Source organism: Medicago sativa, chromosome 4, assembly GCF_051527215.1.
Source record: "Medicago sativa cultivar Bolivia chromosome 4, Bolivia_mono, whole genome shotgun sequence".
Taxonomy (NCBI): Eukaryota; Viridiplantae; Streptophyta; class Magnoliopsida; order Fabales; family Fabaceae; genus Medicago; species Medicago sativa.
The window spans coordinates 30,554,034-30,688,580 of record NC_140752.1 but is presented as its reverse complement, the minus strand read 5'-3'; the positions used below and the strand labels follow the sequence as shown (position 1 = coordinate 30,688,580).

Below are 134,547 nucleotides of genomic sequence, written 5' to 3'. Positions count from 1 at the left end.
TATCAAAACTTTTGAGATTACTTCAATTTATAATTATGACTTTCTATTTGATACTCATTCTGTTTCTATTCGACTTTTCAAATATTTTTGAAAATTAGCTTACCAATATCCTCTGGCTTTATCTCTAAATTGACACATAATTTCTTTCGACTTCATTTTCTGAGAAAATGAGAGGATCTTACTCTTTATTATTTTTGTTGCATTGTCAAGTTGGTTCATCGTGCACCGATACTTGAAAATCATTTGGAACTTCAATGACGATAAACATCGCCATCCAGAAGTACAAGTTCACGGTTATCTTCGTTCTCACTGCTGAGATAATGACTTGATACATACTGTTTCGAAAAAATTAAAGAAAACGAACGAGTACCTCTAAACTCTACTTGTTCTTTTCTTGTTCTTGTCGAATTGACACCGATCAAGTTTCTGTCTCAACAATAAGGGCGTGGAGGACCACGAGTTTCTGTTTTCTAGAAGCTTTGTTTGATCATTGTTGTTTCATGTGATTTTTAAGTACTGGTAGGACCCTCTGTTGGTTTGCAATGTTAATTTCTTCAGGAACTAAATGATATTTCCAATTTATTTCATTTGAAAACTTGCAAAAGCACAAGGATTAGTTTAAATGTGATATTTAAAAATGTGATGTTAACTATACCCTCCTGAGTTTTAAAATTTTCCTCTAATATATTTTATTGACATGGAAATAAATTTTCTGCAGCTACTACTCATTTTGTCTGTCTGTGTGTTGGGTGAGTACTATGCTCATAACTCACTTTTAGCTTATTTTAGTAAAAAAAATTGTTCTTAAACAAATCTCTGAGTAAACAAATGTTAAGAAACCAATCAATTTTGTGTTTAGTGCAAGAAATGATTAGTGTTGCAAGAATAGTAGCTAATCTGTCCCTCTGCCTAGGTCCCTTCCTTCTAGTAGGACAAACAGTTTGTAAGCAATTATTAAGGTAGAAAAATGTCTCATATAGATCCTACAATATCCACCCCACTCTGTTAGTAAAACACATGTCGGTATAAATATACTCGTTTAATGGATAATGAGAAAATATCTATCTACTATTTTGAATCATGCTAGGACCCAACAAACAATTTTCAACACTCTTGTTTATTGATTAAAATCAATACTAACATGTGGATGTCTATAGTATATCCACTAAAGTATTTATACCAACATTGCTTAAATACAACTCATTTGGTAGCTACAAAGACGTTAATATGTTGGAACTTGAGTTCGAACAATGAATTCTTTACATTTAACGTGTGTGAATCTAGATACTAGACATTTTGATTATAAAAAAAAAAAAACTAGTTATACGAACTTCCCCTGATTCTGCATATGGAGAAAATTCAATTGTTAGTGGATAATTTGCCTTGAATATCCAATCAATTTTTTGATAAATATTAGTCACTGCTAATCAACAGAAATATTTTACAAAGATAATACCAACCAGTTGTTTTTCGTGGAATTTAGCATATGTTTAATATTACGATATATAGTGCGTTGATGTAATTATGACATACCCACCGTGATATCAAAGATACGCTTAAACTCTAACATGTTTCTGCAAATCTAGGTTTCTACTAATGAATTATTTGATGATCCTCCTAATGGGTAAACTTATTTGGGAATTTCTTGGTTTCTACATAATTTTCTTGTGATGATTAGGATCTCATGACTACTCTTATTTGGTTAGTTTCCTAAGTGCGCTGTAATTGTATGGATTATTCCGGGACATTCTTGAAAGATTTTAAATTAGTAAATTATTCTTAAAAAATGCCAAATACTTCAATTTCTAACAATTGAATAAACAAATTTTGACAAATTTATCATTTCAGGTCTTTAAAGAATGTCCCAGAGATTAACATTTCCATTAATTACTCCCTCTAATGCTTTTTTTAATTCTCAGATTTTTAGGAATGATAATTCATGTACAGATCTTGAGTTTCTTAATCTGCAAGAATTTTGTTTATGCATCCATGTTTTGCCATTTCTTTTTTCTTATTTATTAATATATATATTTATTGATGCTGCAGAGGATGACTCGTACTAGTAATACCTTTTGCACCCTTTTTCTAGTACAATCTAAGTAACATTTATTGCACAGACTCATTCTGGGCAACTTCAAAAGCTTACAGCTAGAGAGTTTATTACTTTCACTTTCACATATAACATATCTAAAAATGTGCTCAATTGTATTTTTTAAATATGTGATTTTGTTCTCTAATTTATCGGATCTTTGACATTTTGTCCATATGTGAAATTTGAGTAAGATTTTGGATTGTATGACAAGTGATAATATGATGTGGAATGTGATCTAAAAATTTGACAATTGATATGATGATATTTTTGTTCAATTATCTTGAAATAATATACAATATATTTTTATCGTGCATTGGCTCCTTTTGATTTAAAGCCTAAGGACAATGCAACATATTATCTTATCACTTGACATATCACAAATTGTATGCTCTAATTTTTCATGTGAACAAAATGTCAAAGATTTAAATAATTGTGGACCCATAATCCTAAATTTAGAAATGAAAGGATCAAAACCCTAAATTATGATAAAATGTGAGGAACAAAATGTAATTAAGACAAAAAATTGTGCAAAAACTTATATCAATAGTAAACTTTTGGAATTTGTTATGAATGTTGAGATCCAAAAATATAGGATGATTTCTCAATCCACCTCCTATATCCTCAAATCTATCAAAATTCACTACCAGAAACTTGATAAAATGCCGCATTTTAGAATGGTGATCTGAGCAATCTTCGAAATATGTTTTATTCCAATTGTTAATATCTGAAGGTAATATCTTCAAAAAAAATAATATCTGAAGGTAATAATAAACCAAAAAGTAAATTACCAAATGAAATATATAACTACATGAAGTTTACATTTTTCTTTGTATCAAAACTAAAGCCTACATTCAGACATATGCTTTCTTCTTTTTATCAAAACCAGAAGTAAAAAAAAAAAAAGTTACATCCAAATATAAGTGTTTGAGAATAGAAATTTTTTCAATCCACCCCCTTAAAATTCGACTTTTTACCCGAAATATGCTATTATCATACCCCCTTTGTTACAAAATATAAGCAAAAGTGAGTTAAAAAATTGATGTATTTGGATCAAATTTTGAATCAAATACATCAATTTTGTTTGACACACTGTTGCTTATATTTTGTAAGGAATAAATTAGTGTATTTTGTCTAAAAATGCACAAGCGAAAAGATGCTTCCGGAAGTGTATTGTGATTTTTTGGAGCTTGTACTTTGATTTTTGAGAATTTATTTTCTCACGTTACTCATTTCTCATGTGCCCTTCAAATTGACTACTTTACCCCGTTTGAATTTTATAATCTGAAGCTTATTAGGTGGTTTTCAGATTGTAAAATTCGTACCGTGTTTAACGAGATTTTTAAATAAAGATCAAGCAGGTAGGAAGTCCTAGACTTTAAGCTAAATTACTTTATTGTTCCATTGAGTTGTGTCACAGGGGAAATGTTTATTTTTCAATGAAGAATGAGTGGGTATTTATAGGTAAAACGCAGACATCAGTAACGACCGTCAAGGAGAGTCTGAAACATGTAGTCAACATTGTTGATCAGTCAAAAAACACATGGAACATGCATGGAACCAACCAGACTTGCTGACCAAGCTACCATCCAGATTCTCGACCGATTCAGACTATATAATCTGAAACCATTCCTATATTATTTTGGTTTATAAAATTCAAGTTTTTCCAGACTATGCAAAAAATTATGCTTTAGAGGGTTTGGAACCTTTTAGATTATATAATCTTAACTAGTCAAATATAGGATTTTTCTATGGTCCAAACTGCACAGGTAGTTTGAATATAATATAAACAATGGTATTTTGAAAATTATAGAGGGCGTGCAAGAAACCAATAATGTGGAAGAAAAAAAATTAGAGGGGCCTAGGCCCCCAATACTTCAGGTTTTATAGTTCAACTGCCTTCATATGGCATAAAAACTTCAAACCACCTATGTTAAATTCATGTCGACAATAAAGCTATTCTAATTAAACTTATTTATAATAACATAAGAGAATAATGCTAATGTTACTGTTAAAATGGAAGGAAATAGTATAGGTATGAATTGACTTGTACGTGTCATTGATATTTCTAGGATAATGGACAAATAAAATTGTTTGTAAATTGAACAAATCATGCAAAGTGTGAGTAAAGGATAAACACAACTAATTGTTTACTAATTGGTAGTTGGCATGGACCCTCAAAGATGCCTCTATCACCAAATTAGGTGGGGCAATTTTTCTATCTTCTTTCCATTATCAATGATGAGTTGTAATAACTTGTAATACTCACCAAAACTTAAAGAAAGTATTTTTATATTTTTTTTTAGCAAATATCATACTCATTCTATCATTTTATATGTTAAATAAATTAAGACAATGTAGCAAGCCAGGGTGCCGGACCAGTTTGCGTTGGTTAGTTGCTCATTTAATTCTCCACTCATACTTATTGAAATAGACTTATTGCATAAAGAATCCCTTATTATAGCAAAAGAACAAACATTTTATTTCTAGATTGATTCATAGGTTAATATTTGAGTTAGAAACTAAATTATTTTCATTTTATGTCTCCAAGTTTTACTTTGTTGGAAGATTGTTAAGGGGTAGATAAACTAGCTATCCTATTAGTTTGGTTTTTATGGTTCAAATTTAATATAGTATCAAAGTGATATCATGTTTCCACCAAATGGAAATGAATATTTATTTGAATTATAGGATATTTTTAGTCTCGTGGCAACGCCAACAAAAATCACGGCGAAAAATCACTTCAACGTAGAAGTTTAGTTTGTTGCTTATGAAAATTCACGACGAAACCACATTGGGACGCAAGAAATAGTGATCAAATGTGCATTCAAACACACTTGAATTGTGAGGATGCTTCGAGAATTCTTTAATTTTGTGCGACAACAAAAACCAATCTCGTCGAAAAAGCCGCCTATGTTCTTATAATTGTTCTTCCTAGAGATGTAAACCTCGCAAGGGGGAAATACTTGTTTGGGCACTAGTGTTTGGTCACAAACTTTAGACACACATACATAATTGAGAAAAAGATAAAGAGAGAAAATAATTAAATAATACTTATTTTTCAAATAATTAAATAAAATGTATTTTGTGTGTGAGTGCCTACATGATGTGTTCAAAAGGTTGTGTCTAAGTTAGACTTTCTCCCTCACAAGGTAGGTTATGGTTCCCATTTCCATCCTTGAAATGTCTTTGGAGATATTTCTTTTCCCTACAAGGGAGAAATCTATGCTCACATGTCGTGAATGAGACAGTCTTCACGAAACCATTATACTATTTTTGACAATTGGTATTTTTTTTAAAATATAAAAAAGAGACCATTTAAAATACATGTGTATACATAAATAAGAGCATTCTTGTTATCTTCGAGAGATTTTTTTCTTCATCTTTGTTGGGGAAAAAACCCTACTCTCAAACTCTTGAATGGGATAGTCCTCATAAAAATCCCCACATATATACATCTACAAGTTAACATCCCTACACAATTCCGTGTTTAATTTTATACTAGTCATTTACTTGTCTTGTTGATGCTAGTATAATGGTGGCTGCTTAGAAAATACATGAACTATTTTTTTATTAAAAAATTATTCTTTGCTTTCAAATTTCTACGATGAAAACGACCAGAAGAATAAAATCAAGAGAATTTATCTTCTCACAAATCATCCTTATCATCTAATGTTATTTTCTGACTTTCACCGTAGAACAGTGATGGATAATGTCAAATACAATTGGCACCGACCTAATGTAACATTGCACCATCATTTAGAAGTGTTTTTCTAACAGAATTGCTCACTGCATGAGCAATGCCGGCCAAACACATTTTCAGGCCTAAAAAAACTATAATATGAAGTTGTTTTTATTGAGAGAAATTAATATAAATTCTTACAATTAAAAAGATAAATAAATATTGCATACAATTGCATTATATAAGTGAAAATGTTGCAAGTGCAGCACTTCCGACGCAAAAATAGTGCGCAATGTAAAGCCGTATGAGGAAGTTTTGAACCCTTGTTATAAGTATATTAAGCCTCGCGTCTACCATCTTTGCTTCGTGACAAAGTTGTATAATTCATTGTTGTGAGACCTTTATTCGTTTGTGTGTGTGAAATACACACATAAATTTGTCTATTGTGAGACCTTTATTTTAAGTCTAAAATTCAGTGGCCTAAAACGAGGGCTTGGGTCTCCTTACCCTTGGACCAGCTTTGTGCACGAGTGTAAGTGCCTTAGTCTACTCTTCAAATGGGGAAGAACAAGCAATACTCAGATCCCAAAATAGCTCAGTTAGCAACGACATTATAATAGTAGTTAGGGTTCTAACACAAAATTTCTCACTTATTCACCTTAAAGGATGAAATTCTAACCACTAGACTACTTGGAATAAAAAAAATTACTAGTAAATAATTAACAAGTATAGACCCTTCAATCACAAAATCACAAGATAACAAAAACTTTTCTTTTACAAAAGAACCCCAATTGTGTTCTCCATCGAGCAAAGGTTTCATTCAATTCCAATACAAAAGAACAAAATACCACATTAATTTAAGAATATTGATAAGTAATAATAATAACTGTAAATAAAATTGCCCAACCCCATACTTGAAACAAAATAATTTACAAACCAAATGAAGAAAATATCCCTATAAAAGAATATAAGTAACCCACCCAATAACCTTCACAATAATGTTATTGACCTTGTAATGAATACAAAACACCCTTTTTCTTGTCAATGTGAAAGCCTTTTACTCAGAAATGGGTATGGTCTTGGACCTGTAAAGCAGCTTCTTTTTCTTGGATGTTTGGTTATCAATGGTGAGTATAACCTTTCCAGGTTCGCCGACTTTGAAGGTGTTGCTAATTACTGTTTCATCAGCTGCAGCAATTTTCCTGTTCTTTTGGATTATCACAGTGTATCCATCTTCAGCACTAGGCACAAATTCTGCTCCATAGCTCACATTCCAATCCACAACTCTTACTTCCCAAACCAAAGTGCTTTTCTGCACATTCAATCATTTCGTCAAACATACAAATTATGAATATAAGGATCACGGTTTGAAGTCGTGGTCAACAACCGTAACTGTGGCCACAACATTGCGGATTTTGAGGTCTTCGCAACGGCATTGCAACCACATTTTCCCACAATATAAAGGTTTGCAGTGTAACCGCGACATAGACCGCAATTTAAGAAAATAAAATTGTATGTCAAACAAGTTATTGTTTCTTACCTCAGAAACTGGGAACTCAACAGCATGTTTTGTTGCTGGTTTGATAGTAACCTCAGTAGCAGGGTCAGCAGTGGTGAATTCCTGTTCACCCTCTCTGCTCAGTCCTCCATATTTAATTGGCACTTGCTCAGGAGCTATATATCTGTTCGGCCAAATATTTATCAATAAGAGCTTTAGTAAATAACAACAATAATGATGATATATTAATAAAGGTCCAAAAAATTGTCTGCAAATACAATTGTGACAGTTATGTCAAGGTTTTTACGTCTATGCGACCAAAACTACAATTGTAGTAGCATCTCGTAAGATTTTAAAGTAAGTCTAGGACTGCAATCTAAACCACAAAATCAAGGTTTTTTAAGTCTCCGCGACTATAACACAACTATGGTTGAGCCTGTATCAGCCGCATTTGATAATGACTCTCCACAATATCAAGGATTGCCGCGCAACTTAAAGCCTTGGCATAAGTAGTATTTAACATCAAATTTTCACAATATTGGATCATAACAAAAAAGCTATTACAAAAGCAATTTAAAATCTCACGTAATTTGAAAATAATATTACAAATATGTGTGTGCGTTTATGGCAAAGCTGCTTTGAAGGAAATTTAAAACCTTGTAAGTTGGTAATAATAATAGCAATATGTGTGTTTGTGGCAACCTTCTTATGGGCTAAAAAACATGACTTATATTTATGATGAAAGCACTAAAAAAGGTGAAGAAAGGACTTACTTGAAAAGGGTTTCAGCAGATTTGGAGGAACCAGCAAATACAAATTTGCTCTTAGTCCTTTGTGTCAGGAAAGGACTGATCATCCTAGAAAAGGCAAGGTACCACCAAGGAACATTGATGAAAATCTACACAAACAGAAACAAAACAAAAAGCATCAAATTAAGCAATCTTATTAGTCACTAAACATGAAAAACTACACCATGTAAAAAAAACATAAATGACAAATTCAACTCATATTTTAGAATAATTACCTGTTTGGCAACAAATTCAGGATAGTTATCCTGAAGCAACTGAAGAGTCTGCTTAATAGATTGTCTAAGCTCTTTCTTACCAACAAGAAGTCCAGGAGAATTTTTAAGATCATTAATTTGAACAAGAGTAGAGATACCAGATGGAGCAAAGTCGAGTTTCCTAACACTTTTCTCCAAAGACTGAATCCACCAACGGACAAACTTGGTTCTCTTCTCTTCATCAGAGAAAGTTTTTTGATACAAATCCTTATCCTCAAACTCACCAAAAACATTGTAATAAACAGGGTGACCTTCTTTGTCAGTACCATCAGTGAAAACAACTTTGTCCCAATCAGTTCCAAGATCTTCTTGAAGAAGTGCTTCGACTCCGAATTCCTTAAATTACAGATACAATAAGTCAGTAACTAACCAGTAACGAATTATTAACAAACTACCCCTTCAGTAAAAAAAAAAAAAACACAAATACTCTCTTAAATAAAATATAAGCAAAAAGGAATTAAAAAAAATTCATATGTACTTGGTCTAAATTTATTAGATATTTCTACTTATATTTCTTATATTTCATTCTAAAGGGATTGCTAACTAACTTTGGGCGTGATTGAATTGACTTATTTATTTGTGCTAGCTTATTTATTATCATAAGCACTTGTGATCCTGTTTGTAAGAAACTTATATAAAAAAAAAAAAAAAAGTTTATTTCCCTAAGCACTCCAATATAACTTATGAAAAGAGTTTATAGATCATACAAAAAAAGGTTTTACGGTATTTTATCGTGTGTAATAGAAATAGCATATTGATAAACACTTATTAGTGTTTAATAAGTGTTTATGCTATAAGCTGCAAAATAAGTTGTTCATTCAAACATGCCTAAATTTCCAATATGAGTTAATAACTATTTAACAACAAGCTATTAACAAAGTACTGATTATAATTAACAGTATCTCTAATACCTTTCGCCAAATCACGGTTTGTTTGATCATAGTGAAAGCCTCCTTCACCTTAAAATCCCTAGCTCTCAAGAATTTGAGAAGAATCACATCACTCCTTTCATCAGCTAGTAATGGAATTCCCCATATTTCAACTTCTTCTGGTACAGTAGGAGTAACTTCTACTTCAGCAACGGGTTCAGCAACAGGTTGTTCACCTTCAGTAACCGGAACAGATACTATGCTTTCTTGAATAGCTTCAACGGTTTTTGCGCCGTCTTCTTCGGTACTTGCAGCTATTTTCTCAACAACTTCTACAACAGTTTCCTCCACTTTCTTCTCCTTTTCAGGTTCTACAACAGTTTCCTCCACTTTCTTCTCCTCCTTTTCAGGTTCTACAACAGTTTCCTCCACTTTCTTCTCACCAGCTTCAACTTTAGGTTCCTCGGAGGTAGAACCTTTTTCTTCTTCAACCTTTTTCTCTTCAACTACTGCTTCATCTTTCTTCTCTTCTGCCACTTCTTCTTTCTTTTCTTCGGTTTTCTTGTCATCTTCTTCAGGTTTTTTCTCTTCTTTTGCAGCTACCTCAGGTTCAGCTACTTTGACTGGGGCGGGTGGAGGAGCGGTGAATTCATGTTTGTTAAGGGCTTCTTGAATAAGCTGTTTAAAATCATCAAGTGCTTTTTTCTGAACTTCTGGAAGTTCAGAAACCACGTTAGTTTCTTCTTTAAAAGAAACCGATTGAGAAACTTTGCTTTCATCAACAACAACAGTTTCATCTGCCACCTTTTCTTTCTCCACATCAGCCACCACTTCTGCCGGCTTCTCCGCCTCATCAGCAACAGCTTCCTTATCAGTGGCGGCAGCGGTGACGGCGGCAGCGGCAACAGCAGCAGCTACAACTCCATCAGCCTGTTGTTCTTTCTCAACAACAGTTTCAGAGCTTGTTGTGGCCACTTCTTCAGCAGGTTTTTGGGGTTCAGCAGCCATTAGGGTATGAAAAAAAGAGTGATATGATATTAGGGTTAAGGTTAAGAAGAAAGAAAAAGTGATATATTAGGGTAATGAGAAAATGGTTGAGACTAATATAGAGAGAGTGTGAGAGATGGGTTTGGAGTTGGAGACAATTGGGCTTTGGGTTGATGTGTTTTATGTATAAGAGATTATGATGATGATGAAATGGGAAGAACCAGTCTGTCTGACAGCAGGTACATCACTTTGTGGGACCACTTCCACCTCTATCTCTTTCTTTCTTTATTTTATTTTTAATATTCAATTCTTTTTCTTTCATTTTCCTCTTTACTTATTTCTATATCCAATGTTTACTTTTTTGTAGTTTTAGAAAAATAGTTGTTTTAGAAAAATAATTACTTTGGGAATTTTTTTCATGTTTGTTATAATTTTAAAAAAAAATCTAAAAAGTTAAAATAAAAACATAACCTAGTTTAGGTAGTTTCTTAATTACTTTTTATAGTATTTTTGTATAAAATTTTTTTTTTGTTCTTATAGTAGAAAAACAAAGTTTAAAAATTTCCTTAAAATTTATAGATTATTTGAATGTTAGTAGCTGTAACAAATTGCCTATTTAAAAAAAGTTTTATTTACCTTTTTCCCTCTAAATATTTTTCTATTGTGGAATTTTGGCCTTATACAAGTTTTTGACAGACTATGACAAAAACAAAACGATATTTATTTATTTAAATTGATAGAAATTAATTCAACATCGTTAAAAACGTAAACGGAAATTCTACTAACAAACTACCCATAAATAATATCGTTCAACTAGAAGAGAAAATTTAGAGAGAGAAAATTAGGGCCGACTTATTGGTGAGGGAGTTTTGAACCAAAGTTGTTGGTCCTTTATGTTTTTCCTTTGTAATTGGTAGCTCCTATCACAACTAGTATGTCCTAATAGCCAAATAAACTATTACTCCCTTTATATTTTATTATTGTATGTCACTTTACGATACGAATGCATCATTAATGTTTCTTTTCTTATCATACCATTTATTATTATTTTTTCAATCTTATAATATATTTTTTCCATATATTAATAAAAGATAATTTTATAAAATCATTCATAATTGATGTGACCTACTAAATTCAAAATTCATGCTTGAATCCAAGTCAATTGATTGGTTTGAGCAGTCTAACGATTTGTGTCATTCGCAATTGGTATATTTGAACTTTAAATACAAGACAATGTATGCATCTGGCTCTATATGTAATGTTATTGTTATCTCTCACTTATTTTATAATTTAAAAAAACATCTAAAAAGTTAAAATAAAAACAGAACTTAATTTGGGTAGTTTTCTTAAATTATTGTTTGTCATTGTAAGCTTAACTCAGTTGGTAGGGGACAATGCATAATATATGCAAGGTTTGGGGTTCAAACTCCGGCCACCACAAAATAAATTATTGTTTATAATTTTTTTTTGGTTTTAAAAAAGGAATTTTTCTTATAGTAAAAAAAAATAAAGTTTGAAAATTTCTTAAAAAAGATTTTTGTATTTTTTTTTTACAAGAAGATTTTTGAATGTTAAAAGTTGTAACAAATTGCCTATTAAAAAAAAGTTTATTTACTCTTTATTCACAAAAAAGGTTTATTTTAACATTTTTCTTTCTAAATATTTCTATTGTGCAATTTTGGCCTTTACTATTTAATCTTATACATTTTACACTTATTTAAAAAATATCACAAAACAAGGGACGTTGTATCTAATGTCTTATTTTGATGTTCAGTCATCGTATATTTTTTGTCCTCGTGAGCTTAGTTCAGTTGTTAGAGACAATGCATAATATTTACAAGTTCTGAGGTTCGAACTCCAGACAAAAAAAAATCATCATATATTTTTAACTATTAAGGGGAGGGGAGGAGGTGGTACTTAAGGCATATAAATTTTGAATACTGTCATTTGAAATTATCATTAGAAGGTAAATAATCAATTTGATGAAACTTATTCAGATTCATTAAAAAAATCAATGTATCTAGTCTACATAAACAGCCGATACATTAATTATTCAATAAATTTTAAAAATTATTTTTACTTATAAATATGACCAAAGAGAATACATGTTAAGAAACTTAAGTACTAATACTATTTTAAAAGTTGTGCACAAAATCCTTAAAAAAATGTTTATATCAATGAAAAATTACTTCCGTTTGAAATCATTAAAATATGTTCTTAAGACGCAAGTTAACAGTTATCTTACTTACTAAAGCTTAACCCCTAAAGCTAACCCTAACCCTAATATTTCCCCCCATTTTTCCCTCCACTTTTCTAAGTCATTGAATCTTGCACATTTAGGCGCCATTCAATTTTAGCCATTGATCATATTTCATATTTATCTCTTCTATTTTCCGAAACAACTATTTCATATTTATCTCTTCTATTTTCTGAAACAACTATTTCATATTTATCTCTTCTATTTTCCGAAACAACTATTTCATATTTATCTCTACTTCCGAAACAAATCTTACTTACTAAAGCTTAACCCCTAAAGCTAACCCTAACGCTAATATTTTCCCCCCATTTTTCCCTCCACTTTTCTAAGCCATTGGATCTTGCACATTTAGGTGCCATTCAATTTTAGCCATTGATCATATTTCATATTTATCTCTTCTATTTTCCGAAACAACTATTTCATATTTATCTCTTCTATTTTCCGAAACAACTATTTCATATTTATCTCTACTTCCGAAACAAATCTTACTTACTAAAGCTTAACCCCTAAAGCTAACCCTAACCCTAATATTTTTCCCCCATTTTCCCTCCACTTTTCTAAGCCATTGGACCTTGCACATTTAGGCGCCATTCAATTTTAGCCATTGATCATATTTCATATTTATCTCTTCTATTTTCCGAAACAACTATTTCATATTTATCTCTTCTATTTTCCGAAAAAACTATTTCGTATTTATCTCTTCTATTTTCCGAAAAAACTATTTCATATTTATCTCTACTTCCAAAACAAATTGGCCCTACAACTATTTCATATTTATCTATAGCCCTATTTTTCCGAAACAACTAAAGCTAATCCTAACCCTAATATTTTCCCCCCATTTTTCCCTCCACTTTTCTAAGCCATTGGATCTTGCACATTTAGGCGCCATTCAATTTTAGCCATTGATCATATTTTATATTTATCTCTTCTATTTTCCGAAACAACTATTTCATATTTATCTCTTCTATTTTCTGAAACAACTATTTCATATTTATCTCTTCTATTTTCCGAAACAACTATTTCATATTTATCTCTACTTCCGAAACAAATCTTACTTACTATAGCTTAACCCCTAAAGCTAACCCTAACGCTAATATTTTCCCCCATTTTTCCCTCCACTTTTCTAAGCCATTGGATCTTGGACATTTAGGCGCCATTCAATTTTAGCCATTAATCATATTTCATATTTATCTCTTCTATTTTCCGAAACAACTATTTCATATTTATCTCTACTTCCGAAACAAATTGGTCCTACAACTATTTCATATTTATCTATAGCCCTATTTTTCCGAAACAACTATTTCATATTTATCTCTTCTGTTTTCCGAAACAACCATTTCATATTTATCTATAGCCCTATTTTTCCGAAACAACTAAAGCTAACACTAACTCTAATATTTTCCCCCCGTTTTTCCCTCCACTTTTCTAAGCCATTGGATCTTGCACATTTAGGCACCATTCAATGTTAGCCATTAATCATATTTCATATTTATCTCTTCTATTTTCCGAAACAACTATTTCATATTTATCTCTTCTATTTTCCGAAACAACTATTTCATATTTATCTCTACTTCCGAAACAAATTGGCCCTATTATCTCTTCTGTTTTACGCAAAAACTCTTTCATATTAATTTGTGTCATGTGTTTCATCCTTATCAATGTGTCAATCTTTAGTTAACAGAATATCCTATTTTTCCATGCTTATCAGTATGTCAATCTTTAGTAAACAAAATCGCCTATTTTTTATGCAGAGAAGTCAACACAATGTGCATAACAAATTATGCTATTTCCTAAAAATAGCGAGTATTTCAATCTTTCATGCTTATCAAGATGCCAATCCTTAGTAAACACAGTATGTCAATATTAATTTCAGGCTGATTCATATCAATCCTTATCATAAAATGTTGGTCATTTCCTAATTTTGTTCCACTATTTTGTGCTTAACGTGATAAGTAATACTCTTTATTGCTCAACCATCATATCCTACTCACACGTATTGCACCTTTTTCTATAAATACATCATAACCTATTAGACAGATCTTCTCAATCTAAGCAAACATTCTCTTTCCAGATCTCGCGCATTCACAAGTTAAATTATAAGTTCAGATTGACAAAACCAAGTTAGTATGCTTGCCTTTGCTTACTATGTGTTTAAGCGAAGAAACATTTTATAATGTTTTAAACAAGTATGTAAAAAATCATTAAAAAATTTAAAATTTTAAGCATAATTAAACAAATTTTAAACGAAATTTGATATATTTATAGGGACTAAAAACTTAATTAATTCTTCGTTTTATTATGTATCAAATTATTCCGGCCCGTGAGACCCGTGCGATGCACGGGTCGGCGTTCTAGTTTAGACTAAATAAACACCGTTCTACTGAAATTTTGAGATGATTTAATTTTATAAATAATTTGTGGAAATGCTTTCAACAACCACAAAAACATTGTCTTGTTAAAAAGAAGAAAAGAAACAACAAAAACATTGTGGAAGTGTGCCGGAGATTACTCATCCTGACTTTTGTTTTCTAGTGCATAGGGAGCAAAAGAACATCAAATTTGTTTTTTTTGTTTTGGTATGAAATAGTAACTTAACACATGCTCACATGTTTTTTTTTTGTTTGTAACATAAGTTTCACCAAATAATTTAAAATTTTACACATGGAATGTCTTTACGTTATTTATACATTGTTTTCCCGTAGACGAAGTGATAATGACTATTAAAACTCACATACATTGTAAGATTTTGGGTTTGAATCCTAATGAAAGCGTCCGATCTAACAATTTTGATATTACCAATTTACTTTATTTAATATATAACTGTTTAATTGAGCAATCAAACTATTTACCATCTTTAAAAAAACTATTTATATCTGTAAAAAAAAAAAAACTATACCAGAATTCATACCATATATCCTGACTCCTGTATTTGTTAAGTTTGAAAATCACCTTAACGTGATGTATAGAAACACAAAATTTAGTTGAACGTTTACATCAATCATGCATTCACTTGAAAAATATTTAATGGGGAATTAGTCACTTTAGTCCCTGAATGAGAGATGATTCGTCACTTTAGTCCTTGAATGAAGAGAAATTGCAAAACAGTCCCTGTATGGTCAATTTCAAGGACTAAAGTGACTAACGGAGTCTACATTCAGGGACTAAATTGACTAACGAAGTTTGCATTCAGGGACTAAATTGACTAACAAAGTCTACATTCAGGGACTATTTTGCAATTTATCTGCATTCAGAGACTAAAGTGACGAATCCCTTCCGATTCAGGGACTAAAGTGACTAATTCCCCAATATTTAATCATAAACTTGCGTGAAAACAAATACTTTGTTTCTGACCCTCATGTTTTCATCAAATGCTATTATTATTGGATAGTAATAAAGTAAACAAATGGATGGTTAGTAACAAAAAATCCTTGAAAGAATAATGGTAGTAGAATCCATGCCAACTTGATTTTTTAAAAACAACCATAATATAACAAAACTAATGAAAATGTCAACATCAACATAAACGTTATGAATTTTTAATGCCGTGTCATCATTGATAAGATTTAGAAAAGCTAACATGGGAAGCAACAAGAATCCTTACATCAACTATTAAAAGTTAAGAATACTCGAAACAATTGGTCAAGAAAATAATACTCCAAACAAAGATTTTTTTTTTTAAAAGCTGTTAAAAATAAATTAAATTTGTACCAAAAAATAAAAAACAAAATTAAAAGAGTGATTATTTTTCGTGTTAAACTATGTTTGGGCTTGTTTGGATCTTGAAAAGGGTTGGTGTTGTTCTGTTTTGAAACCTCCTCCGTTCATTAGAGGACAGTTTGGTCTTAGAAGGTGTAGGTGAAACCATGTGTAGCTGCCTTTTCGGTGGCCATGCCATACTTCTGTTTTAAGACTCCTAGCACTACTGTTGTGTTGATTCGTCTTGAGGTTGTTTGGATGTCTCTTCACTACAGTAGAGTTTGTTGTGCTCGAAAAAGTTCGTGATGCTTGTTGTGTTTGTTCGAGGGGCAATTGGACAGTGATCTTCTCGTGTTGGCGGTCGTTTCATATGCCATTTCTAAAAAGATGGGTTTGAATTTGTTCAGATTTGTCTATTCGTTGATTGGTTTAATGCCGTGTTGGCGACTTTCACACATCATTTTTTGCAATTTGGTTTCGTGCCTCGTGTTGGGTTTGCTGCTTTCTGCTGATGTTTATTTTTCTGTGAAGCATTTTTGTTTTTATACCACTTTTGTTTAATCATCTACACCATGTAATACATTTTTAGGGATGATTATGTGGTTGTCGGGTCAGGTTTAAGCCCCCTCATCTTTTTTAAAACAAATAAAAGCACATACAAGTAATTTAGTTTTATATGAAAGTTTGAAATTAATATTTTTAATTATATAATTTTTTTTAAAAGCAAATATATAATTGTTTTTTAAAAGCAATTATATAATTGTTAAGAGTGTTAGAATATATTTCATGATTTATTTGGAAAATAATAATGTAATAAAACAAGTCCTAAATTAATCCCCTAAAAAACAATAGTCCTAAATTAATCAAAACATAAGTCGAATGCGCAGTTGCAATATTTTCGTGCTTCTCAGAACACAGTATCTCTGTTCTTCTATCACCCAAGGATTGATATTTTAAAATTTGAAAGCAAAAGGAATAAATAAAATAAAGTATTCAAAAGTGCTTTCAATGATCTAAAAGGAGTTCCCCCTCCATCAAACACAGTGCTGCGTGACACCATGTTAATCCACATAATTTGAATCAATCAATCCTTTATCTTAAATAGAAGGATTAAACATACTTACTTCTCTTTTTTGAGTTATCCTCTTTAATTATCAATTGTTTTACAAGTTTAATGTAACGGATTACGGATCTTTTTAGACCACAAAAGAAAAAAAAGTCATTCTCAATTATACATGGACAAATTGTTGCTCTTAGAAATCGTGGTTGGGTCTAACACAAATTCAAAAAATCGGCTTGTGAGAGGAGGATTATCCTCACTTATAAACACATATTTAGACCATATTTTATTCTATGTGTGACACAATAACGGAAAGTTAATAGCAGGTGGCACAATATATCTTGGAGATGTCATATTTTATCCAACGTGCGACTCTAAGATTTTGTATAATCTCCCACAAGAGTTGGTGGGGCTGAAGGATTAGTAGAAAGAATTTACCTTAGTGGAAGAAAAGAATCAAAGGTAAGGGAAATTTTTCGATGAGTTTGAGCTACACGAAACTTTGTTGTTACTATGTTGTTTATTATTTTTTTTTTTTTGTGAAGAAATGTTGTTTGAAAATATAATGTTATTAAAGAAAGTGTGCTTGTGTTTTTGAAATTGATGTTGTTGAGTTTATTATTGAGATAAACTTTTGATGAAGTGTGTATGCATACCCTATTGATTAAAGTTGTTGATTCTTAAAAGAATGTGCAAAGTATGCATACGTTACTCGAGTTGAAAAAGTTGACATGATATCAGAGGTAACACATTAATGTCATGTTATTTTTTTTGAAAGAGCAGCAATGTCATGTTTGATTAGTGTTAAGATAAAATGAATGTTTTCCCTTAAAAAAATGAATTTTTTTATTTAACTTGGAGTGGTTAAAGTGCAATGTAACACGGACATAATAGAGTGTAAGATAACATCCCAGTTTGAGAGAAACCACGTGAGACGTGGTTGAAGTGCAATGTGGATGCTGCATTCCATGACCGTAACCATATTACATCTTTTGCATGTTGTGTTAGAGACTCTCGTGGATAATTTATTTGGGCTCAAACGAAATGACAACGGACAAATATGATAGTTTTGGAGGGGAGGCAGTAGCCTTACCTGTTGCCGTTCACTTTGTTGATGTGAACAGTTGGGACTGGGTTGTCTTCGGTCCGACTCAGCTACTCTAGTGCAAGCTCAATCATCTATGGATCATGGTGATTCGGAATTTTGTGCTATTGTTGCTAGTATTATTATCAATTATCTTTACACTCCAACTTCGGGGTGAAGTTTGTTAGGAGACAAACGAACATGGTTGCTCATACTTTAGCTAGTGCGATCTGTTCTTGGACTGGTCACCATATTTTTGATTCTTATCCTTCTTGTATTGAACATTGATTGATTAATAATAATAGTTAACTTTACTTTTGTAGAAGAAAAAAAACTTGGAGTTTTTAAAAAGAATTGATCAATTTCCTTAATAAAAAGTTGATCAATGTACTCTATTATGGCGATCTTAGGTACTTTTATTTTTTTTAATAACAAGGACCTTTTCAACATTTACCCGAGCATCAATGAAACATATGACGACTTCATCCGTCGGAAAAACAATAGGAGAAGTTAAAGTGTGTTCATTATGTGATAAACACGTTGACAAAAAGTTGTTTAGACGGTTGGAACCATACAAAAGATTAAGTTTAGCTCTTACCATCCACATGCCCTTAAAGATGGATGAAGTTATACATCCTAATGAGAGCCAACACACTAGACTCCGAAAAGCAATAAACGAGAAGGCTCCAAGTTTTCCTCAAGCAACTCACAAAAGTGACAAACTAGTTCTGCACACCGTCTACCCATCCATACAGATAAGGAAGGCGGTCAACCAAACGACCACTGGGGGTTAGTTCATAATTCTTAATTAAACATAATTACTTGAAAATAATCGACACAATCAGAATTCACATGATTAATAAATTCAGTATCATATAATTCCCCAAGTATAGAAACATCTCAAGTAATGCATATAATTCACCTTATCCAGATATTCACAACGGTCACCAAATTTCACCAATGCACGTATACACCAATTCACATAACCAAGTATGACTCGACTCACAAAATAATAATGTATGCAATGTTCTAGACTATTCTAGATGCATGTGGTACCATAGGATTCCAGAGATAATTTTACCGTTAATGAATCCACCGACATAATAACCACCCCACATTTATGTCCTGCAGAAGCTATGTAATAATCACCCCGCATTTACATACTTTAAGATCACCTCATATGACTATGAATGCAAGAACTTCAAGTAAGGACTCGACATGCATAATTCACCACCATAGATATTAACATAACAACCACCCCGCATTTATGTTATTCACCAACAATTGCATTATCAAATACTTATATCCATACAATCAACAAGTCATCATCAAAATCATCTGTTCATAAACACCATAAGAATTAACATCAACATCATCAACAACATCCCACACCTCAAAGAAATAATAAGGTTTCAAATTCACCTTTCACATAAAGACGAACATTTAGCCACATCATGACATACATCAATTTGAAACACCCAATCCTCAACATTTCATTCACATTAAATCATACTAACATGAATTCAAAGTCTCCTACGAGTTATCCAACCATAAAACACTAGTTTGACAAAGTTCATCTAAGTTTATGAAAACTAGCATTTTCCGACAAATTCCCCAGAACCAAAGTAAACGAATTCAAACACCTCAACCGAGTATACACACAAATAACATATGTGTGCAGTAGTGTGTGCACATACGTTTTATAGGCCAAAGCTGACAAATACCCAAATTCCCTAAGTTCGTATCGTTTCTTTCATTTCCCAAGTTTTTCAACAAAAAAAATCAAACAAGTTCGAATGCCTCTGTAACAGCCCGATTTTCGCTAGTTTTATTTTATTAATTATTTATGTTTGTTATATGTGCTCTTATGTTATTAATTGCCTCTGTGTGTATTTTTGGTTGGGGTTCGTAGAATTCAGTGTTAGAAGGGTATTTTAGTCATTTTGGGCTTAAGGGCATTTTGGTCATTTTGAGAGTAGGGGTAATTTTGTAATTTTGGTTGAGGATTATTTTGAGTGTTAGTAAGAATATTATTTTACCAAGTTACTAGAGAGAATGTAGTAATTATTTTATTTACCGGTAAGTGACCGTTAGTGTTGTAATTTACCGTTAAGTGAGTAGTGACATTTGGGTGTTAGAATAGAAATGGGTTAGGCCCATTAAGGTTGAGAGATAAGCCCAATTGATGAGAGCACATATATAAACTCTAGTTGTGGGTGAAAATTAGGTTTCACAACATTATTCATTTGGGAAGAGAAGAGGTAGAGGCTAGAGACCACAACAAGAGCAAGGGCTAGAGCTAGAAGAGTGGATTCAACACCTAGGAGCTAATTGAGGCTTGAATTAAGGATTCTTGGTGTTAGAGGTAAGGGGGTTAGTTTTTGATCATAATTTCATCATTTTTCATTTAAACCCATTTTTATGAAATTGATAAATAGAATCCAATTGCTCTGAATTCGTGCATAATTGTTGCTGTTATGATTGAGAACATGATTTGTATGATAATTGCATGTTAGTATGTGAATTAACAAGTTGAAATGTGCATTTGTGGGTATATTGTGTTCTTGAGCAATTTTGATGAAAAACGAGGTTGTGATGTTGAACTGTGCATGAATTTGTGTTCATTAGTTGTTATTAGATGTGTTGTTGATGAATTGATGCATTGGGTATTATGAATTGGTGAATTATGATGAGATTTGTTGCTGTTGTTCAAATTGTGAAGTTGTGTTAAGTTTTTCATGTGAAGGACCAAAATGAACTTTTGAAATTTGAGGTTGTTGACTGAGTTTTTGATGTTGTTGGATGAATTGAACTTGGTAGAATTTCTGTTTTCATGTTGTGATTGTGTTAGTCGAGTCGTTTGGGAGAAAACGGGATTTTCGTATGAAAATTCGAGTGTTAACCGTTTTGAAAAGTGAGTGTGATGTGAGGTTTTGGAAAAGGATTTTGGGATGGTTAAAACTTGAATTTTTCTGTACATTATGATAGAGCTAAGTGTTAGGAGAATGTAGGCGAAAACGGCATCAAAAACGGATTAACGGTTTGATTTTTATGCGCGAAAACGTGAAGGTCAAAAATCTGGTGCTGTCTGTCAAACTATGATCGTGCCACGATGCGGGGCCAACGTGCCACGATTCTACCCAGAAATTTCAGTGTTTTTACTCTGGAAAAATCGTGCCACGATGGGAGACCCACGTGCCACGATCCTGACTGACAAGAAACCTTAAAAATGCATTTTTCTTCAATCTAATTGCTTCCAAACTTGTTCCAAAGTGTAGGGGCTTTATCCTAACCATCTAGGGATGTTTTATGAAGGAATTAACTTTGTTTAAAGAGGTCTATTGAGTTCTTATGTTGCTTGGCATTGAAATGGACTAGTTAAGAGACGAACTTGGTGAATCCTATAATTCGTTGTGTTTGGCCGATGAAATGCTTATGTAACCTCTACTGCACATATATGTGACTTGTGAGAATACATGACATAGACAATTGAGCTTGTAGAGTTGGTTTTGGTTCATAACTTCTATTATTTTTAAATGGTGACTTTTGGAGACGAACTTAGTAGAAATGAATCTTGATGCACTAAAGTCTTATGAATCGTTTGTGAATAGGTCACATATGACTAAGTAATTGTGCCTGAATAATTGTGGAAGGTTGAGAATGATGTTATCATAAATTGTTGTGTTATTCCATTTTACTTGATTTATGTGATGTAAATGGAAATGAATTGTAAAAGGATGTTGATGAATGTTCATGAATGTTGATGAATTTTATGTGAGATGTGATTGTTGAATGTATGGGCACGATTCTTGATAATGCAATGTTGTTGAGTTGTTGAAATGTAAAAGGAGGTGTACTTTTACATTGTTTTGATGGTTGTTATGTCGGAGTTGTGCATTATCGAGTCATTGCTATATGCCCATGCATCATACCATGTTGTTGTTGTTGTTGAAATGTAAAAGGAGGTGTACTTTTACATAGTAAGAGGAGGTGTACTCTTACTTAGATGTTCAGTTGGCATCTATTGTTGTTGATTTGGTACCACATGCATATATGTGTCAAGTCTAGGCGCATTGCATAACTTTAATTGTCAGATGGTTACGTTTGTGATTGTTAATGATGGGTGGTAAGTGTGGACTTGTATTGCTTATACGATTGAATGTTGATGTTGGACATGTATGTAAATATCTATGAACTCTTTTATATTTGTACATCTGTCCATTATGATTTGATTATGATTAATGTAATACTTACCCCCAGTGGTTTCGACCGCCTACCTGTCTGTATGGATGGGTAGACGTTGTGCAGGACTAGATGCTTGGTGAGTTTGCTTGTGGGATGTTTGGACGACGGGAGCTTTCTCCGTTGTCGTGTCAGTGTCGTAGTATCTAGGCTCTGATTAGGATTAGCGTCTGGTTGTTGTTTGGATTCTGTTGTTATGTTGTTGCTATTGTCCACTTGTCGGACTTGGAGTATTTTCATTTGAGGATTTATTGACCATGGCATGTATATGTTGAAGTTATGATTTGAATTCCGCTGTGACCGTTGAAATATTATATATATGCATGACATTAGTTGGTTTTATTTTGAGACGTAGCATCTATTTCTAGAATATTTCTGATGTATTCGCGCGTTTTACCGCTTAATAGAAATAGGGTGTTACAAGTTGGTATCAGAGCCGTGGTCGGTCTTGTCCGGACTAGTATTCGTTGAATTTCCTGTTTGTATGCGACATGTACGGAAGTACTGTCGGTACTTGTTGTGTTGTTCTTTTAGGTGGGTTTGAGCGTAGTGGGGGAGTAGCAGGTTGCTTCTAGTGTGTTGGTCTGGCAAGGGAAGATATCTTTGGCTGCAGAGGCTCAGTTAGTTGTGGTTTGTGTTAAGGTTCATGTAGATTTTGAGTTGGATCTTGTATGTCTTCCATTGAAGCATATGGACGTAATTTTCGGTATGGATTGGATGTTGACTTTTGGTGTTAACATTAATTGTTTGACCAAGAGTGTAACGTTTTCTAAGCCGGTGGCTGAGGAAGGTGGGAAGTTCTTGACCGCGGACCAAGTGAAGAAGTCCTTGGATGGTGAAGCTAGTGTGTTCATGATGTTTGCTTCCTTGAAGGAAAGTAGTGAGAGAGGAGTTGGTGATTTGCAGGTAGTGCAAGAGTTTCCAGAAGTTTTTCCGGACGACATTACCAAGTTACCATCGGAGAGAGAGGTTGAGTTTGCAATTGATTTGGTTCCAGGAACGAGTCCTATTTCGATTGCGCCTTATCGGATGTCTGCGTCAGAATTGGGTGAGTTGAAGAAACAGTTGGAAGAGTTGCTCGAGAAACAGTTTATCAGGCCGAGTGTTTCTCCGTGGGGTGCTCCTGTGTTGTTGGTAAAGAAGAAAGATGGAAGCATGAGGTTGTGTGTGGATTATCGGCAGTTGAACAAGGTGACAATCAAGAATCGGTATCCGCTTCCGAGAATTGATGACTTGATGGATCAGTTGGTTGGTGCAAAAGTGTTCAGCAAGATTGATTTGAGATCAGGATATCATCAGATTAGAGTGAAGACGGAAGATATATCCAAAACTGCGTTCAGAACGAGGTATGGACACTATGAGTATTCTGTGATGCCATTTGGAGTGTCTAATGCGTCAGGTGTCTTCATGGAGTATATGAATAGAATATTTCATCCTTTTCTGGACCGTTTTGTGGTGGTGTTTATAGATGATATTTTGGTGTATTCGAAGTCTGAAGAAGAGCATGCCGAGCATTTGAGGATTATGTTGGGAGTTTTGAAGGAGAATAAGTTGTTTGCTAAGTTGTCGAAGTGTGAGTTTTGGTTGCGGGAAGTGAGTTTCCTTGGTCATGTGATTTCTAAAGGTGGTATTGTCGTGGATCCGTCGAAGGTTGATGCAGTGTTGCAGTGGGAATCACCTAAGTCTGTTTTTGAGGTTAGAAGCTTTCTTGGATTGGCAGGATATTATCGGAGGTTCATTGAGGGATTCTCTAAGTTGGCGTTGCCATTGACGCAGTTGACTCAGAAGGGGCAAGCTTATGTTTGGGATGCTAAGTGTGAGAAGAGTTTCCAAGAGTTGAAGAATAGGTTGACTTCGGCTCCAGTGTTGATTTTGCCGAATCCGAAGGAATCTTTTGTTGTGTATTGTGATGCTTCTAAGATGGGTCTTGGTGGTCAGGTTGTGGCTTATGCTTCGAGGCAGTTGAAAGTGCATGAGAAGAATTATCCGACTCATGATTTGGAATTGGCGGTCGTTGTGTATGTGTTAAAAATTTGGAGGCATTATCTGTATGGTTCTAAGTTTGAAGTGTTCAGTGATCACAAGAGTTTGAAGTATTTGTTTGACCAGAAGGAGTTGAATATGAGGCAGAGGAGATGGTTGGAGTATCTTAAGGATTTTGATTTCCAGTTGAGCTATCATCCTGGAAAGGCCAATGTTGTTGCTGATGCTTTGAGTAGGAAGTCGTTGCATATGTCTGCTTTGATGGTAAAAGAGTGGGAGTTGATTGAGCAGTTCCGAGATTTGAGTTTGGTTAGTGAATTGACACCAGATGGTGTGAGGTTGGGAATGTTGAAGCTGACAAGTAATATCCTGGAGGAGATCAAGAGTGGTCAGAAGGAAGATTTGGAACTTGTTGATCGTGTGGTGTTGGTTAACCAAGGTAAGGGTGGAGACTTCAGGTTGGATGAGAATGGTGTTTTGATGTTCCGTGATCGTGTTTGTGTGCCGAGTGTTCTTGAGCTTAAGAGGCAGATTTTGGAAGAAGGTCACAGAAGTAGTTTGAGTATTCATCCAGGAGCGACTAAGATGTATCAGGATTTGAAGAGGTTGTTTTGGTGGCCTGGAATGAAGAAAGAGATTGCAGAGTTTGTGTATGCTTGTTTGGTGTGTCAGAAGTCTAAGATTGAACATCAGAAGCCGTCAGGTTTGATGCAACCGTTGTTTGTGCCAGAGTGGAAGTGGGATAGCATATCAATGGACTTTGTTGGAGCGTTGCCAAAGACTGTTAAGGGTTTTGACTCTATTTGGGTGATTGTTGATCGGTTGACGAAGTCGGCACATTTTGTTCCTATTAAGACCGGTATGTCTGTGGCGAAATTGGCTGAGATCTATATTGAGCAGATTGTTAGATTGCATGGTATTCCTTCTAGTATTGTGTCGGATCGGGATCCAAGGTTTACTTCTAAGTTTTGGGAGAGTTTGCAAGTTGCTTTGGGGACTAAGCTGAGGTTGAGTTCTGCTTATCATCCCCAGACTGATGGTCAGACGGAGAGGACTATTCAGAGTTTGGAAGATTTGTTGAGGGCTTGTGTTTTGGAACAAGGTGTCAGTTGGGTTGAATGTTTACCGTTGATTGAGTTTACTTACAACAACAGTTTTCATTCTAGTATTGAGATGGCACCGTTTGAGGCTTTGTATGGTCGGAGGTGTAGAACTCCTTTGTGTTGGTATAAGTCAGGAGAGAGTGCTTTGTTAGGACCGGATGTTGTGCAAGAGACTACGGAAAAGGTTAAGATGATCCAAGAGAAGATGAGAGCGTCTCAGAGTAGGCAGAAGAGTTATCATGATAAGAGGAGGAAAGACCTTGAGTTTCAGGTTGGAGATCATGTGTTTTTGAGAGTGAATCCTGTAACTGGTGTTGGACGTGCTTTGAAGTGTCGGAAGTTGACTCCTCGTTTTGTTGAACCTTTTGAGATTGTTGAGAAGGTTGGGGTTGTAGCGTATCGGATTGCGTTACCGCCATCTTTGTCGAATCTTCATGATGTGTTTCATGTGTCTCAGTTGAGGAAGTATGTGTATGATGCGTCTCATGTGATTCAAGTGGATGATTTGGAAGTAAGGGATAATTTGACCGTTGAGACTTGGCCGGTTAGGATTGAAGATCGTGAAGTGAAGCGTTTGCGTGGCAAGGAGGTCGTTTTGGTTAAAGTGATTTGGGTTGGACCAACCGGTGAGAGTGCCACTTGGGAATCGGAGAGTAGAGTGAGGGTTGCGTATCCAGAGTTGTTTTCTTCAGGTAATTTTCGAGGGCGAAAATTCTTTTTAGTGGGGGAGAGTTGTAACAGCCCGATTTTCGCTAGTTTTATTTTATTAATTATTTATGTTTGTTATATGTGCTCTTATGTTATTAATTGCCTCTGTGTGTATTTTTGGTTGGGGTTCGTAGAATTCGGTGTTAGAAGGGTATTTTAGTCATTTTGGGCTTAAGGGCATTTTGGTCATTTTGAGAGTAGGGGTAATTTTGGTTGAGGATTATTTTGAGTGTTAGTAAGAATATTATTTTACCAAGTTACTAGAGAGAATGTAGTAATTATTTTATTTACCAGTAAGTGACCGTTAGTGTTGTAATTTACCGTTAAGTGAGTAGTGACATTTGGGTGTTAGAATAGAAATGGGTTAGGCCCATTAAGGTTGAGAGATAAGCCCAATTGATGAGAGCACATATATAAACTCTAGTTGTGGGTGAAAATTAGGTTTCACAACATTATTCATTTGGGAAGAGAAGAGGTAGAGGCTAGAGACCACAACAAGAGCAAGGGCTAGAGCTAGAAGAGTGGATTCAACACCTAGGAGCTAATTGAGGCTTGAATTAAGGATTCTTGGTGTTAGAGGTAAGGGGGTTAGTTTTTGATCATAATTTCATCATTTTTCATTTAAACCCATTTTTATGAAATTGATAAATAGAATCCAATTGCTCTGAATTCGTGCATAATTGTTGCTGTTATGATTGAGAACATGATTTGTATGATAATTGCATGTTAGTATGTGAATTAACAAGTTGAAATGTGCATTTGTGGGTATATTGTGTTCTTGAGCAATTTTGATGAAAAATGAGGTTGTGATGTTGAACTGTGCATGAATTTGTGTTCATTAGTTGTTATTAGATGTGTTGTTGATGAATTGATGCATTGGGTATTATGAATTGGTGAATTATGATGAGATTTGTTGCTGTTGTTCAAATTGTGAAGTTGTGTTAAGTTTTTCATGTGAAGGACCAAAATGAACTTTTGAAATTTGAGGTTGTTGACTGAGTTTTTGATGTTGTTGGATGAATTGAACTTGGTAGAATTTCTGTTTTCATGTTGTGATTGTGTTAGTCGAGTCGTTTGGGAGAAAACGGGATTTTCGTATGAAAATTCGAGTGTTAACCGTTTTGAAAAGTGAGTGTTGTTGGAACAAAATGTGTTTAACAATGAACCTTAAAGAGTTTTGATGATAACAAGGTATTAAAAATTGTAAATTGGACTAGCTAATATTTGTTCAAGTGTACAGGACCATAATTATAAAGTTACATCATCATTGGTTCTGAATGAGCAAATAAAGAGCAAAGGAAATAACAAAAATTTGAAGCTTGGACGCTCCTGAAGGCAACTTGTTACTGAAGAGAAAAAGCGCTCCTGAAGATTAAGTCGCTTCTGAAGTAAGGATAGTGCTCCTGAAGTTAAGACGCTTCTGAAGTAAGAATAGTGCTCCTGAAGACAAGAAGTCCAGAAGTCATATCATCAGAAGCTGCATCATCAGAAGCTGCAGAAGTCATATCATCAGAAGCTGCATCATCAGAAGCTGCAGAAGTCATATCATCAGAAGCTGCAACATCAGAAGCTGCCTCATCAGAAGCTATTTCACCAGAAGCTGAATATTAACTGGATTTGCAAAAGATTCAAGAATTGAAGAATTATCAATGCAAAAGCTGTCTATTGGATTCGAAAACACAAACAAAGGATTAGTGGAATTTTGCAACGGTCATTTCAAAGGTGTTTGAAGGCTTGTGCTTGCAATTTGGACGAAAGCGTTGACATTGTACTTTGTACGAATTGTACAACCACGTTCTCCACTACTCTGTTTTGTGTCCACGCTACAAGACAAGAAAACAGCTCCAGAATACGGTTTCGCCTGCATATATGTTCCTTTGGATAAGGAATGGATTTCAAATTTGTTCTACATAGGACAACAACCAAATCAGGCAATATATCATTGGTGAAAGATCAAGCTTCAACAACGACTCTTTGGTGTGCTGGCAATTTCACAACGTCTCTTTCACACCTCTATATAAAGGAGTGAAGACTTAGAGTTTTGGTAATGCAAGAACGCTGAATGAAAGACTCACAACATTTTTACAAGTGCCAAACCTCTGCTGAAATTGTTCTGCATTCACTTAGAATTTCTGTGTCTTATAGTCATATCTTAGAAATTCTTAAGTCCATTGAGTCTGTATCTGATTTGTATTGTGAGCACCTCTGATTGTATATCAAGTGTTCAACCTTAAACAATTTTCTGTGTAATTTTGTTTAGTTAGGAAGTCTCTTGATTGTGTTCTTGAGCAAAGGAAGTCTCTTGCTTGTGTGCTTGAGCAAAGGAAGTCTCTTGCTTGTGTGCTTGAGCAATTGTAATCAGATATTACTCTTAGTGAAATCTCCTTGGAAGTGCAAGGGGGACTGGACTACTTCCGGATTGTGGAAGGAACCAGTATAATTGCTTTGTGTCGTTTTTCTTCTCTCTCTGTGTTATTCCGCTGCATTTAGATTCTGATCATCACTTCAGAAGCTGTCTCACTTAGCTTCTGATCAGTGTGTTCAGTTTTTAGGAGAAACGAAGAATTTTTCAAAACACAATTCAACCCCCCTTCTTGTGTTTTTCTCACCTTCAATTGGTATCAGAGCCTTGGTCTGTTTTGTAACACTTAACCGTGCAACAGTCAAAGATCTGAGAAAAACATGTCTACTCCTCCTCCTACTGGTTCTAGTGATACTAGCTATAAAAATGTTTCACATGATTATAGTGATAGTAAGAAATCCAGTGTTGGAAAGATTCCAAAATTCAATGGAGATGCTGAAGAATTTTCTTGGTGGAAGACCAACTTTTACAGTTACATCATGAGCCTAGATGAAGAATTATGGGATATTCTGGAAGATGGTGTTGGTGATTTATTCCTTGATGAAGAAGGAGCTGCCGTGGATAGAAAGAAACATACTCCAGAACTGAGGAAACTCTACAAGAAGCATCATATTATCAGAGGAGCCCTTGTCACTGCCATACCCAAAGCAGAATACATGAAGATGAGTGACAAATCCACTGCTAAAGCTATGTTTGCTTCTCTCTGTTCAAACTATGAAGGGAGCAAGAAGGTCAAAGAAGCAAAGGCTCTCCTGCTTATACATCAGTATGAGTTATTCAAGATGAAGGATGATGAAACTATTGAGGAGATGTACTCAAGGTTTCAAACCTTAGTTTCTGGGCTACAGATTCTAAAGAAGAGCTATGTTGCTTCTGATCATGTAAGAAAGATACTCGGAACCTGCCAGATGGAGACCGAAGGTGACTGCCATTGAGGAAGCTAAAGATTTAAACACTTTAAGTGTCGAAGATCTTGTTAGTTCTCTCAAAGTTCATGAGTTAAGTCTTAATGAACATGAGTCTACTAAGAAGAGTAAATCAATAGCTCTTCCATCCAAAGGCAAGTCATCAAAAGCTCTCAGAGTGGTTGAATCTGAAGAGGAAGAACAGTCAAGTTCAGATTCTGAACCAGATGCTGCTGAAATGGCCATGCTCTCAAACAGACTTCAATATCTGGCCAAGAAGAACAGAAAGTTTCTCGCCAAAAGGGGTAACTCCAGAAGCTCAAGGAAAGAAGATCAGAAGGGATGCTTCAACTGTAAGAAGCTGGGACACTTCATTGCTGAATGCCCTGATCTTCAAAGAGAAAAGTCAAAGGACAAGTCAAAGAGGTCTACATTCAAACCAAGCAAATTCAAGAAGCAAATTAAGCAGAGTTTAATGGCAACCTGGGATGATTTGGGTAGTGAATCTGGATCTGATAAAGAGGAAGCTGATGAAGATGCAAAGGTAGCTGTTGGGTTGGTAGCAACAGCAACTTCAGAAGCTGGATCAGATTCAGACTCAGAAGATGAAAACGAGGTATATTCCAAAATTCCCAGAGATGAACTTGTTGAGTCACTTAAAGAACTTCTTACACATTTTGAAGTAAGAACCAATGAGTTGAAGGATTTAAAAGAAAAATATGCTGATTTGGTACAACAGCAAAAATCAACTCTATTGGATCTGAAAGCTTCTGAACAAGGACTTAGGGGCTTTGACTTCATGTGTAAAACATATGAAGATCAGCTCAGGTTCTTATGTCAAAAGCTACAAGAAAAGTGTAATGAAAAACCTTTAAGTAATCATGAAATTGCTCTTGAAGATTTCATTATATCTGGCATTGACAGAAGCAGAGTAGCTTCTATGATTTATAGCATTTACAAGAACAATGGCAGAGGAATTGGTTTTCCAGAGGTGAAACTTGAGAAAACCAATCTAAAGTCTTGTTGTGAATGCATCAAGGAAGGTCTGAAAACATTCTTTGTACCAGAAGGGGCTGAGTTAAAAATTGTTGTTCAATCAGAACCTGAAGCTTCTAGTTCTAAGGCTAAGATTACTTCAAAGCCAAAGAACTCTAAGTCAAAGGCTATGATCAAATCTAATTCCAAGACTTCAAAGGTTAGGATCCTGAAAAGATCAGAACCTATTCCTCAGAGTCTGGTGAAACCAAAATATGGGGTTCTGAAGTCTAAGTTTCAGAAGAAGACAGTTACTGCTTCTGAAGTACCAAAACCTAAGGTGATGGTTAATCAGAAGCAACCCAACTCACAGCACAAGGTACAAGAAGTGAAGAGTAAAGCCTTAAGTACTAACCTTCCAGGACCCATAGAACAATGGGTACCTAAAACTAAAAATGTCAATGATGCAGGTATGTCTAAGAGCAGTGCCAAAGCAAAGATCATGGTACCTAGACAGCGGTTGCTCAAGACACATGACAGGAGACAAGTCCATGTTCCTCAGCCTAACAATGAAAGAGGGAGGAAATGTGAAATTTGGAGGCAACCAGGTAGGCAAGATCATAGGTACAGGAACTATTGGTAATTCCTCTACCTCAATTAATAATGTATGGTTGGTAGATGGTCTTGAACATAACCTTTTGAGCATTAGTCAATTTTGTGATAATGGTTATGATGTGCTTTTTGAAAAACCCAACTGTACAGTAATCAACAAGGAAGACAAATCCATTGTGTTCAAGGGAAAGAGAGTTGACAATGTCTATAAAATCAATTTTTCTGAACTGGCTGATCAGAAGGTGATTTGCCTACTATCAGTGAATGATAAGAAATGGATGTGGCACAGAAGGTTGGGACATGCTAACTGGAGGTTAATCTCTAAGCTTAGTAAGTTACAACTTGTGAAAGGGCTACCAGACATTGACTATCATTCAGATGCACTCTGTGGTGCATGTCAGAGAGGGAAAATTGTGAAATCATCTTTTAAAACCAAAGACATTGTTTCAACCTCAAGACCTTTAGAATTACTCCATATTGATTTATTTGGACCAGTGAGTACTGCATCCTTATATGGAAGTAGATATGGATTAGTCATTGTTGATGATTACAACAGATGGACTTGGGTGAAATTCATAAAGAGTAAAGATGTTGCGTGTGATGTATTCAGTAGCTTCTGCACTCAAATTCAATCTGAAAAAGAATCAAAAATTTTGAAAATCAGAAGTGATCATGGTGGAGAATTTGAAAATGAGCCATTTGAAGCTTTTTGTGAAAAACATGGAATTTTCCATGAATTCTCTTCTCCTAGAACACCACAACAAAATGGGGTTGTAGAGAGAAAGAATAGAACTTTACAAGAAATGGCCAGAACCATGATTCATGAAAACAATTTACCAAAACATTTTTGGGCAGAAGCAGTGAATACAGCATGCTATGTTCAAAACAGGATCTATATTAGACCTATTTTGGAGAAAACAGCATATGAACTCTTTAAAGGAAGAAAATCCAATATCTCTTACTTTCATCAATTTGGATGTACATGTTACATTCTGAACAACAAGCTCTACCTAAAGAAATTTGATGCCAAGGCCCAAAGAGGAATCTTTTTAGGTTACTCTGAAAGGTCAAAGGCATACAGAGTGTATAATTCAGAAACACTCTGTGTTGAAGAATCTATGCACGTTAAATTTGATGACAAGGAGCTTGAAGATAAAACTTCAAAGCAAGATGAAAGTTTTGCAGAGATACAGGTTCCTGAAGCTACTCCAGAACCTGATCAGATAGCTGAGTCTGAAGAGAGTCCAGAAGCTGAACTCACATCAGAAGCGCAAGATGAAGCTGCTTCTGATGAAGCACAAGATGGCTCACATCAAGAAGATCCTCCCAGAAACACATTCAAACACAAGTCTTCACATCCTGAGGAGCTAATCATTGGAAACAAAGATAGTCCAAGAAGAACAAGATCACATTTCAGACAAGAAGAGTCAATGATTGGACTAATCTCAATGATTGAACCTACAACAGTTGATGAAGCACTTTCAGATGATGGATGGATCCTAGCTATGCAAGAAGAGTTGAATCAATTTCAAAGAAATGATGTGTGGGATCTGGTACCCAAACCTCAGCACAAGAACATTATTGGAACAAAATGGGTATTCAGAAACAAGCTGAATGAGCAAGGTGAAGTAACAAGAAACAAAGCCAGGCTTGTTGCACAAGGGTATAGTCAACAAGAAAGCATTGATTACACTGAAACGTTTGCTCCAGTTGCAAGATTGGAAGCAATCATGTTACTTCTTTCCTATGCAGTTAATCATGGCATAATATTATATCAAATGGATGTCAAGAGTGCATTTCTAAATGGTGTCATAGAAGAAGAAGTGTATGTCAAACAACCTCCTGGATTTGAGGATATTAAATATCCTGACCATGTTTTTAAACTGAAGAAATCACTATATGGCTTGAAACAAGCTCCCAGAGCTTGGTATGATAGACTAAGTAATTTCTTAATCAAAAATGATTTTAAAAGAGGACAGGTTGATACTACACTCTTCAGAAGGACCCTTGGGAAAGATATTCTAGTTGTGCAAATATATGTTGATGATATAATATTTGGTTCTACTAATGCATCTCTTTGCAAGGAATTTTCTGAGTTAATGCAGGATGAATTTGAAATGAGCATGATGGGAGAGCTGAAGTTCTTCCTTGGCATTCAAATCAATCAATGCAAAGATGGAGTCTATGTTCATCAATCAAAGTACACAAAGGAGCTTCTGAAGAAGTTCAAACTTGAAGATTGTAAAGTGATGAACACTCCAATGCACCCTACGTGCAACTTAAGCAAAGAAGATGAAGGAGCTAAAGTAGATCAGAAGCTGTATAGAGGTATGATTGGTTCTTTGTTATACCTCACTGCATCTAGGCCAGATATTTTATTCAGTGTATGCTTGTGTGCAAGATTCCAATCAGATCCTAGAGAATCTCATATGACTGCTGTCAAGAGAATCTTCAGGTATTTGAAAGGAACAACTAATCTTGGACTCCTTTATAGGAAATCCTTAGATTATAAGCTAATTGGATTCTGTGACGCTGATTATGCTGGTGATAGGATTGAAAGAAAGTCAACCAGTGGCAATTGTCAATTTCTGGGTGATAATCTTATATCCTGGGCTAGCAAAAGACAAACAACTATTGCTATGTCTACAGCAGAAGCAGAATACATTTCAGCTGCAAGTTGTTGTACACAACTACTTTGGATGAAACATCAGTTGGAAGATTATCAGATAACTGCTAACAGTATTCCCATTTATTGTGATAATACTGCTGCTATTTGTTTGTCTAAAAATCCAATTTTGCATTCAAGAGCTAAGCACATTGAAATCAAACACCATTTTATCAGAGATTATGTTCAAAAAGGAATATTAGATATACAATTCATTGATACTGAAAATCAATGGGCTGATATATTTACTAAGCCTTTAACTGTTGAAAGATTTGATTTTATAAAGAAAAATTTGAACATGCACTTTGTATCTGATTAAATGCTTGCGTGCTCCTGAATAGGGTTTTAGGTTCTGAAGTTAGTTCAGAAGCGGTAGTCCATCAGAAGCTCTTTATTGAGGTTCTGAGGAAAACTCGCTTCTGATGATGACTTCAGCATCTGAAGTCCAGAAGCTGGATTTGTTGCTTCTGAATAGTTGAATTAGTGGAAACGTTGGAAGTTACCTTTTAAAAAGTAACTTCTGGCCCACTAACTTGGTAGTTACTCTGTGAACTTCTTACGTGGCCTGTATGTGTTGGTGTATAACTAAAAGGGCAATGATGATTTAATAGCTTTGAAAGTACTTTTCACGCGCCCCCAATTTTGTCATTAATGTTATGTTTGTTTGTCTCTTTTGAATTGCAATCGTTTTACTTTTAACATTTTGACAATTCACACACTACTCACTCACAACAAACACATTTGCTCTCAAACCTCTTGCGAAGTAAGCGCATTCTCTCAACCTTAGAACCCTAAAATCTTCATCTTCTTCAAATCTTCGTCAATCATCAAATGGCATCATCAAGCTCAAAAGTTTCAGAATCTACATCAAACATGCAAAGCGTACCAGAATCTGGGTCCGTCTACAGAGAAAAGACTATGGATATTCCATGGAAATCCTTAATCGTCCAAGTAGAATCGCCAGTGGACTTCACTTCACTCAAGAAGTACGAAGTGGACATGGAAGGCTATGTAGAAACTCAGAAACTGTCCGGATACTTCAAGATGCTAAATGGGCCAACATATGTGAACTTGGTCAAAGATTTCTGGTTAAGGGCTGAAATCGTCAATGGAAAGCCTGTGAAGGTAGCAGGTAAACAAGCTGGGTCGAAGAAAGGAAAGAAGGAGATTGAGTTGAATCCCACTTCCTTCAGTAGCCTTGAGATAAGGTCTGAAGTGATGGGTATTCCCGTAATCATCACAGAGGAGATAATTGCTAAAGCTTGTAGAATGAATGCAGAAGGAAGGTTTCAAGAAATAGTTAAGAAGGATGATGTCCTGCTGCAAAACTACTACAACACTCTTCTGGGTGGTAACAAAGATGCTAAGCCTTCTGAAATGGAGATTCACAACAGAATGTTGGTGAAATTCAGTAACGATTGCTTCTTTCAAAGAGCAGGTGGGTCTGATCAACCCAACAACCAACAGAAGCTAGCAATTTATTTCATGACCAATCTGGAAAAGATAAACTTCCCAAGATATGTATTGGATCATCTCTGCTGGGCTATTAATGAAGGCACAGTCAAAGGAAGGAAACAAGTGCCCTATGGAAGATTGCTCTCTGAGATCTTTTATCAAGGGAGAGTGCTGGATTTATTGAAAAGGACAAGGGATGCTTCTGATAAATGCTTCGAAGTTTCTACTGCAGAGAAGACTATCAGTAGCAAGACATTGCATTCTATGCACATATTCAAGACAGCCCCTAAAGATGAGAAGTGGTTGGAGATGACCACAGAAGAATCTGAGATTATCAGGGACTTTCCTTCCATTGTTAAGGAAAGTAATCCTGAACACTGAGCTAAATTAGTAGCTGAGTACGTCTTGGAGGAAGATGCGAGCTCTCAGGAGGAAGCGGCTCTTGCTAAAGGGAAAGGCAAGAAGGCCAAGGCAGTTGCTGTGTCAAAAGCTGCTGTTTCTGATGCACCTAGAGGGAAGAGAGCCAGAACTTGTTCAGAATCTGATGCTGCTCCTACTGAAGGAAAGAGGGCCAGAACTAGTACTGAGTCAGAAGCTGCTGTTGCTAAAACTGAAAAGCAAAAAGTTGCTAAATCTGAAGCTATACCTGTTTCTGTCAAGAATAAAGGAAAGATGCAGAAGGTTGGTGCTGCTTCTATTCCTCAGAAAAGAAGAAAAGGTAAGGCAGATTTGGTAATCACCAAAGAGCAGCTGGAGGAAGCTCTTGAAGAAATAGAGAAAGAAGAGGCTGAGCCCAAGCTGAAGAAGAAGAAGGCTCCCCTTCAACTTGTGAGTCCTATGGTTGAGATGACTCCAAGAATGAAAAGGATGGCAGATGAACGTGCTTCTGATTTTATATCAGACAAAAAGGAACTAAAAGCACAATACATTCATCAAAGAGATGAAAAGCTCAAGGCTTTGGGTATGGAAGACTGTGATAGGTTCTTCAAAGAGAAATTGGCCGAAGTAAGAGCCATTGCTGGTAAGACTACTGAAGACAACAAGGAAGAAGAAATGATGATTATTATGGAGGATGCTCCAGAAGATGGAACTTCAGAAGTAGTTCCTCAAGCTGCTGGTCCACAGAAGATCACTTCTGAAGCTGGTCCTGCAGTTCAGGTAATCCAGATTCCAGTCACCTCTATCCCCATTTCACCCTCTTCATCATCAGTACCTGAACCAATAGAAGACACTTCTGTCTTAGACAATCTTATTCTACACTATTCAGGTGACTTACCCAAAGACAAGTTTACCTCAGAAAAGGCCTCTGAAACAACTCCAGAAGCAGCTGCTTCTGAAAATGTTGTTTCAGAAAACCCCCATCAACACACACCTGAACCACATAAACCCACAACACCCCCACAATCACCAATAGCTACCAATGACCCCCAACTCAACACTCAAACATCAACTTCACCACAACAACCACCAACTGAAATTGAACACTCCCCAGAACCAACTCCCATGGATGTTGACAACTCTCAAGTCAATGTTCAAGCCTCAACCTCTACCACACACATTGCTTCTGACCAGCCCTCATCTTCAAACACACAAACACACTTTACCATTCCAGTTCCTAACCCTGTTCAAGACCTGGAAATCAGTGATTCTGATCTTGAAACCCTTGAACAACCACCCACAAACATCCTGGAATCTGGATATATTAATACTGAGCTTCTCACAATCCTTAGTCAGATGCATAATCTGGTGGATCAAAGAAAGTCAATTGATCTCACCAACGCATATGAAGACTCCTGGGCATCTCTTCAGAACCGGGCAGCTGAGCTTATTGAAAATGTAAAGGCTAAGTGCATCAGAAGCAAGGAAGCTTCTGTCAGGAATTTAATGGAGCATCTGAAGCAGAATCTCAGAGTAAGAAGTTCTACACTGCTCCTGGCAAACCAGCCTTTCTTCTCAGAAAAGGACTACTTGACCAGAGAAGCAAGGTTGTGTAAGCTTCTGAAGAAACAGATGGCACAGCAGCAGCAAGAGGCTAAGGAAAGGGAACAGGCTCTTCTCCAGAGGCAACAATACCTTGAAGAACTGTTGAAGACAAAAACTGAAGAAATGGAGAAGATGAAGAAACAACAACAAACCAACCATTAGTTGCACACCTTAGTGTTATCTTTTGTTTTAAATTTTTAGTCCTTGCTTCTGAAACCATCTTGTTTAATTTTTTTTCTATGCTTCTGAATGCTTAGCTGCTTCTGATAATTGGATATTCATGTTCATATACTTTGGTCTGATTTATTTAGTTAATTTCTTAGTATACTCTCTCTTGTTTGAGTTTTTCTCAAATCTTTTTGTCTTTTATGCTTATTTTTATCTCATCTTTTTTTTGATAATGACAAAAGGGGGAGTATATGTGACAAGTATTTAAAGGCTCTGAGCCCCATTAACATTAATGGCATTTGAAATTTTTGAAAAACTTCTATCATTTTTTTTTACCTTATTGGTATAAGCTATGGACGAACGAAGAAGTATCAAAATTCAAGTAAAATTAATTGAACCATTCTTCTTATCTATAAGTTAATTCTTTCAATGATTCAATTTTTTTTTAAAGCTCTGATAATTTTATTGTGCGAAAAATGAATTTAATTAACCTGGATAGAACTTAGGGGGAGCTTACAAACCTCACCTTAAAGACTATCAGACTCAGGGGGAGTTTGAGCTTACAAACCTCAGACTCTGAGCTTACAAACCTCAGAACCCCAAAGTCAACTTGTTAATTAGATTAACAACAATTGATCAATTTTAAATACTTTTGTTTGTCATCATCAAAAAGGGGGAGATTGTTGGAACAAAATGTGTTTAACAATGAACCTTAAAGAGTTTTGATGATAACAAGGTATTAAAAATTGTAAATTGGACTAGCTAATATTTGTTCAAGTGTACAGGACCATAATTATAAAGTTACATCATCATTGGTTCTGAATGAGCAAATAAAGAGCAAAGGAAATAACAAAAATTTGAAGCTTGGACGCTCCTGAAGGCAACTTGTTACTGAAGAGAAAAAGCGCTCCTGAAGATTAAGTCGCTTCTGAAGTAAGGATAGTGCTCCTGAAGTTAAGACGCTTCTGAAGTAAGAATAGTGCTCCTGAAGACAAGAAGTCCAGAAGTCATATCATCAGAAGCTGCATCATCAGAAGCTGCAGAAGTCATATCATCAGAAGCTGCATCATCAGAAGCTGCAGAAGTCATATCATCAGAAGCTGCAACATTAGAAGCTGCCTCATCAGAAGCTATTTCACCAGAAGCTGAATATTAACTGGATTTGCAAAAGATTCAAGAATTGAAGAATTATCAATGCAAAAGCTGTCTATTGGATTCGAAAACACAAACAAAGGATTAGTGGAATTTTGCAACGGTCATTTCAAAGGTGTTTGAAGGCTTGTGCTTGCAATTTGGACGAAAGCGTTGACATTGTACTTTGTACGAATTGTACAACCACGTTCTCCACTACTCTGTTTTGTGTCCACGCTAAAAGACAAGAAAACAGCTCCAGAATACGGTTTCGCCTGCATATATGTTCCTTTGGATAAGGAATGGATTTCAAATTTGTTCTACATAGGACAACAACCAAATCAGGCAATATATCATTGGTGAAAGATCAAGCTTCAACAACGACTCTTTGGTGTGCTGGCAATTTCACAACGTCTCTTTCACACCTCTATATAAAGGAGTGAAGACTTAGAGTTTTGGTAATGCAAGAACGCTGAATGAAAGACTCACAACATTTTTACAAGTGCCAAACCTCTGCTGAAATTGTTCTGCATTCACTTAGAATTTCTGTGTCTTATAGTCATATCTTAGAAATTCTTAAGTCCATTGAGTCTGTATCTGATTTGTATTGTGAGCACCTCTGATTGTATATCAAGTGTTCAACCTTAAACAATTTTCTGTGTAATTTTGTTTAGTTAGGAAGTCTCTTGATTGTGTTCTTGAGCAAAGGAAGTTTCTTGCTTGTGTGCTTGAGCAAAGGAAGTCTCTTGCTTGTGTGCTTGAGCAATTGTAATCAGATATTACTCTTAGTGAAATCTCCTTGGAAGTGCAAGGGGGACTGGACTACTTCCGGATTGTGGAAGGAACCAGTATAATTGCTTTGTGTCGTTTTTCTTCTCTCTCTCTGTGTTATTCCGCTGCATTTAGATTCTGATCATCACTTCAGAAGCTGTCTCACTTAGCTTCTGATCAGTGTATTCAGTTGTTTAGGAGAAACGAAGAATTTTTCAAAACACAATTCAACCCCCCTTCTTGTGTTTTTCTCACCTTCAAGCGTGATGTGAGGTTTTGGAAAAGGATTTTTGGATGGTTAAAACTTGAATTTTTCTGTACATTATGATAGAGCTAAGTGTTAGGAGAATGTAGGCGAAAACGGCATCGAAAACGGATTAACGGTTTGATTTTTATGCGCGAAAACGTGAAGGTCAAAAATCTGGTGCTGTCTGTCAAACTATGATCGTGCCACGATGCGGGGCCAACGTGCCACGATTCTACCCAGAAATTTCAGTGTTTTTACTCTGGAAAAATCGTGCCACGATGGGAGACCCACGTGCCACGATCCTGACTGACAAGAAACCTTAAAAATGCATTTTTCTTCAATCTAATTGCTTCCAAACTTGTTCCAAAGTGTAGGGGCTTTATCCTAACCATCTAGGGATGTTTTATGAAGGAATTAACTTTGTTTAAAGAGGTCTATTGAGTTCTTATGTTGCTTGGCATTGAAATGGACTAGTTAAGAGACGAACTTGGTGAATCCTATAATTCGTTGTGTTTGGCCGATGAAATGCTTATGTAACCTCTACTGCACATATATGTGACTTGTGAGAATACATGGCATAGGCAATTGAGCTTGTAGAGTTGGTTTTGGTTCATAACTTCTATTATTTTTAAATGGTGACTTTTGGAGACGAACTTAGTAGAAATGAATCTTGATGCACTAAAGTCTTATGAATCGTTTGTGAATAGGTCACATATGACTAAGTAATTGTGCCTCAATAATTGTGGAAGGTTGAGAATGATGTTATCATAAATTGTTGTGTTATTCCATTTTACTTGATTTATGTGATGTAAATGGAAATGAATTGTAAAAGGATGTTGATGAATGTTCATGAATGTTGATGAATTTTATGTGAGATGTGATTGTTGAATGTATGGGCATGATTCTTGATAATGCAATGTTGTTGAGTTGTTGAAATGTAAAAGGAGGTGTACTTTTACATTGTTTTGATAGTTGTTATGTTGGAGTTGTGCATTATCGAGTCATTGCTATATGCCCATGCATCATACCATGTTGTTGTTGTTGTTGAAATGTAAAAGGAGGTGTACTTTTACATAGTAAGAGGAGGTGTACTCTTACTTAGATGTTCAGTTGGCATCTATTGTTGTTGATCTGGTACCACATGCATATATGTGTCAAGTCTAGGCGCATTGCATAACTTTAATTGTCAGATGGTTACGTTTGTGATTGTTAATGATGGGTGGTAAGTGTGGACTTGTATTGCTTATACGATTGAATGTTGATGTTGGACATGTATGTAAATATCTATGAACTCTTTTATATTTGTACATCTGTCCATTATGATTTGATTATGATTAATGTAATACTTACCCCCAGTGGTTTCGACCGCCTACCTGTCTGTATGGATGGGTAGACGTTGTGCAGGACTAGATGCTTGGTGAGTTTGCTTGTGGGATGTTTGGACGACGGGAGCTTTCTCCGTTGTCGTGTCAGTGTCGTAGTATCTAGGCTCTGATTAGGATTAGCGTCTGGTTGTTGTTTGGATTCTGTTGTTATGTTGTTGCTATTGTCCACTTGTCGGACTTGGAGTATTTTCATTTGAGGATTTATTGACCATGGCATGTATATGTTGAAGTTATGATTTGAATTCCGCTCTGACCGTTGAAATATTATATATATGCATGACATTAGTTGGTTTTATTTTGAGACGTAGCATCTATTTCTAGAATATTTCTGATGTATTCGCGCGTTTTACCGCTTAATAGAAATAGGGTGTTACAGCCTCGACTAAGCATACATACAAGTCACATATGAGTGCAGTAGTGTATACATACACGTCTCATAAGCCGATTCTCCTCAGTCCCAAGGTTTCACAAAGTTCGTATCATTTTTCTGTTTTTCAAAGAATTCAAGTTTTCCAAGCAAAACCAAATAAAGTTCATGATTCCCATGAAAAACATTTTTATAAATCATAACAATACTAGACAACCCTAGTCCTACCCTTTTTCCTTGAGAAAACGAGTTTTCGGAAATTTCATGTTCTTGAACCATTTTCAAAAAGTTTATGGTATGATTCACAAAATCAAGTTCAATCCAATTCATTTGATGTTTCTGAAGGTTTAGAAAGTTCAAATACACTTAAATACATCAAAACAATCAGTTTGGAACCACCCGGATCAACCCCGGATGCCTGGAATGACCCAAAACATGGGTGGGGAACTAGGCAACTAGCGCTGGGCTCGCCAGGCGAGCTGCACCAGAACAGGGAGTGAAATACAATGATAGGAGGAAGGACAAGGGAAATGTTTAAGATAGATGGCTAGGATAAATATAGGTTCCTCGAATTAGAGACGAGTCGAAAACAGTGAAGTAGTTTAAGTAGTAGAAGAAGTAGAAGAGATATAGATAAGTAGTTCACGATGAAGTGGTAACGACAAGAGTGATCCCTTGGGATATTTAAAATGTCTAATGTGGTAAGTCAATTAAGAGGGCATACAATATGAAAGAGACAAATAAGTGAAAACGACGATGATGAGATGAGATATTAAGTAGGTGTTTTCCGGGTAACTGGAGAAACATAAACTCCTTAAACCAAAAATGAGTTTAGGAATATTGCTAAGTTGAAGAGTAAACGAGTCAAGGTAGTTAAAGAACTCAAGATGAATGTTAGATAAGAACATATAAGGTATAAAAATGAATAAAGATTATAGAAGTCGAATTTAGATGATCGTAGGAGATGAGAGGGTCGTTAAGACGAACTGTAAAGGAAGATAAGAAGTTGTGTATTTAGTAATGAAAGATAATAGGAATGATGATAGCGATGAATAGGACGGGAATCGATTAGAAGAGAGCAAGATGAATAGGAAGGAAGATAAGAGGTAATAGTTATAATGTTCGACTGTAATCATAACGACTGGTATCGAGAGAATAAAACCTTAAGTTATAATAAAGTTTTAGCGAGGAAAGTTGCCGACGTCGAAAGTAGTGATAAGGTGAGATAATAACTTGAAACTATAATGAAGTTAAGATTAGGGGGATGGTCGATGCTATAGATGACGATGAAGGTGAGATGAATTAATAAGATATAAAATCGCTTTAATGGGAAGAATAAGTATGATAGAATTAATGATGATGGCGAGAAAAAACCTAGTTGTAAAGAAAGGAAACATTATATGCAATGATAAAGGAGAATTAAACATCTTAAAACTAAGAATGAGAAATTGGGTATGCCATCACACTAAAGTATAAAGAGAGCCTGAAACAGACGAGAGAATAGAGTATGTCCATAAGATGAATAATAAAATAAAATAAAGGGATGTTGACGTAGAAACGATTCGTGCGTAAGGGTTGGATTAATGTAGAGATAAGGTGGAAATATAAACGGTTGACAGAGAGTAATGATGAGAAATCATACGACTGTGACAAAGAGTGATGATGATTGATATTATATACATGTATTTAAATAAACACGATGATGATGAAGATGTTTATAATATAACGAGGTTGATAAAAGATGATGTCTAGATATAATAAAAGTGAGAATAATGATTTTTAAATTAGGATGATGAGAATGATGATGTTATATTATAATAATTAGAGCTGTGAAATGGCCGGAACTGACCCAGTCCTTCTTGGCCCAGTGGGCCAACACATATAAATGGGCTGAAGGGGGTCGGCCCACTTCTTTATTCATGGGCAGCCAAAATTGAGTCCAGCCCAATTAGTAGTGGGCTACATAGCCCGATGGGCCAGCCCGGTCCTTATTTCAAAATTTATTATTTCATTTTTTTTATATAAAAAAGTGATGCTAAGAACAATAAAGCTACATATCACATAATTGTTTTTAGAAACATCACAAATTATTACCCATCAAATAATCACACGTCTTCATAAACTTCGTTAAGTGACATATAAAACATATATTAAATCAATATCCATAATATATAAATACCACAAAAACATCCATGCAAAAGTAGAAAGTATAAATACCACAAAAACATCTATTAAATCAATATTTATAAAAGATAAATAACATAAAATACATCCATGCAAAAGAAGATAGTATTTCACAACTCACAAAGTACAATGTTGGAATTGGAAACAACAAGTTATGTCTTATATAACAACCAATCCAACAACTCAAAATAGAAGACAAAGTAAATTATAAAATTTACAACTTTTGGAGCTAAGTCTCTTGGACACTTGGTACTGCAGACAATAATATATCTTCTACTTTTGGTATATTTCTTACCAAAGTCAACTAAAATTATTTTATAATTTTTTTTAGTATTTTTAATGGGCCATCCCGCAACCCGACCCAACCCTTGAAAAATATAGGCCCAGTGGGATGGCCCAAAAAGACAGGGTCGCTTTTTTCATGCTTTTTTACTGCCTAGCCCGTACTAAAATAGTGGGTCGAGGGGCCAGCCCAGTGGGCTTGGCCCATTTTGACAGCTCTAATAATAATGATGAGAATGACGATGTCTATATTATTATGGTGATGAGAGAGGTGACGCTTATTTATAATGGCGATGTTAAGAAAGTATGGTGATGAAATTGTGAGGTATGAATATATTTGGTTATGGGAATGATGTTGTTTAATTATGGCAATGTTCTTGTTTCTGTTGCGGTGTTGTGCATATTAGGGAGAGTCGTGCATTAATGAATGATGTGTTGATGTGTATTTACTTGATGGGTCAGTCCCCATGCATGCCTACTAGAATTGAGTTTAGGAAAATGGTAATGAATTTGGTGTTGAAAAGTCCAGTAACATTTTTTATTTTTTATTTTTTGAAAGAAAAAGTCCAGTAACATATCTCTGGCAATTTGGTGATGAAAAGTCTAACATATCTCTGACAACTTGGTGATGATAGGTGTGGTACCACATTCATATAGGTCTTAGGTTGAGTCCATATGCATTTAAATGATGATACTTAGCCCTAAAAAAAATGATGATGCTTATGTTGATGTTAAAATTGTGGATCAGAGTGAGATGATGAAATGAGTGATCTGTTGAGGATAAAATATTGGTTGATGTTCTTACCATAACATAATATTATTATCATCTTTATTTGAATGATTTGTGCGTGTTTTCCTAATAATATGTTATGGCTAGATTTTTCACCCCTTTTTTGTTGTTGTATTTATAGTGTCTGAACTCGTGGGGTACAAATACTTAGGACAAGGAGATCTAGTTGCGGGATGCCTAAAAGGTTGCGACGGGGATTGTCTTTTGTCAATTTTATTTTAGTAATGATTAAACATGTAGTCGATACGAGCTCTGATGTGTAATACTAGAGTTGGGGTTGACGTTGAATTTATTTATCCTTGAGTTTAAATCTTTAGAACTATTGTTATTTCTATTTCGATGTCGAATGTCAAGAGAAATTTTTATTAATGAGATCAGGGGATTGTTTTCCGCTGTAGAAATTATTATTTAAAAGGAAAATTTATGCTATTATGTGAAGTTTTGTAAAAACCTAATTATTAAATTTATTCTTATTATTTAATAATTATCGTTAGTAAATAGGTGCTACGACCCGCATGATCATATTTATTGATTAGAGGCCCATTTTTTCTCGTCGGAATTTGACTTAGGATAGGAGAAGGTCAAATTCATGAAGAAGGATAACAAGAAAATGAATATTGATAAAGGAATAAATTTATTGAAGACTACCATTCTAAACCGTGGAAGTTTTCTTAGAACAGTGCATATTTTTTCTTTATGAATTGCACTTACCTTACACCATCTTATATAGGGTGTAACTTAATTATGCTACATTTATGAATCTGATTATCTCAAATGTTTTTTTTATAAATGGGTGTAATTTATGAATCTGATTATCTCAAATGTTTTTTTTTATAAATGGGTGTAACTTAATTATGCTACCATCTTATATAGGGTGTAACTTAATTATTATATATATAGGGTGTAACTTAATTATGCTACATTTATGAATCTGATTATCTCAAATGTTTTTTTTTTTATATTTATAAATTGATTTTTTTTAAGAAGCTAGTTTTTTTTTATAAATATAAATTGATTTTTTTAAGAAGCTAAATTAACCCATCCAAATTGATAACCCATCCAAATTGACATTAGAGAGATTCGAACCTGAGACCTCGAGGAGGAGCACACTCCCAGATCCCAAGCCAATACTACCAAGCCAACCCAAGTGGGTTTTAAAATACTTTAATTAATTGATATGAGGTAATATGAAAGATAGAACACCATAAACTACCATCTCTACTTCAGTTTACTTTGGATGAGTGTTTTAGGTGGCATTGGAGCTTTCGATGGAAATTATCTTTCAACAGCTTTTGAAGGAATCAAAGGTAAGGAGAATTACTAGTAATATGTTTTATAGATTTTGCTTAAGTTATGTGATTAATTAATTACATGAGAGTAAATAACTATAGTTGTGAGAGTTAATTTCACGATGACATGTTAATTTTAGTAATCAAGTACATGTAAAAGGACATTGACTTTTATGTGTTAGTAAAAGAAAAAGTTATGTAAATGATAAATTGATTAGATAGACCTATTATGTCTATTTGGTATTACTCATGTGTAAATAAATAAGCGTGTTAATTTTTAATAAATGCTATGTGATTTCTATGCACGAAATTGGTTTGGAAACATATGATTAACAACAAAAGTGTTGATTATGGTTTGACGTGATTATTAATGATATTGATCTTAATTAAAATCTTATGCTTCAAAATGATCTAAAGAGATACTTGCATCTCACCTTTTTTTTGACGGAAAATAACTATCTCATTTCATTAATAAGAACATCTTGAATACAATCAGGTAATACAGTGAAATCTTGGATACTAGCATAAAACGTGGCCGCCCTAGCAAGTCTATGAGCAACCTCATTTCTTTGTCTCCTAATAAACTCTACCCTTGAGTTTGTGAAAAAGGATGAGAACGTAGACCTACATTCTCTGATGATAGCTCCTAAATCAGATACATCATTTCTAGTGCTATAAAAGCTATCTACTACCCTCTTAGAGTCAAGCTCGAAAATAACATTATTTAAATTCTGCTCTTTTGCCCATCTGATAGCATATAAAAAAGACCAATAGCTTCTCCCTCGGACACCTCTAAGAGCGGCGATGACCACCTGGTTCTGGCTTTCACTAACCTCCCTCGATCATCCCTGATGCATATCCCTATGCCTACCCAGTTACTTTCTTTGAAGAAAGCAGCATCTACATTGCATTTGAAATGACCTTCGTCTGGCTTGCTCCAAACCGTGTTGTCAATACGCTGTTGCTGTACACCCGCTCTATTGCGGCTATCTTGCGTGTTTTGCCAACCTGTAAGAAGATTAAGGCCTCTGTCACGAACTGCTGCAGTAGTCATGACTTCATTCCTCCAGATATAATCATTTCTCTGTTTCCAAATAGACCACATAACGCAAGCCCAACTAACTTGTTGACTCGAGTCTAGCTCCTGCAGTATCTCAAACATGGTGACCCCAAAGCTGAGATTTAATTGAGCCTTTTGCTGAATTTTGCTCCACAACCCTAATTGATGCCAACACTGCACACTCTTTGTGCAACCAAAAAATAGATGCATACTATCCTCATCCTCATTCTCGCATAAAGCACAAGTTTTTGTACAATTTACCCCTCTGTCTTGAAGCCGGACTCTTGTAGGAAGAGCATTCCTGCAGGATCTCCAGAGGAAAGTTTTCACCTTAGGAGGCACCTTAAGATTCCAGAGGAGTCCCCAATTTCCATCACAACGGTGAGTACTCAAGTCCACATGTTGACTGAGACTGATACGATATCCACTTCTAACGGAATAGATACCATTTGTCTCTGACTTCCACACTCTTCTATCGTGCTGATTAGGTTCAAAGATAGGAGTATTAAGGATGCGATTAGTATCTTCGTTGCTAACAAGGTTCCTCAATAAACCAATATTCCAGAACCGAGTGTGAGATATGAAAAGATCTGAAACAGTAAGCTCTTTGAATTCTTCTGGCAGACTTTCTGGATTCTGTAAAACACCACCATCCACTAGCCATCGTTGGTCCCATACACATATATTAGTACCTGAACCAATGCTCCATTTGTATCCTGCATTAACAACACTTTTAGCCCCCCAAATGATGCGCCAAACGTAGCTTGGATTATGACCAACCTTTGAGTCCAAGAAATCACACTTGTTAAAGTATTTCCAAGCTTGCTTACCAAGCATAGCCTCATTAAAAGCGCGGAGGTTTTTAAAACCAATACCTCCTTCCTTTTTGTGAATGCTAAGTCTTTCCCATGACATCCAGTTGATTCCTTTGGTGTTCCTTTTGTTATGACCCCACCAGAATGAGTTCAACATTTTCTCTATATCAACAATAATGGATTTAGGGATAGCAAAGATACTCATGATATACGAAGGTATTGACTGCAAGACCGATTTGATTAGTGTTTCTCGACCGGCTTGTGACAAACATTTGCTGCTCCATGAGTTTATCTTCCTCCACACTCTATCCTTCACAAATTTGAAAGTAGAGGTGCGACTTCTTCCAACCATAGAAGGAATCCCAAGGTATTTGCATGTTCCCATAACCTGTTGAACTTCTAAGATTTGGGAAATAGAGGCCTTGACTGCATCATCCACATTCCTGCTGTAGAAAACTTCGGACTTCTGAAAGTTTATAGACTGGCCAGAAGCACTTTCATACATTTGTAATATATTTTTCATACCCTGAGCTTGACTACTTTTAGCTTTAAAGAACAGGAAACAGTCGTCCGCAAACAAAAGATGGGATATGATTGGTGCATTCTTGCAAATCTTTGCTCCACTTATGGCTCCACTTCCTTCCGCTTGACGAATAAGTGATGAAAGCCCTTCCGCACAAATGATGAAAAAGTAAGGTGACAACGGGTCTCCTTGCCTGAGACCACGACCTGGAACAATTGGACCAATCTTCTCACCATTTAATATAACAGAGTAGTCAAGAGACTCCACGCACATCATAATCCATTCTGACCATTTCGAACAGAAACCCATCTTCCCCATTATGCTCCTCAAATAGTCCCAATTGATTCTATCATAAGCCTTACTGATGTCTAATTTCAAAGCCACATCCCCTTCATTACCTTTAGTCTTGCATTGCATGTAATGAACTATCTCAATAGCAGCTAAAGCATTATCCAAAATCGACCTTCCGGGCACAAAGGCAGACTGATTCTCAGATATACATTTAGAGAGCACTACCTTTAATCTGTTAGCAAGAACCTTTGCCACTATCTTGTAAAGCATATTACACAAAGCAATCGGTCTCCAATCTTTCATAGATGATTGGGTATCTCCTTTCGGAATAAGAGTGATGTTGGTAGAATTTAAGGTTGGAGGGAAAAAACCATTTTCTAACCAAAAACATGCAGCCTCAAAAATATCTGTACCGCAACTACTCCAAAAACTTTTAAAGAAGCCTGGATTAAAGCCATCCGGTCCTGGACACTTATCATTCCCCATAGAGAAAGCAGCCTCTTTAAACTCTTCAACAGAAAACGGCCGTGTGAGAATATCATTATCTTGGGTTGAAATAGACTGTGGAATCGCATTAATAACTCTGACCCAATCTCCATCCTTTCGCTGAAACAATTCAAGGAAATACTCCTTAGCTATACCTTTCATACCTTTTATAGAAGTGCACTTAACCCCATTTGCATCCTCAAGTTGGGTAATTTTGTTAACTGCTCGCCGAGAGGTTGCTGAAGCATGGAAAAACTTGGTGTTAAGGTCTCCTTCTTGGTACCAATGCGTCTTCGCCCGTTGTTTCCAAAAAACATCATCTTTAACAAGCAAAGTGTCGAGTCTTCGCCTCAGAGCATTAAAATAATTGATGTTTGAGGAACACACCTGAGTTCGAACTCTTTCAAGTTTCTTCCTGCAATTTTCAATTTCTTTCCTTATTGATTGACAATTATCCTTGCTCCACTGTTGAAGGTCGACCGTTCAGTTCTCTAACTTATGCATGATCGGCGTGTGGCGATACCCCTCCCATTTCTGAGTCACATAAGGACCAAACTCAGGTTCAATTAACCAAGCATTTTCAAACCGGAACTGCCTGTTGCGATTGGTCATAGTTGCTTTAGGCATTGTTTCTAGCAAAAGCGGGTAGTGATCTGAAGCTGTAGTAGTAAGACATTCTAACCTGCCTGTTGGGAAGAAATCAAACCACCTGTCAGCAGCAAGAGCCCTATCCAATTTTCCTCCACTGCCCTTACCGTACCTAAACTTTTGAACCACGTGAACTCATAGCCTTCCATATGGATATCAATCAATCCTGCGTCAGATACAGCTGCACGAAAACCATTGATTAACCAAGTAGGTCTATCTGTTCTTCCTTTCTTTTCTGAAACATGAAGAATGTCGTTGAAATCTCACCTTATTAATTCTTATGATATCAATCTAGTAAAACTTTGATCTGTGTATATGTTTTCAGTAGAAGAAAAGGATTATGAAATCAAAACCATGGTTTTCTACTGAGTACTAAAAAGGCTAAAATATGATTTTGGTCCCTGCAAATATAGCGAGTTTGGGTTTTGGTCCCTGGTAAAAAAAAATTTTAAAAGCGTCCTTGCAAAATTTTTTGTTTTTTAAAATAGTCCCTGGACCCACTTTCTTGCTGATTTGACGCATTTACGCTTATGTGGCAGGTACTGACTGTGTAAACTTGTACATGTGGCATCTGAACTGTCCCACCTGGCTTTTATCTGAAATTAAAAAATAAAATAAAAAATAAAAAAATGTTTTGTTTTATTTTAATTTTAATTTCCATAATCCAAAAAACTAAAATTCCTCGTTCCCATTCTACGTTTCATCCACACAAACCCAGTTTATCCTTCATCAGGCTCATTTTTTTCTTTTTTCTTCACTTCATCAACAAACAAGCTTCTCCCAAAGTTCTACTGCAACACCATCTTTTTCTTTTTCTTGCTCTTCTTCTTTCATATCTCTTCATTCTTTTTCCATAATTTCAATAACCATCAACAACATATTCAATAATTTGGGCATCTCAATTCTCAGTTTCCCATCCACCTTTCCTTCCTTTTTTCACCAGTGACGAATCTGTTAGATCTGGTTGAAGAAGTTGACGGTGGCAGCGGTCTGAAGGGTGAGATTGGATTGAGAGAGAGAGAGAAAAAAACGTCGGCGGTCAGTGTGAGAATGTCGGTGGCCGTGAGTGTGTCTCTGGTGATAGAGTTTGTAAAGGAGTGAAGATTGAAGAAGGTGCAAACGCCAGTACACGATGGATGTTTCAAGATCATGTACCGACCCATGATGGATCTGTGTCCATTTTGATTTTTGTTTACAAGATTCGATTGGATTTAGATGAATTTGGAATGAAGATTTGAATGAATATTCATGTGAATTTTGAACCACTGTCGTTTTCCAGAATTTTGATTTGGATGAATTTGAGAACAAGAAGATGAAGATGATGCTTGAAGAAGAATTTAGAATTTCATTTTCCAAAATTTCGATTTGAAGAAGATGAAGAACAAAGAAGAAGAGGATCTGCCAGAAGAAGGGGTGAAGTAGAGGAAGGATTTGTTGTTTTTAATAAATTAGAAATAAATGTTTTTTTAATTTCATAAATATATTTTCTGAATTTTTAAAATGTTTTTAATTAGTTAAAATAAAATAATTGCCAACAGGATGCCACATATACAAGTTTACACAGTCAGCACCTACCACATAAGCGAAAATGCGCCAAATCAGCAAGAAAGTGGGTCCAGGGACTATTTTAAAAAACAAAAAATTTTGCAAGGACGTTTTTCAAATTTTTTTTTTACCAGGGACCAAAACCCAAACTCGCTATATTTGCAGGGACCAAAATCATATTTTAGCCTACTAAAAAAGTATATAATGGAACATGGATAAATTTCTTAAAAGGAAACATATAGGTATATAGAAATTGTTGTTTTTGGAATTCCAAACTGTTAAATTTGAATTTCCAAATTTTATCATCTACCGAAGTTGTTACTAGGTTGAGTCACGACCAGGTCGCTCTCTTTAAGACGTTTCGTGGCACTACCCAAAGTTGTGCAAGGTAGACTATCAACCACGCCGCCTCCAGGATAAAACAAGCCCAGCTACAACTGTTCGATTAACTACTGCACTGTAGAAAAATCGTTCGAGAATTACACCCTCAAAATATGGCTCAATCGTTTGATCGAAGCCACTCGATACGGTACGTAACCGCTCTATTCGAAACCGTTCAAATTAATATGGTATTATTACCATTCTATTATGGTGCTGAGACCACTCAAATATGGTGTTATCACCATTCTAACTTCTCCAAAACATGAATATGGCACTACGACCACTCAAATATGGTGATACCACCATTTCTCTTTAAAGTAATATATATATATATATATATATATATATATATATATATATATTGTTAAGATCATTCTTTAATATGATCTTAATAGTACTCTATATTCCGAAGAATCATATATTATCGAAGGGACTATGAACTTAAGACCAAGGGACTATGGTCTTAAGAACACTCTTAATACCGAAGGGACAGAAAGGAGTAGAAGCAGAAGAAACTTGTTAAAAACAAGTCGGAGGGAGAAGAGAGGAAAAAACACAGGAAGCATCGACTGTGAATTTTCGGTGTGTAGAATCAAATGGGGCGAGCTATCCTTTTATAGGGAGAGTTTGTAACAAAAAACGAGTGACTTGGGGATTAAGTCTGCTTAATCCTTAAGCAAACGCGTTTTGTTTCTTAATTGGATATATCCGGAAGTTTCTGGATATGCTTTTGGATCGGGTCGGGTCGTAACAAATTTATTTGTTACGCGTAGCGCTTACGAATAATGATTAAATTAATTAATTAATTTAACATTTTCAAGTGACAAAAAAAAATATATATTAATTTTTTTAAGCGTTCACCCGTTCACAAAATTGGGTACCCCAAGGGCACACCCTTGGAGGTCACTTTTCCCATATATAAACACTTACTAGTTGGGGTGATCGTTCAATGTGGGACATTTTTAAGTCACACCCACACACTAGTTTTTTTCATAGTGTTTTTCTTTCCAATTTTCTTCACTAGAATTAACTAGTGTTCCAACAATCCCCCACTTGACTTCAAAATGGTTTCGAGAAATAACGTAAAACGTTTCCATAAGATTTGCTAATATACAAAGGTGTCGCCAACAACTTGAACCTTTGCATAGTGGAAGGTATTCTGATTTAACAAGAGTTGCTTACAGCATTGAACTCTATCTCAGACATAGAATCCACACACAAACCTTTTCATAGGTGTATTCTAAAAGCCCATGCGTTTTAAGGCCCTGCACGTGTATCCCGGTTTTAACGAATGCTCTAGGAATTCTGCCTCGAAATTCCATAGGACTGGCCTAAGTTCCACATTCGTATAGGTGAGTCTATCAAGGGTACTCCTGTAGTTGTGTACCCCACTCAACATAGAGTATAGATCTCATTAAGAGTTACTATTACCTCATCCTTCTTTCGCTGCAGGATCATGCTTTCTATATTCTTTCTCTCATAGCATGTTCTACCACTTCATGACTTGTTTTTACCCATTGAACCTATTTCTTGGGATCTCCAGTCATTTAGGTCGGGTTACCATCACTTGTGGGCTATAGGCATTAGTCCCATCCTACTGGATGTTTCTTGGACTTTCTCTCTATTAAGTCCTTTCGTCAAAGGATTAGCTAAGTTTTCATTCGTACGTACAAAATCAACTCTAACCGCTCCATTTAGAGATACACTCTCTAATCGTGCTATGTTTTCGCCTTATCTGTCGTCTCTTACCATTGTAATAACGATTCTTAATCTTTGCAATAGCCGCGGTACTATCATAATGAATTAACACAGCTGGTAACGGTTTCTCCCATAAAGGGATTTCAGCTAGCAAGGATCTTAGCCAACTTGCTTCTTCACTAGTTTTCTCTAGTGTTCTCATCTCAGATTCATTCCATAGTGGACTGAGTCAATATCATTTGTTTTAACAAACAACTCCTCTAGTGATGCTCAATGTGCAAACACTAGTCACTAAATATTCATCTGAAAGATGTTCAATTCTATATCTTGTACCATTTAAGTACAATATGTTACTCCTAGTAAAGTAATCTTAGAGTTATAGTCTTCTTAAGGCACCTCATGACTCTTTCTATAACATGGCAATGCTTCTCATCCGTCTACTAGTAAACTTGCACAAGAGTTTCACGACATCGACAATGTCGGATCTAATACATTCAGTGGCATACCTAAGTGCTGCCAATGATGCTCGTATATTCTGTTTTTCTAATTCCATCTCAAGTGTTCTTACACTTGGATCATAATATGTGATTGCAAGTTTACATTTCTTTAAGATCTTCTCAACTTTGTGAGAATTATCAAAAAAAGTTATCTTTTCTGATCTAGTAATCTTGAAACCAAGAATTACTTCAATTTTTTTGTTTAGGTCTTTTTTATCAATGTTGTTGATAAACAATGATTTCACATAATTCATAACATGAATCTTTCAATATGAGCAAGTCGTCTTCATAGAGATATATGATCGTGCAAATATTATTTGTCACTTTCATTCACTTTATACTCATTCGATAACATTAGAATGTCAAATTTTTCATGCCATTCCTCAAGAGTTTATTTTAGACCATTCAAATAATTATCTAACTTATAGACCTTGTTTTCTTGTCCATGAATTGCAAAAATTTTCAGGTTGTTCCATATAGACTTGTTCTTCTAGTTCATCATAAAAAGGCAACTTTCACATCCTTTTGGAGTACTATCGAGTTATAAACGGCGACTAAAGGGACTAGTACTCTTATGGATATGATTTTCGTGACTGGTGAATGAATGTCGAAGAAGTCTATATTTTTCTCTTTTTCTAAAACCTTTGACTACAAGGAAAGCCTTGTATTCATCAACCGTACCATCAGGTTTTAGTTCCTTTTTTTTTTTTTTTTTTTTTTTCCAAAATCCAAATACAACCGATTGGTTTTGCAACTATGAGACAAGTCAACTAAGTTTCATGTTTTGTTAGACTCTAGAAAATCCATTTCATCGTTTATTGTTTCTTGCCATAATTCAGCATCCATTAAGGATATAGCTTTTTAAGGCTTAATGGATCTTCTTCCATTGTATAAACCAAGTTCATACTCTTTAGCAATTTTAGCTTTCTTACCTCCTTGAGGTTCTATAACATCTCATATGATGTTTTCATAACTATTTCTAATTACATGAATATGATTAGATATAGTGCCCCCACTAGTTCTTAATTTTTAAAGGGAAATTTATTTAGCCCCTACTAATGTCGGGCTCCCATTAGAGCCCACACTAGTGCCCCCACTATTCTTTAGTTAAAGGGGTAAATATTTACATAGAATTCGACATCTTTTAAATTATATGATCACTTTAACATTTAGGTCATAAAACCTATATGTTTCGTTATTTATCGCATACCCGATGAATACATATTCATAGGCTCTACTAGTGAGTTCAACTCTCTTGGGGTCCAAGATCTAAATATAGTCCAGACAATCCCAAGTTCAAAAAATAAGACAAGTTGGATTGTCTTTTCTTCAAAAATTTCTTAATTAGAATTTTTGTTCTTAGACTTGGGAACTCTATAAATTTCAATTTTCGTTATAAAAATTGAACATTCAAGCTCATCAATTTTATTTTCCAAAATTCACAGTCATCAATAAATATGATAAAAATATCATTTTATCATTTCTAATTTATGTGTCTTCAAATTAACACATATCATAATTTATTATGTTTAGAGATTCAATTCTCTAAATTCTGATTTATATGAACTTTTGGTTCATATATCTTGACTGCAATAAATAAAATTGTCTAATTATATAACGTTGGAATTAAGTCCAAGTTACTCAAAAATTAAACTTGTTCATGATCAATTTTGATATGTCAAATATTAAAATCACACAACTAATAAAATAGAAGGAGAATTTAATTTTTAACATACCATCAAAGTGCAGTCTTTTCCCACAAGAATGCATGGTACACAAGTCTTTCTTTAAGTCTGAGTTAACTCAGTCTTATTCAATAGAAATCTGAAATTCAGATTCTTTCTTATTTTTATATGAAATATTTGAAACAAATTTCTCATATAATTTCTAATTCATCAAAACCTTTTTCAATTTGATCCATTCATTGATTTTTCAATGTTCATATTTTGTACAGGAAACATTACGATGGTTAAATTGTCTTCTTGTTCGACGGTACATCCCAAACTATTCATTAAAGAGGCTCTGTCGAGAACATGACCGATCAACTTTAACAATTTATTTCTTATCATGATGATGATTATATAATAAGAATTTCATGTTACTGATTCATAAGGAAAAACAACACGTAAGCATGTGTTATTAATTTTCATCCTGAAATTTTTTGAGTTAATCAAGACAAAACCGCAACCTCACGTTATTTTTCTTTTTCAGTCCAAACATTTTCTTATGTTTCACAAACTCGTCTGTTTTATCATTATCAATGATAATCTTAAACTTTTTAGTGTTGTTGTTATATCAACAACAAACACTTCATCGTTTCAGTCGAAATATGTAATTCTTATAGCTTGATTTATCCATAATTTATTTAGGGACAATTTAATCTCAATAAGTAACATCTCCGGTAGACATAGCATATCGAAACGTCTTAAAATTGTTGTTTTTGGAATTCCAAACTGTTAAATTTGAATTTCCAAATTTTATCATCTACCGAAGTTGTTACTAGGTTGAGTCACGACCAGGTCGCTCTCTTTAAGACGTTTCGTGGCACTACCCAAAGTTGTGCAAGGTAGACTATCAACCACGCCGCCTCCAGGATAAAACAAGCCCAGCTACAACTGTTCGATTAACTACTGCACTGTAGAAAAATCGTTCGAGAATTACACCCTCAAAATATGGCTCAATCGTTTGATCGAAGCCACTCGATACGGTACGTAACCGCTCTATTCGAAACCGTTCAAATTAATATGGTATTATTACCATTCTATTATGGTGCTGAGACCACTCAAATATGGTGTTATCACCATTCTAACTTCTCCAAAACATGAATATGGCACTACGACCACTCAAATATGGTGATACCACCATTTCTCTTTAAAGTAATATATATATATATATATATATATATATATATATATATTGTTAAGATCATTCTTTAATATGATCTTAATAGTACTCTATATTCCGAAGAATCATATATTATCGAAGGGACTATGAACTTAAGACCAAGGGACTATGGTCTTAAGAACACTCTTAATACCGAAGGGACAGAAAGGAGTAGAAGCAGAAGAAACTTGTTAAAAACAAGTCGGAGGGAGAAGAGAGGAAAAAACACAGGAAGCATCGACTGTGAATTTTCGGTGTGTAGAATCAAATGGGGCGAGCTCTCCTTTTATAGGGAGAGTTTGTAACAAAAAACGAGTGACTTGGGGATTAAGTCTGCTTAATCCTTAAGCAAACGCGTTTTGTTTCTTAATTGGATATATCCGGAAGTTTCTGGATATGCTTTTGGATCGGGTCGGGTCGTAACAAATTTATTTGTTACGCGTAGCGCTTACGAATAATGATTAAATTAATTAATTAATTTAACATTTTCAAGTGACAAAAAAAAATATATATTAATTTTTTTAAGCGTTCACCCGTTCACAAAATTGGGTACCCCAAGGGCACACCCTTGGAGGTCACTTTTCCCATATATAAACACTTACTAGTTGGGGTGATCGTTCAATGTGGGACATTTTTAAGTCACACCCACACACTAGTTTTTTTCATAGTGTTTTTCTTTCCAATTTTCTTCACTAGAATTAACTAGTGTTCCAACAGAAATTATATAAACTCACCTCTTGTGCTATATGAGTTATATGTTTAATTCCTTGCTAAATGAAAATATATGTGTACGTAAATGAAAAAAAGTTCTTGTATATTTTTGATTTTAAAGAATAGCTTATTTTAAACAATATATAATTCTTGAATTGAGTTTTACAGGGCTAAATTAGTCTTATGATCAGTAGATGATAAACATGATGGCCAAATAATGGACATTGTTAAGTTAAGTATGAGTGTTTTGTCTTGTATATAAAATAGGAACAATTGATGAGCTATAACAAGTCCATATACACTCAGGTCTAGATAGGAATGAGGATATTTATTTGTTTGGTTACTTCGAATACTTATCAAGAGCATTAGTGTTGCAAACACCTATGATTAGTTTGGGATTACTTCATGACTGATGGAACTCGTATTATTCAAACACAGTGAGCCTGACAAAACTAGACTATTTGTGTTAGGGTAGTGCAATCAGGCTAGAATAATTTAGGTTTAAGCATAGCCTGCTCAAAGTACTATCAATCATGATATAGTTTCTGAAACGACCTTATGCTTATTATAGTGAAAAGAAAAATAGAATAGATTCGAGAGAAGAGTCAAGAAAAAATCACACATGTGTCATTATGAATGTTCAACCTATAAGTTCTAATTCAACTTATTGATACTTGATCATGTTTAACCTATAAGTTTCTTGTGTATGTTCAGACATTTTTACAGATGATGCCCGGGGGAGACCTAGATCATTTGGGGACCCGCATGATCATATTCATTGATTAGAGGCTCATTTTGTCTCTTCGCAATTAAATTTAGGATAGAAGAAGCTCAAATTGAGGAAGAATGATAACAAGAAAATGAAAATTGATAAAGGAATAAATTTATTGAAGACTACCATTCAACATTGTGGATGTTTTCTTAGAACACAACATATTTTTTCTTTATGAAATGCACTTACCTTGCACCATCTTATATAAGGTGTTAACTTAATTACGCTATATTTATGAATCCGATTATCTCAAATGTTTTTTTTTTTATAAATTGATTTTAAAATACTTTAATTAATTGATATGAGGTAATATGAATGATAGAACACACCATAAACTACCATCTCTAATTCAGTTTACTTTGGGTGAGTGTTTTACGTGGCATTGGAGCTCTCGATGGAAATGATCTTTCAACAGATTTCGAAGGACTCAAAGTCAAAGGTATGGTGAATTACTACTAATATGTTTTTATAGATTTTTCTTAAGTTATGTGATTAATTAATTACATGTGAGTAAATAACTCTACTCGAGAGAGTTAATTTCTCGATGACATGTTAATTTTAGTAATCGTGTTTTAGTAAAAGAAAAAGTTTTGTAAATGATAAATTGATTAGATAGACCTATTATGCCTATTTGGTATTACTTATGTGTAAATAAATAAGTGTGTTAATTTTTAATAAATGCTATGTGATTTCTATGTATGAAATTTGTTTTGAAACATATGATTATCAACAAAAGTGTTGATTATGGTTTGACGTGATTATTAATGATATTAATCTTAATTAAAATCTTGTGCTTCAGAATAATCTAAAGAGATACTTGTATCTCACCTTATTAATTCTTATGATATCAATCTAATAAAACTTTGACCTGTGTATATGTTTCCAGTAAAAGAAAATGATTATGAAATCAAAACCATGGTTTTCTACTGAGTACTAGTACTACAAAAGTATATAATCGAACATGGATGAATTTCTTAATTAAAAGGAAACATATAAGTATATAGAAATTATATAAACATGCCTATTGTGCTGTATGAGTTATATTACTTCCTTGCTAAAAGAAAATATATGCGTACGTAAATGAAAAATAGTATTGTATATCTTTTATGTAAGAGAATGGCTTATTTTATAGGGCTAAATTAGTCTTATGATCAACATATGATAAACATGATGGTCAAATAATGGACATTGTTAAGATAATTATGAGTGTTTTGTCTTGTCTATAAAGTAGGAACAATTGATGAGCTATAACAAGTCTATATACACTCAGGTCTAGATAGGAATGATGATATTTATGATTTGGTTACTTCGAGGACCTATTGATATGTGGATTAGGCAAGTTTACCAAATCGTTTACCAAGTAATAAAGTGATAAGTAGAGTGTTGTATTCACATGGATTGTCGTTTCGTCCAAACAATTCGTGTTAATTATTTTTAGTTGACGATAAAATAAAAGAGTTAAAGGGTTAGAGATTTGCAATTTTTATCTGTTTGCAACAGAGCAAGTTGCCTGTTTTGGTTGCATAAAAGTAAGCAGCGGTTAGGATTCTTCGAATCCCCCTATTTATTTGTTGGATATTAAATAACAGTAATGTCGCGTTTATTTATCTTAGGTAGACTATACAAGTGATGAGGCCGTTAGGACGTTACTAACCTAATCGGTCGTCAATCTGCACCTGCTGATCACACGATGATCCTTACGTGTGGGGTCTACACTATCTCAGTTAATTAGGTATATCCCTCCAATGTTTGGTTGCACTTGCTGGTCACACGGTGATCCTTATGTTTGGGGTTTTACCACCTCAAAGGTAATTGAAAGCATAGACTTAAATTGGCTTTCCAAGATTTCCAAAGGCAATAAAGGACAATGTTCATGTAGGTCCCATCTATGAATCTTAGGACAACACACTCTCTCTCGCTCTTAGTAGTTCTACAAACAGGCAGCTCTATCTGCATCTACCTTACCAAGGGTTTAAGAGAATGGTTCTAGTAGGCTACAAGTTATTTCCTTCAAGTAGACACTTGTTTCCATAATTATTAATTAGTTACCTCCTAGGTTCAGCAGATTTTACTCAATATTAGGGTCAACTCGCTTTCAATATCTTTCGCTAGTTATAACTAATTACTTCCTAGACAGATAGATATTAGTATCAATATATAAATATCAAGATATAAGCATCAAGATACTAATATCGATATTAGTCCTTGTCACAATCTAAATATTTAATCTAGGGTTCCGCTACTACAAAAATAAACTAAATTCCTAATAAAACTTAATAGCGAACAAAAAATAAATAAATATAAATGACATTAAATTAAATAAATATCCAACAAAAATAAATAGATGTTCATCTTAGAACTCTAACCTAAAAATATTTAGTTACACATGGTAACTAAAAACAAATTACTGAAGATAAAAACATACCCTAGAAAAATAAGAAGATAAAAACTCCTCCAAAGCTATATAATTGCCTTCCTCTTGAACTGCTTCAGTTTTGAACGAGAAATTCTAAATGAGAAAGGCTGGTATTTATAGTGAGAGTTTCTACCTAGGTTTGGGCTAAAAACGTGGGCTTTACCCACAAAAAAGCAGGAAAAGAAGTTTTCACCCCACGCATTTTGGATGCACGGGGCCACAACGCATGCCCTAGGCACATGTGAGTTCCCCAATGGCATAAACCCCATCGTCGCCTGTCACAAAATGAACGCAACTCCGGATGCTAAGCCCGCGAGCCAAAAGAGGCGCCATTAATATCCATAGAAGGCACAAACCGCCAAAGAAATAGTCGAAGATTTGCTCCAAGCCAAGTTTATCTCCGAAATCAATTACGCCCAAGGCTCTCCGACGTGGTTCTCGAAAAGAAGGTGAGCGAGAAGTGCCAAATGTGTGTTGATTACACAGACCTAAACAAGGACTGCCCAAAGGACAAATACCCACTTCCCAACATTGATAAACTGGTGGACAACTCGTCTGGCTACAAGTTGTTGTCCTTCATGGACGCTTACTATGGATACAACCAAATACCCATGGACAAAGACGAAAGAAATCACACGACTTTCAGGACCGAGGGTGCCAACTACAAGTATAATGTCATGCCGTTTGGGCTGCAAAATGCGGGAGCCACTTACCAAAGGATGATGAACAGAGTCTTCCGGAAAGAAATATGAGACATGCTCGAAATATACATGGACGACATGATAGTGAAATCATCCAAAGAATCTCAACATAGGAATCACGTAGAAGCGGTATTTGCCCGCGTACGCCAGTATAACATGTGCCTCAATAAAGAGAAATGCACTTTTGGAGTCAAGGCGGGCAAGTTATTAAGTTTCTACCTAACGGAGAGGGGGATCGAAGCTAACCCAGACAAGTGTAGGGCCGTCTTAGAGATGGAGCCCCCTTCTGTAAAGAACATATCATGAAGTTGAATGGGATGCTAACAAAACACTTAGTAGATTCATTTTCAGGTCCGCCCAACACGCCCTTCCTTTTTCAGACTCCTACGGAAGGAGGTAAATTTTGAATGGAATCAAGAATGCAAAGAGGCGTTCAACAAATTGAAAAACATCCTCTAGCAACCCCCCGTCATATCCAGGCCTATGGTGGCAGAATCCATCTGCCTCTACCTGGAAATCTCGGCGGAAGTGGTCAAAGCCGTCCTGGTAAGGGAGATAGGGACCAATCAGAACCCCGTCTACTTCTGGTCGAAAGCCCTCGCGGGACTGGAGACCCGCTACAAAAAGATTGAAAAAGTGGCATTCACCAGGAAACTGAGAAGATACTTCCTGGCCCACTCTATTTTAGTCTGGATCGACCAGCCGCTCAATCACGTACCATTTTTCCCAAATTTGGCTGGAAGGATGGCCAAATGGCCGATAGAGCTTTCCGAGTTCGATATAACCTTCGAGGCAAGGAAGGAGTTGAAGGCACAAACGTTCGCAGACTTTGTGGAAGAATTCACCACGCCTACAACCAGATGGAATATGAAGCCATGATAACAGGACTCAACCTGACTCGAGACCATGGCACCCGAGAAGTCTAGGTGGAAACGGACTCCCAGCTGGTGGTATCTCAAGTAAAGGGCGAGGCGCAAGTGAAAGGCGCGCTCCTGCAGAAGTACCTGGCTACAGTCAAGGAAAAGATCGACAACTTTGACTCCATAGAAATAGTGCATATCCCAAGGGAGCAAAACACGAGGGCGGACGTCTTATCCAAATTAGCAACCACTAGAGAAAACAGGATAAATCACTCCTTTGTGTAGGAGACTCTAGAGAAGCCCATCTATGGGAAAATGCGGTGGCAGTAGCCATGGCCGAACTCGCGCCACAGACATGGATGACACCTATCAAGGTATATATTGAGGAAGGAAAACTCCCGAGCGACCCAGTGGAAGCAAAAACAATTAAGCGGAGGGCATGCAAATATACCATCATTGAAGGAAGGCCTTTTAAGAGGGGGTTTTCCACCCCACTCTCAAAGTGCCTCGATTCTGATGAAGCCACGTATGCACTAGAAGAAATACATGAAGGCATTTCCGGCCAGCACTTATGAGGGTGCGCCCTGGCTAGGAAATAGTTAAGAGTGGGCCACTATTAGCCCGCAATGAAGAACGACTCAAAGGAATACGTGAAAAGGTGCGACAAATGCCAGAGGCACGAAGATGTGTTCAATGCCCCATCTTCTGAACTTGGCGCCCTTACCACGTCTTGGCCCTACACTAGGTGAGGTATGGACCTCTTAGGACCGTTCCATAAGGGAGTTGCACAATCATCAAGTTCTTCAAGAAGAATGTCCTATCCAGGTTTGGCGTCGTACAATCTGTTATAACCGATAACGGGACACAATTCGCGGACAAAAGAATGAGGGAACTCTTGGAGCAGCTGAATATCAAGCAACACTTCACTTCGGTAGAACACCCTCAGACGAACATACAAGTAGAATCCGCAAATAGATTCATACTAAGAGGGTTGAAGAGAAGGTTAGATGAAGTAAAAGGAAGCTGGCTTGAGGAGCTTCTGCACGTCTTGTGGGCGTACCGCACCATAATACACTCGACCACTGGAGAAACCCCTTTCTGGATCACCTTCGAAACGGAGGCCGTGATATCGGTCGAGGTAATGGAATTGAGTTGGAGGATGACACACCCGCTCAATTAAACTGCTAACGCAGAAGCCATGCTAGAAGAGCTGGACATCATCGATGAATCAAGGAAATTTTCCGCACTAATAGAGGCCGCCATCAAACAAGCTACGACCACCCAAAACAACATGAAAGTGAGGCCGAGAAACTTTAATCCGGGAGACCTCGTCCTACTGCGGACGAATGTAGGAAACAAGAACGCCCGGGAAGGAAAGCTGGCGTCAAACTGGGAAGGACCGTATAAAGCCAACACCAGCACAGGAACTGGCACCTACGTCATTGAGACATTGGACGACCTCCCAATTCTAAGAACGTGGAACGCTGACAAACTCAAACACTACTATTGCTATGTGCCGGTAGTCTCATCCCAACTCTGCAATGTAGTTTAATTCAATCATGATAAAACCAGTGTAAACCCGTTTTATGAATATTAATAAATGAGTGTCTTCCCTAAGAGGAAACACGTTTGTTTCATGTTGCTCTTGATTGACAGGACTCAAAGTCGCAAATGAGGGAAGCACCGTCGGTGGAGGGCGGGTGTCAAGGCTTCTACTTTTAAGTGGAACGAAAGTTTTGCAACCGGCTAGCGACCCGCCTGAGGGGCTAGCCACCCTAGGGTAGAGTGTCTCGTCCCTAAACGCCCTGAAGGGGGAATTATGCCTTGGCCGGACGTGTTCCCTCGAGTGGCCAATTAAGCTCAAAACAAGGAAGATAACGCGGCATGAAACAAAATGCATCAACATGACGAGGTGTTATATAATTCAACGCGAACGCGACATGAAACAAAATGCATCAACGCAACAAGGTGCTAGATAATTCAACCTAACACGACATGAAACAAAATGCATCAACGCGAACAAAACGCAAAGAGGCAAGGTGCCAAACAACCTTACCCAACATGGCATGAAATAAAAATGCATACAACACAAAACGCATCATGAAATAAAAATGCACAAACACCAAAGGAAAAGGGAAAGCATAAACGGAACAGAAGATACAATAAATGAACTACACAAGGAAATGCCTTTAAGCATCTTTCCTCTAAAATGCTCAGAGCGACTGCGAAGGAAGGCCACCATAGAAGAAACTACACAAATAAAACAACGCGGAAGAGATATCTTTTCCAACTAGGCGACCCTAAACGCCGGGTGGAAGAGCTATGTTTGGCTGTAAAACAAGCATAATTTAGAGCAAAACAGACACGGCCAAGTGACACACCCTCCACCAGGAGAAGACTTAAGTCCTTCAAAAACCAGGAGACAACCCAACCGGAAGATATAAAACCGGCGAGGAGGAAGCCTAGTGCCACCAAACTCAAGGATCCAGGACCGTAGGCAAGGACCTCGCCAAATCTCTTTCTTTGTCACAACATCCACAAATTTGTTCAAATGCCTTGGTACCAACTCAGACGGTCTCAAGCAACAGGATGAAACGATGCGAGCCCCCCCATCTCAGCCGCAACGTTCACAGTCTTAGCCAAAACTCCTTGAGAAAATACAACATCCATGCCGCAAATTGCACATTTTGACACAGATTTAGTGAACCCTTCGACTGTTTTGGTGTCTCCCTTTCTGTCGCACATCACCACAACAAGCACATGAAACCTGTCTTCATGACCCCCAAAGGAAGAAACCATCTTCCGCTCAAACTAATACGATGAATGGAAAGAGCACCAGAGATTTAGAGGAAGAAGGAGAAACGAAGAAATCCAGAAGAAAGAATGAAAAGTGTTTTCTAGCAACCATGCTAATGGAAAACGATGAGAAAAAAGAAAAACAAGGGAAACACCTCTTTAAATAGCCTTGAGTCAGTTTGAATCAATGAATCAAATAAGGTATAAGCAAAGGGTCGCGATTTGAACGATGGACAACGACTTTGGAAAAAAGGAACGCAATCAAAGCTACGTGCGCGTCGAGCGTTTTCCTCGGGGTGTGTGTGACTCACAAGGTTGACACGTGGGGGGCACGATGAACGACTATCCCGTCGGGAATGAATGTTTCAGTTGAGAGCATTAAATGCCAACTGCTCCCAATAACTTGCAATCGAGCGCCATTTCTGACTTGAGCGTTAGAGTGCTAACGTGCCTGCAGGCCCCTTTCGTCCATCCGCAAAGACACATTGCCGTCGTGTCGGAAGTCGTTACCGTCACACTGGAGCATTCTCTATCGCCGTTGCCACTCAACCGTTCTCACCGGACAGATCAATTATAAAAATTCAAAAATCCAGAAAAATGGTCTTCTCAATTGTTTCTCTCATCATTCAACCTAATTTTGAACTTCAATATTAGATCTTTGTCATAGTCATCAATTAAGGGATCTTCTAAAATCAAACTTGAGTTTCTTATGAAGATAATTTTTTTATTATTGAAGATATGACTTTTTGACGAATTTTTAAGGTTTTAGATCTTTTTTTAATGTCGAAAAGAATATCCATGTTAACATTTTAAAACGTCGAGGACCAAATCAAGAAAAAAAGAATATAACAATTGAATCATTATCTAAAATTAAGTAAAGGAACCGCCAAAACAATTTGACATAGTTTTATATAAAACATACAAGGACAAACCTCACCTCAATAAAGAAAAAATACAAACAATAACAAAGGGAAAAATTACAATTTTAGTTCTTTAACTTAATTTCAAGTAACAGTTTGGTCTTTCATCTTTCTTTTTTTTCATTTTAATTTTGTTCTTTTGATCAATTTGTATATGAATTTTCAAACTTCAAATCTAATATTCATATGCAAACATAGATGAAAGATTATAAATTTAAATATTGAGAGGCCATAAGAAAATAAAAACATGAATTCGAAGCTTAAAAAATCAATACAAATGGCCTAAAATGACAAAATTGAAATGAAAAAAAGATAAATGACCAAACTGCTAGATAAAATTAAGTAACTAAAAGTGTAATTTTGCCATAACAAAATAACAGGCTTGTCACAATAACCGTTGGTGGTGGACCACGTCGTAAACTACAATGTCAAAAGGAGTATATTCTTTAGACATGTAACCCTACATTCATATATTTTCTGGAACAGCCTGTTTTGGAATCACAATCTTAACATTATCATTACAGCACAATGCAAAATGTAACGTTAACAACATAACCAGTAGCCGGCAACAAAAGAAAGACATTATAGTATTGTAGTAAAGTTGTAATGTGTACCTGTCTCTTTTAATAAAAACAATTAAAAGGTTTTATTTTTTGTCTTCTCGCACATAGAAATGGACCCCTCACACAGCTTTGTTTTTATTCTTCTTCCTTTTCTTGTTTCGTCAAGCAAACCAAAGCTGCTGGTTTATTCTTCTTCGCTGTCTCATTCTACTGATATTCTCAATTGATATTTTTTTCATAGATTCCATCTATAGAAAGTATTTCTATTGAGAAAGCGTCAGACACTAAATATGAACATATCTCTGACTTTGAATTTAAACTTTAGTTTGTTAAGAAAAACACAATGAAAAAAAAATATGACATGAACATATGTTTATAAGTAGATTAATCATTTTCTTACTAGCCACCTTCGTTAAGGTTGAGTTAGACTCGACTCAAATTCTAAAATGGTATAATATTTTTTTTTGTCATTTTATTTCCCTCTCTCTTTGTGGAAAATTAATTAGATACAAGACAAACGGCAAACAAAATGTCAAGCATTTTTTAGATGAGAAAGGTTACGTGCCAAGGACGAATTTTGAACTAGAGAAATATTGCTTTCCTCAATCTTTGCTTACATAAAGCGATTTCATTCTGGATATTATAAGCATCCAACTGTCATTTATATTTTCTTCTACTTGTCAATCAATAAACAAATCTCATATTGGTCATTATAGGTAGGAGTATAATATCATTTGAGATATTCGTGAATTATTTAAACTTTGTTTTATTAAATACTTGATCAAACTTATTTGTGTAATTTAAAAATAAATAAGTTCAAGTTGGAGATTATGCTCGATAAATTATATGAGTCAAACATAACATTTACAAACTCAATGTTAATTGTTGGTGGTAAGATCATACAAGGTTTTATTATTGTTAGTTTGTTACTATTCATGCTTTAAGCATTTTTATTTAAAAAAAGGCTTAATACATGCTTTGGTCCCTTAACTTATTTTTGAATTTCATTTTGGTCCCTTAACTTTAAACTGTCTCAATTTGGTCCCTTAAGTATCTCTCCGTTTACCAAAGTGGTCTCTTCCGTTAGTTTCCGGTTATGTTTAATAAAAAAAGTTAAATGTGGTACATGTGTCATTTTATCATTTGTTGAGAACTTTTTTTTTTTGTTTTGTTATTTTCTTCATCTTCTCCATACAATCCTTCATCTTCTTTCTTAAAAAAATGAAGAACAATAGAAAAACTCCTATATTAAAGGTGAGAAAGATGCTGCAGTGTTGTTGTTGTGTTGTTATGGGACCATCACCACATAATTTTTTTCTTTTATTCATCTCCTTCACCATTATTCTTCTTGATCTTCAACATCTTGTTCATATAAACCCATAATTTTTATTAACATTTCTTCATCTTCATCATAATCATCTTTCCAGTATTTTTTTTCCAGCAAAAGAGATAAAAAAAAACAAAATCAGCAACACGCTTCCATCGAAGCTACAAACAAGTACTTACATCATCACGATAAGCTTTGGTTTAGTACTAACATCAGCAATTCAAAGACCACGCAATAAGAGATTTTCTCATGGTCATAATCGTAATTATAGAGCTCAATAATGAAAGTATGAAATCATGACAAAGAACCCTTCTATTTCTTTCCACTTTTCTTGATTCCAGATCTTTTGGAGGATCTTTTTTTTTTATGCAAAAAAAAGATCCTCCAAAAGATCCCTTCTGCGAGGTCGCCTTCAGCTCCTTTAGCGCCTTCTTCACATCCTTTTTCTTCTGGGTTATCATTTTCATCTTCAATTCCTAGATTGTTGTTTCACAGTGGCTGTGTTGTTTCACAAATCTCAAATTCCTAGATTGTTTCATTTTTGTTTCAATCAACCCCAAATCTCAATCTCTCAACTCTCAATTTTTCAAATACTATTCCGTCCATCTCTACAAAGAAATCCGCCATTATCGCTAAGTTTTTCCGACTGACACCCCTTAATTTATTTCTCTTTACGATTTGTGTTATAGATCAATTCAACCCCTTTTTCTGGGTTTCAAATTTTAATTTTTTATTGGTTTATTTCTGAATTTTAATTAGTGAAGAAAAGGAAATTGAATTTTTAAAAGAGGAAGGTTAATCTTGTGATGTTTGATGACTGAGTTTTTTTTTGAATGTTCATGTTGTGTTCTTCATTTTTTTAAGAAAAAAGATGAAGGATTGTATGGAGAAGATGAAGAAAATAACAAAACAAAAAAAATAAGTTCTCAACAAATGACAAAATGACACGTGTACCACATTTAACTTTTTTTTTATTAAACATAACGGAAAACTAACGGAAGGGACCACTTTAGTAAATGGAGAGATACTTAAGGGACCAAATTGAGACAGTTTAAAGTTAAGAGACCAAAATGAAATTCAAAAATAAGTTAAGGGACCAAAGCATGTATTAATCCTAAAAAAAACATTGATCTTGCCCTAACAATATCGATATTGCTAAACTAGATACCTTCAATCAGGTTTGAATCTGAGATATCACAGTTGTGTGAGTTTTAGATGTGTTTGACATATCATCTACTGACAAAAAAAAACATTAATCCAAATATTTACTAATGTTATCTAATAAGAACTTCCAAATTAGCTCCTCCAGAGGTCTCAGGTTCAATTCTCTCTGATGCCAATTTCGGTGGGCTAAGTCCATACAGAGCTTGCTCTGGTTTTAAACGGGACCCCCCCGCAAGTGGGCGGTGGGATTGGTCCCCTCGGATTAGTCGATTCTTGGATCGGATACCGAATTTTAAAAAAAAAAACTTCCAAATTAGTAAAATTTGCATCATTTGAGAAGTTACATAGAATGCAATACTATCCAAATATCACACGTACGTAATTTGGTATCTTCTTATTTTAGAAACAATATGTCCTATTATCTATATTTTAAAGTTAAATAAATTTTGGATCCCTGAGACCGTAAAAATATATTAAATTTTGTTTTTAGTCTTCATGGAAAAAGTTGCATGTTTACGTCTATACTTTTATTTTGGATTTCATTGTTTTTTTTTTTCCTTTTATTTTGGATTTCATTGTTTTTTTTTGAACACAAATAAAAAATAAAGATAGACGGTGAGCGACTTTTGGGTTGCGTTGCAAACTCGGGCAAAAAAAGAAGAAACTTTAGGAAACACTGAGTCATACTTGAATAGATAAGTAATTGAGCAGTAACATTTTAATGAGATAAGTTACTAAGCACATTATGAGAGTAGAAAGCCTAACCTAAAGTGAGACTATATAAGTATAATTCTAGTGAGAAATTAGGGTTACACATTCATTTCATAAATTTTACCACAAGGTGGCTAGAGAGAGAAAGTAGAGAGATAGAGAGAAGAAGAAAGAAGAAGAAGATCTTAGAAGAGTAAGAAGAGGGGAGCAAAAGCTAGGAAGCTAGAAGAGGAGAGTGAAACCTTAGCTTGAGCTTTTGAGGATTTGAGGTAAGAGGGATAAATAAGTTCTCATAATAAGCTATAATCATATTTTTAGCTTTTGGGTCATGTTTATTTTGATTGATTTGTGAAATTGATGATTATGTGAGATGAAATTCGTGCTTATAATTAAGTGTTAATTATGGGTATGATGAACTTTGAAGAATTAAGTTGTTTATATGCTTTAGTTGTGGTTGATGATGTAGAGTAAGTTGTTTTTGAGAATTTTGCTTAATTGTGTGAAAACCATGAATTTTACTGATGATTATTGCTCAAACATGTCTTAAACCACTTGTTGAATCTTTGGGCATGTTTAGATATTGATGGGTTATGAATTGTTGGTGTTGGTTGTGAAGTTTGACTTGAATTGTGAAGTTTTGGAATTTTTGTGAAAAAAGAGTATGATTATGAAAACTTGATTAAATGATGATATGAATCCATGTTTTAAATGTTTTAATTGTTCCTTATACTTATGTTATCTGTTGATGAAATTTGTGCAACAATTTTGGGTCAATTAGGATCAAAATTTGGATTTTGGGGTGATTATGGAGTGAGTTCCTGAGAGGGAACCCGTTTTTCTGGGTTCCCTGTTCTGCCAATTTCGCCTAGCGAGATTTTGTGTGCCATGGCGAGATGTGTTGAACAACACACGCTGTTCTGCACATCTTGAACATTTGGAGTTGTTTCCGGACATCCACAAGTGTTCCTTTTGAGGGGTTTTGATGTTGTTTTACCTAATATAGTTGCTGGAACATAATTTGCTTGGATTTGAATTGATTTTATTAAATTGAGACGAACTTTGAATGAGAAATGAACATGAATTTGACATAATCGAATGATGATTTTTCTTAAGTGAAATGATGATGTTATGATTTTTTTTTCCGTGATAATGGACTTAGATTAAACATGTAGGTTTGATAAAGAACTATAAGAACATGTAACTTGGTTTTTGGTAAAAATGTGAAAATAGACGAACTTTGGAATTTATAGACGAACTTTGGTGAAATGTTGAAATATGACTTTAAGCTCATAATATGTTGGATGGTGATTAAATTGATGATTAATATGCATGAGATATGTTGAATTATGTGAAAATATAGACGAAATTTGAAGAAAAATAGACGGACTTTGACAAATGATATTTTGTGCTAAGTTAACTTATAAATGATTGTTGGCTACTATATAGATGATGTTTGGTGATGATTTTGATGATGAATGTATTCATGAAAAGTGGATTAAATTGGAGTAATTGATTGTTCGTCTAAAATGCTATAATTGCTAAATGATGAGATTATTACTTCTTTGTTGTGAAAACTTGTTTGATGATGACTTGATGATAAGTATGTTGACGATTGTTGATGATGAGTGCATGCATGTAAAATGACGATGTTAATGATGATGAGTACTGTTTTATCTTGGTTTTCGGGTGTCAAACATTGATTACGTTTGAACCTTTTTAACCGGTGATATCTTATTTTTCTTGGGAAGGGAAAAAGTAAGCAAAACCCTTGAGAATCGAGGTCCGGGAGTTGTTTTCGCTACGGGAAGGTGTTAGGCACCCATAACGACTATAGTATCCTATAGGAACCGTCTTTACTTTCTACGCGCGCGCTTTATTTTTAAATGCTATTTGGAAATGATATTTACACCTAAGGATTTACTAAGGCTTTGTTTGCGAGTTGGGTTTTAGAGGGGAAGGGAGGGGAAGGAAAGGCTTATGGAGAGGTAAACCCTTGTTTGCGAGTTTTAAAAAACAAGGGAAATGTTTTGGGGGGTTTAGAAGGGCTTCAATTGTTCAATTTTAAAGTTCCCCCAAATTGGGGGGTTTTGGGGGGTTAAGCATACAAATTGACAATTTTGCCCTCATAATAATTCAAATTGACAATTTTAGATATAACCTAATTATTACGATCTCTTTTCAAAACAACTTATTCAAAACAACTTATTTATCCAAAATAGCTTATTACGACCTCTTTTCAAAAAACAGCTTATTCAAAACAACTTATTTATGCAAAACAGCTTATTACCACGTCTTTTTCAAAAACAGCTTATTCAAAACAATTTATTTATCCAAAACAGCTTATTACAAACTCTTTTCAAAAAACAGCTTATTCAAAACAGCTTATTTATGCAAATCAGCTTTTAACGACCTCTTTTTCAAAATCAGCTGATTCAAAACAGCTTATTCATCAAAAACAGCTTATTACGACCTCTTTTTCAAAAACAACTTATTCAAAACAGCTTATTCATCCAAAACAGCTTATTACAATCTCTTTTTCAAAAACAACTTATTCAAAACAACTTATTTATCCAAAACAACTTATTACGACCTCTTTTCAAAAAACAGCTTATTCAAAACAGCTTATTCAAAACAGCTTATTCATCAAAAACAGCTTATTACAACCTCTTTTCAAAAAACAACTTATTCAAAACAGCTTATTTATGCAAATCAACTTTTAACGACCTCTTTTTCAAAATCAGCTTATTCAAAACAGCTTATTCATCAAAAACAGCTTATTACGACCTCTTTTTCAAAAACAACTTATTGAAAACAGCTTATTCATCCAAAACAGCTTATTACATCTCTTTTTCAAAAACAACTTATTCAAAACAGCTTATTTATCCAAAACAACTTATTACGACCTCTTTTCAAAAAACATCTTATTCAAAACAGCTTATTACCACGTCTTTTTCAAAAACAGCTTATTCAAAACAGCTTATTTATGCAAATCAGCTTTTAACGACCTCTTTTTCAAAATCATCTTATTCAAAACAGCTTATTTATCAAAAACAGCTTATTACGACCTCTTTTTCAAAAACAACTTATTGAAAACAGCTTATTCATCCAAAACAGCTTATTACAATCTCTTTTTCAAAAACAATTTATTCAAAACAACTTATTTATGAAAATTAGCTTAATACGATCTCTTTTCAAAAAACAGCTTATTCAAAACCGCTTATTTATGCAAATCAACTTTTAACGATCTCTTTTTCAAAATCAGCTTGTTCAAAACACCTTATTCATCCAAAATAGCTTATGACGACCTCTTTTTCAAAAACAGCTTATTCATCCAAAACAGCTTATTACAATCTCTTTTTCAAAAACAACTTATTCAAAACAACTTATTTATGCAAAGCAGCTTATTGGATGAATAAGTTGTTTTCAATAAGCTGTTTTTGAAAAAGAGGTCGTATTAAGCTGTTTTGTATAAATAAGTTGTTTTCAACAAGTTGTTTTTGAAAAAGAGATCGTATTAAGCTGTTTTGTATAAATAAGCTGTTTTGAATAAGTTTTTTTTTTAAAAAGAGATTGTAATAAGGTGTTTTGGATGAATAATCTGTTTTCAATAAGCTGTTTTGAAAAAGTGGTCGTAATAAGCTGTTTTGGATGAATAAGCTGTTTTGAATAAGCTGATTTTGAAAAAGAGGTCGTAATAAGTTGTTTTGCATAAATAAGTTGTTTTGAATAAGTTGTTTTTTGAAAAGAGATTGTAATAAGTTGTTTTGGACAAATAAGTTGTTTTGAATAAGTTGTTTTTTGAAAAAGATATCATAATAAGTTGTATTGTATAAATAAGTTGTTTTGAATAAGCTGTTTTTTAAAAAAGAGATCGTAATAAGCTTTTTTTTTTTTTATAAATAAACTGTTTTTTTAAAAAATAGATCGTAATAATTTACTTTTTATGAGATAAGTTGCTTTGAATAAATATCAAGATAAATTACAAAGTATAATACAATGTATTGTTTTTAAGAGAAAAAAAGGGTAAAATAGTAAAATTATAACATAAGCCCTCCATTTCCTTTCCTTGTTGGTTTTTTAACTCCCAAACAAGGGGAAGGTTTTCCCTCCTTTCTCCCTTCCCTCCCTTTCCTTCCCTTCCCCTCCTAAGCCTTTCCTTTCCTTCCCCTCAAAACTCGCAAACAAAGCCTAAGTGAAGAATTGGAAGGAGAAGAAAGTGTTTGAATTTTTATTTTAGTTGAATTGAAGGAATTTTGTCCTTGCCTACGTACCCCTTTAAGGGATCAAATCCACCGTAGTTCTCTTCCAAAAATGTTTTTGTTTTTGTTGGTTGATTTTAATTTTGAAAATTGGAATTTTGAAGAATGGAGATTGAGAGGCCTTAAAGGCATGAGATTTAAGAAAAAGTGGGGTTTGATTAGTTATTTTGAAAAAAGGGTCAAGTATGATTAAAATTCATTGAAATTTTGATTAACAAAATAAAAGAGAATACAATGGGATTTTGGATCCCAAGGTTTATTATGAAAAAAGATTTGAGTGATGTTGTTCAAGTTGTTTTTGAAAATGATTTTTTTTTCTAAGTGTAAATCCTAGGCATTCATCTAAACATACAATCCTAAACATACATCTAAACATGCATATCCTAGCCATACATCTAAAAATATCTATGTGATGTGTGTGCATGTGTCGGTGCTTGTGTCGGTGTACATCATTAGAGTCCATTGTCCTTTACATCATTTGCCTAGATACATTCTATGGTCTTGCAAGAATTTTAAAGACATAAAGTAAAGTACAAAAATTCCTAAGTGTTACATTCTAAACCTTGGTAAAAATTAATATGCAAGAAATTGAAGTGCAAGAAATAAGAGATGAAAATATGATGTGAGATGCTTATGAAACAATGAACAAAAGGTTAGTAATAATAGGCATTGAATAGTAGAAAAAAGTGGCAAGAAAATAAAGCATATCAACATGGTAAAAAACAACAAAAAGTGGCAAAAATGCACTTAATAAAACACCAAAATTCCTAAGCAAGCAAGAGATCCATAACTCTCACATTTTGGCATTTTCAAAGGGTTTTTAGGTTCAGCCCCAATGTGAAAGTCACAAGAGAATTATAAGCCAAGGAATCATGGTATGAAATTAAGCCTATTTTTGCACTAATTACACATTAAAAATAACAAGTAACTTGCCAACTAAGCAATCAATTATCACACATTCAAAACAGCACCAAACACTACATATTATGCAACAAACAATACTCCAAGATCATTCAACAAGCCACAATTATTATGCACCAAAGCAATAGAACCAAAACATGTAAAGAATTCCATAAAATTGGACAAACCAATACAAAAAATCAAGCAAATCCACATGCATATTTCCTCTAACCACTTTCAGCATACAAGATTAACAAGAAACAATCCTAAATCATTCAACAAAAATGCAATGCAATTCACAAGATTTTTACAAGTTTTTTTTATCAAGATTTTCAACAAAAATTAAAAGAAAAAACACTATACCAAAGCAAAAATAATTTTCCAGTATTTCTTGATCAATCTTGACATGCAATATGTCAAAATTGATCAAAAAGTACAAGGAAAATTATAGGAATTTTTCCAGAATTTTTATCAAAGGTTTTCAAACAAGTAGGGGTGTAAAAAGCAAGAAATTGTTAAGAACATACAGGGAAGGGGGGTGTAAACAGCAAAAGAGTAGAGAAAGGAAAGGAAGGCAGAATCTAGTAATGGGCTTTGGTACATGGGTTGGTAATTGGGTATGGGCATGGGTCATGTGCACATATAAAGGTGTAACTTGATTAAAAGAATTCGTATGGAAATTCTGTAACGTGCAGCTCTCTCTCATGAGCTTCATCTTCCCCGGCGAGTCCCTCCACGCCGGCGCGGTGGTTGCCGGCCCAACAGGGCGGCGCCGCCGCACCAGAATGTAAAAACACCGCATTTTTAAAATCCAGATCCATTTTCAAACATCCTTTTCTTCCTAGAACTCAAATATGAACTCGGATTTCGACGAAAAACAACGGATGAGAGTAGATCTAAGCAACAAGATTTAAACATTCGAAGCAACATAAACTTACCTCTGTTTTGATTTTGATCTGGACGTTGTTGCTGCGACGTTGAAGCTTCGTTTCTTCTCAAGCAGGTTTCGCTATATCCCTTGCATTCGACCTTTTTCCTTCGAATCTGCTTTAGCTCTTCGTCCCTGTTTCCGATCGACTTTGTTCGAAGCTTATGGCGAAGTGGATTCTGGTATATTGCAGCTTGCAAGCGGTTCGTTTCCCTCTCTTCACCGTTCCAATTCGTTGACCTTCTTTGGATTTGGAATGTCGGAACCGACCTTGGAGGTTGTTTGCATAACCCGAAAGTCCTGAATTATTACTTTGGAACTGTTTGAATGGACGATGAAGCTTGCGGTGGTGTTGAGGGATGGATTTGGACAAGTTTTGTATCGAATTCGGTTGTGAATTGAAGGTTTGCGTCGTTGAATATGGTGGCGAAATGGTTGTTGATGATGATGATGATTGTCGTATGTTGAAGGTGATGATGAAGGTTTTGGTTATGGAGTTTTTTGTGTGGTGAAGATGATGATGGTTGAAGGTTGTTGTGGTGGTTATGGAGGTTAAAGGAGTTAGTTAGGGTGGTTTTTGTGGTGGTGAGAATTAGTTACGGTGGAGGAAGAAGGAGGGAAAAAAGAAATTGGTTTTTTTTGTTATTTTTGTGTATTTTGTGAAAAGTGATTGAAAAAAAAAGATTAGTTATGTGACTTTGACCTTGACTTGGACCTTTATAGGTGATGTGGTAAGCCTTGGACCAATTGGAGTGGGACATGTGGCACCTGAAAATTATTTGGACTAACAAATGGACTAAAATACAAAATGACAAAAAGGACAAAAAAGTAAAAATAAAATAAAATTGGTAAAAAATGTAATTTGAAAGTAACGTAAAGTGAAACGATTAAAAATGACAAAACGGACTAAAACGAACCAATTACTTAAACGAGGTACTTTAAAGTAACCTCTCTCTGCCAAAATTTTGTGTGAAATGACCAAAATGCCCCTGAGGACTAAACGACTAAAAATGACTCAGATGCAATTTTTGAAATGGATTTTGACATGGAATTGAAATAAAAACTTATTCAAACAATTGAAAAGACTCAGACAATTTTTTAAAGGACTAAAATGAGCTTGGACACAGGAAATGACTAAAATACCCTTTTATATGAATTTTGCAAGTAATATTGAAATAAGATGTAGGGAAAGATGCAATTGATCAGAGACACATCAAATGACTTGAAATGTAAAAAGAAGGATTGAGCTAGTATTTTTAGGTCCAAAATTAGGGTATAACAAGTACATGTATGAAAATGATGATGATTTGTGATGTATGGATGTAATTACTTGACGATGCAAATGATGTGTTATTGATGAGAATCACGATGATGGGATATATTATATAATGGTGTAAATTAAATAACGATGATGAGTTGTGAGTTATGCATTGTCGAGTCTTTACTTGAAGTTCATGCATTCATTAAGTATTGTAATCATGAAGATGGGAATCATAAGGATGGGGGGAATGAATCAGTAATAATAAATCTGGTTGTATCCAAATAATCACGATGATGGGTGGATCACTCGGTAATAGTTATCTCCGATATCCAAATGGTACCACATACATGTAGAAATGTGTCTAGAACATTGCATATGAGTTGTGTGAAATGTCTCATACTTGATTATGTGCATTATGTGCTTATGTGAATATATGTGGAGATGTGCACATGATTGTGTTTATTCTTTGGTGATACTTGTACACTCACGATAATGACGATGAAATGAAAATGATGAGAACTTAGCTTGGTGATTTTAATTAATGATGGTTATATTGGTGATGGTGATAATGTTGAATCATATGTACTTGACTTGGTGATTCCTTTGATGATGATGATTTCCTTGACTGTACTTTTGAAATGAAGAATTGTATTTGTTTGAGTTAATTAGGTAAGAGTACATGTGAATTATATGCATTATGTGAAATATGCGCTTTATGTGAAATAAGTGGAGTTGAATATAGAATTATATTTTCCCAATGATGAAGTTGGTGTAATTTGATGATTATGATAGATGAATAATGAGGTAAGAAACTCTTGTATTGATGGACTGTTGTTCAATTGTGAAAATATGAATATCAGTGTATATGATTTGCCTCATTTTGGAGTCCGGGTATGCTCCATTTAGGCTATACTCCATTTAGGATATGGATGCATGACATGTGGAAAAAAAATATCCAACGGTTGAGATTTTAAATTAAAAACAAATCATGAAAATACACAATAATTCCCTTTCCCTTCTTCTCTCATATAGCCGCCTGCGTGCAAACCAATCAAGTATCTCTCATCTCATTTGACCTTCTTCCTTCTCTCATGCTTTCCCTATCATCATATCCTCTCTTAACTCAGATCCAATTTTCTTTTACCCATCTCTTCTTAATTCCTTTCCACCCGTCTCTTCTTCATTCCTTTCCAATATAAATTTTCTTTTTGTAATTTTAATTAACATACATATCTGGTTGATTTTAATTTCAATTTTGGAGAGGAGCTATGGTTTCAAAATTGATCGTGACAACTAACAAGAAGAAGAGGAAACCTGATTTTTTATTTGTGAGGGGATTATTGTGTATTTTCATGATTTGTTTTTAATTTAAAATCTCAAACGTTGGATATTTTTTTGCCACATGTCTTGCATCCATATCCTAAATGGAGTAAATGGAGCATAGCCTAAATGGAGCATACCCGGACTCCTCATTTTGTGGATTATGTGATTTGGTGAATGATGTGACTTATGTGAAGTTGTGTACTTGAGTAAGTTTGCTTGGTGATGCTTGTATAATTGAGATGATGTTGTTAATCTGAGAATGATGTGATGACTTATTGATGATAATATATGATTTATCTTATGATTGAGTTGAAGATAATGTTCATATGATGTTAGTATTCTAGGAATGATGAACATGTATGTATGTAATACTTGAAATCCTAGAATTCTATATTTATGCTGATATCTTTTTGTGTGAAAGTTATCTAACCCCCCAGTGGTCGTTTGGTTGACCGCCTCACCATTTCTAAAAATGGTGTAGACTTGCAGGCTTGAGGACCTTCGTGGAGACGTGAGTATCCGAGGCTTGCATCACTACAAGAAAATATGTTGTTTGCGATAGGTAAAATAAGGCTTTGCGACGGTTCAAACTGTCGCAGTTGGACATTTGCGATAGTTCCTCAACCGACGAGAAAATGCATGTCGCAAAGGCATTCCGCGACGGTTTCGCAAATTGTCGTTACAACCGTCGCAACAGGTATTGTGACAGTCCGTAACTGTCGCAATGTGATTTTTTTTGTTTGGATGGGTCTTATATGCTTGCAACGACAGTTCAAAACCGTCGCAAATGTATAATTTTTATATTTTAATGATATTGCTTTTTTTTATCAATTTTCATTAGATTAATTTTGACAATTGAATAAATAACAATTAATCATAAATTCAAATGAAATTATTAATCAATATATACTTAAAATGAAAGAATATATAACTAAAAATTACTTAATTTCATTCATATAAACCATTCAAAAGTATCAATGTTGATCCATGCATTGAACTTAATCAAAACTATAAATAAAATAGCTTAACATTCAAAAACTGTGAATTTTAGTGGTTGACTACCATACAAAAAAACTACATCATAATTAGCTCATAATATTTCTCTAAATATCCCTAGTGATGGCGCATTCCTCGTTTTTCTTTATTGCATGGAGTCTAGTATAGGCTATGAGTAGGATTGTCGGGATTCTATGTTTATTTATTTTGTGATTTATGTTGAGACCATGTTGTTTATGTATTATGAGACCTGAGTTGAAGGGTGTTACGATTGATGCATTTTCAACATTAGTCCGAGTTAGAAAATATTTCTATAGTATAGGTGGGATTGAGCCAGACTATCCGACAAGAGTCAATGATATGACCAACTTAAAATCAGGTATGACCTATCTCGTTTAGTAAAATTTTTTAACCAAAAACGCTTAAAAATTCAATTTATTTACATAGGCCATTTGATGTTTCTCTAAAAAAACCCTATTTAGATATATCTATATGTATCTATGTAATTAAAATATGGGTTAATAGGTCTTTACCCCCCTATAATATAGGTCATTTTCGGTTTTCCCCTGTAAATTTTTTTTTGATTTACCCCCTATAAAATTTTTTGTTTTGATTTGCCCCCCCTGATAGGCCAAACAAAAACCAATTTAATTTTTTTTTCTTTCGTTTTTGTTTGGCCTATTAGGGGGGGTAAATCAAACATCTTAGTTAGGAGCGTTTTTGTCTCTCTATTTTTTCTCAAATGCGGAAATGATCCCCCATTCAAAAATACTCACTTTTAGTCGTTCTTAAAGATTTTTAAACTTAAAAAATGGTACGACTTATATGTGAACTATCTTTTATTTTGGAATAATATGTTTTTCTTGACAAGTATTAAAAACAGACGAATTGGTGTCTTTTTAGTCGGTAAGACCCGTGCGGAGCACGGGTCGATGGTCTAGTTTATATAAATAATGAGACTAGCCGATAATGTGGCAACCCTCACGTCCCCTTCCAGCCTTCCCGCTCTCAACATTTTTTTTATCTCCCTCCCCATTTTTTGTACTCCCCCACCTTCTTTAATATTCCGCCCCCCTCGTATTTTTTCTCCCTCCACTCACATCCCCACCTCAACCTTCCACCGACCCTCCACTTTCTTTGCAAAGTGATCAAACCGAGCAACCTTTGCAAACACCAAAAGAAACAACATTCAGAGCCTAAGATAATTTTTCCACATCCCTGACATTACTATAACACACAAAGCCATAAACTTTGCCTTGCACATTATAATTCCTCGCCACAAACAAATCCTCAAGAATTCCACGCACCTCAAAGCCTTGTCTCAAATATGAATACATAATAAATTCAGGAACATTGGTGAAATAAAAAGTAACAAACCGTTTCAAAGTAGTCCCTGTACTATCCGCTGCATTTAAATTATCATTCAGACTTCTACACAGTATGTTGCAGGAGTGGAAATTCACGATCATAATAATCAGCATTACGTTCCAACACTGTCTGATATGCCGCATTCTGACCGAAATTATGTACCTGATGCCAAGCTTCCTGTAGCCGAACTGTACCCCTGCTGGAAGTGAGAACAACAGACCTATCATGTCTGCCATTATAGGAGCGATTCCGAACTGGAGCTTTCTTAGTGTTGCGATCAGCAGCCCTATCACGCCTGCCAACAGGAGCGCGACCACGACAATCAAAATGATGATGTTCAGAAGACCTACGGGAAGAAGCGCGGGACCGATAAGGAACACGAGACCTCACAGTCTTATCCGAGGAAAACCTGCGATGATGAATCCTTGATGTAGACCGATGAACCACTGAAGCATCCGTAACCCTAGCCTGTCTGTGTTGCTGCTCCAAAACCTCCATGTCATCTCGTTCCCTGCTGCCCATCCTGACCATAGTAACTCTGTCTGGACGCTTTCCGACGTCGCCGACTCACCTCGATCCATGGCTCCCTATTCCCCCCAATATTTTGAACGTTCTTCCCCTCTGTTCTTGCTGAAACCTACCGCTTTCATCCCTTTTCTTTCTCCTCTCCCACCAGAGTAGAAGGATTTTGCCTCCAATCTCCACCCTTTTCCCGATCGTTGCCCTTCCATCGTCGCCTCCAATCTCCAGCCTCCACCCTATTTCCCGATCGTTGCCCTTGGATTCGTATTTCAAGCTCAACTGTGAAGTTAGGTAAGCTCAACTGCACCTATTTTTTTCTGCATGTAATATTATCGGGATTGGTTAGGTCATGCGAAATCAAATACGGAAATTAGGGATTAGGGTAGATTCGCTGGTTTTGATTACGGAAATAGTTTTTGATTTGCTGGTTAGGGTTAGGGAAATTAATGATTAAGTAGATTCTCTGGTTCAATAGTGAATGGAACTTAGGATTGAGTAGTTTTGTTGGTTGTTTAGTGTTCATTGATTATGGTTTATATCTTCATTTGGTTTGATAAGTGATTAGGGTTTATCTCATTTTGGTTTAAATTTTGTATTTCAGATGGAAAACAACAACAATGACTTTACGGATTTTGGTACACCAGAACATGATTACGGTTCTACGGATGTGGATTTGAGTGACGAAACATATCCGATCATTGTTGGGAGTGGTGGTAAATCTACTGAGAATGTTGAACAGAATGTAGATGATGATGATGATGTGAGTCATGGTAATTTTATGAAGAATACTCAAGGGAATACAGGTGATGAGCGATATGATGAAACTGGAGACAATGAAAGTGATGATGGTGGTTGTTCTGGTGATTATAGTGCTGGTGATAAAGGTGAAGATGATGGAAGTGAATGTGATGAAAGTCAAGGTGTTGAAGGTGAACGTGATGAAGGTGAAAATGATGAAAGTGAAGGTGATGAACGTGAACGTGATGAAGGTGGAGGTGATGAAAGTGAAGGTGATGAAAGTGAAGGTCATGGTAGTGAAGTTGATGAAAGTGAAGGTGATGAAAGTGAAGGTCATGGTAGTGAAGGTGATAACAATTTAGCTAAAGATGATGATGTAGTTGTTGGTGAGGAAATAGTAAGGATAAATTCATTAACTGCTGAAGGAATAAGGAAAATGGAATTTGCGAGTGTTGATGAAGCTTACGATTTTTATTATAAGTACAGTAAGTGTAAAGGTTTTGCTGTTAGGAAGAGTGATATTAGGCGCAATGTTAACGGTGAGATTGTAATGAGGCAGTATGTATGCAACAAGCAGGGGTTCAGAGCGAAGAAGCATTTATCAAGGTTAGATAGGCAAAGAGATCACCGACGTCTCACTCGTACAAAGTGTCCAGCTAGGCTCTGTGTTCATTACAGACCCAAAAAGGGTAGATATGTTGTGTCTATTTTTGAAGAGGGTATCAACCATGAACCTACTCCAACTAATGCTGTGCATTTACACCCTGTTTATCAGAAAATATCCGAGGTAGATAAAGCACAGATTGATGGTCTTCAGTCACACGAAATAAGAACTTGTCATATAATGGGATACATGGTGGCTCAGAAGGGTGGATATCCTGGTGTTGGGTTCACTAAGAAAGATCTCTACAATTACTTTGACAAAAAAATGCGTGCTGTTATTAAGGATGGTGATGTTTCAGCTGCTTTAAACTATCTGAATGTTAAGTCATCAACTGATCCACATTCCTTTTGTGAATATTCTGCCACTGATGAAGGACGTTTGAAATGTCTATTTTGGGCAGATGGCACAAGCAGATCAGATTATTTCTGCTTTGGCGATGTGGTTGCATTTGACACAACATACAACAAGAACAAATACCACTATCCATTGGTGATTTTGTCTGGCTGCAACAACCACTCACAAACAGTTATATTTGGTGCTACATTGGTGATGGATGAAACAATAGAAACATATATGTGGGTGTTGACCAGTTTTCTAGATTGTATGGGAAAAAAACTTCCAAAAGCAGTTGTAACAGATGGTGATGGTTCTATGAGGGAGGCGATAAAGGCGATTTTACCAAGTACGCGTCATTGTCTATGTGCTTGGCATCTGAACAAGAATGCTATGGACAATGTCAAGAATTCAGCTTTTTTGGAAGGTTTTAAAAAAGCAATGTACTCTAATTTTACGGAGGATGAATTTGAAGAGTTTTGGGGGGACTTGGTGAGGGAAAATTGCCTTGAGAACAATCCATGGGTTACCAAAACATATGAGAACAAAGAATTGTGGGCAACTGCATACCTGCGTGACGATTTCTTTGGTGGTATAAGAACTACGTCTCAATGTGAGTCTGTTTATAAAATCATAAAGAGTTATGTTAGGAAGAAAGGAAGCATCTTTGAATTTCTGCATAATTTTGATGAGGCAATGAGAGGCTACAGAAACAACGAACTTGTAGTTGATTTTAAATCCAGGTTTTCATCCCCTGTGCTGACAACTCATCTGCGTTGTCTTGAACGCGAGGCTGCTGAAATCTATACGGCAAAGATCTTTCAAGAAGTGAAAGAAGAGATTATGAAAGGTGTTGCACTGAGTGTTAAGGAAAAAGAAGTGAATGGTGACTTTAGAAAAATGAAGTTGACAAAATATCTTGAGGAAGGTGTTAATGAAATTCTATACGATGAGTCGATCTCAGCAATTCAGTGTTCGTGCAAGAAATTTGAATCTCGAGGGGTTCCATGCTCCCATATTTTTTTTGTGTTGAAGGAGGAACGTGCTAAACACATTCCAGAATGTTTGATTTTGTTGCGTTGGACGAAAAAGGCAAAGATTGGTTTCTTGAATGTGGACTATTGTGGGGAAGTAGATTCAAAATTGATAGAGATTGCTCGATATGGTGCATTATGTAATGTGTTTACAAATTTTTTGCAGGGAAGTGTCCAAAAAGGGTAGCTTGTATGCAGATGTGCTGGATGACATACAAAAGCTTCAGGAAAAGTACGTGAGCCCTGAAGTTCCAATTGTTACTAGAAACTCAACAATGGACCACGTACATGATCCATTGCCAGTGAAGTGCAAAGGTTCTCCAAAGAAGAAGAAAAAGGCACCAAAGTTTGTAAGAAAATGTTCAAACTGTGGCAGCACGCAACATGATGCCAGAAAATGTTCTGCAGACACTGAACCTTTTTCTGTGCCCATGTCTCAGCCCGATAGCCAAAGAGACGTGGGAGAAGGATCAAAGGGAGGCAAATCAAAGAGGAAGACATGTTCCACAAGCACTGAGCATCTTTCTGTGCCCATGTCTTAGCCTGATAGCCAGAAAGAGGTGGGAGAAGGATCAAAGAGAGTGAAATCAAAGAAAAAGACTTGTTCTGCAAGCAATAAACATCTTTCTGTGCCCATGTCTCAGCATGCTAGCCAGAAAGATGTGGGAGAAGGATCAAAGGGAGGAAAATCAAAGAGGAAGACATGTTCTGAAGGAAAATCGAATAGAAGAAAGGAGTAGAAGCAGTGGAATAATTTCGATTTTCTTTCCTTGGATCATTACGAAATTCAAACATGAATCAGTGATTCGATTGTTACCTCGAAGTTTGGAATCTGAACGTTGGAAACTGGAATCTCGATCATAGCCAAGCAAGCAGCAAGCAGCAATGCCTCTAGCAACTCCACACGAACAGTGCTCCTTCAAAACTTGGTGCTAGCCAATTAATCGGAAGTTTAGAGAAGAAGGGTTGCTCCAAAACGTGTAACCAAAAACTTCAGCACTAGAGTTATATTTATAGAACTTCTAGTGTACTCTGCAAGTCAGAAGTCACTAATTAGATAACTAATTATCGTTATTTATTAAACGCACCCCTTATATAAGTCATACTTATATATTTCTCTTTTGACTGTTCTTTGTGTGTGACCCTATAGGTTCTAGTCATGTTGGCAATAATATTAAATCTAATATTTAATATTTTAAACAATGAGCGGTATCTAGCAACACATCATTGCTACCCAAGTGACAAGAATGTCAAGTGATCTGATGAAACCTTTCCATCATAATACTCATGTGTACAATTACTCCTTTGTCTCGATATCTTTATTGATCCCAAGGCATAGATATTGTCACCCTTGTATAGATCAATATTTATATTTCTTGATTCCAAAATATACTGAATAACGAACAAGTCCAATATCTTATATTGACTTAGTTCAGCATGGCCATGCAATTTTACAGTCATATTTCATCAAGAGGCCTAAAGATATATCTCCCGTTTATGAGGAGGGACAAATCCCATCTAGGACACTCATGTCCCTCAGCTTGCTTCATCAAGCACCCATCAACCAACGTTATGGTTATCCTTTTACAGACAACGTTAGAATGGCAACAAAGCACTTGAGTCCACATCTAGGGATCATAGTGGTTTCAGGTCCAAGAGCGATATACACTATTATCGTTGTGAGAATATCTTATGACAATTGCATAACTTACTATGTAGTATTCTCACGGTGGGTCAATCCAGTATGAATATTACTCCTAATATTTATACCTATGTATAGACTTAATATCTTATATCTATGACCCATGAGATGCAGTCATCAGTCTACATACATAATAGTCTCGACGCTTTATTATTATCCTTTATTCATATTAAAGCTTTGACTACAGATACATTTAAGAATAGCGTTCTTTATGATAATGTAATCTCATGATTAAGTCACACTTAATATATTATTACACAAACTATCTATTCTAAGGACTTTATTATCATTACACAAATATAATAAAGAGTGCCATATATTATTCAATAATAAAAGTCATGATACATAAAATAATGTTTAACGTAAATTATTGGCCTCTAGGGTTTACACCAACAATCTCCCACTAGCACTAGAGCCAATCAGGCATAAACCTAATACCCATAGATCTAGTATGACCATCATGCTTATGCTGGGCAAGAGCTTTAGTAAGTGGATCAGCAACATTCTCTAATGTTGGTACTTTGCATATTTTAACATCTCCTCTTTCGATAATCTCTCGAATAAGATGATAGCGCCTTTGTATGTGTTTGGATTTCTGGTGAGATCTAGGTTCTTTGGCTTGTGCGATTGCTCCATTGTTATCACATAGTAATGCAATGGGATCCACAATACTTGGAACTATTCCAAGATCAGAAATGAATTTCTTAATCCAAACAGCTTCCTTTGCGGCATTAGATGCAGCAATATACTCGGCTTCTGTTGTAGAATCAGCGGCTGTTTCTTGCTTTGAACTCTTCCAGCTCACAACACCGCCATTTAAGCAAAACATATATCCAGATTGCTATCTAAAGTCATCATGATTTGTCTGAAAACTAGCATCAGTGTAACCAATTACAGAGAGCTCTTCTTGACCTCCATAGATCAAGAAAGTATCCTTAGTTCTTCTCAAGTACTTAAGGATATTCTTGACAGCAATCCAATGATCATTGCCAGGATTAGACTGGTATCTGCTCGTAGCACTTAAAGCATATGAGACATCTGGTCGAGTACATAACATAGCATACATGATAGACCCAATTACTGAAGCATATGGAATATCACGCATTCGATCCCTTTCTTCGTTAGTCGAAGGGGATTGAGTCTTTGATAGATTTATACCTGACGACATAGGGATGAATCCTTTCTTGGAATCATGCATATTGAAACATCTCAGGACTTTGTCTATATATGTACCCTGACTTAAGCCAAGCAATCTCTGTGATCTATCTCTATAGATCCTGATTCCTAATATATAGGAGGCTTCACCTAAGTCTTTCATAGAAAAGCATTTCCCTAACCAAGTTTTGATTCCTTGTAATGTAGGGATGTCATTTCCGATTAACAATATGTCATCCACATATAAAACCAGAAATGAGACTATGCTCCTACTGACCTTCTTGTAAACACAGGGCTCATCTTCATTTTTAATGAATCCAAATTGTTGTACAGTTTCATCAAAACGAAGATTCCAGCTTCTGGAAGCTTGCTTCAATCCGTAGATTGATCGCTGTAATTTGCATACTTTCCTGGATGCTTTAGGATCGCCAAATCCTTCAGGTTGTGTCATGTACACATCCTCAAGAAGATTTCCATTAAGGAAAGCAGTCTTGACATCCATTTGCCAGATTTCATAATCATGGTATGCAGCGATAGCAAGTAAAATCCGAATGGATTTAATCATTGCAACTGGTGAAAAGGTTTCATCATAGTCTACACCATGAATTTGTTTGAAGCCTTTAGCAACCAATCACGCTTTATAGGTATTAACCTTTCCGTCCATGTCGATTTTCTTTTTGAAAACCCACTTGCATCCTATAGGATTAATTCCTTCAGGTGCTTCGATCAAGTTCCAAACTTGATTTGTGTACATGGAATCCATTTCAAATTTCATGGCTTCAAGCCACTTCTCAGATTCAGGACTAGTAATGGCCTCTGTGTAAGTCACAGGCTCATCTTGATCCATGAGCAATACATCACCCTCTTTTGATATGAGATACCCATATCTCTCGGGTTCTTGACGTATCTTGCTAGACGTACGTGGTTCTTGTGTTACTGGAATAGGAATTTCTGTCACAACAGTTTGTGTATCCTGTTCCTGTTCCTCCATCGCTATGTCTTCACTTTGTGGGTCTTGAACTTCTTCAAGATCTACTTTGATCCCACTGATTCTTTTGGAAACAAAATCCTTTTCAAGAAAGACTCCATTTCTGGCAACAACAATTGTTCCCTCAGAAGGTTTGTAAAAGTAGTATCCTCTAGTTTCTTTAGGATATCCCACAAAGAAACATTTATCAGATCTTTGTTCAAGCTTAGTAGACATAAGTCGTTTTATAGAAGCTTCACAACCCCAAATCTTTAAATGTCCCACATTGGGTTTTCGACCATTCCATATCTCATATGGTGTCTTTTCTACCGCTTTGGATGGAACTCGGTTAAGTGTATAAGCTGCAGTTAATAAGGCGTATCCCCATAAGGAGTTTGGAAGTTCAGCATGACTCATCATTGATCGGACCATGTCTAACAAGGTTCGATTTCTCCTTTTAGAAACACCATTCCATTGTGGAGTTCTAGGAGGTGTGAGTTGGGACAAGATCCCGCATTCTTTTAGATGATTGTCAAACTCTAAGCTCAAATACTCTCCACCTCGATCAGATCGAAGCATTTTGATTTTCTTGCCTAGTTGGTTTTCTACTTCATTTTGAAATTCCTTGAATAAAGTAAATGATTCAGATTTATGTTTCATTAGATACACATATCCAAATCTACTAAAGTCATCAGTGAATGTGATGAAGTAGTGAAAACCTCCTCTAGCAGTTATGTTTAGGGGTCCACACACATCAGTATGTATGAGACCTAAAAGATCACTAGCCCTTTCACCTTGACCGGTAAATGGAGCTTTTGTCATTTTCCCTAACAAACAAGATCGACATGTTTCATATGATTCAAAATCAAAAGAGTCCAAAATTCCATCTTTATGAAGTTTGGAAATGCGATTCTCATTTATATGGCCTAAACGACAATGCCAAAGGTAAGTCGGATTTAACTCATTTGGTTTCATCCTCTTAGCATTAATGTTATAGATAGGCATATCAAGATCTAGGATATAAAGTCCATTAATCAAAATTGCATTAGTATAAAGAATATTATCCAAATAAACGGAACAACATTTGTCCTTTATTGTAAAATAAAAACCAGCCTTGTCCAAACAAGAAATTGAAATAATATTCCTGCTAATGGCAAGTACATAATAGCAGTTTTCTAAATTAATTAAAAGACCACTAGGTAAGGTCAATACATAAGTTCCAACAACTAAAGGAGCAACCTTTGCTCCATTGCCAACTCTAAGATCGACCTCGCCTTTTGCCAATGCTCTACTCGTTCTCAGGCCCTGCACATTAGTACAAATATGAGAACCACATCCAGTATCTAATACCCAAGATGTAGAAGTAGACATGTTAATTTCTATAACAAAAATACCTGCAGAAGTAGTAGGAACATTTCCATTCTTCTAGTCTTCCAGATACTTTGGGCAGTTACGCTTCCAATGCCCCTGCTTGTTGAAGTAGAAGCACTTGCCCTCCTTAGCCACGCCTCCAGTAGGCTTCAAAGCTTTGGTTGATGGCTTGGCAACAACTTTGCCTTTGCCACTTCCCTTAGACTTATTAGGCTTCTTATGGTGCTTTTGGACTTGCCATTATTAACCATTAAAACGGCAGCATCCTTTCCCTTTCCCTTCATATTTTTCTCAGCAGTTCTCAACATAGCTGCAAGCTGTGGAAGTGTTTTGTCCATGTCATTCATGAGAAAATTATGGACAAAACTGTTGAAGCTTTCAGGCAACGATTGCAAGATAAGATCAACAACAAGTTCCTGCTCAAGGACAAATCCTAATCGAGCTAGGTTCTCAGAGTACCCAATCATTTTGAGCACATGAGGTCCTACGGGACTTCCTTCGGACAGCTTGGTAGAGAAAAGGGCCTTAGAGACATCAAACCTTTCATGCCTAGCCTGCTCTTCATAAAGAGTCCTTAGATGTCCGATCATATCGAACGCAGCCATCCCTTCATGCTGTTTTTGCAGCTCGGGAGTCATGGTGGCTAGCATGATGGAAAAGACTTCTACGGAATCATTGAGATGCTTGGTATGAGCATTTCTTTGAGCTGCAGGAGCTCCAGCAGGTGGTGCCTCAGGAACGGGTCCATCAAGCACATACAACTTTTTCTCGTGGGTGAGGACAATCCTCATGTTACGGTACCAGTCAATAAAATTTGTTTCAGTCAATTTTTCTTTTTCAATGAGTGATCGCAAAATGTTGTTTGAAGCATTATTGGCCATCTACAATTTTAAAATATACAAAATAAGTATCATGAAAATAACATATTTAACTTGGCCTTTAATTAAATACGCTCCCACTATTTTACTCAAATCAAATGACCTTCAAACATTTGACTCGGAAAATCCCGTTGGAAGATTTTCTAGTGGATTGAAATCCTTATTTCACCTTGCTTTAAGTCAACGGGGGCTGTACTTAAAACTCAGCTATTTAGGTAGGAACATTTCCAATTGTATCATATACAACTTTCAAATCAATTAGGTGAATAACTCTTTATTCAAATCTATCATATAGACATTACCCAATTATAGCTTCTAAATTTATTCTAATCTTATTAAAATTAATTTAGTTAAGTTAGACCCAAAAGAATAACACTTGGGTAAATTGGATTACCGCACCGCAACTTACTAGTATAAAATATGCGCTTCACGGAGGCAAAACCCACATAGTCGATATTAGTCTTGAAGGGTGTTAAACTTTTGGAAAGCATTGAACTTAATATTTTGAATTGAAGGATTTTTATTAAATTTGATCTCACCTCACCACGGCTTATATATCACATATATTCGCACTTCAATCATAACATGCATAACAATTATACAATAATAAAATGACATGATTATGGCCATCCTAACGCTATGACTCTCTCAAGTCAATGAGAGAATCTAAACTAATCCTAGAAACGACCTTGCTTCTCCAAGCTTGACTTCCAGGACTATCCTAACGTCTTGAGCCCTATTACCTCCTTGTATTCTATTTACATTACATATGAAAGAAACTCGTTTTACATACGAGGGAGTGGATGAGAAGAGAATGTACAATAGAGATATAAGAGATAGGCACGACACGCAGGCCGTATTTCAATATCCAAAAGAAATAAAATAAAAGGACTATGGCCATAATCATTCACATGATAATAATAACAAACACACTTTTATTATTATTAATTATACCTTATAATTAAATAAATTAAATTAAAATTCGACATATGATCACCCTACGCAGATTAGCCGGGGGTTCCGCTACCCGGTCAGCGGACGGTGGTTCCGCAGCCTCGGAAGCTAATCCAATATGAACAATTCACTTTGAATTACCGGCGTATTTTGCATCAACACTTGACACATTTCTGATTACCCTAATCCCGCATAACAATCTGATCTTATTAAACAAATACTCTGATTGTTTATTCATATATCATGATCGAGTCTAGGATGCTTCACCAGAGTACATAGAATCGGTTACGAAGCTCCATACATCAGATCAATTAATATAAACAAATATCATCTGACTTATTTAAACTATGATCAAATCCAGTATATCACATACACTGTTGTTATACAGAATTTACCAATCATGCTTCTGTCGATATGCATAATCGAAAGGTTTGAAGTTTCACCAGAAACGGTTTCTGAAACATCAAAGCAAATCGAAAAGCCATGCACATAGACGTGATTGATATTATTATTAACTGCATTTTATGATCGATCAATTATGTTCCTGTCGATATGTATAATCGAAACGTCGATGTTCACCAGAAACGGTTTCTGAAACATCGAATCAAATCGAAAAGCCATGCAGAGAAAACATAATTTAATACGATGCCAATTTTAATTCTCTTTATTATTTAATTTCGTTCAATATGTTTAATCAAATTAAAATATAAAGCGGTAACAAAGCAATCCGATTCAAGGTTTCGTAATTGGCTCTGATACCACTGAAGGAAAATCGAATAGAAGAAAGGAGTAGAAGCAGCGGAATAATTTCGATTTTCTTTCCTTGGATCATTACGAAATTCAAACATGAATCAATGATTCGATTGTTACCTCGAAGTTTGGAATCTGAACGTTGGAAACTGGAAACTGGAATCTCGATCACAGCCAAGCAAGCAGCAAGCAGCAAAGCCTCTAGCAAGTCCACACGAACAGTGCTCCTCCAAAACTCGGTGCTAGCCAATGAATCGGAAGTTTAGAGAAGAAGGGTTGCTCCAAAACGTGTAACCAAAAACTTCAGCACTAGAGTTATATTTATAGAACTTCTAGTGTGCTCTGCAAGTCAGAAGTCACTATTGGGCTTCAGTAAGCCCAACAACGAGTTTAGTAATTTCGCTAACTAATTAGCGTTATTTACTAAACGCACCCCTTATATAAGTCATACTTATATATTTCTCTTTTGACTGTTCTTTGTGTGTGACCCTATAGGTTCTAGTCACGTTGGCAATAATATAAATCTAATATTTAATATTATAAACAATGAGCGGTATCTAGCAACACATCATTGCTACCCAAGTGACAAGAATGTCAAGTGATCTGACGAAACCTTTCCATGATAATACTCATGTGTACAATTACTCCTTTGTCTCGATATCTTTATTGATCCCAAGGCATAGATATTGTCACCCTTGTATAGATCAATATTTATATTTCTTGATTCCAAAATATACTGAATAACGAACAAGTCCAATATCTTATATTGACTTAGTTCAGCATGGCCATGCAGTTTTACAATCATATTTCATCAAGAGGCCTAAAGATATATCTCCCGTTTATGAGGAGTGACAAATCCCATCTAGGACACTCATGTCCCTCAGCATGCTTCATCAAACACCCATCAACCAACGTTATGGTTATCCGTTTACAGACAACGTTAGAATGGCAAAAAAGCACTTGAGTCCACATCTAGGGATCATAGTGGTTTCAGGTCTAAGAGCGATATACACTATTATCATTGTGAGAATATCTTATGACAATTGCATAACTTACTATGTAGTATTCTCACGGTGGGTCAATCCAGTATAAATATTACTCCTAATATTTATACCTATGTATAGACTTAATATCTCATATCTATGACCCATGAGAGCAGTCATCATTCTACGTACATAATAGTATCGACGCTTTATTATTATCCTTTATTCATATTAAAGCTTTGACTACGGATACATTTAAGAATAGCGTTCTTTATGATAATGTAAACTCATGATTAAGTCACACTTAATATATTATTACACAAACTATCTATTCTAAGGACTTTATTATCATTACACAAATATAATAAAGAGTGCCATATATTATTCAATAATAAAAGTCATGATACATAAAATAATATTTAACGTAAATTATTGGCCTCTAGGGCTTACACCAACATGTTCCGCAAGCACTGAGCATCTTTCTGTGCCCATGTCTCAGCATGCTAGCCAAAAAGACGTGGGAGAAGGATCAAAGGGAGGAAACCCAAAGAAAAAGACCTGTTCTACGCCTATGTCTCAGAGTGCTAGCCAAAAAGACGTGGCAGAAGGATCAAAGGGAGGAAACCCAAAGAAAAAGACTCGTACTGCAAGCAATCAACATATTTCTGCGCCCATACCTCAGCATGCTAGCCAAAAAGACGTGGGAGAAGGATCAAAGAGAGGAAAATCAAATAAAAAGACCTGTTCTGCGCCTATGTCTCAGAGTGCTAGCCAAAAAGACGTGGTAGAAGGATTAAAGGGAGGTAGTCAAAGTGAGGTTGTCAAGGATTCACAAAGATCCGTGAATATGAACGTAAGTACCAACAATGTGTTTAAATATAGGAATGTAAATGACTTACTTACTGCACAAGTAATCTGCACCTTTTGATTAACTTCTCAATTTTTGGCAGGATAAGAACATTGACAGTGAGGATTGTGTGATGATTTCTGAACAAACCAAAGTAGGAAAGAAAAGGAAAAGAAGAACGCGTGGTGAGGCACCTGTTAGGGCATCAAGGAGACTAATGGCACTGAATGTAAGTTCAATCAAATTAATCCCATATTCTTGAACTCATATATGTTGTTTTTTAAGGTTAACATGGATAATTTTTGATTTAGGAGGCCAAAGTCGCGACAATGAACAGTGATGAAGAAGATGATACTGTGTCAGGAAATGATCCGTCTAACGAAGATGACAGAGTATAACTTAAATTTTGAATTGCCAATGCTTAATCTAAACTTAATGTGTCCCAGTCCAATGAGAAAAGTTTTTGACTTGTGTTTGTGTAGGAAGATATTCAAGCTGGGTCGGGAAGCGGACCTGAACCTAATGTGAATGTGATGGAAGTTGCTTCTTGTACGACGTTGATGCAACATATGATGTCCTTACGTTGTTGAATGTGACTTTTTATTTGAACTAGCCAGTATTAGTGAAACTTATGGACAATTAGTTTGTTGTTAAGCTCTTTGAATCCTGTTGAGGATTGTACACTTTATTTTGCTGGTGTTAAGTTGTACTAAACTTGTCTTCACTCACTCTCTAATATGGTCTTGTTACATTGAATAATTGATTAACAACCACCGAGTAATGATGACACATTGAAAAAGTCACATTTTAGAAATTCAATGTGCTTAGGGAGCAGTCATAACGCTTCCCAAAAGGTATCTGAACCGATTGCAATTTCCATGAATGTGTATATAAACCACTTTCACCTTCTTTCAAAAGTTTTAAAAAAGGTTCTTCTTTTATAATGTTAGACTTCAAATTACATACAGAAGTCATGATCAAAATCCTTCTGAGGGTGGAGTCAGACAATCCTATAGAACTAAGGTGTGTTTGCAAGTTGTGGAAATCGCTCATTGATGATCCTCATTTCATTAAGAATCATCTTATTAGAACGAACACTGAAATATTTGCTCTACTGAAAGAGGGTCTTAATCAATATCACGCTTTCGAGATTCAATATGTTAGAGATAATGTGGCTGCACGTCAAGAAGATGGACCGGACGAGGAAGAGATACGAACGGTGTTGAATGCATTTGATGAGTTTGAAAGAATCTGGAATAATGCGTGGAAGCTTTTAGATGATGAAGAAGAAGAAGAGATACACTGGTTTATGAAACGAATTGCAAAGCTCAATCATCTTTTGGGTCCTGTTAGATATTTGAAAGAGAATTTCAACAATATGAGAGATATTATGCAAAGTGTGGAATATAAATTGAGATGTTATCAGAACTGCTTGAGAATTTATCTCAATTCAGTGTAACTGTTTGAGATGTCATCTTCATCCTCTTAACCGTCATTTTGTATTAGATTATCTTCTTAGTTTCATATTGTCATATCTTTTTAGTTTAATAGTTGTCATTTACTACTTTTTAAAAATGGATTTTTCTTCTTTCTTGTTAATCGTTCTATTTCTTTTTTTTTTTTTAATAAATTGTGCATCTATTGGTGCTTAACCTATGCATTGGAAACTTAAGACTGCAGAATAACTGCATAATAAGCTAGTTGGAATTGGCAACCAACTAATGACTTTTGCAACATGGAAAAACAAATCTAATAATTAACTTTTTGCAAACTGGAATTCGTAAAGTTAAAAATAACAAAGAAAAAGGTAAATAAACTTTTATATAATTTTTTAAACTTAAAGAAAAAGTAATTCTAAACTCAAGACTACTTCATCAACATCATAAAAAATACAATATTTAAACGTAAAGACATAATTAGTAATGCCAGCAGTATATTTCCCCTCTTTTTCATCAGATTAAGCTTCATCTTATTCTTCTTATTTTTCTCTCTAATCTTATGTGCATCTTCCACAAGTTCTTTCACTAGATCAACAACACTAACATCACTTCGAGTCTGAAGATCTTCACCCTCGTTATTGTTTTCTTATCCATCTTCATCAAGCCAAATAAACTTGCGACATTTTTGTTGTGTCTGGGTTTTAATACACAAAAAACAAAATTATTAATAAAGTCCAGAAATAGAAATAGACATTAAGAATTGAATTTTAACGAAGAATAAAATGGAGAAATAGTTACCATCCAAAGTGGACATCTCCAGAACTGTCTACCCGCATTTGGTCCCCTTTTACAAGTCAATAAAACTGTATGATAACCACAAAAGCATTTTTGTCCCCTTCTTGTAACATTTGAAGAAGAAGCTGTTGAACATGATCTATTAGGGTTAGATATGTTCATATTTCCAAGACTTCTCATGTTTAAATCGATGAAGAAGTTGTTTATACTAAGATGCATAAATGTGTGGGTTCTACTTATATAGGGGTTTGGTATAGAAATGGGGTCAATAATGACTTTTGCCATTATTAAGGTTAAAGACTAGGGTTATAAATGACTTTTGCAACTTTTGCTATTTGTTGAAGTTAAAGCCTAGGGTTGAAAATGACTTTTGAAGGGTTAGGGTTGACAACGTTGAAGGAGATGATCGCCAACGTCGAATCTTATGGGCAACAATGTTCAAATGAGATGATCACCAATTGCAAGTCTTATGGCTTGGATTGTCAATGTTCAAGGAGATGATCGCCAATTTCAAGTCTTAGGGTTAGGGTTGACAATGTTCAAGGAGATAATCGCCAGCCTTAAGTCTTAGGGTTAGGGTTGACAACGTTCAAGGAGATGATCGCCAGCTTCAGGTCTTAGGGTCAACAATGTTCAAAGGAGATAATCGCCAGTTTCAAGTCTTAGGGTTAGGGTTGACAATGTTCAAGGAGATGATCGCCAACTTCAAGTCTTAGGGTTATAGGGTTGACAACGTTCAAGGAGATGACCGCCAGCTTCAAGTCTTTGGGTCAACAATGTTCAAAGGAGACAATCGCCAATTTTAAGTCTTAGGGTTAGGGTTGACAATGTTTAAGGAGATAATAGCCAGCTTCAAGTATTAGGGTTAGGGTTGACAATGTTGAAGGAGATGATCGCCAGCTTCAAGTCCTAGGGTTAGCAGGATATAAATTGTAACAGCCCGATTTTCAAAACAGAAGTGCATTTTTTTTTTTTAAAACAACTAATTGCCATGCACTAAAGGTTTCAGGATTGTCTTTAATTTAAAATCAGAGTAAGTAAAACATTTTGAAAGCATTGCCAACAATACAATCTGAATCAAATGTCACATTTTATAAAACAATATTATGCAATGAGCTTTTACTATCAAATCATGCACTACATAAAATAATGTTCGAGTATTCATTTCTCATGGTAGTATCATTTACAGCGGTGCCCAAACAAAAGAAGTAAAATTACATAAACATAAGACACCACCAGTAAAACATCTAAGCTGATCCTTAACTCTGAACTGGGATGACATGGTACAAGATCCCACCAATGGCATCAAGCCTGACTGTCAAACTGCTACACCTTCAAAGCCTTTGCTATTCCCGCAAAGCACACTCCCTATTTGGATACGGGGCAAAGCCCGATCCACGGATTAATGTAAAGGGTCACGATCTAAAAACAACATAATTACAAAAATACTGAAGGCATAACATACTAGCATGGTAAATAGCATCAACATAAACATTCCTCAATTAAAATATAATGATGCACAATTAGCCTAGCAAATGCAGACTCAATATGAGTGTGACACCTATCAGGGGTCGTCACATGAAACTGATTTCGGAATTGAATATCGCCACATAGGCCACCACAGGAGTGTTACATTCAAATGACTCTAGGATTGAATACCACCACAAAGGCCACCACTAAGGTGTTATCACCACAAAGGCCACCATAGAGGTGTTTTATTCAAATGACACTGGACTTTGAATATCACCACAAAGGCCACCACTAAGGTGTTATCACCACAAAGGCCACCATAGAGATGTTACATTCAAATGACTCCAGAATAGATCAAGCCATACAGGCTGAATAACGCCACAAAGGCTACACCACGAAGGCATGTACACCACAAAGGCTAGAAAATGCCACACAGGCTAAACAATGACGATTACAACTTTTAACATATCAACAGACATTTCATATATTTATTCACAAATCATATGAAAACAAAGCACATCAACATATCATAATCACATATTCACACAATAGCACATAAACCATCAAGGCATTTAAGTAACTATGGTGTTTAAGAAAGTGCCCCTTACCTGAGCAAAGCATTCCTTACAACGTACTGCTCTACACTCGTAAGCATCTACAACAGGAACGTCTCTAAACCCTCGAGCTAAGTATCCTAACAGATACAATAACTCAGATAAATATCGGCTCTAAAGCTTTCTACCCATTCTAGGTGAAATTTCAACACGCTCCGAAATACGATCAATTTAATATTTCCAAAAAGTTCAATAAAATATTTTCCAAAATAACTTTTGTCTCGAAATCCTTCAAAACACTCAATGACCATAAACTTGCCAAAAGTGAGTCTAGGAAACTCTTTTCCATAAGAAACTTTTATTTCAAATACCCAATTTATACAAATCATTTTGTTCTCAAGACAAATATCACAGTAGAGACACTTTTGAAATATCTCCAAAATACTTATCCGTTTTGAAACATCTTTTCAAAACCACTAAAAAAAATAAGATAAAATGAATTTGACGAATTTTCGACAGAGTCTCCTTTGTGTTTACATCGCATACCAGAGCCTCTGGCTCAGTCAACCTAACACAAATTCACAGACAAAATATTTTCACCACTCAACAGTTCAAACATAAAAATATTCGAACTCTGATAGTGTCAGCAGTCACTTCCAGCGTCAGCTCAGACACATTATTTTCAGAAAATCATAATAAATTCATTCGTCGTCGGAACGTTGCAAACCATAGGTCCATTTCGACCGTCTCGACGACGCGAATCCACTTCTAAACTCATTTTCACAATTTAACAGTTTTAAAATGACGAAAATACCCTTGTACGGTTCAGCCCTTTCGTCCAGACAACATCTTTCAAATACTAATCGGTTGAATCAACTTGTTTTCTCGTCTAAAGCATATATATCAAATAAAATTTACATTTCAACACTTTTCCAAGAACACTAAAATTTTAAAATGAACGGATCGTAAATTTTCTTTCAGATCTATACTCATACGAACTTACCCAACAACATTAATACATAACATCACGCAAGAAAATCGAAACTCGACACCTTACACCCACAAATGCTCAAAACCGAGATTTAAAAGAGGAAAATAGGGAGGAATACCTCATCTATTGACTGTGAATCACGCGTGAGAAGATAGGAATCGTCAAGGGCTTCGTTTTGATATCTCGTTTGCGCGATTCGGACAAGGAACGAAGAAGTTACGGCCCCGGAACCGTGGAGGAAAGAAAAGTTGCGGAAATGAGAGAGAGAAGAGAGAGAAAGTCTTGATTTTTTTGATAAAAAGTGGCATGAAGCTCTATTTATAGAGTTTTGGTTTTGGAAATAAACCAGACCCGGTTCTCGCGGTTCAAGGTACACGTAACTGACAAAGTTCTATCCTAACTCTGATGAACTTCTAACCAGTCTCAAACATCTTAGAATTGTCTCCTTACTCAAAAACCACTATTCATTCTCTAATATTTTCTTTTCGAAATTTTTCTCAACCAGCAGATATGATGTTGCTAAATTCCCAAAACGAATAGTAAATTCCCTAGATGAATATAATGACTCTCAAGGTCCATTAATATTTCATTTGCAGGCAAATTCATATTTGATTCTACCCGAATCCCCAAACTCGCAAAAATGCTCAACAAGATTAAGAAAACACATACTCATGCATTCCCCTTAACTCAAGTCACAAAAACATAATCATTCTTAACAAACATCATGAAAATCATACTCAATCACCCAGAATAGAAAAACAATATATGTGAGTCATTCCTAGATCTCACATAACTAACTTGCTCTTCAAGTTTCCATTCAAAATAATAGTTTTGGAATCAAAATAATTTTTCGACAAAATGTCATTTAATGACAAAGAAAACATCAAAACAAAATACAAAGCCCTAAATTTAGTCGCAACTAAATTATGGGTCTTATATTACTACCCTCCAAAAAGAAGTTTCGTCCTCGAAACTAAGATAATAGTAACAACTTATGTAACACCCATACTAGAAATTACCTAGGATATCTAGTATGCTCGTTAAACTTGGCATTGGATACATTAAAATTACAATAATAAATTTTCTTCCGAACATATCATAAAACTACTTGTCTATACATTTAAAATAGTACCACTGATGTGTACAACATACATGCAATGATAAGTAAACATAATTGTCCAGCTTCTTCTTCTACTTCATCACGAACTGCCCAGCTTGCGATCCACTTGTGTCTCTGAAATAAAAATAAAAGGGATTGGGGTGAGACGGGATGTCTCAGTGAGTTCCACCTATCCTAGGCTGTAGGCAATCTCAGGGAACCTAGGATCGCCATCTGTCTCTAAACTCAACCCATTTGGGTTTATACAGTGTTTTATCATGCATATCTGAGCGATCGAGGGATAACTAGGATCGCTGTCTGAGATACTAATATGATCCTGATACTAGTGCCAAAATCATAAATATAATCATGAGTATAATGTCTGTCATATTATGTTAGCGTTGAACAAACAATATTATCTGAGTTGATTTTACGGAATAAACCCAGGTGGAGTAACCCCAGAATTTATTCCACTCTGACCGGTAATAATTTCCAACTGACGGGAACCCAACTGACGGGGATACCGGACTCCTCTGATTATTGTGGGGTCATCCTCACGGATAGTGCCCGTTCCAACTGGCGGGAACCTTTCGTATCCAACTGGCGGGATAGCGAAAGCCACATATTAAACATGTTTTAAGAATTATAAACTGAACTGATTCTTGTAAATATGAAATAATCTCAACTTCACTACTAACGGGAAGTTAGAGAGTCATAACTTAACTGATAATAATTATCTGAACATAATTTCTGTAACATATATCTGATACATTATGCTAGGTATAAATATATTCTCATGTTTCATAACTTATCTAATAAGGTTCTAGACATATGTTATTATATGTCATTCCTAAAAGGTTATAAAATTTTCCCATATCCTGATAAATTAAATTCGACTAATTAAGTTGATTTTCCCCTAATTAGGATTCTTTACTTTCCAATAATTGGAAATTTACTCATGAATGATTTGTTTTCATGGCTAATTTACTCTAAACATTCTTTTACACATATAAATATACACTATGGTAGTGTATGATTAGAGGATATGCATAATACAATTTCGGCTACATATTCGGCAATAATGAGAATTAGAGTCTTAGCCAAGCCAAACCATTATATTACCTTAAAAGTGTAATTTATATTAGCTAAGAGTCGAAATAAAGTAATAAAATCAAACAATTCTCACTTTACGTAACGTTGCCGAAATTGCATATTTATTCATTCTCACGTAAAACTTATCATAATATTTTTCCTCTAACTTCTACATTACCATAATCATATTTATCAACATAAAAGTTATTCTAGAGTACTCTAGCAAGGGTATAAATCTTAATCATATTGTCACTAAATCATGTACTAATGTACTAAACCATATTCTATTATTCTAAAGGCATAATTTAACTACCCAAAGGGAAGTTTTCTAACTAAAGGAACTCACCTCAACAATCTGAATTCTCTAAAACAACTTATGCTCAGCTTAAAGCTTCTGCCAAATTTTATTTCTTCCATGCTATGTTGTTCCGCTTCTAATCTTTAGGTTCAGTCCTCTCAAGCATTTTAGAATCTTCATAAAATTAGTGCAAGTGGTTAGCCACTATCCCTGCCCTGAACTGTACATGTACCATCTCGAACAGCTCCCGTAAGTCAAAACCCGTAAGCAATTTTTCTGCAGCAATTACCAACTTCAAACGCGTTTTCCGAATTCGTTATTAGTCCGAATCATACAAAGCTTATATCCAAATTGAAGGGAATTTAGTGTGGAACCCGAAAATCCAATAATTACACAAGTCTGAGCAACACAGCAACAGCAGTAACCCTATAAGCACCTGAACTGTCATAAGAATTTCTACTCATGCTTCAAGAGTTCAGGCATAATCTCTTTTAACTATAACAACTCATTTTAGCCAACAACTCAGCCATACAAATATCCATAACAGCCAGGTATTATCACTAAGTTCTAATAAATATGAACAACACTAAGATTCACCTGCCAAAATGTACAGCTTTAAGCGTCTAGTTTTTGTTCCAAACAGCAGCAACCACAAATTATGATGCTCCTAAACAGCCCAAAATACATAATCATTCACACTCACAAACTATAGCTCAGGTTAACTTCTTGTAGCAACTTCAGTTCACAGCTAGACCCCTTTGTCCTTCCTTCACTTCTTGCTTCAAAATATCAATTCAAACCAAACACCATCAAAAATCATACACACGTGACTCATTTGAGTTGAATTGAAACAAAAATCCAATTTCGAGAGAAAGGGGGAAAGGTTCTGCTAACAGAGAAAAAGGGAAGAGAAGTGAATTTTATTACATGCTTTTCACTTCAATTTACACAACTAAAACGATGATAAGCTTACATGTTGAATTTCTTAAGAGAAAGAATGAATTATTGAGAAATTTGATGATTATGGTATGGTGGAGAGGGAGCCGAGAGTGTTTTAGAGAGAGTGGGGAAGATCAGTTTAGAGAGTGAAATGAGGAAAAATGAATGTGAAAGGGGCCTTGGCCTAAAAATATCTTCACATTCAATTTACCATTATGCCCTCTGTTATTAAAAGTCTTGTTAAACCACACCAAATCTAACACTGATGATTGAACCTGCGTGTGTTAGCTAACACTACATGATGAATATATTCTCCGTAAAAATATAACTTTCATAATTAGTTTTCTCCGACACGTCCGTTGAGTCTGCAGTCTAACCCGGATTTAGCGGGATGTTACAACTTATCTAGTCATTACTACTACCAACAATGACATGACAATACACCTACTGTGACCCTTTACAAAGTCGTATAGACTTCAAACTCTAGACACACATCTAGACATCACAACTCGAGTACTCCACTCAGGATCACCTCAAAGAACACATAAATACAACACTAGGTCCCTCAAGAGCCTAGGTCCACAATCAAAATTCTTGATGTCTCCACGTCTACCCTCCAAAAATTTCACACTACAACACTGGATAAGATTGACTTGTTCCATTCAACATGATGTTCACTTTCTATCAACAACACATTAAGGATGATCAGTTCCCTAATTTGTCAATAGATAGCTAGCAGTCATGATGGCGGCGTAGACGATCTTCACCAAACTGTAATAATGTTTCTTGCAATCCGCACTCAGGGCTATCCTGAGGCACAAGGAATCTAATCATTCCAACATAAACATCAATTTCCACTAGTTTCTATAGTTATCTTGCTTCTTGCCGGTGAAGAACAGCCTCTAACACTCGACTAAAAACCTCCCAATATTCTCAAAATTGCTTTATCAAGCCTCATACAATGTTCAATTCAAGCGCTATACTCCTTTAGTCTTCCATATCTATCATTTTAATCACATCTCTTAACGAAAATTCTCTCTTGAATTTTCTTCAGGCCTCATCATCCATTAGTTTTCCTCTCAGTTGAGGCCTCAAAACTACATAAACCTCTCGAATTGCTATCAAGTGTAGAACATTCGCCACGTCCAAGACAAAATACACAAACATTGACTACTACTCCGAGCACGAAGTTGATACAAGAACCACGAAGTTGCCACCTCTATAGAGAATTTTCATCCCTTATTAATATTCATACCTTTTCAACTTACTCCAATCACACCACTAAACTGATCTGAAACTCTTCACATAGGAATCCTATTAAAAATTCACAACTTGTTGACAAGTTTTAACAAACACCATCTTCAATGAATCAAAATGTTACAATCATCGTCTTACTCAATGCTTAACAATATTTACATAGAATTTCCAGATACTCACATCATGCCTTAACATCTTAAATCTCCAGATCAACACCTTACTTGTAGCAACACACCTTAACAAAAATTGTGTCCTTCATTGGATCAATATTTATCCTCACATGAACTCTTTATACTTTCCTTCAATAACCATGTGATGTCACAAACAAGTCTTTCCTCCCGTAAACTCATAGTCTCTTCTCAATAATCAATCTGAATCTTAATATATTTCAACTTTAGGGTCCTCATGAAATCCTATATACAAAATATATCTTAAAACATTTCCATTCTCATCATTGTTCAACTATCAATGTTGTCAACATCTCAAATCATTGATTTTTCAATGTTTTGATATCACGCCTTGGTATACTTCACTAACCATATCAACATAGACGAAATCCTCATAACTCCACTTAGAATTCTTTCGTCTTACCTTTCTGAAACTCATAAGTGCAACTTCAACATCCTCATGGATTTCCTACCATTATTCCTTACCAGACTTAAATTCTTCCTGGTCAAATCCAAAATTAGTTTCCTTATATTACCAAATTTCAGGTACACACTTTCTCCCGTTAAATCTCAAAATATTACACGGTCCAATCTTGAATTTTGTCGCGTTCTCTTAAACTATTAGGTTCCTCTGAAAGCATACCTAACTCCAAAAATTTACTTTACGGCTTTACGTCAAAGTACCGCTGAAATCACATACTTCACTTATCTCACAAACAATCAAAACCCCTAACCAAAATCTCAACACTTAACTTGTTCAAGAACAACTCATCCAACCACGAAACAATCTGATATATGAAACACATTATTCACGCTTAGTCGTGGAATAAATCCTATTCCAGTTCCCTTAACATTCAATTCACTTCCACATAATCCAAGATGAATCACTACATCTTACGTCCAAGGTATCTCTTAGTTCACTATCCCAAGATCAACTCTCCAAGTTTACATAACAGTGTATCTAAAGTCATGCTCGCACAACTGCATAACGCCTCAAAGTTCATTCTCAAACAACTTCGATACTTCCTATTCTCTTAGATCGTACAGAGGTAACACCCATCTGCACAACACTTAGTTTCAAACCTCTCTCCTCTAGATGTCCATCATTAAAATGCCTAAGTCCAGAATCTAAACTAGCTCAGGCACCTAGTATCACATTCCAAGGCAAATACTACCTTCAATCCTTTACTTCGTATTGTGAAGTCTAATAACTTCAACATGCGGCACCCTTTTAGCTCCAAAACAAGCACCTTCGCTCGTATCCAAGACTTCACATTTGTCACAAATGACAACTTTGCTTAATGCACAACCATTGTGGTCACATCACCTCACCAATTACCAACTCCGTTCTGTTTCATCTTGAAATTAACCAAATAATACATCAAATGTCTTCTTCAAAGTTTCTCTAACTTTTCTCTCTCTCCAAGTGACTTTCCATCAATAGAGCATTCACTGATCTCAACATAACACTCGTGGTTGTCAATCAAGGTAGCTCCCAAACCTTGGTACTAATATGATCTCTTCTCAGTTCTAACTTACTGCAAACTTGTCCTCATTGGACCATTGAATCTAAAGGGGATCAAGAACAATCGTCGACGACAATCGACTAATGCTTTAGATTCTAACTACTCTTTCTACTAAGGTGCTAAAACACATTTCTCCGCATCAAGGAATAAACAACTAAATAGGCATATCATATTTGGCCCAAATCAAAACAAAGCACAAAAGGACACCAAGCACTTATGCGTACTAAACCCGACTCTTGATCAGCTTAGGACACCCGACTCACAGCCCTTGAAGTAAATCTACTACCATGCTATGATACCACAATGTAACAGCCCGATTTTCAAAACAGGAGTGCATTTTTTTTTTTTTAAAACAACTAATTGCCATGCACTAAAGGTTTCAGGATTGTCTTTAATTTAAAATCAGAGTAAGTAAAACATTTTGAAAGCATTGCCAACAATACAATCTGAATCAAATGTCACATTTTATAAAACAATATTATGCAATGAGCTTTTACTATCAAATCATGCACTACATAAAATAATGTTCGAGTATTCATTTCTCATGGTAGTATCATTTACAGCGGTGCCCAAACAAAAGAAGTAAAATTACATAAACATAAGACACCACCAGTAAAACATCTAAGCTGATCCTTAACTCTGAACTGGGATGACATGGTACAAGATCCCACCAATGGCATCAAGCCTGACTGTCAAACTGCTACACCTCCAAAGCCTTTGCTATTCCCGCAAAGCACACTCCCTATTTGGATATGGGGCAAAGCCCGATCCACGGATTAATGTAAAGGGTCACGATCTAAAAACAACATAATTACAAAAATACTGAAGGCATAACATACTAGCATGGTAAATAGCATCAACATAAACATTCCTCAATTAAAATATAATGATGCACAATTAGCCTAGCAAATGCAGACTCAATATGAGTGTGACACCTATCAGGGGTCGTCACATGAAACTGATTTCGGAATTGAATATCGCCACATAGGCCACCACAGGAGTGTTACATTCAAATGACTCTAGGATTGAATACCACCACAAAGGCCACCACTAAGGTGTTATCACCACAAAGGCCACCATAGAGGTGTTTTATTCAAATGACACTGGACTTTGAATATCACCACAAAGGCCACCACTAAGGTGTTATCACCACAAAGGCCACCATAGAGATGTTACATTCAAATGACTCCAGAATAGATCAAGCCATACAGGCTGAATAACGCCACAAAGGCTACACCACGAAGGCATGTACACCACAAAGGCTAGAAAATGCCACACAGGCTAAACAATGACGATTACAACTTTTAACATATCAACAGACATTTCATATATTTATTCACAAATCATATGAAAACAAAGCACATCAACATATCATAATCACATATTCACACAATAACACATAAACCATCAAGGCATTTAAGTAACTATGGTGTTTAAGAAAGTGCCCCTTACCTGAGCAAAGCATTCCTTACAACGTACTGCTCTACACTCGTAAGCATCTACAACAGGAACGTCTCTAAACCCTCGAGCTAAGTATCCTAACATATACAATAACTCAGATAAATATCGGCTCTAAAGCTTTCTACCCATTCTAGGTGAAATTTCAACACACTCCGAAATACGATAAATTTAATATTTCCAAAAAGTTCAATAAAATATTTTCCAAAATAACTTTTGTCTCGAAATCCTTCAAAACACTCAATGACCATAAACTTGCCAAAAGTGAGTCTAGGAAACTCTTTGTTATAAGAAACTTTTATTTCAAATACCCAATTTATACAAATCATTTTGTTCTCAAGACAAATATCACAGTAGAGACACTTTTGAAATATCTCCAAAATACTTATCCGTTTTGAAACATCTTTTCAAAACCACTAAAAAAAATAAGATAAAATGAATTTGACGAATTTTCGACAGAGTCTCCTTGGTGTTTACATCGCATACCAGAGCCTCTTGCTCAGTCAACCTAACACAAATTCACAGACAAAATATTTTCACCACTCAACAGTTCAAACATAAAAATATTCGAACTCTGATAGTGTCAGCAGTCACTTCCAGCGTCAGCTCAGACACATTATTTTCAGAAAATCATAATAAATTCATTCGTCGTCGGAACGTTGCAAACCATAGGTCCATTTCGACCGTCTCGACGACGCGAATCCACTTCTAAACTCATTTTCACAATTTAACAGTTTTAAAATGACGAAAATACCCTTGCACGGTTCAGCCCTTTCGTCCAGACAACATCTTTCAAAAACTAATCGGTTGAATCAACTTGTTTTCTCGTCTAAAGCATATATATCAAATAAAATTTACATTTCAACACTTTTCCAAGAACACTAAAATTTTAAAATGAACGGATCATAAATTTTCTTTCAGATCTATACTCATACGAACTTACCCAACAACATTAATACATAACATCAGGCAAGAAAATCGAAACTCGACACCTTACACCCACAAATGCTCAAAACCGAGATTTAAAAGAGGAAAATAGGGAGGAATACCTCATCTATTGACTGTGAATCACGCGTGAGAAGATAGGAATCGTCAAAGGCTTCGTTTTGATATCTCGTTTGCGCGATTCGGACAAGGAACGATGAAGTTATGGCCCCGGAACGGTGGAGGAAAGAAAAGTTGCGGAAATGAGAGAGAGAAGAGAGAGAAAGTCTTGATTTTTTTGATAAAAAGTGGCATGAAGCTCTATTTATAGAGTTTTGGTTTTGGAAATAAACCAGACCCGGTTCTCGCGGTTCAAGGTACACGTAACTGACAAAGTTCTATCCTAACTCTGATGAACTTCTAACCAGTCTCAAACATCTTAGAATTGTCTCCTTACTCAAAAACCACTATTCATTCTCTAATATTTTCTTTTCGAAATTTTTCTCAAGCAGCAGATATGATGTTGCTAAATTCCCAAAACGAATAGTGAATTCCCTAGATGAATATAATGACTCTCAAGGTCCATTAATATTTCATTTGCAGGCGAATTCATATTTGATTCTACCCGAATCCCCAAACTCGCAAAAATGCTCAACAAGATTAAGAAAACACATACTCATGCATTCCCCTTAACTCAAGTCACAAAAACATAATCATTCTTAACAAACATCATGAAAATCATACTCAATCACCCAGAATAGAAAAACAATATATGTGAGTCATTCCTAGATCTCACATAACTAACTTGCTCTTCAAGTTTCCATTCAAAATAATAGTTTTGGAATCAAAATAATTTTTCGACAAAATGACATTTATTGACAAAGAAAACATCAAAACAAAATACAAAGCCCTAAATTTAGTCGCAACTAAATTATGGGTCTTACATAAATTGCTTAAAATAATTTTCAAGTCTTATTATTATTTAACATATAATTCAAGTTTTTTACAAGGATTGTCGCCAACTTAAAGTTTTTAATATATAATTCAATATTATTATTTAGAACGAGATAAATTCGTAAAAATAATTTTCCTTACAATAATTTTTTTACCAAATAATGGTTATGCGTTTTTTATTATTTTTTAATTAACAATATGACTGAATGTAATTACATTGGAAAATTGATTAACAACCACTAAGTATTGATTCTTAAATAAAAAATAAAAAACCACTAAGTAATGAACACACATTGAAAAAAGTCAGATTTTAGTCATTCAATGTGCCTACAAAGAAGTCATATCGTTTCCCACGTACCAATAGTTCTCTCTCTATCCCTTTCATCATATCTTTTCCATTACAAGCCATATGTTATAAGTATCAATAGTTCTCTCTCTATCCCTTCCATCACATCTTTTCCATCACAAGCCAACACGGAGTTTCTACCACCAGAAATAATGTTAGATATCCTTTTGAAGGTAGAGGCAGAAAATCCTTTACCTTTTAGGTGTGTTTCCATGTTTTGGAAATCCCTCACTATTGATCCTTATTTCATGGAAACTCACATTAGTAGATTGACCACTTCCATTTTCGATTTACTGAAGGATGCTTCTGAACTGTATTCTGATTTCAAACTACAATACATTGAAAATAACATTCTCATGCGTGAAGAAAATGCACCAGACGCTGCAGAGATACGTAGGGTTTTGAATTCATTTGATGAGGTTCAAAGGCATTGAGATACTGTGGAGAAGCTTTGTGATGAAGAAAAGGAGAAGAATGAAGGAGATCTTCGAACTTCTATCTTGAATCATATGATGGTGGCTGTTATATATATGAAAGTCAACTTCAACGTTATAAGAGATATTATGCAGAATGTTGAGGATAGAATGAGATGTTATCAAATGTGTATGCAGATCTATCGCAATTAAATCTTCATCTTGATCCTCTTAGTTGTAATTTTATCCTTGATTATCTTTCTTATGAATTGTCTTTGATTTAAAATGTATTAGTTCATCTTCTAAGTTCATCTTGATTTAAAATTTATTGGTTCGTCTTCTTAGTTCATTTTCTGGTTCATCCTATTATTTTTTACTTAGATAAAACTTACCAAAGAAAAAAGTTAAATACAACTTTTATATAATTGTCAATGTTTTCATAAATAAACTTTTATTGACAAAATAACAACTAAAAAGTTAAATAAATTGTTATTGACTTAAAAAATTCGTAAAGTTATAAATACCAAAGAAAAAGTTAAAAAAACTATTTTTTTTTACTTGAAGAATTCGTAAAGTTTAATGATAACAAATAAGAAGTTAATGTAATACTGTGTAGAGTTAGTTGGAATTGGCAACCAAATGATGACTTTTGCAACTTGGAATTTGCAACCAAACTATTTCTTTTTTTTTTTTTTACTTCAAGAAGTCATTTATATTGTTGCCAATTCCAAGTTGCATATGAATAATGTGCTTGTTTACATAAGTTAAATAAACTTTATATAAATATGTTTATATGAGTTAAATAAACTTATAAAAGTTAAATAAACTTATATTAACTTAAAGAATTCGTAAAGTTATAAATAACAAAGAAAAAGTTATAAAAACTATTTTTGCAAGAACCACCAAGGAAAAATTGAAAAACTATTTTTGAACGAACACCAAAACTATTTTTGTCATCTAAATATTACAATTGGGAATTAAATAAACTTGGGAAAAAAATTGCATGTGAATAATTAACTTGTTTACATAGTTGACTATTTATTATTCATATTTTTGAAAAATGGTTTTTTCTTCTCTCATATTAACTGCAGAATAAACTAGTTTTTTTGTGTTACATTTGCAGAAAAGCTAATTAAAGTTAAAAATAACAAGTAAAAAGTTAAATAAGTTTTTATTGACTTAAAGAATTCGTAAAGTTATAAATACCAACGAAAAAGTTAAAATAACTGTTTATTGACTTAAAGAATTCGTAAAGTTTAATAATAACAAATAAAAAGTTAATGAGCCAATTTATGTTGATACAAATTGTGCATTTGTTGGTGCTTAACCTATGCATTGTTGCATAGGATAGAGAGTCTTATCATAATTCACTGCAGAATAGTACTACTAAGCTAGTTGGAATTGGCAACCAAATGATGACTTTTGCAACTTGGAATCTGCAACCGAACTATTTTTTTTTCTACTTCAAGAAGTCATTTATATTGTTGCCAATTCCAAGTTGCATATGAATAATGTACTTCTTTACATATGTTAAATAAACTTTATACAAATATGTTTACATGAGTTAAATAAACTTATAAAAGTTAAAAAAAACTTATATTAACTTAAAGAATTCGTAGTTCACCAAAAAAAAAAAAAACTTAAAGAATTCGTAAAGTTATAAATAACAAAGAAAAAGTTATAACAACTATTTTTGCAAGAACCACCAAGTAAAAGTTGAAAAACTATTTTTGCACGAACACCAAAACTATTTTTGTCATCTAAATATTACAATTGGGAATTAAATAAACTTGGAAAAAAAATTGAATGTGAATAAATGACGTATATCACTTGTGTAGTTAAGGACTAGGGTTATAAATGACTTTGACAACTTCAAGTCATAGGGTTATATAATTTTATTCAATGTGTTAAATTTTTTATTTAAAAAAAAGACATAATTTAAGTAACCATAATATTTCCTTAAAATATTATAATTTAATATATAATTAAAGATTATTATTTAATTTATATTTCAAGTTTTTTGCCAATATCACCAACTTCAAGTTTTTACTCTTTAATTCAATATATTAAATTTTTAACGACATAATGTTTTTTACCACATTATTTTCCTTAAAATAATACATATTTTGAGTATCAATCCATAAACAATTGTTCAACTTCTTTATTAAGTCACCATATGATTGAATGTAATTTAAAAAAAAAAATTAATTAACAAGTCCAAACTAATGATGACACATCGAAAAATCACATTTCAATATTTTCGATGTGCTTACAGAGAAGTCATATCGCCTACCAAAACACTCAGTTCATTTCATCTAACTCTGTTTATTTCATCCCTTGTGAGACTAAAAGTCTACATATTCTGATCAATCACATCTTTTACCTGTCACCTTCTTTGATAAGTTTCGTTCTTCTTTTATTAACCTTTCTTTTTCTGTACTTCTCCTCAAGCTTCATCTGAAGATGTCTATGGATATGGCGATGGTAAAGGCGACGAAGAAGGATGTTTGCGACAGACAGAGGCTGTCACACTTCATGACTGTCCATGTGAATAATCGGGTTAGCCAGTCCTTTTTCATTTCTCATTAACGTTTCTCATGATTCCTTTTTCATGCATGATGACTTTGACTAGTTTCAATATGATTTTTCTGTGTAGAGTTAGTTTGTGTGGAAAAATGACTCCTTTTTCATGCAATATGATTCTAAACCACCAAGGGATCTGGTTTTAATAAACTAAGAATAGATTAAGTTTCTGTATCTATATAGTGTAAGACATTGTTTGCAGTAAATTCCTTGATTGTATAAGACTCTGTTTTAAAAAATCATGTTTGTATGTTGCTAATTTATAGAATTAAGTAAAACGAATCTGTGTTCTGAGTTCATTATGAAATACAACTTTGCAGAATAAGAATGTTTAGAGTAAAACTGATTGTTTTGCAGGAATGTTTTGAAACTATATGACTCTGTCTTTGAATTATTTTGAAGGAATGCTTTGAAACTATATGACACTGTCTTTGAATTGATTTGAAGGAATGTTTTGAAACTATATGACTCTGTCTCTGAATTCATTTGAAGGAATGTTTTGAAACTATATGACTGTGTCTTTGAATTACTTTGAAGGAATGTTTTGAAACTATATGACTGTGTCTTTGAATTACTTTGAAGGGATGTTTTGAAACTATATGACTCTGTCTTTGAATTGATTTGAAGGAATGTTTAGTATAGGATTGTGCCTTTGAATGTTTAGTATAGGACTGTGTCTTTGAATTACTTTGAAGGAATGTTTTGAAACTATAGGACTCTGTCTTTGAATTATTTTTGAAGGAATGCTTTGAAACTATATTACTCTGTCTTTGAATTGATTTGAAGGAATGATTTGAAACTATATGACTCTGTCTCTGAATTGATTTGAAGGAATGTTTTGAAACTATATGACTGTGTCTTTGAATTACTTTGAAGGAATGTTTTGAAACTATATGACTCTGTCTTTGAATTGTTTTGAGGGAATGTATTGAAACTATAGGACTGTGTCTTCGAATTGAAGGAATTACTTTGTTTTTAAAAGACCATGTTTAATATAGGACTGTCTTTAACTTAATTTGGAAGGAATGTTTTGAAACTATTGGACTCTTGAAATGAAGGAGTTACTTTGTTTCTAAAAGACCATGCTTATAATAGGACTTTGTCTTTGAAGGAATGTTTAGAATGGTAGAGGAGTTTGTTTTATTGACTATGTATAAATGTTGATAGGATTACGGAGAGATTGAACCACGGTTCTATCGAGAGTACCGTAGATACTTGGGTGATTTCTAGACGTTGATTGACAAGGATGGAAACACCTTTGTGGTCCGGTGCAACCAGGATTATGACGACCCATGTTTAACTAATGGCTGGTTGCGTTTAAGGGAGGTTTACGGATTGCAAGGGAACCACTACATCTTCCTAAGCTATCAGGGACACAGCGTGTTTCACGTTGATCATCTGCCATATAAGATCTACCCTCCGTCTTTCCCGACATGGCATAGTGGGACCTTAGGCCTTCGCAAAGCTGTTGCATTCACCATGGAATTGACCGAGGATCCCACACATGCCTTAGAAATTGTAAGTATCATATCCATGTTTAATATTTCTTAATTGTTTGTAGGTTATTTGATTTGTAACAGTTATCTATTGGTTTTACTCTGACTGTGTTGGTCTGTTTGTTTGTTTCACATAGACTGTGCCTCAAGCGATGGGTGACTATATGAGGGAAACTGTTTGTCATGATGTGATTCTTCGTGGACCAGCAGGGGAGAAAGAGAGATGTCTTATGTGGTATGAAGATTATCCATGGCATGTGAAGATTAAAGATGGATGGAAGGAATTCGCTGCAGCAAGCAATTTTGTGATAGGAGACCGGATCATCTTCAACATTGTTAATATTCATTTTAACAATGAGATTAAGGTAATGAAAGATAGCTACCTCTTTGAAGAGGATCCTGGTTCCTTCTTTGAGTAGGAAGATGGTGGTGATGTTCTGGTGGGAAGATGGTGGTGATATGCTTGTGCCTTGTGTTTTGAAATTAACCTTTTGCTTTTCATGTTTTGGTGGTCTGTAATTAATGGCTTGATGCCAAAGACATATAATTAGTGTGTAGGTGTTCCTACCACTAATTGCACAATCTTTAACCTTTGCCTTTTTTTTATTTCCTGGTATATATGTATATATCTATGACAAAAGGAACTAGCGGTCTGCTCTTCCACTTTTACTCAGCAACTCCTATCTAGGCTTTTGCTAATCTCAGGTTCATTGAGTTTACTATCGTATCACTTTTAGTATTATTACTAAAAGCCATAAATCATAATGCTAGGAACATGTAGATATTATCTTATTTATTCTATAGGGCTTTGAATTGTTGAATAAAGTTTGATTGGTTTAGGAACTGTTGGTATGTTATTTTCTAAGAGGAATATAATCAACTAAATTTAATTGATTTATTTAATTGAGCGATAAATCAAAAAGAAGCACCTCTGTAAATGACCATTATAGCATATGTAAGGTATACCTCCACATACATGTGTTTGAATGTTCTTGGAAGAATAATCGTAGGTTACTCATAATCATAGAAGAACCTCCTAATGTAATAGTTAGAACAACGAAAATAGTTTTTTTTAACCAAAGTTGTTAGTTAATAAGAAACTAGTCAAACAATAATCATGTATGAGTAACCTTGATTGTAAGATCTCATAGGCTCGCCACTATGGAAGTTATGTCATCAACAACATTTGGAGGCAGTAAAGTTGCAAAGGCAGGAGAACAGTCTATAAAATTAGGATGTGAGTCTCATAATTTTTGTTTTGTTTTCACATACATCTAACGACGTTAACCTCCAAGGGAGATATTTGACACTTTTATAATAGACTACCAAAACAATGTAGTTTCGTTAAATTCTAGTGCAAGTAACTTACCAACATTGGCACAAAACACAAAATACAACCAAAGTACTTAAATCCTAGAAACCTTCATTACATCTGATGTACTTATATCCACAAACTTAAACTTAAGCTTATCCCCACCATGGAATCCATTGTCTTTACAAAATTTGTTCCACCCACTGCCAATCTTTGTTGCCTTCTTTTTTCCATCCCTTATCAGTACATCACATTTGTACTTGGTGCATGTAGGTCCATACATATTAATAGCAGAGTAGCCTGAGCTTCTAATGTAATCACCAAAGTCAATGTTCAGTGTCTGAAAAAAAACAAAATGACAATTAGAATAGCTTTCAACTTTATAGAGATATATCATTTGATAAGGAGTTATTGGTACATACCAATTGATAACCTGCAGCCATATAAGGAGTTAAGGTCATTTCATAATGGTTGAGATCCTCAATTCCTTGCTTGTAAGTGTGCGATGATGGCAATGATTTAACATTCAAATGTCCACGAAATGCAGTGAATTGGAAACAATCATTCCCCAAGAACTTTATAAAGATCATTTTATCTTCATTCCAACCATAAACTCCCTTAAGTTGATCCATCCCTCAGTCAGAAGTGGATGTTCAATGTTTTGATTGAACTTAACTTTGTGTCTATTGGATTTTGCATCAATCAATATAAATTCTCTTCCAAGTTTGTGGATAAAATGCTCAACAAATGAAGGTCTGATCTCTCCATACGGCTGTAAATGAGATATATAGTTTAGATAATTCACTAAACAATATTCAATTGCTCAACATAAAATAATAGGAGGTTCTAACCTCATTGATGATATAAGCAGTAAGTATTTCTCCATTATCCCTATGTTTAGTCCTTGAAGTTGATCCACCACCAGACATTGTATTGATAACAACAAATTTCCTACACTATATAATCAGAAAAGCACATTAGTTAATTTTTTTTTTACACAAATTACAATAGTTTATTTAAATAGGAAAAAATGTATGATAAATGAAACTAAATGTCATATGCATTGATAACTGATGCGTTTTACTATTATATGGGCGCATTTAATGTCCTATACTTGGGTTGCAAATAACGATATAGTGCCTTAAGTCATTGGTATTTACATCAAAAGAAACTTAATTCACTAATTCTTAACTATTATTACTGTGACCTTAGACATTCCAACGTATAAACCATTATAGAAAAGCATTACTCCCAACTCTTCTTCTCTATTTCGACCTTAGATACTCTTCACAACAGAAAAAAAAAACAATGGCTGGAAAAGGAACTCCAAGAAAACGTAAGACAACACCAGATTGAAATAACAGAAGAAAATCAACAAGAAGGGAGAAAACTATAAATCCTAAGCATACAAATCCAAATGTCCAAAAAACTACAGTTGTTATGACAGAGAAGGTAACAGAAACCAAGAGCAAGAGTAAGGAATTCAAATCAGAGCTTATTGTGATTTCATCAAGGTACTTATCCACTATGGTTTTTGGCTTTGTTCTTTCTGAGTTTCACATGACCTTAGAGTTTTTTGTTTAAAATGATTTATATTCAATAGTTTAACATGACCATGAACACGTTTCCTTACAGTTTAATTGAATAAATCTGGAAAATATGGATATTTACATGGCATTCAAATGTTTTTGGAACATATTTTAAAAAATCTATGTGCTCACATGTCAGTGGAGTTGGATGGAATAAATCCTTGTACGTGCTTAAATTTTACTTAGAGTTTAATTGAATAACTCTGAAAACTACATGTGTTTACATGCCAATCAAGTTTTATGGAACATAGGTGTTTAAATGGTAAGACTAGACAGATCCTTGTAAGGCTAGGAAAATATACATGTCCTAAAATCTATGTTCTCACACCTCAGTATAGTTGTATGGAATATGTGTTAACATATCCTTTGAGTTGTTCTGGACAAGCTACTAATATTGTTCTACATCTGTTTTGGTATTTGATTGATTAGTCACCAAACTACCCCTAACAATAGTGGTGAGGATGAGGCATACAATTACGACTCAACAACATCGACACCAATCGCTGACCGTGGAAAAGTCATCAAGAAGTTTGCTCAGATAGAGAAAAAAGCCTCAAAGTCCAAGACTAAGCTTATTTTGGACAATCAAACAAATTCAGCTCCTTCGGTTATTAATCTAAGTAAAGGAAAAGGGTTACTTGATGACTTACAACACAACAAAATTAAGAAGAAATTGTTCTTAAAACCAGAAGAAGACGACGATCTCAACTTTTACTTGAACTACCAACCTTGGACTCCTGTCGGATACGACGACTTATTTGGTTGTTTCAATATTCCTGAAGTAAGTTATATTATCTATAAGCTATAAACATCTAAATGTTTTCATACTCCCTAATTGAGTTTAATGAATGTTTTAAAACGGTTTAATTATGTAGTGGATGCCAATAGCTTTCAGACCACCATCAAATATGGCAATTAATGATATATGTGCTTACACAGCTGCATACATTTTCATGTTGGACGAGGAAGATTCAACTAGGTTAGAAATTCATATATATCATTGTTAATATAATATCTAAAGATTCATGTAGTATAATGTGGCTGATCACATGTGGTTGCATTTCATTCTGGTTTGTAGGGACGAGGTTTTGATCAGAACAACATATGGCGTATATGGGGATAGGAAGGCTCTAAAAACACTGATGCCTAGATGTCCTGTTGACCAGGAGGTGATTATTGTTTAACATCTACAAATGAAAGATGAACTATCTCAGCTGAAATGTGATTATCATCATTTGCAGGTTATAAATCTGGTTGTGGCAAGACAGAATTGGTTGATGTCTTCATTTGGCAAGGAGAACAGAGTGTGGTATCTGCCTACGTCGTTTTCGGTAATAGCTTCTGACTATAATGATATATAATACCTCATAGCTTCTGATTATTTGAAATACTAAAGACAATTAACAAATTATATTCAATGTAGCAATGTGCTTTGGACTAGCATCATAACCCCGACGAAATCAGGCGTAGATATCAAGATAACTTCATGTCTCGCGCAACTTCTGTGGCCAAGGTAATTTATGCGTAGCTTTGCATTAAAACTGATTCACCCCATCATAACGATAACCTATTTATTACTTGTTTTTCAATTTTTTTTTCAGATTTTTATTCCCATTAATGATAGGGGGATTCATTGGTATCTAATGATTGTTGATTTCGTGGAGAACAAAGTACTTTTGCTGGACTCTTTACCATGTCCAGAAAGACAAAGTCATAGACGCCATGAAGTGCTGAAGCTGGTATGTGATTTGGTGTTGATCACGTACCGTATGTTTTTTTCGGTTCAGTTCATAAATATTCTAATTTATTGCAGGGTTTATTTATTGAGGAAATGTTTACTCACGAATCTTTCAATGAAATTAGCACACTTTCTTCAACAACACCAATTTCAAGCTTTTGTCTGATTGAACCAAGATGTTTTCCACGTCAACGAATTGGATCGTAATTATCAAACTTCTAACTAGTTATGATTGATATGTAACAACTATTTTGATTGTGTTGTGTTCTGATGATAATCTCTTGTTATAGAAATGACTGTGGAGTGTTTGTGGCTAAGTGGATTACTGAAGGTGCGTATAGAACTGATTACGACAAAATCACGGTAAGTTAAGTTGTGGTCACTAAAACATAAGTATGATTGTATCATTGAATTAGATTATAAATGGTCCTAATTGGTTATATTGTTTCAGGTTGTGACTGCTTCAAGAATGAAACTTGCACTTCAATTGGTGCAAAGTAAAAACAATGTGTTGTCAAAAGAGGTGTTATCAAAGGCTACAGACTATTGGACTTATCAAGAATCAAAAAGAAAGGCGTTGCTCAAAGTTTGAATGGATATGGAATCTTAAAGTTATTGTCTTGTTTGATTGGAGTTCTAAGACTTTATTTATGTTTTGGTTGTAACTTATGGTCTTTAGAGGTCCATTGATTGGAGTTTTAAGACTTTACTTATGTTTTGGTTGTAACTTATGGTCTTTTTAGGTCCATATTTGACATTGTTTCGGTGACGACATGCGATGCAATCATGGTCTTTTGCGTATTTTGTTGAATTCTATAATTATAACTATGGTAATTGCTTTAGCATTCTATTTACATACCTCTACCAATGTCGTTTATGCCGATTTGATGTCTGAACCCTTCTACTTCCTTTTTATGTTCCTTGACTTGACCATCTCATCTTCATATTGTTGATATGAGTTGTATGAGAGTATAACAAACATTAGATTATCAATGCATCTGGAATGTATCCATTATATAACCATATTTTTGAACCAATCACAAAGTTAGTAGTAAGAAAGCCTATCTTTTCCAACAAAAAATGATTCTCTTTGATTCAATTTTCACATCATAACATAAGGGTGATCAACAAGTTGTTTTTTTAATCAGCAGGCAAGAATCAAAGACCATATATTAATATAACTTGACAATGAGGTACTCAACTCACGCTTAAAGATTATACTGAAGAACATGTGAGTCTTGAAGATATCGTAACTGGTTAAAGATTAGTATAACTTGACAATGAGGTACTCAACTAACCACACAGAGCGCTAAGCAAGAAAGCTACTCATATTGGACCTTGTCAACAGAACATGCCGAGATAAGGAAGTTGTTAGACAAACATTGGACGCCACACAACCCCACAACAAGGGAAAATCAACATAGAAAATGTAGTAATTAAATGAACTCAAAGTTACTTCACTGAGTTCATTGTTGCAAGAAAACTGTTCAGCACTATGACCATAGACAACCAATGTCAAGGAGAAAAACGAACCAGTTTTGGTGCTTGAAGTTAACTTTTTGATAGATTTTGTTAATTTGATATTGATTTTGAATATTGAATTTCTTTATGCATTTTTTTCTCATAGTTTTTAGTCTTGCATACTTCTTAATTACTTGGTGAATGAATGAAAGTAGATTATGCCAATTGAGTACATACTTTTACTTTTGACAATTCCTTTCTTTCGTAATTTTCCGTTAGGTATCAGCAACATGAGCTTTAGGAACAAAACTTCATACAACAGTTAAAATCCCAATCAGGATTGCTAGAAAATAGAAACCACAGTTAAGACTTAAAACGTTAATCCACCAAGTACCAGACCAGCATTGGGAAAATTGAAACCCTAATATTCCAATTTCATACACCGTTGAGGCTTAAAACACATTCCAGAATTGGGAAAATTGAAACCCTAATTGCCAAAATTCAAAATTCATACACAAGAGTTGCTTCATAATCGAAATTTCAATTAACACATAACACGTTAATCCACTAGTTCACTTTCCAGAATTGGGAAAATCGAAACCCTAATTGAGAATATTTAAAATTCAAAAACGATAAAAATAGCTAATAAGAAGCACCTTAACTTTTTTTTGGGGTAGCAAGCAACTTCGAACTGCAAGAACTTCTGACAAACTGATCCACGACGACGAACAACAAATGAACCTCATATGAAGAAAATGATTCGACAGAAGAATCAAACACGGAGGTGAACCATACGAAGAAGATGATGGATTTTGAAAACATTAAATCATTTTAGATGACGAAGAAGAGGATGATTACAGAGGACTGGATGATGAAGACGTTGGATTTCGTGGTATCAAGAAGATGATGATTTCTGAGGAAGAAGATGTGAAGAAGAAGATGGTGATTCAAAAAACAAGATGGAGGGAAATTCCTAAAACTAAATATTCATTTTAATTATTCAATATAATAAATTTAATAACTTTTTTTTTAGGAAAATAAATTTAATAACTTTTATTAATCAATAGTATATATATAAAGTAAGGTTTTTTATGCCACGTGTCACTTCCACATTCATTCTCAATATTTTTATTATTTTTTCTATTTTATTTAACATAAATATCTCAACAAACTTTTGATCTTATGCACTCAGTATTTTTTATCTCAACAAACTACACATCAATCAATCAATCAATCAATCAATCAATAGTATATATATAAAGTAAGGTTTTTTATGCCACATGTCACTTCCACATTCATTCTCAATATTTTTATTATTTTTTCTATTTTATTTAACATAAATATCTCAACAAACTTTTGATCTTATGCACTCAGTATTTTTTATCTCAACAAACTACACATCAATCAATCAATCAATCAATCAATCAATAGTATATATATAAAGTAAGGTTTTTTATGCCACGTGTCACTTCCACATTCATTCTCAATATTTTTATTATTTTTTCTATTTTATTTAACATAAATATCTCAACAAACTTTTGATCTTATGCACTCAGTATTTTTTATCTCAACAAACTACACATCAATCAATCAATCAATCAATCAATAGTATATATATAAAGTAAGGTTTTTATGCCACGTGTCACTTCCACATTCATTCTCAATATCTTTATTATTTTTTTAATTTTATTTAACATAAATATCTCACAAACTTTTGATCTTATGCACTCAGTATTTTTTATTTCAACAAACTACACATCAATCAATCAATCAATCAATAATATATATATATATATAAAGTAAGGTTTTTTATGCCACATGTCACTTCCACATTCATTCTCAATATTTTTATTATTTTTTCTATTTTATTTAACATAAATATCTCAACAAACTTTTGATCTTATGCACTCAGTATTTTTTATCTCAACAAACTACACATCAATCAATCAATCAATCAATCAATAGTATATATATAAAGTAAGGTTTTTTATGCCACATGTCACTTCCACATTCATTCTCAATATTTTTATTATTTTTTCTATTTTATTTAACATAAATATCTCAACAAACTTTTGATCTTATGCACTCAGTATTTTTTATCTCAACAAACTACACATCAATCAATCAATCAATAGTATATATATAAAGTAAGGTTTTTCATGCCACGTGTCACTTCCACATTCATTCTCAATATTTTTAGCATTTTTTACTTAGTTTTTTTGTTGTTTTTAAAAGGAAAACTCAAAACTGTTGAAATGTGAGAGAGTCTGATGACTGATTATACATAAGAATTGTCCGGATTATAAAATCCGAAATAGTAAACATGAATCCTAATTTTAAAATCCGGAATGCACAAGGGCATTTTTAAAAATTTTACAGGGCGCGGGCGAAGGCAATAGGGTGGGAAAGTAACAGTCCATGTTTAAAGGACCCAAAACTATTACCACTTGGACTAATTCATTATTGATTTTGTTACACTTTTTATTCTTGCATTGGACATTCATCTCATCATTTATATTTATTTTTAATTTTTTTTGAAATATTTATATTTATTTTTATGATATTATTATAATTGTAAATTTAAATAAATTCAATCTAATATACTGACACGTGTATTCGTGCACACAAACTTATAAAACTTATTTAATATCTAACCCGGGCAACGCCGGGTCTCTAAACTAGTTAAATAATTAAAATATATATAGGGACTAGATTGCAATATTTAAAAGTTTCCTTATTGTAGACCGCGCTGCACTGGAACATGATTAGGGTTTCTAACGTGTCATCACTTGAAATCTGATTGGCCCATTCACACGACTGCACCGATGAAGTCATTTGCCTGACTTCTTCATAGAAGCACCCGCCTTTTTCTTAACCTCAACAAATAATCAACAAATATAGTGTATTTCATGCCATTCAATCAAATATTTTATCTGATATTATCAAAATACATGATATTATTAAAGTTTTATCAAACACTAAACAATTAAACCTTAATCTCTTATCATGCATACCAAGCTCCCTTCAATACAGATATGACATAAAAGAAAAATTAATCGGTGATTATCCCTGTGTGACGACACCTTTATGATTATAAATGTAAGATTTTGCAAAGTAGACGAACAAAGTAAACCCCAACACACTTAATCCAGCAAGTAACCAATAAAAGTAATCAAGATGTGCCTTATTGATATTGTCACAAAACCAACTATCATGACCATCTTTGCCAGTAAAATTTTCTATTAAAGATATGAGAAAGCCACTTAGAAAGCTTCCAACACCAACAATACTCAAATAGAGTGCAAGTCCCATGCTTCTTAGTTCATTTGGGACCTGATCATAGAAAAATTCCTGAAGACCAACCATAGTAAAAACTTCAGAAACTCCAAAAAAAAAGTATTGAGGAACCAACCACCATATACTCATTGGAAGAGTTGCATTTGGATCATCAACAAGACCATGCTCTTGTGCTATCTTTAGTCTTTTCATCTCAACAAAGGCTGCAACTACTACTGTGAATATAGATAGAAAAATTCCAGTGCCAATTCTTTGAAGCATTGTGATACCTGAGGGTTTTCCAGTCATAACTCTTGCTAGTGGCACGAATAAACGGTCGTAGATAGGGCTGAAGAGAATAATTGCAACACCGCCTATCGATCCAAGAGAAGCGGGAGGTATGTTGAAACCAGGAAATATTGTTCTCTCCATAGAACTCCCTTGCTTGGTGAAGAATGTAAATATTTGAGCAAAGATAATACCAAAAACTAAAGTTGTAGCCCAAATTGGAATCAACCTTAGTACTGCCTTTGCTTCTTCCACCTCACCAATGCTACAATGATCAGCATCTTTGGATCCCTTAGGTGTTAGCAATGCCTTATTGAGGAAGCTGCAAATGTAGAAAATATAGGCCAAGTCAAAATAGTTTAACTTTATGACAAATCCATAAGTTGTTCTCAGTTTATTTCCATAAGCACGTCCAGATAACTTATGAAACCAGTTTTAGCATATATGAAAATATTTTTACATTATTTTATCTTTTGTGATAGAAATCACTTATACATAAACACTTATATGATAAACTCTTATGCTATGAGTGCTTAATTATGCTGTCTATCCAAACATGACATAATCTTTCATAGCTTTGTCTAGGATGAACCTTTAATTAGATAACACTGATATCTACACAGTACCCTCTCAAATCTTAGTACTCTTTAATTAGATCAGTCTTAAAATATGTTATTATGTATTTGTACCACATGTGGAACAAATCCACTTCTGTAGTCAATTCGGAACAAATCCATAGCTAACCAGTTTTTGCTAGATATAAGCAAATATGTTATTAGTTCCATTTTTATCTGTAGGAAATCACCGATTTTTTTGTAGTGTACATACAACAGAATCCTAGAGTGAAATCATGTTCAGAATTTCTTGCCTTTATTTATAGCTCTTTCCACGAGTCTATTTCTCTTTCTTAACTCATCCCTCTTCCTTTCTTACCCTTGTCTCTCTCAAAGTCTCCCGTGTTGTGCTATTGTCCCTCAATGTATATCAAAGGCATTTATCAAAATAGTAATAATATTCTTGTCCTACTTCAAAACCAACTTCAACACCTACCCTCACACCTAGTGTGGGCGGCTTGAGGCCAATTCCAACAGCCATGTTAAATAGGCTTAGATCTCATCCCAAATGCTATCTCAAATGATGAGGGCACTCAAGCATATTTATACACTGAACAGCCCGGAAATATGAGCAATGTGGAACTAACAACAAACTACAAACAACTTCAACATATATAACAAGAAAAACTCATTTCAACACATTCTAATCTACCTTTCCATTTCCCAAATGAATAAAAAACGATAAAAAATGCGTTAACCCTATTGGTTGTAACCCGGCTATGATGCCACCATATTATTATATTCTTGACAAAAGCTATTGATAAGAGGAAAGTATAATGCAAATTATATTGATAATGAAATAATTGTTAGATCAAGGGAAACATAAGACTTATATAGTCAATGAGAAACTAGTTTAACTAACTTTTATATCTAATATATACCGTAAATTGCTTTGAGATGCTTCGAGATGGCAACCACAATAATCAACAATGAGAATTGCTAGAATTGATTACTACAGTGTAACCGTTACTATAATATGTTTCAAAGAATGCATTTCATAAAACTCCAAAGACGAATTCAACATGAGTCCCATAATGTATTTCATCATATTTGCTGCTTTAAAAATCACTTGGTAGATATAATATTGAAAAACAAACAGAAATTAGCATTGTTATTCTTACTTGAAATGTTCAGAACTTTGATGGCGGCGAAGTAGTCCATCATGTTCCTCTTCAATATCCGTCGTTGATAAGGTATTTCGCCAATTTCTTACAGCCACGACGAATACACGACCAATTCTAAGAAAGGGACTCTTGTTATTATCATTCATGTTAAACCTATATGTAATTGTTCCAATCAAGAAAACAATCAAAGCAATGATCATTACAACACAAGGTATTCCAAATCCAACAACCCAACTATAGTTATCTTGTATATAACTCAAGATTAAAAGTGTTGCCGAGGCACCTGCAACCATTGTAAAATACCACCAATTAAAGAATGAGCTTCTAGATCTATGCTCCTTAGGATGTTTTTCGTCAAATTGATCCGCCCCGAAAGCTTGAGCACAAGGTTTATGTCCACCTTGTCCAATGGCAACTAGATAGAGTGAGATAAAGAATAAGATTACTTGTGACTGAGGAGAACAAAATGTGATGGAAGGCAGCATAGCCGACAATGTTAACAAGCCTAGTCCCTGCAATTCATTAAGCCAATGACCAACATTAAAACAATGCGTCAATGGAACAATCTTTTTGTCTATCTATTTATTCTCTAAAACGTTTTTCTCTAATGACATATGTATGAATTTCACGCGTCTATTTCATGCTCTCTTTTTTATATCCATGCAATTTTGCACGAGATCTCTTCTAGTTATTTCTAAAAAGCTCGTAATGAGAGGATTTATAAGATCAATGCTGGATTGCTGGAAGAAATGTTGGGAAAAAATAAAAATCATGCCTTGGAAATGTCTAAAAAGAAAAATGTCCAACTTTAATTATTCTCTTAGCGGATAGATTTTATATCCGTTAGACTCTGTTTATGGCATGACTTATAGATTTTAAAGGACTTGTAATTAAAGTAAAGTACATTTGAAAGATGAGTTATAGTTTGGCGTACTAGTGGTTTGAGTAACCCTTGTACTCGCATTAATACCATTTTGCCTATGGGAAAAAAAATCTCACTTGTGCGTCATAAAATTGACCTGTAGGTTTTATTATCTCACTTGTGCGTCATAAAAATATCTCACTTGTGCGTCATAAAAATTATCTCACTTGTGCGTCATAAAATTGACCTGTAGGTTTTATTAAAAAAAAAAAAATTGACCTATAGGTCCTCAAAAAAATAAAAAATAATTGAGCTATAGGATGAAAACACCTTTTGTTTAGCTATCAAGTAGCTCACACATTTACGTGGAAAAGTGGGTGTCCGGGGTTCAAACCCCGACCCCAACTTATATCATGCAATGTCAATACCAATTAAGTTAAGCACACAAGAAATTTTTTATTTAGCTATCTATCATGCAAATATCATTTGTGATAACATAGATAAAATCCGCAAGAAACACCATTTCAACTTCGGTCAAATACCCTCACTTAAATGTTAAATACCTTTTCAACTTCGGTCAAACAAAATAAAAACTCATGTTATTTCAAGGAACTTTGCTTATGTTAAATATGATCAATTTTATGCTTTTGTTGAATGTTGATTTGTTGACGCAATGACCTTTGTTATTTCAGGAGCTAGAAAGATTATTTATGTTTGATTTGAGTGTAAGAAAGCGAAGAATTGAACTGACCAAGATAAAGATAAGAGAAGCAAGTATGATTGTGCGGTAACGTCCAAGAAAAGAATCAGCAACGAAAGCACCTAACAGAGGAAGTAGGGAAGCAGTTCCAGCCCAAATATTCACATTCTTAGCTGCTGTTACAGTGCTTTGTTTGAGTGGTCCTGTTAGATATGATATCAAATTCCCTTGAATCCCATAAAATGATATCCTCTCTGCCACTTCCACACCTAAAGTAACATTCATAATTCATTTCAATTCTCATTACATTTAGAAACACAGTAAAACAAAACAAGAGCTGATTCTCATAGCATAAGTAGTACCTATGATAAACCAAGCAGAACGCCAATAACCCGATTTGGATCTGATTGCAGGTTGTCCTCTATAATCAACAGCACCATCTACAAGATCATCTAATTGAGCTTCTAACAAAATGTCATTGTATTCCTCCATTGAACCAAATCTTCTTCTTCAATAAAAATGAGTTGTTTGCGTTCATGTATTATTGATTACTTCTTGAGCCACAAAAGTCACACAACTCAACTTTTGCTTTTTTATTTGTCCTTATTATAAGGGTGGTTGTGAAAGAGTGTTGAACTCTTTTTTTAATTGAAAATAATGTGTTTTTTTTTCTCATTAAGGTATCTATATCTATATTACTCCCTCCGTCCCTGATTAACTGAGCCATTTACTAAAAAAAAGTGTTTCAAAATAACTGAGTCATTTCAATTTTCAATACTACTTTCATCATTCCCAATTCAATATATTCCACTTTTTCCCCTTTATAACTCTAATTAATACTACTTTCATCATTCCCAATTCAATATATTCCACTTTCCTCTTTATTTATAAATTTTTCTTAATAAGTGTGAAATGAGCCAAGAGCTCAATTAATTCGGGACGGAGGGAGTATATAAATTTGAGACCTTTTTCCAAGTTTCTATATGGAAATGATTTTGTATATTTTTAGTGTCGACATGTGTCACTCTTCCTCGATGATTTAGGATTTCAAGCAAGTCTCAACTTGTGGCACTCTTCTATTTTTATATCCACAAACATATGAATATTTTTTTCTTAATTTTCATAATTTAATATTTTTTTGCAACGAACAAACACATATATACAATTAGAGCGTATTACTTTCAGGTGCGATCATACCAGCACTAATGCATCAGATCTCATCAGAACTCCGAAGTTTAGCGTGCTTGGGCGAGAGTAATACTAGGATGAGTGACCTCCTGGGAAGTCCTTGTGTTGCACCTCTCTCACACTGGGTGACCTCCTAGAAAGTCCTTGTGTTGCACCTCTCTCATCCTTTTTTTTTAATTTTAAGACTTCTATATATCTTTAATTACCTTTTTTTTTTTAATTTTAAGACTTCTATATATCTTTAACTTTTTGTTAATTGTCATAATTTAATTTTTTTTTGCAACGAACAAACACATATATACAATTAGAGCGTATTACTTTCGGGTGCGATCATACCAGCACTAATGCATCAGATCCCATAAGAACTCCACAGTTAAGCGTGCTTGGGCGAGAGTAGTACTAGGATGGGTGACCTCCTGGGAAGTCCTTGTGTTGCACCTCTTTTTGCCAAAATTTCGTGTTCTTTTTGTTAATTAGCGTAATTTTACGTCGTTTTTGAAAAATAAACTTCGATTGTATTTTATTTTTTTCGTTAATTAACGCAACCTAACACTCTATTCTTTAATTAGCGTAATTTGACGTCTTTAATGAAAAATAAACTTAGAAATGCATATATACAATTACAACGCTTTACTTTCGGGTGCGATCATACCAGCACTAATGCACCGGATCCCATCAGAACTCCGCAGTTAAGCGTGCTTGGGCGAGAGTAGTACTAGGATGGGTGACCTCCTGCGAAGTTCTTGTGTTGCACCACTCTCACCATGGGTGACCTCCAGGGAAGTCCTTGTGTTGCACCTCTCTCACCCTTTTTTTTAATTTTAAGACTTCTATATATCTTTAATTTTTTGTTAATTGTCATAATTTAATATTTCTTTGCAACGAACAAACACATATATACAATTAAAGCGTATTACTTTCAGGTGCGATCATACCAGCACTAATGCACCGGATCCCATCAGAACTCCGCAGTTAAGCAGTTAAGCGTGCTTGGGTGAGAGTAGTACTAGGATGGGTGACCTCCTGGGAAGTCCTTCCTTGTGTTGCACCTCTCCCACCCTTTTTTTAATTCTAAGATTTCCAAGAGTAGTACTAGGATGGGTGACCTCCTGGGAAGTCCTTGTGTTGCACCTCTCCCACCCTTTTTTTTAATTTTAAGACTTCTATATTTGTTTGCAACGAACAAACACATATAAAAAATTAGAGCGTATTACTTTCAGGTGCGATCATACCAGCACTAATGCACCGGATCCCATCTGAACTCCGTTGTTAAGCGTCTGCAGTTAAGCGTGCTTGGGCGAGAGTAGTACTAGGTTGGGTGACCTCCTGGGAAGTCCTTGTGATGCACCTCTCCCACCCTTTTTATAATTTTAAGACTTCAATATTTTTTTGCAACGAACAAACACATATATACAATTAGAGCGTATTACTTTCAGGTGCAATCATACCAGCACTAATGCACCGGATCCCATCAGAACTCCACAGTTAAGCGTGCTTGGGCGAGGAGTAGTACTAGGATGGGTGACCTCCTGGGAAGTCCTTCCTTGTGTTGCACCTCTCCCACCCTTTTTTTAATTCTAGGACTTCTATATTTTTTGCAACGAACAAACACATATATACAATTAGAGCGTATTACTTTCAGGTGCAATCATACCAGCACTAATGCACCGGATCCCATCAGAACTCCACAGTTAAGCGTGCTTGGGCGAGGAGTAGTACTAGGATGGGTGACCTCCTGGGAAGTCCTTCCTTGTGTTGCACCTCTCCCACACTTTTTTTAATTCTAGGACTTCTATATTTTTTGCAACGAACAAACACATATATACAATTAGAGCGTATTACTTTCAGGTGCGATCATACCAGCACTCTCCCACCTTTTTTTAATTTTAAGAATTCTATATTTTTTTTCTCCCACCCTTTTTTAATTTTAAGAATTCTATATTTTTTTGCAACGAACAAACACATATAGACAATTAGAGCGTATTACTTTCAGGTGCGATCATACCAGCACTAATGCACCGGATCTCATCAGAACTCCGCAGTTAAGCGTGCTTGGGTGAGAGTAGTACTAGGATGGGTGACCTCCTGTGAAGTCTTTGTGTTGCACCTCTCCCACCCCTCCCACCCTTTTTTTAATTTTGCACCTCTCCCACCCCTCCCACCCTTTTTTTAATTCTAAGACTTCCGAGAGTAGTGTGAGAGTAGTACTAGGATGGGTGACCTCCTTGTGTTGCACCTCTCCCACCCTTTTTTTAATTTCAAGACTTCTATATATTTTATGGGTGACCTCCTGGGAAGTCCTTGTGTTGCACCTCTCCCACCCTTTTTTTAATTTCAAGACTTCTATATATTTTTATTCCCACCCTTTTTTTAATTTCAAGACTTCTATATATTTTTAATTTTTTGTTAATTGTCATAATTTAATATTTTTTTTTGCATCGAACAAACACATATATACAATTAGAGCGTATTAATTTCAGGTGTGATCATACCAGCACTAATGCACCGGATCCCATCAGAGGTCCGCAGTTAAGCGTGCTTGGGCGGGAGTAGTACTAGGATGGGTTACCTCCCGGGAAGTCCTTGTGTTGCACCTCTCCCACCCTTTTTTTAATTTTAAGACTTCTATATATTTTTAAGCGTGCTTGGGCGGGAGTAGTACTAGGATGGGTGACCTCCCGGGAAGTCCTTGTGTTGCACCTCTCCCACCCTTTTTTTAATTTTAAGACTTCTATATATTTTTAATTTTTTGTTAATTGTCGTAATTTAATATGCGGGAGTAGTACTAGGATGGGTGACCTCTCGGGAAGTCCTTGTGTTGCACCTTGATAGACTTTTAGCAAGTGTACTAAAACTATCGAAGTAATAAAATTTATAAAGTTCGTATCCACAGGGACTGTTTTAATTTCTACTCGGTAAAAGCGTTAAAATAAAGGATTTAACAAATAGAGGGTATGTAAAGCATATATTTGATTGAGTTCAACAACAAATAAAAATAAAAATAAATTGTTTTGGAAAATATAGAGATAAAAAGTGATCAGGTCTTTCGAATCAATTAATTGTCGCTGTTTGGTAAATTGCACCTAGTCTCTACAATTATTCTCCTAGACTCACGACAAATTAACAAAATAGTTTTGATCAATCCCTTGACTCAGAACACACTTCTAAAGCTACAACACCCTAATCCCTTAGGTGAGTTCGTAACCGTTGAAGGCTTTATGAACGTTAATTTTTATGTCATAACCTACCAATCATCTATCCCTAGACTGATCCGTTAGATTAACCAGAATTATTATATCCAATTCAATAGCTAGGGTCAGTAGTCAATTGATATTTGAAATTATTTTATATATGATCAGTATACAAAAAGCATTAAAAACAAATAATTCTAAATGAGACTAGGATTGTAATTGCATTGAAAAGAGTTTATACAATCACATGGTTCAAACAACTCAAATTAAAATCATCTCAAACCTAATCAAAGGAATTTAGCTAGACATGATCAAAGGAATACACAACATGATAAAAGAAAATAAACCGATAGAGAACCGTCGTTGTCGGCGTTGCTCCTCAATTTAATTCAAATAGCTGCTGTTGAATTCCCATGTGCCGTGATGCTACTTCCGTCACTGTGCGCAGCCTTCTTCTTTTCTCCCCAAAACGTGATGTGTGCTAGCTCCTTCTCCAAAACCGTCTTTTTTTTTTGTACAAGCCGTGATACCTCTTCTTATATTTTCACAAGTGACCTCGTTCCTGTTTCTTTTCTCTGTCGGGTCACATAAATCCTTGGGTCAAAGCCCAATTGTTTCCTGAATGCATATCACTTCCACTTTTGTTACAACCATACTAATTGACCAATAATAATACTAATAATGCACTACTTGACTCAATAAATTAAAAACTACGATTTATTTAAAATGACTCTAAATTAAATACTAAACTAATAAAAATAGACTAAAAAGTTAATTAAAACGACTCTAAAAATAGTGAATGACTGACTGTCATCACAACCACAAACTTGAACTGTTACTTGTCCTCAAGGAACAAACTTGTTAAATTGACAATCGACAGTAAAATAACAATTATCTGATCAAGCAGTAGTACCCAAAAGTTCATCTCCTTACTAGCTAAAAGTGAGCTAGTTTGACTTGAATGCAGCCACCAATTCACAACTCCACGCAACAATATGAAAAAGGTTCACACACAGTCGACATGCAATCTACATATTACCATACACTTGAAAAGTTTCTAAACGTCAATCAAAATCAATGTCAATGCACACTTTGAGGTCTTTAAGGGTTATAACGGGGCTTAGGTGAAGGTGGGATAATATTTGGATAAGTAGGCTACACAAAATTTGAGTTAGGCATTCCTACGGAAGTTAAGCACAAAATTCAATCCATCATTCATTCACCTTATGGAACAACAATTGTAAAGGTACTAGAGAATACTTGTAACTATTGGGACAATCGAGTTTAAAGTTACTCGGATTTTCAATGTTTTGTCCCTTTTTCATTTTATTGTCTTTTTTTTTATACACCATTTTTGTGTGTTTTTTTTATGATAATATTCTCTTTTTTTGTTCTCTTTATTCTCTAGTACCCCCACCCCAAACTTAATTGGTTGCAAATTCCAATAGCAACCCCAAACTTAATCTTTAGCAACATTCTACAATGCTTAACTCAGAAAAACAATATGGGACAAGTCCTAAAAGTCTCTAAGCTTGTAATGTAGTTTGTCACCGAACAAAAAGTTCTAAACCTACCGGCTCAATTTGGCTAAGAAAAGGATAAATTATAACAATTAAAATCTGGGTAGGCTTCAAAAGGATCACAGGACCAAGCACTTTTGCCTCAGTGTGCTAATGACAAAAATCAATCGACAGTAGAGAAAAATTGCAAGTTCTAGAAATGTAAATGCATGGAACACTCTATATAAGTAAATTGGAAAAATAAAATTTGGCCATGAACCTTACAGTTTAGATTTCTGGGAGTTGTGACTACCTATCTTTAACTGCCGTACACTTCGCCTTTGAAACACAAGTCACTCCTCCTTTTGAACTTTTGGAATACCACTTGAACAAACATTTGTTACTAAACTGGAAAAAGTCAAGAAACAAGAAAATTCATTAATAATAAACAAGCAAACAATTAAAGTTACTGAAAAATGAAAATAAACTGACACGACTGACATCTGACAAGTTATTGAGAAAGAAAAAAAAAAAACAAGAACTGATGTGGACTCTAATTTTTTTTTTGTCCATCTTTTCACTTTTTTTTTTTGCTTTTTTTTTTCTTCATTTTTTTTGAATAAAAATACCTGCAAAATAAAAAAAAAAACATTAAAAAAAAAGGATGGGTTGCCTCCCATCAAGCGCTTTCTTTTACGTCATTGAGCTTGACGCTTCAACCACTGTTAGGGTGGCAAATATGAAAGAAAGAATATGTCATCTTTCTTCTTCCTCTTCTTTGGTAGGAATTCCATGAACTTCATACAAAGTAGCAGATGCTCCCATGATCCAACTGCTAGACTTTTGACATTTGAGATATCCCACCTTAATGAAAAATAGATATACCCTTGCAAAGGAATGGTTTCTTTCAACCCCGTTGGTTGAGACTTCAGGTAGAGACCAACACTCCTCACTTGTGCATTTTCTTCCACCACAACATGACACTCAGTCTCCATCTCAACCAGCTGCTTCTCACATTCATTCGCTTTCCCAACAAGATCACCACACTGAACTTCAAATTTCTGAAATGAAACTTGATTTAATATCAAGAAATCATCTAAAATATTTTGAAGTTGAGTATTGTAATCGATGTTGATAAACTCTTTCAGCCCTTCGTAATATGTACCCTGATGATTCGCCTCATGATCACATCTCGCATTTAATCTTGAGATTTGATTGTCCCGTTGTTCTATCTTCCAAGAAAGCAAATGTTTTTCATACTCCAACGTAACAATCTCCTCTGTGTCATAAAGGCGTAACCTGTCCACTAACATGTCTATCATAGCTGCAAAACTTAGATAAACTTTTTAGCAGCAAAGTACAATGAGATATGAAGAGCATAAATCATAATATATATTTTTTCAATTTTTTTAATATATAGACAAAAAAATATAAATGACAGAAATCCTAAACAATAACGAAATTTCCAAGCTGAAATAATTCAACAGTCCCCGGCAACGGCGCCAAAAACTTGATAGACTTTTAGCAAGTGTACTAAAACTATCGAAGTAATAAAATTTATAAAGTTCGTATCCACAGGGACTGTTTTAATTTCTACTCGGTAAAAGCGTTAAAATAAAGGATTTAACAAATAGAGGGTATGTAAAGCATATATTTGATTGAGTTCAACAACAAATAAAAATAAAAATAAATCGTTTTGGAAAATATAGAGATAAAAAGTGATCAGGTCTTTCGAATCAATTAATTGTCGCTGTTTGGTAAATTGCACCTAGTCTCTACAATTATTCTCCTAGACTCACGACAAATTAACAAAATAGTTTTGATCAATCCCTTGACTCAGAACACACTTCTAAAGCTACAACACCCTAATCCCTTAGGTGAGTTCGTAACCGTTGAAGGCTGTATGAACGTTAATTTTTATGTCATAACCTAACAATCATCTATCCCTAGACTGATCCGTTAGATTAACCAGAATTATTATATCCAATTCAATAGCTAGGGTCAGTAGTCAATTGATATTTGAAATTATTTTATATATGATCAGTATACAAAAAGCATTAAAAACAAATAATTCTAAATGAGACTAGGATTGTAATTGCATTGAAAAGAGTTTATACAATCACATGGTTCAAACAACTCAAATTAAAATCATCTCAAACCTAATCAAAGGAATTTAGCTAGACATGATCAAAGGAATACACAACATGATAAAAGAAAATAAACCGATAGAGAACCGTCGTTGTCGGCGTTGCTCCTCAATTTAATTCAAATAGCTGCTGTTGAATTCCCATGTGCCGTGATGCTACTTCCG

At 34.9% G+C, this 134,547-nt stretch overlaps 3 protein-coding genes, 3 long non-coding RNA genes, 2 other non-coding genes and 9 pseudogenes across 8 annotated transcripts; 11 read left to right on the top strand and 6 right to left on the bottom strand.

Moving 5' to 3' along the window:
• Positions 1-6,538: 6,538 nt before the first annotated feature.
• LOC146927719 (patellin-3-like) lies at positions 6,539-10,344 on the bottom strand. The gene is made up of 5 exons (XM_085700946.1): positions 9,244-10,344; positions 8,294-8,668; positions 8,043-8,167; positions 7,312-7,453; positions 6,539-7,083 (listed from the first exon to the last, which is right to left on the bottom strand). The coding sequence occupies exons 1-5, from the start codon at positions 10,207-10,209 to the stop codon at positions 6,829-6,831; spliced, it is 1,863 nt and encodes a 620-aa protein (XP_085557072.1). The 5' UTR covers positions 10,210-10,344; the 3' UTR covers positions 6,539-6,828.
• Positions 10,345-81,852: 71,508 nt separating this feature from the next.
• LOC146927718 (protein FAR1-RELATED SEQUENCE 5-like) lies at positions 81,853-84,528 on the top strand (annotated as a pseudogene).
• A 4,802-nt stretch (positions 84,529-89,330) lies between these two features.
• LOC146927717 (uncharacterized) lies at positions 89,331-90,062 on the bottom strand. The gene has a single exon (XM_085707110.1). The coding sequence runs from the start codon at positions 90,060-90,062 to the stop codon at positions 89,331-89,333; it is 732 nt and encodes a 243-aa protein (XP_085563236.1).
• Positions 90,063-96,969: 6,907 nt separating this feature from the next.
• On the bottom strand, positions 96,970-99,115 carry LOC146927716 (uncharacterized). Its single transcript, XR_015005813.1, has 3 exons — positions 98,961-99,115; positions 97,906-97,991; positions 96,970-97,195 (listed from the first exon to the last, which is right to left on the bottom strand). It is a non-coding gene; the product is annotated as an uncharacterized LOC146927716 (long non-coding RNA).
• A 610-nt stretch (positions 99,116-99,725) lies between these two features.
• LOC146927715 (uncharacterized) lies at positions 99,726-102,439 on the bottom strand. Its single transcript, XR_015005812.1, has 2 exons — positions 101,380-102,439; positions 99,726-100,076 (listed from the first exon to the last, which is right to left on the bottom strand). It is a non-coding gene; the product is annotated as an uncharacterized LOC146927715 (long non-coding RNA).
• A 3,297-nt stretch (positions 102,440-105,736) lies between these two features.
• LOC146927714 (uncharacterized) lies at positions 105,737-107,852 on the bottom strand. Its single transcript, XR_015005811.1, has 3 exons — positions 107,728-107,852; positions 106,673-106,758; positions 105,737-105,962 (listed from the first exon to the last, which is right to left on the bottom strand). It is a non-coding gene; the product is annotated as an uncharacterized LOC146927714 (long non-coding RNA).
• An 8,294-nt stretch (positions 107,853-116,146) lies between these two features.
• LOC146927713 (uncharacterized) lies at positions 116,147-118,625 on the top strand (annotated as a pseudogene).
• Positions 118,626-122,379: 3,754 nt separating this feature from the next.
• On the bottom strand, positions 122,380-126,938 carry LOC146927712 (protein NRT1/ PTR FAMILY 5.10-like). The gene is made up of 4 exons (XM_085700944.1): positions 126,721-126,938; positions 126,410-126,627; positions 124,794-125,308; positions 122,380-123,380 (listed from the first exon to the last, which is right to left on the bottom strand). Exons 1-4 carry the CDS (start codon positions 126,848-126,850, stop codon positions 122,558-122,560), a joined length of 1,686 nt encoding a protein of 561 aa, XP_085557070.1. The 5' UTR covers positions 126,851-126,938; the 3' UTR covers positions 122,380-122,557.
• Positions 126,939-127,541: 603 nt separating this feature from the next.
• On the top strand, positions 127,542-127,660 carry LOC146927711 (5S ribosomal RNA; annotated as a pseudogene).
• Positions 127,661-127,868: 208 nt separating this feature from the next.
• LOC146927710 (5S ribosomal RNA) lies at positions 127,869-127,987 on the top strand (annotated as a pseudogene).
• Positions 127,988-128,184: 197 nt separating this feature from the next.
• On the top strand, positions 128,185-128,303 carry LOC146927709 (5S ribosomal RNA). The gene has a single exon (XR_015008910.1). It is a non-coding gene; the product is annotated as a 5S ribosomal RNA (ribosomal RNA).
• Positions 128,304-128,467: 164 nt separating this feature from the next.
• Positions 128,468-128,598, top strand: LOC146927708 (5S ribosomal RNA; annotated as a pseudogene).
• A 166-nt stretch (positions 128,599-128,764) lies between these two features.
• Positions 128,765-128,897, top strand: LOC146927707 (5S ribosomal RNA; annotated as a pseudogene).
• An 83-nt stretch (positions 128,898-128,980) lies between these two features.
• LOC146927706 (5S ribosomal RNA) lies at positions 128,981-129,104 on the top strand (annotated as a pseudogene).
• Positions 129,105-129,186: 82 nt separating this feature from the next.
• LOC146927705 (5S ribosomal RNA) lies at positions 129,187-129,310 on the top strand (annotated as a pseudogene).
• Positions 129,311-129,537: 227 nt separating this feature from the next.
• Positions 129,538-129,656, top strand: LOC146927704 (5S ribosomal RNA). The gene has a single exon (XR_015008990.1). It is a non-coding gene; the product is annotated as a 5S ribosomal RNA (ribosomal RNA).
• A 368-nt stretch (positions 129,657-130,024) lies between these two features.
• Positions 130,025-130,143, top strand: LOC146927703 (5S ribosomal RNA; annotated as a pseudogene).
• The last annotated feature ends 4,404 nt before the right edge of the window (positions 130,144-134,547 follow it).

Bases quoted from the DNA above. Each gene is read 5' to 3' on its own strand.
- LOC146927712 (XM_085700944.1), bottom strand. From the start codon at position 126,850: ATGGAGGAATACAATGACATTTTGTTAGAAGCTCAATTAGATGATCTT. The intron at 125,309-126,409 runs GTCAGTTCAATT...AATGAATTGCAG, and splicing joins CTTCTCTTATCTTTATCTTG to GGACTAGGCTTGTTAACATT. The intron at 123,381-124,793 runs GTAAGAATAACA...CTACATTTGCAG, and splicing joins CAAAGTTCTGAACATTTCAA to CTTCCTCAATAAGGCATTGC.
- LOC146927719 (XM_085700946.1), bottom strand. From the start codon at position 10,209: ATGGCTGCTGAACCCCAAAAACCTGCTGAAGAAGTGGCCACAACAAGC. The intron at 8,168-8,293 runs GTAATTATTCTA...CTGTTTGTGTAG, and splicing joins CTGAATTTGTTGCCAAACAG to ATTTTCATCAATGTTCCTTG. The intron at 7,084-7,311 runs GTAAGAAACAAT...TTGAATGTGCAG, and splicing joins TTGAGTTCCCAGTTTCTGAG to AAAAGCACTTTGGTTTGGGA.
- LOC146927717 (XM_085707110.1), bottom strand. From the start codon at position 90,062: ATGGCCAATAATGCTTCAAACAACATTTTGCGATCACTCATTGAAAAA.